Source organism: Harpia harpyja, chromosome Z, assembly GCF_026419915.1.
Source record: "Harpia harpyja isolate bHarHar1 chromosome Z, bHarHar1 primary haplotype, whole genome shotgun sequence".
NCBI classification, from domain to species: domain Eukaryota; kingdom Metazoa; phylum Chordata; class Aves; order Accipitriformes; family Accipitridae; genus Harpia; species Harpia harpyja.
Genome location: NC_068969.1, coordinates 66,352,048 through 66,496,226, shown reverse-complemented (window position 1 = coordinate 66,496,226; position 144,179 = coordinate 66,352,048). Strand labels below are relative to the sequence as shown.

The 144,179-nt window shown below is 40.1% G+C and overlaps 1 protein-coding gene and 2 long non-coding RNA genes across 7 annotated transcripts; 1 reads left to right on the top strand and 2 right to left on the bottom strand.

Moving 5' to 3' along the window:
- Positions 1–43,247: 43,247 nt before the first annotated feature.
- Positions 43,248–136,388, bottom strand: CDC42SE2 (CDC42 small effector 2). Of its 5 annotated transcripts, XM_052775642.1 has the most exons (8): positions 136,231–136,388; positions 135,283–135,340; positions 119,269–119,341; positions 98,482–98,566; positions 82,159–82,476; positions 50,683–50,784; positions 46,073–46,190; positions 43,248–45,631 (listed from the first exon to the last, which is right to left on the bottom strand). In XM_052775642.1, exons 5-7 carry the CDS (start codon positions 82,210–82,212, stop codon positions 46,092–46,094), a joined length of 255 nt encoding a protein of 84 aa, XP_052631602.1. In that variant the 5' UTR covers positions 82,213–82,476; positions 98,482–98,566; positions 119,269–119,341; positions 135,283–135,340; positions 136,231–136,388; the 3' UTR covers positions 43,248–45,631; positions 46,073–46,091. The 5 variants fall into 5 exon arrangements, with proteins under 5 accessions (XP_052631602.1, XP_052631600.1, XP_052631601.1 ...); XM_052775640.1 differs by lacking the exon at positions 98,482–98,566; XM_052775641.1 differs by lacking the exons at positions 98,482–98,566; positions 119,269–119,341.
- LOC128136326 (uncharacterized) lies at positions 62,398–72,643 on the bottom strand. Its single transcript, XR_008233331.1, has 2 exons — positions 66,077–72,643; positions 62,398–65,506 (listed from the first exon to the last, which is right to left on the bottom strand). It is a non-coding gene; the product is annotated as an uncharacterized LOC128136326 (long non-coding RNA).
- A 2,155-nt stretch (positions 136,389–138,543) lies between the features above and the next one.
- LOC128137814 (uncharacterized) lies at positions 138,544–141,762 on the top strand. Its single transcript, XR_008233857.1, has 3 exons — positions 138,544–139,100; positions 140,316–141,455; positions 141,582–141,762. It is a non-coding gene; the product is annotated as an uncharacterized LOC128137814 (long non-coding RNA).
- The last annotated feature ends 2,417 nt before the right edge of the window (positions 141,763–144,179 follow it).

Sequence of the window (144,179 nt, the reverse complement as noted above, 5' to 3'; positions counted from 1 at the left end):
CAGGTATTCTTACTGTTAAAATGCCAAACTGCAAAGATACACTGGTAATGCAATATATTAATGAATAGTCTATTGGAATATGTTAACTAGGGAAAATGTGTTGGAGATGTTCAAATTTAATCAGAATAGATAAACTTTAGATGATATGATTTATACAGATTCTTTAGGTTGGTTGAACGTTGTAATCTGTGTTTATTTCTTAAATCAGGAAGGACTCGAGTAGAAACTTAAGTAAGGATCCTAACCTTTTTTGCTGGCCCTCAACTGAAGGCTTTCAGTCCTCAAGCATAGTGAATATTGGTATGCATATTGATATCGTGTGATACTTTGTTGCAGTACTGATGACTTTTTTTTTTAATCTTATGTTGATGTTAGATAGAAGGTCTGTCGTGTATGTGGTACTGCTTTAAATTGCTGTGCAGCAGTTAATGCATTAGCCTGGAACTCAGGAGGCTGAGGTTTGATTATCAGCACAGCTGTGTACTTGTAAGTGTCTCAATCTCATTTCCCTCTCAGAGAAGTGCAGATAATTTTACTTCTCTGGTGAGATACATCATATGACTTTGAGGAACTCACGTGCTAAAGAAGCAGGAAAGATACTTAACATCAACTACACGATTTAAATATCTGCACAGAAGAGCTAGCAGAGGAAAGTTCATTATTCTCTCTTTACCTCATAGATGTTTAAGTACATTGAAATAAGGCTCCTATATTAAGTGTGAGAATAAAAATCCCCACAGATGATAAATTTTCTGCAAACTTCCTTAGTATTCATAGCATACAAAAAGAAAATTGTAGTTTTGTTTATCTGACATACCAACATATTTTTACAGTATTTTTCAAAGATTAACAGCAGGCTTTCTACACAATATTTCTAAAATATTTCCATCCCAGGACAATTTCAAGTAAACTTAAATAAGTAGTCTTATCTGCCATTACCAGCAGTCATATTCCTAGCACACTTTCATTCACTTCACCATTTACTTGTTTATGTGAGCTTAAAATGATATATGTTCTTTGCTGAAAATAGAATCTAGGCTGTTGTTTTGTTCCGTACCTTGGACTTAAACAATTGCATAGTATCAAAGTTATTTGGTACTTTGTGTAGAGCTAATGAACTTCTCAGATGTCATGGTCTTTTTCCTTTGAAGCTAATGGAAGAGTTATTTTTAAACCAGCAAGATATTTAAAAACTGTGAACTTCCTTTCAAACAATTCCAGTTTAATTTGTCCATATAACCTCTCTGTTCTTTTTATCACTTGTTAAACACACATGATTTACAGTATTTACTGTTGTGTAATGGTGCTTTTGAAGAAATGCATTAGATTTTAGAAGAGTAGTAAAAGTTATTGCATGAAATAAAAAGCCTTCTGCCTACTGGGGTTCACTCATAACTTTAGAACTTGAAAGATTTTTTTTTCTTCTTCTTCTTCTTCTAGACACCTCTCTTACTTCCACATGTTGCAGGGACAATTCTGCTTTGTCTTGCCTAGGTCACTTGTTCCAGAAGAGACTTTGGAGGAAGGGCAAGTCCCTACACAGATAGTTCCAGAAAAGTCACTATAAACTTGTGCTTAGGCCTGTAAATAAAGGTTAAAAAAAAAAAGGCCCTTATGGGTGTTAAAGTCCTTTACTAATGAAATGGCTTACACTTACGCAGTGTTAATGATTCATGATCACAATTCATTTACACAAACCTGGGAAAAAGGAGAGAAATCCTCATTCTCTTAGCATTGAGTTCACTTGAACCAGAGATCTTAAAAGTTTCAGTTTTTTGGAGAATCCCTGGCTATATGCTTTAGCCCCTTATTGCATTTAAAATAAGACTTAAACATAATTAGCACTAAAATCCAGAGCCACCTCCATCTGAATGCTGTGTAAGTAAAAAGGTGACCTTACTTGGATGCTTTCACAACTAAGCACTTTAAAACTAGAACATGCATTCAAGAAATGCACCAGTCCCAATGGCTTAGGTGGGGTGTTGAAGTGAACTGGGAAGCCTGGCGTGGTATACTTGCTCCGAGATTATTTAATGTGTAGCATTGGGTGTTTATAGCAAACTGCAGGGTCAGCCCAGCTGAAAGCAGAGGTGGCTTCTACCTTGGTGATAGTGAGGTCCACCCTCCCCAGAACTTTATAACCGTCAAAAAAAAAAAAAAATCTACCTAGTCTTATTTTCCTCCTGTGCTAAGCACAGACAGCAAATGCATGAAGCCCAGCACAGCAACATACCCTGAAGTATACACCAAACCAGCATGTACACTATAGTCATCAGTGGGGAAGAGGATTCTGCCAACTCAAAAGCAGTGAAGCTGCTATAGGTTGCTGGTGCTGCTTGCCTGTAATAGAATGGGGTGTTGCTGAAAGCTGTCATCAAGAAGTAAGAGATTCAGGACCAGATCCACCTCTGTAGTTGCTGGAAGATCAAAATAACCAGGACTAGCTGAACGCAGAGCTTTCTTCTTCCACTTTGTCTGGTGCTGCCACTAATCAAGGGGAAAAATTGTTTTATTGCCAAAAGAAAGCACAAGAAGGATCATGAGTGTTGTCTAATACTGGCTGTGAGAAGCCCTGGATTATGGTTCCTGTTTCCAGGTTCTGGGTTTGGTTTGTTGGTTTTTTTCTTTTGTTTTTAGAAATGTCTGGTCCAGAGTCAGGTTTTACTGTTGAATTGGGCTATGAAGAACAGAATGACCTTGAAGACATTCTAGAGCCTTGATGTATCAGAGAAACTAACTAGAGTTTTGGTTGTCATCCTTCTTTTTAGTAGCTTGTCAGCTATTACAGAAAAAAACAATAGGATCAACCTTGCATCCTCTAGCCTATTCCTTTGAGAAACTATCAAAAATATGGATTTACTGCATTGTTAACCTGGAGGACCTCCTCCTTTCTTGGGTGCCAAATGTGTTTTGTTTGGCAGCCTTCCATCCTGTGCTGGTTTTGAAAGGATAGTTGGCTGAAATTGAATCTTGTCTTGCAGCAGCATTTAATTAGCCTTTTTCCCTCTGAGATTAAGATTAAAAACTGCTGGTAAGTCTGTTATCTATCTCAGTTTTACACAAACAATTATTACATGGAGCTGACAAAATACTCCATCAGAATATTGTGAATTTTGGTAGAAATCTGTGAGAAACTCATCATTCCTAGTAAGTCTGCAGGGACAGTAACTAGCGAAACAACCAACCATCTCACTCTTGAACATCTTGTGTTCAGCTTGTACTGATGAGTCAAGCTCTTTTCCTACACAGAACGAAGTCCAGATTATTAGCTAAACCGCACATGTCCTTTCCCACCACGCAATGCATAGTATTGTAAATACTGTTTAACACAGTCCACAGCCTAAAATACTGCAAAGAACAAGGCTGTCTATCCCTTATTTATCCTAGCCAAACCACATGAAATGCTGGGTTAAATGCTATATCGAGTTATTCCCAAATTGTGTCACTATTATGTTATAGCTCTGTCTCAGCAAAGATGACTCAGCATTTTTACTGGTGAAATAATTCCCTAAATTGTAACTTAGCTATAGAAAGTGACATAGATTGCCGAGAAATTATAGGGAGGCAGGAGGAAAGAGGAGTGATGCAACTACTCATCTTCCCCAGGTTTCTCCCTGTTTTTTTGTTTCTTTAGTTTTGCTAGTCTCCCAAGATGTTTCTGTTAAACAGAACACCAGGTATTTTAGTTGCCAGTGTGCAAACCTGACTCTGGTGACTTCAGGCTTCATCTTCTCAAAAACTCTGAGGCCAACAGGCAGCTGCTGATCTTGGTCACAAGTCTGCGAATGCAGAAGTTTTCTGTCAGCCACAATGGAGCCATTCCAGACAAACCTTGTTTTAATAGACAGGAATCTGGCCACTTACATTTCTTTTTACTGTAGTATTTGTGGGAAGTGGAAACAGTGAGAGAATTCTTGTTGAGCAGAATAGTTCCCTTAGTCACCTGGTACAAATACATGAAGGAGGTAAGTAGCAGGACACATTTTATTGCCTCAGTAACAGCACCTCAGTGGTGCTGACTGATGCAGGAGGACAGAATGCATCACAGAATTTATTAATGACTTTCTTCTAAAAACAGGTTTTACTTAAGGACTTCATTGGGTCAGATGAAAATGCTGGTCCTTAAATTTATGTATTCCTTCCTTTCCCTGTGAAAAAAATCTCAACACACACATGTTCACATAGACTTTCTAGGCATTTGGCTGTCTCAAGAAGTTGTAGCAATGTTAACAATAAGATTGTGCGTCTTCTTTTTAAGAAATAGTGTCTTAAACAATCTAGTAAATTCAATGCAGAACCTAATGCATGGAAGTTTTATGGCTTGTGTTCTTGCAGGCTGTCAGATTACATATCTACAAAGGTCTTTTCTGAGTCTGAATCAGTCATCACTACAAAGTTGGCTAATTCTCTCTTTAAGGGCAATGGAGAGCTTCTCACTAAATGTACTGATCTGGCAGCATGTTAGTTGCATAATTTATGCAGGCAATGGTTTAAAAGTGCTTCTCCTCCAGGTCCATTGACTTAACTTGCATAGAACTGGAGCTATTGCTAGAATATGGTATAAGAAACTGCAGGTCCTCAACTTCAGTGCTTAGTTTTTATGTACATTCTGTGCATGCATTAAGTTTATATGTAGGGTCACAGTATAATTTTTCATGCAAATGACAAATACGGTGTTTTCAATGTGACTCCAGTACTGTAGTACAAACTGTACAATTATACATGTGTTTTGTAAAACAAAACAAAACAAGAAAAAACAAAAAAATACCACAAAACAAAACAGCCAAAACCCATATAATTACTTTGCAATACTACAAAGCAATTAAAAGCCTCTGCCGGAAGTTGAAGGACATTATCCTATCCCTTCTTCCATCCCTGTGTTATTTACTTGGTAGGTTTTGGTGATTTTTTTCCTCACCCCTCTGTTATACATGGAATTGTTGTATTTATAATGGATTTTGATCTTTCAGATTGGTTTGCTCCTTTTAAAAATCTTAATATTCATAGGATTTTAAGGATTTAATGTTTTCATTGTCACTTTTTCAACTTTTACTAAGAAATAGCACTTGAAGCAACATTCTATTTTCACAGTGCTCTTCTTTGATTTCTTTTGTCTAATTTTCACATAATAATATAGAAAGCCTAGCTGACAGTTATCTGACAGCTGCAAATTTTAAACTAAAATCTGTAGAACTTTGATTCAAAACTATTTCTAGTTTATAAAAACCATGTGTGTCCTTTGGCTCCCCAAAATCCTAGATGCTAAACTCTTTCCGCTGGTGAACTTTGCAGAAGATGTAGTCCGATTATGTAACAGGCTTTTGTTTCCCTCTTTAATAATATGCTAAGAAACAGCTTAAGAAAACAATTTCTCTGTTGATGTCTCATATTCAGTCTTTAACACCAACAAAGAAAGTGTGTGTTGTGTTCCTCTACTCCCCTGTATTTATAGTTCTTGACATTTTTAAGTGTACATTTCAGGACAGAACTATAATATGCAGGAAATAATGCATAAACATTGTAGAATGTCAAGTCTTTGAACGTATCTCTGTAATATGGTGTGAAAGTGCTCCAGCCTTTTTGCAAGATTCATATGGGATATTTTTTCCTCTATGTTAATAGTTTGAATAGTGAAAGGGGAGAGTCTGTCTTCCAAACGTATTTTAAGGTGGTTTTTTTCCCTTCAGTAAAATCGTTAATAAGCTATTTACTTTCAATAGAACGTAATATTTTCATAATGGGTCACTACTTTCACAGTAGAGTAGTATCAATTCGGGTTGTCCTACCTGAAATTTTGAAATTATTATTTCAGAAACTAGTTACATTTCCTGAAAATCATCTCAAGTAATCTCTAAAATCAGGAGTTAATTTAAATAATCTTAGCCAACAGGCTACATGGTTTCCCAATGCCCTTCATTAGTCTTCTCAGGATGACTCTACAAAAGATGTGACTAGAGTTACCCTGCAGTTTGTCTTATGCAAAACTTTTAATTACTGAGGAGCTTTGCATGTGCTAGAACTATGAGAATGAATTAATATATAATATAATATAATCTTTGTTATATAGCTATGCTAATTAAGAGAGCTGTTTAAAGGAATTTTAGCACTTATTTTTACTGTCATACAAAACTATGTGCAGTCTTAAAAGTTGCAGTCTTGAACCTGACCAGAAGTAAACTTTTCTTGACGTACAGTTTACTGCTCCTGACTTGGAATCACACATCATGCCTTCTTACTGTTTCTAGAAAGAGATTTTTTTATCAAGTTAATAATTAATTAATAATAAATAAATAAATAAATAAACCTAATAATTAATTCTAAGGTGAGAAGAGAAAAAATGAAAACCGCCAAAACTAGTGTCCCAGAAGTTCCTAGTACAGGCAGAGATTATAAAGCTAAGATCTTACAGCAGCTTGTGGTAACTGTTCAGCTATTTAGATGCTTATCTAAACTCCATTCTACTAGACTTGCTCATCTCCAACAGATATTAGATACCATCTCTGCGATGCATCTCTTAGAAGTTCAGATTGGACATGAGGAAAAGGTTCTTCGCTGAGAGGGTGGTCGGTCACTGGAACAGGCTCCCCAGGGAAGTGGTCACGGCACCAAGCCTGACAGAGTTCAAGGAGCATCTAGATGATGCTCTTAGTCATATGGTTTTGTTTTATGTAGTCCTGTGAGGAGCAGGGAGTTGGACTCTCACTGGTCCCTTCCAACTTGAGGTAGTCTATGGTTCTATGATTCTATAAGTAACGTTGGTCCAAGGTAAAGATGCTGTGTTTATCAAGTAACTTGAATAAAAAATAGCCTTTAACCTACTTGTAAACTATGAGATCTTTTTGATGGGATATGAACTCACTGTTCAGCTATGAATTTTTTTTTTTCTGCAATTTAGGGCAGCAAAATACTTAACTGCACACCTAATTCTAAGCATAAATCCATTTCTGCATCTCTCAATACCTTGCAAAATCAATGCCCGGTGAAATGAATCTTATGCTACTTTATAACATAAAATCTGTCAATCTCCCAATAAATAGTTGCTTCTGACCTGATCCTGTCTAGAGGTAAGCTTTATAGGGCAAAGCAAAATGCTTCCTTCAAGTGACTACTGCTAGCTGAGGGGAAAACATACAACCTCTTAAGTAGTATATTAATTTTTTGCATATTAAGTATTTTTCCTTAATTATGTAAATTGCAGTTGACAGTGGTCAAATTTAAAATGTTTTATAAAGGCTGATTGCTGTTTTTTACTTAAAATTACAAGGATTACCAGAGAGACTTTTAAAAGCAAACATTGCAAAAAATCCTTGAATTAGAGAAGCCTTCCAACTTCTGTGATTACTAATCTTTGCTATGATTATGTACTTAGCTTTCTACCAAAAGAAAACACAACTCTTTTAAACAATAATTGGTTAAGGGAATACTTTGTATGCTCAGTGTTCTGTAGTGACAGAAACTAGCTTGGATATACATCTCCCGTTACTTTAGAGAAATTGAGAGTTTATTTTGCTTTGTATATGTGCCAGTGAGATGGAATTTTTACCGCAGTTTCATCATTAATTATTTAAGGTGTGTACACCCAAATGTGGTTACCTATTTTTCAAGAGCTACTACTGAGATGCTCTGCTTTCTATTGGTGTTAACTCCCAGGTGTCCTGAAGGGTAGGAGTGACTCTTAACCCCCACAGGATCAGAATGGTTTTGTCTTGAAGCTGCATTTTACACTAAATTTGCTGTACTTGGAGCATTGAGGCAATCCTGATCACCATACTATTCCCCTCAAAGGGCACTATGCCACATGAGCTTTGGAGTCCTGCAACTTTTCACCCTCAGCACTTAAGTCTTCACTATTTTGCAGCAGGTTTAAGTGGATTGATTTTACTTAGACTTACTTAGTTTCTTTTTACCTCACTTTACTTTTTCTACAAATGTCTCTTGGCCTCCCCAGGATAAATCAGGGCAATTGCTACAGTCTTCTATAGCTCTATAACACAGAACATGGAGAAAAAGGGCAATTTTAATTGCTGTTTTCATATCCTGCTTCCTTATTCATAGCACACAGTGTTTCTCCCCACAAGCGTTATAGTCCAGGAACAGGTGTCCGTTAAAATCTGCAAATGTTCTTTCTCAATGAAAACTAAGGGAGCAGCACCTGTTGAAGTACAATCATGCATTCCTTACCTTCAGGTACTTCTTAATACAATTATATATTTTTATGCAGTCCTTCACCTTTTCTTTATGTGACAGTAAGCCTCTGTGAAATGGTATTGCCCAGTTTGGAAACCACTTTAATAATTTGGATTCAAAAGGTAGACGGTTCCTTTAGCAGTTTCACGCTGAGCTTAGCAGAGGAGAAAGCTTAAGGAATAGAAAAGGGAAAGAGTAAATAGGAAGCTCTTGAACTAAAACCACTTTAAAGTTACTAAATAGTGAAACTACTAGGTAAGAAATGGCTCTTTCCTGAATCCATTTGTGGCAAGAGAATCCCTCGCTGGAACGCAGATCTCCTCTGCCTGTGCCCCATGCTGTTCTCATTGCTGCTCAGAAAACAGCTTTGGTGCTTTTAAGAAGTATCAGCCTAAAAGCCTCAAAGAGTGTCTGTGCAGCACTACTGATTTTCTACATGTTGCTGCATGTAATGGGGAGTACCAACCTTATGCTGAACCTGATGCATGGCCTACAGGCAGGAAAATCATGTATTTCAGATGCACACACACAAAAAAACCACAAAACCCAAACCCCAGTCCCCTCAATTCTCTCTCAAGAAACTCAGTTTCCATCAAATACCAGGCAATCCTGATGTGTTAGCATCTGTGTTTACACACCGTTCTGTGTGTAAAACACTTTTACTGGCAAGTATGATCTGGTGATTTACACTGATGTATCTAACTTTTTAATAAATATAATAAAGTTCCTATCTGATGCCAGTGAATTGGACTGCCATCTATTTTTCAGATAATGAATCAGAAAAAGAAAATACTAAAACATAATGCTGAATTTTTATAGTCCTGGCCAAGTGTTCTTATTTTAGATGTAGTTCTCAGGATCACAGAGGGTGGTGTTCTACTACAGGAGAAAATTAGTTAGCATTGTATGGGAAAAAAAATCTCTTTGAGCCTTCCTCAGTCTGATCAGGAGGAAGAAGATTCTTTACAAGGAGTGATTTGTTACTACAAACTCTCATAAGCAATAGTTCAGAAATTAGGCAGTCTCACATGAATGATGAAACAGTAGAGGTGGTTGCTTTGTATGTACATTTTGAAAGGGGGAAAAATAGATTTTCCCTTAACAAAAAACTGTGCACCTTGTGCCTATATTGACATTTAAGCAAAATGGGTGGGAATCAGACCAGGATTTTGTTTCTCACACTGTATATGACAAAAATGTAGGACATTTCCATTCTTGGCAAAGTACATCCACTTAGTGGGATGGAGCACAGAGCTTCGGATTCCCCTTGAATGAGCTTAGGCCTTACAACCAGAAATTAATTGCCTACTGCTGGACTATGGATTTCTTTCAATAAACACTTCAACACAGTTTGAAAGAAATGCTGTTGAACTATAATAAGCCTTTGTCTGCAGAGATTGAGGGTTTGGGAAACAGGGAATATATTTTTCAGAGTGTCTGAGCATGGAATTGTGAATCAGGAAAGAAATCCCCAGCTGTCAAAAGACTGGGCTCTTGAGTCTGATATATGAATAGTCTGTTCAAGTGGCTGATGTAACAGACAAATTGGTAGAAATCGGACAAAGCAAGTGGCCTGTGAACTGTCTGTCTCAAAAGATGTAATAAAGAAAAGGGGAGAAACACTGGAAAAGAGATGCAAAAGAGAAGACTCACTCATAGTATCCTGCCTGGAGTGGTGTGAAGAATACTACTGACTCGAAAATATTCCTGAAAAATTTGGTTTAAATTTGAGACCGCTTGCTAGGAAAGACCATACCACCCAAGAAAATAGACTTCCAGCGTATACAAATAAATTTTCTTATGGTTCATCCACTCCTATTTAAGTGAAGCATATGTTAATTTAACTCAAGCAAATGTACACATCCTCAATTAGTCTGCTCAAACATCAGCTGCAGCTATAGCATGGCTAAACCTCTTAGTCAAGTATCTTTGACATCTCTCCTCTGTTCTAGAGTAGGGTGTTAGTCCAACTTGTGAATTGGTAAGGGTACTGATGACTGAATAGAATTTAATTTTAAAATAGGTGTTGGATATTTTTGAACACCAAAAAACATTGCAAAATATCTGAACAGTGCTGGAGTTGCATTCCTAACCCAAAGGGACCCAAAGTTACCTTCTTTGTAAGTGCTTCTGAAACACAAAGGGCTGATGAATTTAACTATTTCTGGGGGTTGAGGGGAAGGTAAAGGAGGAGAAAAAACACGTAGCTTTCAGTTTCCTCGTAAGGAAAAATCTCAGATGTGCTTTCCTTGTCTTGTTGATTTGGTCTCGAGACCAATATATCTCTGCTTACTTTGGCTCTGCATTGTGTTACACAGTAAGCTATGGACTGTGCTAAATGAATTCTATCATAAAGGAAAGTAAACACTTGTCATTAAAAAAGCAGGTTTTTAACATACGCTTGCCTTTTCAGAAGATTCTCAAGTCTTAAATTGCAGTTATTTAGAAATATGTTATCGTCTGACATGACTGGAAATAAGTTGGAAAGCCAATTCTAGAGCTAGGTTTTGTCTCAGTCATTAGCTAAGCAATAAAAAAGCCAAGTGTACTACATGGTAGTTATTTCAAGAAATTAATTTCTGGAACAAGAAGCGTAAGACTAATAACTTGAACCACCTGAGAAGTGTAAGAAGCTGTGAGAGATTAGCTGCCTGGAGTGTTTTGTGGCTCCTTTTGGACAAATAAGCTTTTACTAGAAAGTTAACTGCTACTCTTACTGACTGCAATACATGTGTATTTTACTTGGACCTTGCTCTGCATTACCGATACTTGTCTTTGAAGCCCAGAAGGCAGGAGAAGGGTTAGTTAAGCTGTTTCTGCTCCTTTTCCTCATACAGAAGTTATTGATCCAAGTCTCTATTTTTTTCGTGTGTGAGACATATGGATAAATTTGTTTTCAAGTCTTTCCACTCCTAAATGGTCATACCAGCTTTCTTTTCCCAGGTGCATCTTACCCTGTAGTAACATGCAGCATCCTCAGTTTTCCAGTTGTTGACTGTTCTTTTTGTATTTGCTCATCCGCAATGAGTTTTACCGCCAATTACTATTATCTGTTGCTGCCTGAATTCATGCTGTGTGGTATGCTGTTTCTATGCCTTTGTTACTTCCTAATGGAAGTGCTGTAAAAGTCACCAGCAGTTGGACTGAAGCAGTAACAATAGACTGCCAGGATGTAAACTGGCAGGTGACTGTACATATGGAAAGCAACTCCAGAATAAGTAATGGGCATAAAGTTCCTATTTGAAGGCGTTTGTTTGTTTGCAATTTTTTTTCTTAACTTCTATCACGAATAGTTAATGTTGGAGCAAATACATTTGTTTTATCAAGATCATTCACTGTTTATGGTTACATTGTCTCCAGTCTGTTGGCTTTCAACAGAGCCTTGTCTTTTCTGTCTAATATCCAGCAACAGAGGTCCTGAATGAGGCAGAATGTGAGTACAAACAGCACAATGAGGCCGTGATGTTTCTTAAAGATTTGACTAAGCCATTATGGCACCTAAAGAGCCATAGTTGTCTCTTTGGTTCAGATAAGTCACCTAGCCAGACATCCCATGAGAGAGTTAACTTCTTTCCCGGTAGGTTGCCTGTGTTAAACTTTGCATATGGATAGGAGTTGACAGGATAGTCAATTGACTACATCACTTGCACAGCCATTTCTATTTATATCCAGATTTCTGAAACCATTTAACAACTACATATCAAATGCACTTGAATTTAAATTTTTCATGTTTAGGAATATGCATGTGCATAAACATAACTTATGTTGTTCATTGCCTTTAGAAAAAGTGGCAGTTGTCAGCCAAATGGAAAAAGTCAACTAGTCAAACTTTTAGAGGTAGCTCTATTATACTAAAATGCCAGCCTATAACTAACTTTAAAAAAAAATTTTTTCTATATAGGAGGTACTTTTTCCAGCCACATGGTTTGTGTTAGGTTAGGGAGTTCACCCTGGCTGCCAAGTTTAATAACAGTCAGTGTAATATTTTTTTAACCAATGGAGTTGAAAACCCCATAATGTCAGTTGGAAACCCTTCTTGGAAAAAAGCCTTACTTGCCATGGTGTTTAGATAAGCATGAGAGAGCTGAAAAGCAGCAGTATCCATGAATTTATATCTTAGTTGTAAAGTGGTTTGGTTTTTTTTTTCAAATTACTGCTGGAAACACCTAAACTTTAAAAGCTTCAGCTGGCTCAGATTTTGAGCCTCAGCCAATTGTACTTTTTAAGTCTTGGTTTATTACTAGTGAACTTTCATTGCAGCTGGTAGTTGGCTGTTTACCAGTGGGCTCAGTAATGAAGTTGTCTTGCATTTCCCCACAGAGCTCAGACTTCTTTTCTCAGCTGAGTCTTTTTTAAGCTCTGCATGGGGAAACTCCATCAGTCTCTCATTGATAATGTCCAGCCTTTGAATTTTTCAACACAAATCTGTAGTAGTTTCAATATAGCTTACTTTCTAAAGAAAAAAAGTAGAAAGAAACTTCTTTACATTACTTAATAGAACTTTTTAAATTCAAAGGTTATTTTAACACTGAAACGCACCTCTTTCTAGCATCCTGTTCAATTCATTCTGCTTGAGAAATTCAACATTTACACAGAAAAACATTCTTTTCTAGATTATTTTTGTTAAGTAAACTACCATTATTAGAATATTAGTAATGCATTTAGCTCCATCATAATTTGGAAAATATGAGAAAATTAGTACAAATCTGCCTTGAATTCCACCCCCACTCCCCATTTTGTGGTATCTTGTAATTTCAAAAAAAAGTCTCAATTTTAGTGCTCAATTACTGGCCTTATGCCTGCTCGTTCTTACAAATTGAAGACTTGAGCATCTATACTTAACTGTATTTTAGAAACCAAAGAACTGGCACAGTTTTGGTAGCTTGGTTTGGTTAGAAAGCTAGAGTGCAGCCAGTTTAAAATTAATCTGATTTTTCATCCTTAGATGAGGCTAAACATTTCTCCAAATGGAAAGCAAAGCTTCTTTTCCACTGTCTGAGGAGAGAATAGAGTGGGACTACTGCTTGTCTTACAAATTTTAAAAATCTAGCTTTAGAAGGTCTAAACCCACACCATGTAGTGTTACTCTAAATCAAGAGATCTGCCCAAAACAGTAAAATGGGATTGTTACTAAGTGTCATTCTAAACTGGGATTCTAATACATAAATCCTAGTCTATAACATTCCTTCATTTATAATGTCTCCAGCTTTGCCTTTTCTATATTGGTTTCATTAAAAGTACTTTGAAATAGTTTCGGAAGGATAAATACTACACAGAAAACAACTTTAAAAAAAATAATATCAAAAAGTATAGAATGACATTAGTTTGCCAGATTGCTTGGTTTGGTATTTTTTTCAGAAACTTGTATATTTCCAATTGTACATACAACTTATTGATTTATATGCTGCTTTCATTATTGTTTATTACTACTACTGCTGCTACTGCTACTGCTACTGCTACTGCTACTACTGGATTAAATCTAAAAAAATATGTATAACATTTGGGGGAGACAAAAGTCTAAGTTGTAGCTACCCTCATGGAGATAAGCTTGACCTGAGATATTTTTGTTTGGAGGAAACTACTCTTTTTCTGTATGTCTGAAAAGATTTGGTATGTTAGTTCAAGCCCATGTATTTTTAGGAATGGAAACAATGTTTTAAGTAAGTGCACTAAAATGTGTCCTTCTTTCTGAATAATTTATAAGAGTAACTAAAGAAAATCCAAGCCATTTATCTTCCCACCTAGTTGTACCTGAAGAGAATTCTGAGTGTGATCTTGTCTTGGAAGTGTATCTGGAGGAGGCCCGAGAGGAAAAGGAAGGGTACTGCGGGCTGTCTGTAGATATCGATAGTGAGACGTGTCCCGGTAGCTTTGCCCTTAAATGCAAACACAATGCTGGAATCCTTGTGGAAGCAAAACCAGAGGAGTAATCACTGTAACCCTTTTCTTACACTCCTGCCAGCTCTGTACCATTCAATTCAGTATTTCTTGTGCCAGCCAGAACTCCTCTTCCTCTCTGCTCCCCCCCCCCCCCGCCCCCCATGGGCTTTACAGCATGCCCAGGATGCTTTGGACTCAAATTGCTTTGTCGGGGGCTGTGCCTGCCTAAGTAAAAAAAAAAGGGAGGCAGGGGGAGGAATGCCCTTCAGATATTCACTTTTTGTTACCAGCTGAGGTATGGCTTGACCTTAGCTCAGCTGCGTAGCAGCATAGTAAGGAGAGGTGGTCTGTAAGGAAGGATGATGCCTTACTGTTTATACTTTATTTTAATGACAGGTAAGGGTTTGTGAATTTTTTGAGGATATAGATTCTGGAGCTTTGTGGAGCAAAATTCTAGCTCCCTATGAAAGAGATGCTTGGTAGGCAGTATTACTTTGGGGATGGTAGGCATTGTTACTTTAGGGCTAAGTGCCACATATTGCTTAATAGTTGTGGAACTGTATTACAGTTCATCTAATGTGGCTGTAGACTTGCTGAGGAAAGAAAGGCAGGTAGTGTCTATCTGTTTCTTCCATGACAGTGGGTACTCTCTACATCCCTATAAATGGTTTATTTGAATGTCATAGGTGCAACATTGTTCACTGCTCTTCAGTTAACTAGTAAGTCATGTTGTTTCTCATCCCTGGATGGATAAAACCCTTACGGCAAGACCATTTAATAGCATGAAATTGATATTATACAATTATATTATATGAAATTTTTTCCCAAATATTGTGCTCTAAACTTGATGATTTGTAGCTTCAGCATCACCCAGCAATGCAGAAAAAGTGAATGTGGCTGAGCCAAAACTTAATTAAGCATCTCAGATATGCTCAGGTTTATTCTGCTTTATAGATCCTCATGTAGAAAGAATGATTTTCTCCTTTCCAAACGGCAGAGTGCTTTCTAGAACATGAGGCAACAATAAAACAATGTCTTATTCAGTAGCTTTAAATAGGAGTCCAAATGGGACCTGGTTTTCTGATGTGTATGAGAGCAGACACTGGGATGCCAGCACAAACCACACTCTTATAGATTGCCACACTTCACCCTAACTGGTAATGGTGTACCACAGCATTCCTGGGCCGGAAGCAGGTCTGTGGATTACAGTCTGCTAGTGGAAACTTTCTGGGACCTAATTGTTCTATATCAAACATCTTAAAAATGACAGAATGTAGAATTTCAGGGTATATACAGGGCAGAAAAAAATCTATCTGAAGTTTTATGCATGGTGTCAATTAAAAGCTTAATTAAATGCTAATGTTAGTTTATGTTAGTAAATGTTAATGTTAGTTAAATGCTGCTACAGAAAATCCAACCAAAGACATGTGAATGTTCTTCAGCCTTTAATTGTAGAATGAGAACAAATAATCTCTGAGTACATGACATAGGATTTGGTGATGCATTCAATTCTCTGCTTTCCTTAGTCAGTTCCTTTAATGGTAAGATTACCACGCTAGCTCCTTCCACGCTGCTATTGTGCATACTGTGATTTTTGACAATGGACTGTAAAATCCACCTGAGAGCGCCATACAAGTAAATATATCTGTAAATATTTAGCAATAATATTTCAATTTAAAGAGCAGCCCTAGATAGGATGACCAGGTTATACCCAGAGCAAACTACATACCGCCAATTCAGAGGATTTCGTGGGTGTGTCTGGCTCCTTTATCAGAAACTGTTATGAACTGAGCTTAGGTGGGTAGGTGTTGATGTTGGGTATCGCCCTGTAGCCAATGTGAATTGAATAGGTTGAGCAAACTCAGTTCACCTGAACAAGATGTCTGAGCTGTAAAATGCACAATCAGGTGGCTTTACATCCCAAATGATCTGAGCAGAATGATGAAAGATTGAACAAGCCATGAAAGTTAATGTAACCTCAACACTAGGAATAAATTTGCTTTTGACCAGCTCTGGTGGGTCGACCTTGGCTGGCCACCAGGTGCCCACCAAGCTGCTCTATTACTCCCCCTCCTTGGCAGGGCAGGGAGGCGGGAGAAAATGAGATGAAAAAACCTTGTGGGTCAAGATAAAGGCAGTTTAATAAAGGAAAAGCAAAGGCTGCATGTGGAAGCAAAGGAAAACAAAGTATTTATTCTCTACTTCCCGTCAGCAGGTGAAGTAGGGCCTCAGAATGCATAGTGGTTGCTCCAGAAGACAAATGCCTTAATAACAAATGCCCCTCCACTGCCTTTCTCTTAGCTTTTATTGCTAAGCAGACATCATATGGTGTGGAATATCCCTTTGGTCACTTTGCATCAGCTGTCCTGGTTATGTCCCCTCCCAAGCTCTTGCGCACCCTCAGCCTACTGGCCTTTGGAGGCCAGGTTGCAGGGGTGGGGGCTTGGAGGACAGCCCTGATGCTATACCAGCACTGTAGCCAAAACACTGGTGTGTTATCAACACCTTTGTAGCTACAAATACAAAGCACAGCACTATCAGGGCTGCTATGGGGAAAGTTAACTGCATCCCCACCAGCTGTGCATGACACAGTAGTAAGTCAGTGGTGAGAGTTTTGTTTGAACTAGTTTTGTTTTAGTTTTCACCCTCCTAGTTTTGTGAAGATGAATTCTCCTGGGCAGTTGAGACAAATTAGATTCCTAGACAATCAAAAAATTAATCTAAGCATATAAAATTCATACACCTTTAAAGGAGGGTTAGGGAGGTGGTATGGGAGGTAATGGAATGTATTACCTCAAAATAATGTTTTCTGTGTGCATTACTTGGAGTAGTATAGTTCTGCAACAGGCTGTAGTATAGGGAAGAATGAGTAGATCCATATCCTGGAGTCAAACGTACCACGCTGTAACTGAGTGACCCCTGTTACTTGTCTGAGAATAACTGCAAGAGCATACGAAAATTATAGTGGTAAGTAACTAAAGAAATGTTATGTAATGTGATGATATCTGAACCAAATTGGTATATAGTTGTACAAATATAATACTGTCCATATGCACGAATACTGAAATAATCTCCAAGCAGTGCAAAAGCAGTCTGCATTCAACTGAGCAGGACCACAGTGTGCACTGGGATCTAGAGCTGTAGAGGAACCTTCCAGCTCGTGAGAGTGTAGGGTCAAGCCAAAAATGCTGACCTCTGGAATAAAAGTAATGGCAGTGATCTGCATGCTTTTCTAGAGAAAATGCAAGAGTAGGGCAAAAAAAGAGTATCATCTGAAGGAGACTGCAAAGTAGGGGGAAGCAAAATACTATCTAACATGAAAAACATATGTAGACCACCTAATTTAATATTTAATATAGCAGCTTCCCATCTTGTGTCCAGAGCATAGCTAGTTTGGTCTCTCATGGAGGCACAAAGAGTTTTTACAGTTTTTCTCACTGGGAGCTGTCGAACTGGCCTTAATAAACTCTGTTAGCTACTCCTTCCCCCACATATCCTCTAACATAGAATCATAGAATCATAGAATCATTTCGGTTGGAAAAGACCTTCAAGATCATCAAGTCCAACCATTAACCATGCCCCCTAAACCATGCCCTGGAGTACCCTGTCCACTCGCTTTTTGAATACCTCCAGGGATGGTGACTCAACCACTTCCCTGGGCAGCCCATTCCAATGTTTGACAACCCTCTCAGTAAAAAAATTTTTCCTAATATCTAACCTAAATCTCCCTTGCCTCAGCTTGAGGCCATTTCCTCTTGTCCTATCTCCAGCCACCTGACAGAAGAGACCAACACCCACCTCACTACAACCCCCTTTCAGGTAGTTGTAGAGAGCGACAAGGTCTCCCCTCAGCCTCCTCTTTTCTAGACTGAACAACCCCAGATCCCTCAGCCGCTCCTCATAAGACTTGTGCTCAAGGCCCCTCACCAACTTGGTTGCCTTTCTCTGGACACGCTCAAGCAGCTCAATGTCTTTCCTGTAGTGAGGGGCCCAAAACTGAACACAGTACTCGAGGTGCGGCCTCACCAGTGCCGAGTACAGGGGAACAACCACCTCACTGTTCCTGCTGGCCACACTGTTCCTGATACAGGCTAGGATGCGATTGGCCTTCTTGGCCACCTGGGCACACTGCTGGCTCATATTCAGCCGTCTGTCAACCAGCATGCCCAGGTCTTTCTCTACCGGGCAGCGTTCCAGCCACTCTTCCCCAAGCCTGTAGCACTGCATGGGGTTGCCGTGACCGAAGTGCAGGACCTGGCACTTGGCTGTGTTAAACTTCATACAATTGGCCTCAGCCCATTGATCCAGCCTGTCTAGATCTCTTTGTAGATCCTCCCTACCCTTAAGCAGATCGACCCTGCCTCCCAACTTGGTGTCGTCTGCAAACTTGCTGAGGGTGCACTCAATCCCCTCATCCAAATCATCAATAAAGATATTAAACAGAACAGGGCCCAACACCGAGCCCTGGGGAACACCACTCGTGACCCGCCGCCAACTGGATTTCACCCCATTCACCACGACCCTCTGGGCTCGGCCATCCAGCCAGTTTTTCACCCAGTGAATAGTGCACTTATCCAGGCCACAAGACGCCAGCTTCTCCAGGAGTATGCCATGAGAGACAGTGTCAAAGGCCTTGCTGAAGTCTAGGAAAATAACATCGACAGCCTTTCCCTCATCCACTAGGCGGGTCACCTGGTCATAGAAGGAGATCAGGTTGGTCAAGCAGGACCTGCCTTTTGTAAACCCATGCTGACTGGGCCTGATCCCCCTCTTATCCTGGAGCTGCCGTGTGAGTGCTCTCAAGACAAACCGTTCCATAATCTTTCCCGGTACCGAGGTCAGGCTGACAGGCCTGTAGTTCCCCGGATCCTCCCTCCGACCCTTCTTATAAATGGGAGTCACACTGGCAAGCCTCCAGTCCTCTGGGACCTCCCCTGTTGACCAGGAATGCTGATAGATGATAGAGAGTGGCTTGGCAAGGACCTCTGCCAGTTCCCTCAGTACTCTTGGATGGATCCCATCAGGTCCCATAGATTTGTGAGTGTCCAGATGGCGTAGCAGGTCCCTAACTAATTCATCCTGGATTAAGGGGGGTATGTTATGCTCTTCATCCTTACCTTCCAGCTCATGAGGTGGAGTACCCTGAGGATGATTGGACTCACTATTAAAGACTGAGGCAAAGAAGGCATTAAGTACCTCGGCCTTTTCCTCATCACTGGTTGCTACGTTCCCTTCTGTATCCATTAAAGGATAGATATTCTCCTTGGGATTCTTTTTACTGTTAACATATTTGTAAAAATATTTTTTGTTGTCCCTTACGATAGTGGCCAGATTTAGTTCTAGCTGAGCTTTCGCCTTTCTAATTTTCTCTCTGTATGATCTAACAAGATCCCTGTACTCCTCCCAAGTTGCCCGCCCTTTCCTCCAGAGATTATAAACTCTCCTTTTTTTCTTAAGTCCTAGCAAAAGCTCCCCATTCAGCCAGGCCGGTCGTTTTCCTCGGCGGTTTGACTTGCGGCACATGTGACCCTCTACAATCATGTTGAGCCTAGAAAGTTTGGAAAACTCACTGGGCTGAATTCACTAACAACTACCCTGTTCTCCAAAAGAGCAAGTAAATGAATATCGCAAGGATGAACACTATGCTTTTTTACCCTGCTCTCTTTAGCTCTAGTGAGCAGAACAGGACCTAGCCTGTTAATTTTTTTTTTCAGATCAGTCCGTCTTTTGATGTGTAACATTACCTTCTTGTACCAGTAGTGAATTGCTTTTACAGGAGTGAAAACCACATCTGCTGATGCAAGTTCTGCTGGCATGAACGTGAATGAATAAGGGGCCTTCAGAACAAGCGCTTACCAATGGGAGATCAGGAAACAGGGAAGACTGGATGCTATAGTCATGACAGCAAGGGTTTGATGTTGTGCTGGGCAGCAGCTAATGCTACACCTGTATGAAAACATAAAGCTAAAATTCCCAAAGAGACAGCAGACTTGAGATTTATCTCTCGGCACCTCCTCTGCTATGTCTGCTCTCAAGCCCTAAACAGCCAGGTACACCCTGGAAGACTAAAGGGACTGACGCCATCTAAGCTGTTATTAGAGACAAGACTGTAATAACCGATCAGTCTCATTATTTGCAGTTCTCTGCACATGCATAAGGAATGTTGTACTGTCTTCCTACATTTATAAACTTAAAAACGGTGTTCCTTACAAAACTATCACAAACAAGTTGCAGTGGTTTATTTCTGGTGAGCAATGTTGCCATTATCCCAGCAGAGGGAAATCTGGAGACATTGTCAAAGCAGATTTAGTTTTACAGCCGTAAAACCAGCTTGTTGTCATAAATATACTGGAATTAGTTAGTGAAGGCCTTTCTTTTTAATTATATGACTGCAGACAATGATTAACTGATATTATTGCTTAGTATGCATTAGGACATGTTTCTTTTTAAGCTGTGCTCCCAAGAATAAGATCTGGGGCATTAAATACATTGGTGGTGTCTCTTGTTTTTCTCTAAAAATTAAGTTAGTTTTTTAAAGTTATTTAAACTTTGAACTTCTGGATAGAAGCAAGATACATTATTTGGGACTTTTTTCTTCTTCTTTAGGTATTTTATGTGTGCCAAAAGTAGTTAACAGATCTTCACATAAAACCAAAGAAGGTATGCTTTAATATATTAAAAGCATCAGGCTTTACTGAAACGGACACATGCTACTTAATTAAACTCTTCTGGTGCTTAACAGAAAGTTTTGTCCTTTACAGTAACAAGTGGAACAGTGCCAGGAAAATGACGATAGCGTAGACATAGCTATACTGACAAAACTATACATGGTAATGGTAATGTAAAAGCTTTTTTTTTTTCATTGCTCATCTCCTGCAGAAACAAGAGAGACCAGTGTAATGGTATCTCCATAAGGGGATTCTGCTGACCTACCTATATTGGCCAGTGACAGGAACTTCAAATGCCTGAGCAATGTATAAGTGACAGAAGTCTGTAATGTAAAACTAATCATGTGGAAACCAGAGATTCCTGATTAGTCATGAGATTGAGGAAGAATAATTAGGTTAGTAGTAGTAGTAGTAGTAGTAGTAGTAGTAGTAGTAGTATAGGAACTGGAACAGAAATCACCACTACTGAGTGGCTTAAGATTAATTTGGTCTTACGTTCTAAAGGGATGAAAAAGTCTGGTAAAAGCTACCCAGTACCAAGCCAGAATTGTTCTAAAGTGATAGGAAGTAAAACATTTGCAGAAGCAACCAACCACAGACTCCTACCCAATTTACTGAGCAAGTCTCCTTGGCTTTCTGCACAAGCCTTTGCCACAGAATTGCACTCCAGAATTTGAAATTTCATTTTAATACTGCTACTTCTGAAGAGGAAAAATAAATATGTGAGAAATTGAACCAGATGCATGCTGCTACTTAAAGCCCAAGAGCGCTGACTCACCATAACAAGGAACTTAAGCTCCAGTGGTTGATTTCTCTTCCTCCTTCCAGCCTTCGCCAGAGGCTATTGTCCCCAGCACTGCAGAAGCAGCCAACAAGAACATGTATCTGCTCTTTATACTCTTCAGTTCATAATATAAGCTAAAAAGTCATCAGCAATTTATACATGTTAGGCTGGAAGCAATGGTAGGACTGTAAAGAATGTGCCATCCTTGCTATAGAAGCTGTGGGTCCTTGGATATCTGACCCCAGAGCAAAGCTGCTGCTTTTTATTTGCTTATTTAATAGTTATTTTTAACCTTAGTCTGTTCCTTGGTTTGGTTAACTTGTGGCTTAGGAAGCAGTCTCACAAACTTCACAGCCACCAAAACTGGGGGAGAACATGGCAGGGGGAAGAGGCCAGAGGACAGGGAGGTAGGAACTGTTTGCATCGGTTTTGCCAGGAAATGTCTGTATTGCCATAGCCAGCAGCAGGGCAGGGTACAGTGTTGATTGTGGGGGACAAGAGCTGCTTCTGTGACTGCAGATGAGCCTACTGCAAGTATAGTTAAATGATGTCTGTCTAGTCAGTGTGTGAATTCCATCATTTGCCTCAAGGCTGAACTAACTCAGCAATCCATAGCAATTTGTGTCTCTAGTCAGCTGTTCTGCAGAATACCCTGTTAATCTTCCTAGCCCCATTCACAAGTGCCTTCTTAGGAGTTAAACAGCTTCCATTTATATTGAACTCAGAAGCCGGGTAGTTTTGAGCATCATCTTTAGTATTTCTATGTTAAAGTCCCCATCATCAGTACATAAATCTGCACTGAGCTAAAATATAAATGCAAAAAGACCACTGAAACAAATTGCATCATTGTATGATTCATTTTAAAAAATAAGCAATTCCATTTTTAAAAGTGTCTGAATTTCTGTTCTGTAATGCTGGGGTGACTTTTAATCTTCTTAAGCAATTTGACTTTACTCCTGAGACCTTGTGCCCTAGTTAATACAGCAAAACTTTGTTACGGAGTCCTCTGCTAACCCAGATTCCTGTAAAGGGTGTATGTGGGAAGTTTGCCTGTCATGTAAATGCTGAGGTGCTCTTACACAGAGATGCCCTTTTCTTGGAGCCTGTTATCTGGCCTCCATAGCACTGCATACTACATTGTGCTTATATATAATCGAGGATAAGCACAAACAACTCCTGGCTTTGTATATATGTCAGGTAGATGTATTGCCCTTTTTAATTGCTGCTCCACATTGTATAGGTGATGAAGATGCCAAGTTCTATGCAACTACTCATGAGAAATCTCCTGTTTCTGCATCACCTGGGAAGATCTAACTATTAAATTATCCAAAAATGGGCTACAGGTGAGTTAGGGGACAAGGAGCATTTTACACCTGCCGAGAAGACCATTGCCAGTCTAAGTCAGTATAGTGTCAATTCCTTTTGTTGGTGTCTGAATCTTTTGGGTAGAATAGTGCTTACTTCACATTTGTTGGCAGGAAACATAAATTAAAAAAAAGCTATCTTGCTGTGTGGCAGTACCACAAAAATTATCCAGAATGTGCACTTTAAGATACAGAAGCTAGATAACAAGCATTCCTAACTGACAGTGCTGCCCAGAGCTTTTATTTATCTGTACAAGGAATGAGTGTAGTGTTAGCACCAAGACTTATATGTGGTTCCACAGGATAACTCTTTGCTGTCCTGGACAAAGCCTTTATCTGATCAGCAGTTCAATCCTATCTGCAAGTGCTAGGTCAGCAGATTAATTGGAAATTTGTGACTGGTTTGATGATCCAGGAAAACCAGTGTGATGTCTCACAGGTTTGTAAGACCGAAGTATGTTGAGTTCAGTAAGTCAAAGGGCTCAGAGAAGCGCCTCCAAATTTTTTCGATTCCTGTGTCAGCAGAGCGCTGTTACTATTTAGTGTTTTGAGATTTACTGCCAGCAGGAAACTTTTAAAGCAAAGGCCCCTGGAGTTTGTGACTGTATAATTCTAAACAGCATAACAATACTTTTTGTAGCTTTTATCACTCTCTGCCTGGAGCCAGCAAACTGCAGTTCTGGGAGGTTTGCTTCCTCCGAATGATTTAGGACAGGGCTTTTGAGTTACAGAGATGCTCAGAAGACATGAAGAGAGTGATCTATATCAAGAGAGAACCAAAAGGAAAGAGGTTTGCTTGGGCAGACATCTCATTCTGTTGCTTTCCTCCTGCTACTGCTACTGTTACCCCATGCAAACCAACAGGTTCCTTCTGCGCAGTGATTTGCTGTTCCTGTAGCTGTCGCAGCATGTAATTCATTGTTTCTGGAACATCTTCTCCAGCTGTTCCTTGGCAAGAACGTTCCTCTGGCGCTGCTGGTGGTTCAGTCTGTAGTGGAATGATTGAAAAGTGTATGCTCTTGGAAAGGCGTATGTAATGATGGTCCAGGCAGTCCCTCAGTGGTAGCTTTAGGCAGAAAAAGGACAGTGTGTGACTAATACCAAGTCCACATTTTGTGCTCTTGCTATACCACAGAACAAAGTAATGCTTCCAAATTTTTGTCTCTCTTCTATTAAAGAAAAATACTTTAATTGCTTTTACAGCTTCTGGGTTGTTCTTTTTCAAAACTTTAAAATATACTTTAAGCGTTTTTCTTTAAATTTATCTTCCTCATTCTGTATGGGTTATTAACTTTGTCTTTAACACCATGAGGCAGATACCATAAATTGTTTGGGGACAAAACACATTCATGCTGAGATGAACAGTTCTCTTCCTTGCTACCAAGCTTCCTGCCTCATGCTAGGCCAAATTGTTTAATCAAGAAGTGCAAAGAAGGAAAAAACTCCTGTGGTGCATGCAAAGACAAACTGATGCTTTAAGTCAGATGCTTTTTAAATCTACATTTACACTTGCTTTAAAGCCTTACCCAATTTTCTGTCTGTAGCACTTCTGTGTTTCAGAGCAGTAACCACATGGGAAAATGTTTCTGGTGCATGTTCCATGCTATGACATACCTTATTTTTCAATAACTGAACATGGAAGATGTAATTCTTGCTACCTGCTGAGGTTGCTCTGTAGTTTTCAGCTGTTTTGGAGTAAACCTGTTTCCCATCCCCTCCTTAATGTTCCATTAAATCATCAGTTTCTGCTAATTCTTAGATGTTGTGTCATATTTGGTTAGCAAAAGGGGAAACAGATATAAGTTGAATGAGATTTTCTCTGATAAGCTCTGTGTACATCAAAAAAAAAGGATCTGCTGCCTTCACTGTCAGAAACCCCTGTTCAGCGCTACTCAAAAAATTTACTGTCAGAAATCATCTCTCAGTTCTTGGAAGACAGTATATACTGGGTGACAAGAGTAAATTGCTGTTGGGGCAAAACATATTTAATATCCCTATTTTTAACTTTCATGCTGAAAATAAATGCTCGATTTTTAACAGTGCTGCTGGGAATTCAAAAGACATTTTCTGGGGAAAACTTCACTGTTCCTTCACCTGTTGTGCATGACTTTTTAACCCAGAATGTTGATGTCTTCGTCCATCAAGATAAATAACTCCATTGGAGTTCTCTGCTTGGGTTCTCTGACCCATATCCTTTTTATTATCCTGTTGCCACATAGGAACCAGACATCCAGACAGCTGATTCCTCAGGAATTCTGTCTTCACCAAATGTCACAGAGTTGGTTTTTTGCCAATAACACAGCAAATCTAGTAACTTAATGTATCTTAAGACTTACAGCAGCTTTCCTGATGTTGGTAAAATACAGATTTTTCAATAGTTTCTGAATTATAGCTAATAAAATTAGAAAAAGAGGGGGTTTTTTTAAGCTATTTTTTTCTCTTTAATCTTAGAGATTTGAAAAAAACTGGCATATGGAATATGCAACACTTTGTGACTGACCTAATACAATGTTTTGAAATAAACTGTGATGGCCCTCATGACCTCTTCTCCACTGCTAGTTGCTAAAAATTTCCCTGACAAATTTGATATGTGTACGTTTCTGCGTGCATTTGTGTATGGTCAGGCATATATCTGAATGTATGGAGAAGCTTGTATTTCAGCAACCTACTCCATGTACTTTCATCAAGCATTTTTTACATGCATGGAAACTATCTCTTTGCATACATGGGAGTAATTAAATCTGTTGTTTGCAGTAGCATTGTTTTGCTGACTGAGAGGTTCAGCATTAGACAGGCTTGCTCCAGCCAGTGACAAACTTGCCAGTCAACAGGATAGCTGACTTGAGGTGCGAAATAAATGAAACCTGTATTAAATGAATGTTTTTCTGCCTTTCTGTACAAATTCTCCATTATTTGAGTAAAATCTACGTATGACTGTTTGCTGAGCCTTTCTTCAGCCATAAGACGACTCATGAAATGCCACGGTTGCCCTCGTCTAGTCTTCTTATAGCAGAAACTCCTTACTGGTACCATTTCTGCATGGATGGCCCTGTCTGAGCTAGGCAAAAATCACTTCTTCTTTTAGCAAAGGGGTGTTGGAAGGACAGAATTGCTTTTGGTGCCTCTGACCAAGAGGAAGGTGATGCACTGGAACTCTTAATGTAGTAAGGGGACAGGGAAAAGGAATATAAAGTAGATTTGGTTTGTTTGCTATGAAGATAACCTAACACCATTGTGTAGCAATGTAAGGAAAGAAAACATAAGGAAATTCTGTGTGGAACGAATGCACAAAGCATCTTTTGTACTCCAAGTCTACCAGATAGGAGCAGATGATACACTTCTGAAGAAGGAATGCTATTTCAATATGAGAAAGCACTTTGGAATGGAGATTCTCTCATCTAATTCCTACTGTTTTAGTAGCTTTCTTCTAAGAAATATTTTTTCATTGGAAAAGTTCCCCAAGAGGTATTTCTAGGAGGAATGACAGAGAAACCATTGTGGTTTTCCTTTAAACTAGCTTTTTAATTACATCAGATGCCATCTACAATATACTAAGTCCTCTGGCTTGTATTTATTTCATTACTGTGAGTTGGTTTATAGAAAAAAAAGAACTAGATTAATGCCAGTTTAAAGCTTGGACTAGCACACCTCTCACCTAGAGAAAAAACTACGGTGATGTATAGCTTACTTACCCAGCAGTTCTTGTTCAGTGTGGGTGTCAGTTATATTCTGTGACAGAATAGAAAGGGAGGGTAAAGCCTGTAAATGTGATATGTTTTAAGGAGTGATGAAAGGAAATTACAAACTATTTCTGGAGAAGTACTTCTCAGTTTGGCCTGTTGCCTCCTTCACAGGAGATTCTGCCACAACCTGAAGGCACTCAAGTTTTGATGGGGAAAAAAAAGGAGGGGTGTGTGTGTATTTTTGGTCTGACATCTGAAGGTAGTATTTTATCTGTTGCTTTGTTGGTTCAGGTTTCCCTGGAGAGCTTACAGTGACTACTCTGACTATGCAGAGCCTATTGACTGGATGGGGTCCTCAGTCTCAGCTGCAGCCTCTAAGCATAATTGTAATACAAAAAATAGTCCAGGGTGCCACATGAATGAATTTGTAGATCTCCTAAAGCCCTTGTTCTCCCTTGTTCTAGTTTCAGCTGGGATAGAGTTAACTGTCTTCCTAGTAGCTGGTACAGTGCTATGTTTTGAGTTTAGTATGTGAAGAATGTTGATAACACTGATGTTTTCAGTTGTTGCTAAGTAGTGTTTAGACTAATGTCAAGGATTTTTCAGCTTCTCATGCCCAGCCAGTGAGAAAGCTGGAGGGGCACAAGAAGCTGGCACAGGACACAGCCAGGGCAGCTGACCCAAACTGGCCAACAGGGTATTCCATACCATGTGACGTCACATCTAGTATAGGAACTGAGGGGAGTGGGGGCAGGGGATCACCGTTTGGGGACTAACTGGGTGGTGATTGGCGGGTGGTGAGCAATTGCACTGCAGATCATTTGTACATTCCAATCCTTTTATTATTGCTGTTGTCATGTTATTAGTGTTATCATTATCATTATTAGTTTCTTCTTTCTGTTCTATTAAACCGTTCTTATCTCAGCCTACGGGTTTTGCTTCTTTTTCCCGATTTTTCTCCCCCATCCCACTGGGGGGGGGGGGGGGGGGGGGGAGTGAGCGGCTGCGTGGTGCTTAGTTGCTGGCTGGGGTTAAACCATGACATCCCTTGAGAGTAATTTTAAACTATATTAATTATTTAACAAGCATGACATTGCAGATGTAGTCTGAAGATTGCTGGTAATACATTTCTCTGTCCCATGCATCACCTGTCCTTGAGGGAATGCATGCACTTTGCAAGCTTGTAAGTCAGGATTGTAGCCTACTCTTCTGGCAGTGTTTGAAAATTCAGTTGGCTTGAGCAGTTAAAGAAGATTTATACGTGAGCAGAGACTTCAGAAGTGTATCTACCTGATTCTTAGCTTGCGACACTAAGCTCTTGTGTTTTGGGTTTGCTTTTAAATGGAAAGGAAGAGTGGAAAAACACAGAAAAGGTTAGAATGACCTGACCTGTCTTGGAGTTGTGCTCAGCTGGCCAGATACAACCTCTGTTCCTCTCAGTCTTTGCCCTTCTCTTCTTCCTCCACAGTCACCAAAACTGTCAACAAGAAAGAGCCTCCAAGTTTCACTTCAAAATAACTGTCCCTTCTCAATCTGCTCTCGTTTTAGAGCCAACATTATAGTGTTCATGCTTGCGTGTGAGAGTGATTTTCTTAATTCAGCAAGACTGATGATAAGCTTTATAGATATTTGTTAGCACAGGTATTGAAAGTGTAAGTAAAAAAGAAAAACAAACAAGGAAAGGAAAACCAAACCAAAACTACACTTCTCTCATTCTCATGAGGCATGTATTTTTCTGACCCTCTGGCTCCTCTTTTGACACTATTAAACACTTTCTGTCAGCACATTCTTGCCACTCTGTCCAAAAACATCACAAAAGGTGTGCAGCACTTTCAGAAGCATCTGTAATTAGGATCCACCAGTATATGGTAGCACTGGCAGCTAACCACTTCAGAGTGTATGCGGATCACACGCATCTGTTTATTTCTTACTGCACTTACAGCTGTGAGTCATGGAAAAGAAATGAATGGGTTCTCCAGCACATTGTCCAAAACTGCAGCAACTGTAATTGTTTGTAATTGTAGTAATTGGTAATAACTGTTTGCTTGCATGTGCATATTGTATACAGGCAGATTCATTTTAGTCTGATATAGTGGGTGACTATCTCATGAAAGACAGAAAGCCCAAATGGAGGAATACCAAATACAGGCATGTGGTAACTGAAGTGTCTCATCAGCTCCTGGCCAATGAGTATACTTTTCCAATGAATATACTTTTCACCAGACTGCTTAATCCTGACTCATATTGGCAAAACTATTTGTATATGAACAGTTCATCCATAGCTGAACTACAGAAAAGGAATTTGAGAATCCTGACTATCTCTGATGGCAAGAGGAACAAAGAAATGTTAGAATATTGCCCTTAGTTATTACCTTTTGCCTGAGCCCACATGTACATGTTTGTATTGTGAACATTGGAAGTTTTTAGTGTTAGTAGCTGCAGGCTGCATTCAGTCCCTATTTTCTCTTAGCTGTCATCAGGCTCCACACAACCCTCAACCTCACAGCTGAGTTCACAGCTGTCCTGTGAGCTGGCTGCATTATGCCTCATTTATTTGTTCTTATGAGATATTGCTGCTAGAGTGCTCTTTCCTCATCCCTAGTAAAATGCTTACCTAAAGAATCAAAACCACAAAAGAAAATAAAGGAAAAGAATTGACTGTATACTTATCAGTTTGTTTTGCAACAGGAACATTCCCATCACCACTGCCTGCAGAAGAGGTCTGCAGTGTTTGAGGAAAACAGTGTATTCTGCACAAATGCTTGAAGTTCAAGTGCAAAAGTAGTATCTACAATGCTGTTGTCTTGTCAGTCTCTGTGTTCTGTCATGGACTTCAGAGCTCTTAACACTAAAACTTCATCTTCCTCACATCTGTCCTCAAGTGTCTAACCACTTCTCAAGCACTGAAGAAAAATTTGTAGAGTTTGTATGGATGATCAAGGCACCCATAAATTTCCACCCCTGATATGCACCACTTCCTAAGACTCCCAGCCTGAAGAAGCTCCCCTACAGCAGATGGGACCCAAGAGAAGCTTACCCAAATGAGGTAATGAGCTATGGAAATAACTGATCATCAGAGGTCAGAACATATTTCATCAGAGATCAAAGTGTACTAGTAGCTAAAATATTTCTCTTCCATGCCTCTGCAGAGCAGCTTTTGCCAAGTACTTCATTGCTATCATGAAAAATGTGCATTATACGAACAAGAGTCATGGGACATCTCTTCTAGAGAATCTAATTATCGAACCCTAGAGGATATAGTTGCTGGTAGCTATGGTGTGAATCTGTATATATAGGAGTAATCACACTTATGGGACAGATTACCAGTAATTGTAGTTCCAGATGTGTTGTCCATATGCTCATTCATTATTCCCCCCCGCCCCCTTTTTTTTTGGCTGTGTCGAAGGTTGAGAAAATAGAGTATGTGCTTTGCACTACCCTTTTGTGGTCATCCATAGAGGAACAGGAAAGAGGGACACACACCACAGGGTGCTGCAACAACACAAGGCTAAAATAGCGCCAAAGAGAGTGAAAGGAAAATCATCATGAGCAGCACATGAAGAAAAAAAAAGTAAGGGGACTACCAGAACAGGAAAGCAAGGCATAAAAAGGGTAAGGCAGCAGCAGTAACAGCCTAGCCAGAGCTTTGGCCATGGGGTTGGACATGCAGGGCAGCAGCCTCACACAGGGACTTGAAGGGGAAGGAGGGGGGACTGGGAGAGAGACTCCTTCTCATGCCACTGACCCAAGCTCAGAGCTGCCATTCAGACTTCAGCAGAGCTTTAAAAATGCTCCTGTTCTGATACCTTCATTCAGTCACGTTTTGTGCAATGCAGCTTGAGAGGAAGATTGGACTGGTTTTACCGATATAGGAGGAGTGTGGGAGCCAGTAGCATATTGAGGGACAAACCAACTGCTGCACAGATACCTTGAAGTTTGCCTTGCTACAGACTGGCAGAAGAAAACAAGTTTTATAGGTAGATTAAATGCATGTGTGACATTTTTCATGCCCTATTTCTGCTGTGTACATTGCTCTGCTTCTTATTTTACAGTGTGCTATCTTTATTTTCTCTTTACTGCAGGGAGCAGAGGCCTCATCTGTGTGATAAATGTGCCTGGCACCTTCTGGTGGTCTAAGGTGTGCAGATACGTGTTTAACACGGGGGTGGAAAATCGGGTTACGCATAGATTGATGGAGAAATTGCACCCAGCAGTGGCACTGCCACCATTTTCAGAGTGCAGGAAATGGCGAAGGCAACAGCGTTGCACCAAGCACAGGGCAGCTATTCCCTTTGTAACTGACCAGAGTATCCTAAATGTAAATGACTTCATCAAGAATTGCAACAGTGTTTGCCCTGTAAATTGAGCAGGAAGCTTTCACATCTGCTCTCAAAATAATTGATGTGTCCACAGAGCTGGTTTCTCATCCTAGGTGACAAATTGAAGAAGCATGCCCGTGAGCTTTGCTGTTGTACAAAGTGTACATTGCCAGGGCTGTGGGGTGGGGAAGTTTCTTTTCCTAGTGTTGGTAGGGAACTATTACATGTGGTGCTAGAAACCAGCTTGTCCTTGTGGAGGAGCACTGCAAGGCAAAGCAAGTGCAGGGGCCCAGAATGGGAGAGGTTTGTTCGCTCTGCCGTCTCCAAGTGCAGAGGGACTGGAATGGCAGCGCTGGAGCAGTGTGAGGCCTTGGGGCTATTGTTGATGTGATATTCTTCTCACGGTGCCCACTCCTCAAGCTTTGGGCTGCTCATGCTGTTCTGGTACTGTCCCCCCTACACTGCTATATCAGCTTTTGGGACAAGAAAGTTGGAGAATGCTGTGAGAACAAAGCACTGCAGGAAGACCTGAGCTAAGTTTGGAAGCTAGTCATGCTGACTACTTAATAACATCTCCTGTAATCTCTCTTACAAGCAGCTTAGAGCCAACACACATTTTGGCAACCAATACCAGGCTGCAGCATGACCTGAGAACCAGGCGTGCTTATGCATGTACTGTTTTGTCCTGTGTACGCTCTTCTTCAATAGCATATTTGAAACTCAGTACATTTCTTGTCTAGTTCAAAAGTGCCTTTTCTTTCACCTGGCCAGAATAAAGGTGGTTGCATACAACAGCTCTTTGAATTTATTTATAGGGAAGTAACAGAGATGGAAGGTATCCAAAACCAACAATGGTTTTCAACAGTGCTTGCCAGGTCAGCTGCTTGCTGGGTCTAAGAGGTGGCAAGAGAAGGAGATCCAGAGTTTAGCCAGACTTGTTGATGAAAGAGGATAGATAGCATCATGGTGTGAGTTATGCATTTTCTTCTCCCTCCCCCATATCTTTGTGCTAACTAGTGCTTACTGCTGAGGGCCAAACGCAGCAGAAAACATGTAGCTCTTTTCTTGGTTATGTATTTGTTATAACTTGTTACTGTCTTGCTCTGGGGGAGGCACGGTCTCTAGTTACTTCTTTGGTTTGGTCTTCAGAGATCTGGGACAGTCTTAAGGGACATGCAGAAGAGCTTTTGTGTTTCTGAGGTGGTAATTAACTTAGGACAGTAAAATGCTGCTTCTCAGTGTGTCTGTTAGGAAATGGGTAGGCCATGGGCTCTGTCTGGAGCTGGTGCTAAAATGCCCAGGAGCAAGGCTCACAGCTAGAAATGAGGAGACACGGTGCAAACAGGAGGTGGGGTTGCCAGCAGAAAACCATGGGGACCCCCAGCTTCAGCTGAAGCAAAAGAGTACAGCAGACAGTAATGTGGCACTGTGTCAAACAGCAACTCTGTTTTAACCTACAGAGGAGACGTTGTTTTCTGCTGCCTTTTTTGCCTCTCCTGTGAGCTGAGGGCTCCAAGAGCATCATCACAGAGCTAGTCATAGCGGGTTGCTAAAATCTGCTGCTGGAAGGCACAACCCAGAGGAAGAAGGGCTCACAGTGCAGTCGGGAGCACAGGGGGAGTCCCGGGTTCACTCAGCTCAGCCAAACCAACTGTTTTAAGTTGATCTGTAGCAGAGAGAAGTTTAACAAGTGTTTGGGATCTAGTGGATAAGCAATGTTACGCTGGGTTTTTTCTTCACATACATCATTTTCAGGACTTTAGACCTTTTAAAGACTGACAGCCAAATGTTCAGTGAGAAATGGGGTTGCCTCAAGTTTGACATATGAGATAACCCTCACTGAAGCTGCAGAGTGTTCTGCAATGGCCAGAAAGCAAAGTCAAGAGGGGAAAAAAGCAGAGTTCTATTATTTTTGTCTAGATTCACATGTTTCTAGTTTTCTCGTACTTGGAACAAGAAACCTATGCACTGTGTCAGTGTGCTTCTCACTAGTTTGTGTCACCTTCACCCAGAGACACATGTAGAGGACCAAGAGCAGCAGCAGAGACTTATATGGCGACTCACACCACCACTCACAGTATGCCGGGAGAACTCCAAACCCTTGTATACTGCTTTGCTAGGTGAAGTCACCACTATACTGCCAGAGGGGGGTCATCTGTTGGTAGCAGACATCTTACAGCACCTGTTCTGTGCAGTGTCTTGAAGAAAATAAGGCTTAGCACTCCCCAGTCCACCCTGTGTGAAAGAGGATATATCTGCCCACTGCATTTTTCAAAAAAGCTCTCAGGCATAAGGGAGAGATTAATACCAGGGCTGTATTGGGTTTACGTGGAAAGGTTTTGATAGTGGGGGACTGCAGGGGTGGCTTCTGTGAGAAGGTGCCAGAAGCTGCTCCCATGTCAGACAGAGCCAGCTCCAGCTGGCTCTGAGACAGACCCGCCGCTGGCCAAAGCTGAGCCCATCAGCAACAGTGGTGGCACCTCTGCGATAACACATTTAAGAAAGGTGCAACAGCAGCTGGGAAAGAGGAGTGAGAGTATGTGAAACAACCCTGCAGACACCAAGGTCAGTGAAGAAGGAGGGAGACGAGGTGCTCCAGGCATCAGAGCAGAGATTCCCCTGCAGCCCATGGGGAAGACCATGGTAAGGCAGGCTGTCCCCGTGCAGCCCATGGAGGTCCATGGTGGAGCAGATATCCATCTGCAACCTGTGGAGGACCCCATGCCAGAGCAGGTGGATGTGCCCTGAAGGAGGCTGTGGCCCCATGGACAGCCCATGCTGGAGCAGGTCTCCTGGCAGGACTTGTGACCCCATGGGGGACCCACACCGGAGCAGTCTTTTCCTGAAGGACTGCACCATGTGGAAAGGACCCACACTGGAGCATGTCATGGAGGACTGCAGCCTGTGGGAGGGACCCATGTTGAAGAATTTCATGGAGGGCTTTCTCCTATGGGTGGGACCCCATGCTGGAGCAGGGGAAGAGAGCGAGGAGGAAGGAGCAGCAGAGACAACGTGTGATGAACTGACTGCAATCCCCATTCCCTATCCCCCTGTGCCACTTGGGCAGAGGAGATGATAGAGAAATTGGGAGTGAAGCTGAACCTGGGAAGAAGGGAGGGGTGGCAGGGAAGGTGTTTTTACATTTGTTCTTATTTCTCATTATCCTACTCTGTTTAATTTCTGCAAGTCAAGTCTGTTTTGCCCATGACTAATTGCTGAGTGACTTCCCTGTCCTTATTTCAACCTATGAACTTTTCATAGTATTTTCTCCCTCTGTCTTGTTGGAAGTGATAAGGCAGCTTGGCGGGCACCTGGCACCAAGCCAAGGTTAACCCACCATAACTGGCAAACTGACACAAGGGTTAAGTGCAGTGGGAATGGAGCAGGACTAGAAAGCTGGTTTTCAGCATAATGCATCCTTAGACTACATGGCAAGATGAGAGGCAAGTTGATCAGGAAATCTGAGTTGCACAAAGGCTCCTGCAATGGACTAAATCTCAGTTCATTAGCAGGCATTGCTGTGTCATTCAACTTAGTCACTTCTGCACCAAAACCCAGTCCTTTGCCCCTTCTGAAGGAGGCTGCTGCAGAGTTCAAAGCCAGTTATCAGTTTTCCAGGATCTACAACAAGCTCACATCACTTAGCCTACCACCTGCCTTGAGTCCTGGTGCTGACAGTCATCTGCCAGCTGAGGCTTTGCACACTGCCATGTTTTTATCAGCCCAGAAGGACTAGGTGTCTGCCCTTAAAGTGTTCCTTCTTTCAGGAACCAGCTGTGGGCCCACTCCAAAGACTTTACCCATTTTCCTCTATCTAGGCAGGTTTACCTGACCAAAGCAAGCTAGTGGAGCCTGGAAGTGCAGAAGCTGCTGAATTTTCCCTTTCTCACTCCCAAGAACTGCTGCCAAAGCCTGCTTGTATTTGTGGGCTTTTATACTGAGCCCTGTGCTCAGCCTTGGAGCAGCTGGGCAGCCATACTGTGGGTCTGGCTCTTAAGAGAACCACTGATGCTGCAGCACACACCTTTTTATGCACTTTCACCTCCAGGCAGGCTGGGATTTTTCTGATGCTTCCCATAACCCATGAATGCAAACAACAAACCCACTTGCTGATTAAATGAACCACAAACAAGCAAAATCAATATTCACTTTGCATTTAATCACAGGAGCAAAACGGCAAGACCTGAAGCATTTAGCTCTAATGAGGACATGGTGCTATGTTCACAATAGCATTCCTCCATTAATCACCCTGTCTGTAAGGAAAATAGATGGTATGGTTTTGACACCTCTGTTCTCACAGTTAAGGCCTCGAGATGGTATTACATCACCGTGACAATGTTGTGTCATTGGGGCTGACTAAGGGGTTGTAAACAACGTGTCTGACGATCACATGCAGGCACACTCACAGATGAAGAGATATTTGTTGAAACCATGCAAGGTTGTACAGTCAGAGAACTCTGCCTCTTGCAAAGAGCTGGTATACCAGATCAGTGTGTGTGAGCAAAATGCCAGATGAGCCGTCTTGTGGACAGAGCACCCAGTTACCACAGGCATGACTGCAACAGCTCCCCTTCTGCTCTCCTCCCCACTTTCCTTGGAGGTGTTTCTTATAGTGACCAGAGGAAAAAGAATTATCCCGTCTATCTGTGCAAGTTCCTTAGTCTTTCCTTTTGTAGTTTGGTGTTTCTGCCATCATGCCAAGATGTTGGTAACAGGACTGTCTCTCTGCAGCAGCTTGGCAGAGGACAGATCTTGTTCCTATGTCCCATCAAATGAACACTTGTGATAGAAGTGACTAAAAGCTGTATCTGAAGCTGTACTAGAAGTGAAAGGTTTTCTCTCTGTTCACCCAGGTGACCCTAAGTGCTCTTACTGACATAAATTAGCAAAGTAAAACTAAGTTGCAGTGACCTCTGATAGGACAAGTTGTCCTATCCTGGCTTAGTTTCTACAGTCCTTGTTCAAATAAGTGATTTCATTAGAACAAATGAGGCTTTTTCGCAAGAGTGCTTTGACCCTTTTTACTTTTCTCAGAAGATCTGTTTTTTCTTACTTTGTGGTAATTGCTTGAAGCAATAGGGAACTCTCTTGTTACTCAGCTGTTTCTGAAGCAGTCTTATCTTTCTGGGTACAGAACACAGGCTAGGGACAGGGCAATTAGTTTATGAAAAAAGTTATTAATTGATTTATATAATTGTTAATAAAAAATAAATTAGTTTTTCTTTTTCAAAGTGTCTACTATACTCTGTGTGCTTGTGCACCTCACTAAAAAGCTCTGAAGTGACCTTTCAATAATTATTACTGACTGAAGTGAGGATGAGGCCTGGGGTGCAAGTTATTTGATGCAATGTTACAAAAGAAACGTGGCACTGCTGTTATCCTTTATAGGATTTCAGCTCCCGACCAAATATCAAAACACTGCTAATGCCACTTCAGGAGCATTCTAGGAGATGTTTTGGGGCAATTTTCCTATATTTGTTATTTCAAGCCTCGCTTAAATTCGTTAGCTCCTACTGCATATTCCTGATAATCTATGTAAATGAGGTTATAATGCCATTTGTAGTGGGAGGATTAAGACTGACCTCAGGTAGGAAACAAGCAACATCAGTAGCACACAAAGTCTCAAGAAATAGTTCTCAGAAGCCCAACACCTTAAGTAGTACACGGTGAAGGAATAAAAATGCAGATGATGTGGTGTACTAGAAGTTTGGGCAAAAGGTTGTGTGGAGGAAAAAGCAAGGCAATGAAATCCTGAACCATGCAAATGTATTCTTAGTTTTGAAAAAAACCTTTAAACTCTTTGCAGTCCTCTGATTCTGGATCCTCTTGGCCTGATTAAAAAAGCCCATTCTCATTCACAGGTTCATTTATGCTCAGAGGACTGGAGTGTAAGGTTCTCAATTGGGAAATAGTCCAGTGTGATGTCAAACTGGCTTTACCTTGGGACAATGAGCTATCTAAAGCAATTGCCCATCCAGGGAGGTGAGTGCCCACTTTCCAATTATCCAAATATTTATTGCAACTTTTTAAACATCTTGTAATATGAACATCAAGATCACTAATATTGGGGGAGTGGGTGGGCAGTTTATGGGCCCTTTGGCATGGTTTGTTGGACAAGACTGTGGAAACTTCTTACTTATAGAGAAGCTTAAATTTAGAAGGCATGTCAGTCTCATGGAGGATTTTTCTTCATGGGTGTGGATAGCCTTCCCACTGAGGAAAGCTATCCAAATGAGCAGCTGCACGTATTTGATCACAGTTTTCCAAGCAGTGACAGCACTGATTATTGTATTGATAATAACCAGCTCCGGTCACCCTGCCATTAGCTGACTGGGTTGGTTGGCATAACCCTGCTAAATGGGGGCAGGGAGGAGGAGGGCTTGACTTTTCTTTGTGCAGAGTTAGCTACATGCCCTCACTTAGAAAATATGAATTGAGAAGGGTTTTTTCAACTCCATACAGCACTATGTGAATTTGCACTTAGGAAGGTAGCAGTGCTGCCCAGGAATGTGGTGCAAATGACTCGTTTAGTTTCGGGTGAGGCCGGGGCTGTCTCAGCTGCCCCTGGAGCGGGGCACCTGCTGCAGTTGCATGTGTTTGAGTGAGTCTCGCTGTGGCAGACCCTGCTGGCCCGCACAGAGGCTGAGCTGGGGGCACTGTGCTTGCAGCAGGCTTTACCTGCCGGTGCCTGCAACACCTGCAAGCACTGACAAAAATAGTTGCAAGTCCCCTTGCACCAAATGGCTTTGGCACTTTCGGACAAAATGTCTGTCCTATCAGTGCTGCGCGGGCCTCCACATTGCTGCCAGATGGGTGGCTGAAGTGCTGCTGTGCGGGATGCAGGTGGATGTCTCGCACAGCGGCTGAGAAGTGCCTCGTGCCCCAGAAACTGAGAGGTACTCAGAGAAGAAATCATTATGTCTCATTATAGCGTGTACGTTGCGGACAGTATGGGCCACTGCATCTGTGGAGGTCAGAACAGTTAAATTTTGCTCTGGGTTTGGTATACAAGTGTGTTTTTTAAGAGGCTGAAAATCCTATTTTAGATTGTTTTACTAAGCAGTCATCTTGATGTAACTTTGCAGTTCTAGGATTTACAAAGCTGTTGCATTAGCCACAGTGTTTCCTTCTGCCATATATTGCCAGTTCTCTGGTTATGATTCAGAGAACTGGTGAGGAAGCTCTTAACCAGAGTATGGCATGGTAATTTAATTCCCATCCAAGGACTGGGCTCGGTGCATTTTGGCAGTCTCTGAGGAAAAAAGCATCTGTGCAATTGCAGATGGATGTAAACAGATAGAAGTAGGTGGTTCTAGTCAGTAAAAAGAAATATTGGGACTTGGACCTGTAGCAACAATATAATCCTGATGTTGTCCAGCTCCAGCAAATGGGTTTGGAAACAGGCTTCTGAATGTTTTTTTAAGAGATGTGGGGCTGCATAGGCATCCATTGTACCATCATATGTATGTTCACATTAAGAAAAATAGTCTTCATTTAATACAGACTGAAAATAAAAAGAGTCTCATTTACCAGCTCTGTTCACCATGCAACCCTGTTCCCCTGGGCTGCTCCTACCCCGCCTGTTATGACGGGTCTTGCTTATGCCAGCTGGAAGCCAAATGTTGTCTGCAACTTACAGAAAGAGTAATTGGCTTTGAACCTACTACCTAAAACAGTGAAAAATGAACAAGCCTTGCTGCACTGGGCTCTGGTTTTGTGGCTGTCGCCCATAGCTTTTTCTTGAAAAGAGCACCATGGGGAATTGGCCTGGGTGCAGTGCTTGGACACCTATCAAAGTTTACCCTCCTCCCCCACTCCTTTCTTTTCACTCACCCACTGCTAATATCTGCCCACCCCACAGTCCTCCACCCTTCCAAACCCAGAGTGTTGCTTGCTGAAATGTGATTGTTGATTCCGTGTTACTACCTTCTGAAATGTTTTTCTCCTTTATGCACATGAATTGAAATACTGCACAATGCCCTCATATCCATGCATTATCTCTGCTGCTTAATGCATACACCGTACACGAGATGATTGTTACTGCTCCAATAGGTGAAACTGTGTCAAGTGGAAAGAGCTGCGGAGTGCCAAAATGTACATTAGCATTAACCACCTGGAAAGTGTACTCTTCTCCAAGGATTATGATTCTTTGCATGTTTTATTGCTACTGTAAAGATTTTATTGCTGCTTTCCTAAGGAAAACTGTTTCAGAATAGCTGTTTCGCTGGTGTTGCCACATTTCATGAAATTTGAGGACTTCAAAATCAGTTCCAAGTAATACTCATCTTCCTCCTAGAGGTGATGTTGTAAGAACTGGCCTTGCATAACGGCCTGACTCACACATTTGGTGGGGGATCATGGTGAGTGACAGCAGGTGGAAAAGATAAACTCCAGCTCCTGTGTGGAGCACGAGGGCTCCTCACACCATTGCTGTATCAACAGCAGTCATTCATCTGAGCTTCCCACCAGGAATGCACAAATGCAAAATACATTTATGTCGCCTGGCAGATTATTTCAACTAAATTATAACCTACAAAGGCTGATGTAATGGTCAGAGATAAAAAAAAACAAACCAAAAATCCCAAAACAAAAGCCAACAGCCCCTTTGTGGCACTGAAGGCATAACATGGGCAAAACAAAGCACATTCCTGGGAAACAACTGCCCATGACTCTGACATGCAGAGCACTGGTAGACTAGCACTCCCTGAATGCTGACATCAATATATGAAGCTTTCTTCCTGCTTAGCATTTTGAGGAAAAATTACATGTATCAATAGTGGGTAGCTCACTCTTTCATGCTGAAACCTCCTACCCTCAAAGTCACTGTTGAACTGATAAAGCTTATCATGACCCTTGCATATATGAACACCTTTTTGAACTGTTGGAAAATCAGAGTAAGCTAATTTCAGTGTTATCTACCAGATCTCCAGCCCTTCTCTGTGTGTGTGATTGCATATTAGGAGAGTCTTCTACTACAAGCCAAGTCCAAAAGTGAAGCATCCACTTCACTTGAAAGAACTGATAAACCAAACATAACACTCTACTTTTATTTTCTGGTAATAGGCTCTGTTACTATCTTGTGTCTAAAAACAGATCATAAAATTTTTGGAGAAAAATTATCTATCTGGCTGTAGACAATCCCGGGCACCAAAAGCTCCCACATATGCTTAAATAGCTATGTTATAACAAATGAATATGCCTTTTGCATGACAGCTCAGTCATTCATGAATGTAGTTATACCATTCTGCATCATATTTAAGTAAGCAAGCTTGGTATTCAGCACATTATTGCCAACTCCACCAGCACTCTGTGTTTTCGGGGCTTAATAGGAAACCTGCTTGAATTCTGAACTCATCATTTCTATTACCTTGTGTGAAGGCAGAAAGTCACGTCTTGTGCAGGGGTGATAGATGGAGTTAGCACTGATGGCAGAAATGAATCATATTGCCTGATGTTAGCTGACTCTTGGTGATGATGTAGTTGACCATTTGGTAATGTGTTCAACATGCTCTGTGCCCCCAAACCAAATAGAATAACCTGGGCAAAGCTGGTGAGCCCAATACATGGAAATAGATCTCCCAAAAAGCAGAAGTAGTTTTGCAGTGGACAGATTCACAGCGCCAGCTGCGGCTAAGCTTTGTCACTAGGCTGAACGTTCTGGGTTTTTTGTTGGTTTTCAGGGTTTTTTTGTTTGTTTGTTGTTTTTTGGGTTTGGTTTTTTGTTTTTAATTCAGAAAGCTTGATGCTTTTCCACAGCCAGGTTCAGCTATCAATGTTCCTCACCACAGATTATTTCTGATCCCATGCCACTCATTCCTATGCTTACTCTGGATAAGCACTAAAAAACTGATCCAGGTTAAAACTAACCTATTTGGCCAAAACCCCAACTTTTGCTATAGGTCAGTACCCAATACAGTGAGCTGAGCAGCCAAATCAGTGTCAGTGCTAGCAGGGACTGTGAGAGTAAGTAGACAGGACCAGTCTCAATCAGTTTTACTAGTATGCCTTTGAAGTACTTCTACTAATCATTGGCAGAGCCAGCACATGATTTTCAATAAGCTTTAATGTCACAGTCACTGTATATGGATCTACAGTCAGGACTACATCATTATTATTCAGGATGTGAAATACAATTAAGTATTTGTCAATTTATTTATTGAGTAGTGCACATTTTAAAATAATTTATAGCTGATTTAATAATGTTAAGTGATGAGGTGCACATGTATGAGCACTCTGCTTCATGCCATGAATACAGTGACAGTAAATGGGTTTTCTTCTTCTGAAATACTGAAGAGCACATGCAATTCTTCTCCATTACATAAATTTTTAAAATATGCTCACCAAAATACTGTTTTAATATTGGCCAATATTGCATAAGGTAGGACATCTATCAAGAGTGAGAAGGATGTTTTACTGTGTTTTGTCTGGTCATGTTTTGTTGATTTTCAAGGAATCTAGCCAGAGCTATATATTCACAGTGACGATTCAAGAAAAATGGCTTGCACTTAGAGAGCATTATTTGTTCAAGTTCACAATAACTTCCAGTTATGCTGGCCTATTGCATCTATGCACAGAGATTGCTCCTAATCACCTAACAGCAAACATTGAAAGAACCATCTAAAATTTACCTATTGCTACTTTGATATTTTTGCCAGCAGGAAAAGGTTAAATTTTCATTATGTCTCATTCTGGGGAATCTTGCTCACTGCTTGGCAATTCCCTCACTTAGTACCTCTTAGCTTCCCAGCGGCACATGTTGCACGTGCCATCAGTTTCAGGCAGGTGAACTTCTTCAGAAATAAGGTAGTGCTGTGCTGACTATCATTTTTACATCTTACCCATAGTAGAATAGTTGTACAGGGAAGTAGCAGCCTGTGGCTGCAACCAGCATGTTTTTATAGACTTAATACAAAAGAAGCCTCTGACTCTCATCCCAAATACTGAGCCTATAACATCTTTTACTCTGGAAGTGTTTGTGTCCTGATGTAACAGTTTGTGCTCATGGAACTCCATTATACCACTGTATCTGCAATTTAGTACAGATTTCATCATTCTATCATGTTAACAACTGGTTTTAGGGAGTAAGAAAATGTTAAAGAGTAAATAGTGCATAATACAATAATAATATGCATAATTGTGCATAGTCTTCTTTGATTAGCTGTGATCATAGAAAAAGGGATATGGAATAAGAAGTGGGAATTTTACTGTTGAAATTCAAATAAATGCAATATTCCCAAACTGCAAAATCCAGGGTCACAATCAGTGTGAAATCTTCACCAAAAGCTTGTGATCTGTGGGAATGTGTACTACCTAGGCCTGTTTCATTGAACTGTTTTCACAAATATAAAAAGCTAATAAACTTTCTTTGGTAAATGCTATACTGCTTCCTACTAGTTTCAGAAGGGGACATAGTACTTTTTTTTTTAAGGCATATAAAGAGAGAAAGTACAGTCAATTAATGAAATCTTTTGAGTGACATGCATAGAGACCTTCATAGAAGATAGGGATCGTGAAATACAATAAAGTGCTGAAGATCTATAGAATCCTTACTAAGCTCAGAAATCACTTTCCATTCTCTAGGAAGGGGCCCTAATCACATGCATACACACAGAATAGGAATAGCTTTAAAACTTAGACTTTGAAAATCAATATTGTATTTAATGGACTCTTCCCCCCACTCAAAAAAAAGAAAAAAGCACAAGGAATACTGAAGTCAGAATATCTGTGTCATGAAACATGTATTGTACTACGTAAGAATGTGTAATTATATAGACAGGGCAAGATTTCCTAACAACTTAATCTTCTGGACCTGAGAGGTGGGGGTTTTTTGGTATATCAAATCACAGCAGAGTACAGTGCTACTTGGGACCAAGACTATGTTCAGTGACTTGGTTGCTAATGCAGCACCTTCTCACTTAAAAATTAAAAAAGGCACAAAAGGAATGAATTGACTCATACAACTGCTTTGGGCAGCTAAGCAGACTAAAGATTAAGTGTAAACAGGCTGGCTCCTTCTTTAAGAGGTCACAATTCTTTATTTTTATAGATGGTTATATTAAAACATCTGGACTTCAAGACACACCTTTGTAGACAATATGAAGCTCCTATAACTTCAACAATTAAAGAAAAGAACCCTCTAGTTGATTAGTAACTCATGGCTTTATCTTGATCTTTCTTTCCCTTTAGAACTATGTCTTCTCCTCAACTGGCAATTTCAAGAGCTTGCCATGAGCTAAAGAATTCATTATCAGTCTTCAAAACAATTTACCATGAAGTTTAAATTAGTAAATTAGTGCTTAAGGAATTAACTTTGCGAATGTCAAATATAAAAATGGAGCCAAATACAGAGCAGACAATATTGCGCCTTGCAGGTATATTTAATGCAGTTGTGCATATTAGGATGATTAGTTGTACAATTAAGTCTTCTACTGATCACCACAGTAATCTGCATCGCAATCAAGAAAGTTACACACATACCAGTTGCAGTCAAAAGGAAACAAATCCTGTATATAAAGGTTTCCAATGTATTTTTTAAGGAACCTTCCCTTGAAGATCCTTGCAGAAGCCCGTGGTATACATGCTAAATCAATGCAACAAAACTTCCAATAAAATTCTGGTTTAATCCACTTGGCAACAAAAGGGTCAAGTGGCATGAAAAAAGCTCAAGTCTGCAAATTAGTTATTGACACTAATAGGTTACTCTTCAGAGAATTTTCACCACAAATTTGTCTGTAGACTGCAAGTGTTTTTCTAATGCAAACGTCACTTATGAAAAAGAAAAAGGGTAGGCCACCAACTGAAAGAAAACATTTATTGAATCAAAGTCAATACTTTCCTTTTAATATCTACAAGCCAACACTGAACTGACTTTATTCAAGAATGAACACAATGTACAAAAAAAGTATGTCTGTTATAAAAATACGTCAATTTTTTTTTTCCTGGCTATTGAGCTGAAAACATTTTGACAAGTGCAAGATAGTGGCTTAAATTTGTTTACCAAACCTATTACCAATGACAAAGTTCAAATAATTTTGTAATCATAGTATATTTAAGACTCATTGATAAAGTGGCATTAGAATTGTTGACACCTAAAAAAAAAAACCACTGCACTGCCATGTGTTTATGCACCCAGACAACTGAACATCTTGATCTTCTGTCGTCACCAATCAGTACCTTTATCAGTGAAGACTATCCAACCTAATTCGAACTATTCAACCAGATAATTGACACCTACCACTGGAATACAATTTACGGAAGGCAAACTACCTCGATGGCCCTGTATTTTGTGTGTTGTTTGCGAACTGAGAGAGAAGAGTAGGTAGGTTCATACATGATTAAATCAACCTGACAGCTACTGCAATGTGAAATCAGGGAAAGGATGGAAAAAGAATAAAGAATCATTTATGGCAGCAATCTATATTTATGAACATATGTGTGTTTACGTATAAAAATGGATCTGACTAGGCTCAGTTATGCCTTGTTTGCTTGGATTGTTTTTTTTCCCACATAAAAATTTAACTCAACCAGGACTAAAATCATTGACTTCTCTCAAACCACCACTAAAGAGGAAAAAAAAGGACCATTTACAGAGATAATCTGAAAACAGTGCAATATTAAAATACAATTTCACAATGTGTGAAAGAAACATGCTTTGGAACCTGAGCAAAAGGCATTTTACTGACTTAGTAAAAAGTCACCCTGTGTGTTGTTTTCATTGGCATCTGTTCTGCCAGATTAGTATGTTGCTTGTAGCAACTTCCATGGCCCCTAAATATTTAGTACACAGAAACTGCCAACTACTTAGAGAGGTCTACTAAACTTTTCAGCTAATATTGCAGGCAGTCTGACAAGCTGCTACTGGAAATGACCATACAGCCTAAAATTAAGAAACATTGTAGAAAGAAAAAGAAGCAGCCAAACATGATGCTTTTCTTCTTTAAATAGATTAAAGCGCTTCCACAACACTTAGATACGGTACTACACTGGTTTACAGTCTCAAGGTCAGCTCTTTCAAAATAAATATACTGAACATTTACAACAAATGCCTCATGAATGCAAGCTCTCTCTTTATTATCTCAAGACCAGTTGGCTAAAAACTAAAATAAAGACATAACTCTGAAGCAGCTAAGTTACAAGTCCTTTTTCAGAAACAGGCATGACTTGGTGCCACAGCAAAATTTTTCACCAGTCTGCAATAAGCAATTTTTTTTTTTACTCCTAGCACCAAGCGGGCCACCATACGAAGCAACCTCACAATGCATGCAGTCATCTACTCTGCTGATTTTGTATGAAATAATCATCTGTGCTTGCAGGTCCCAGACCTTTCAAAAATGGGTATGAACAATAGATGATTGATGACATTAATGGAAACTTATTTCTAAATTACTTGAGTGGAGAAAAGATTTAAAGACTAAAAAGCAACAGAATGTTGCACATTAGTATTTCTGAAGGATGAGGGAAGCTAAGGTTGGTGCTTTGATTTACCTTCAAACAAACAAAAAGCTAAAAACAACCCTAAACAGCTCTATGTCTGTGATACTGGTAGAGGCCAATGTGTGCGTGCCACTGAAAGGCACAGTTGGACCAATCTGATAAATGGCATCATCAGAGCAGAACAGCAATGTTTCACTGGAGCAATCACAAAGGGTGAACAATGAGCCATCACTTCTCTTGTCATGAGCACAGAAAGCAGTCACCAAGGCAAAAGAGGGGACACAGGAAAGAAGATACAGGAACTCACATAAACCTGGAAGACAGAAAACACATTAAACTGAGTTATAAACATTCTGAGTAACCATTTTCTTACTGTAACATTGCTATTAATTGATTTAACACCATACATATTATCCTTAAATGGATGGAACTGTTGCAAAAATCGTACCCTAATCATACCACAAAATTCTTCCGAAATTTGTTATACAACTAACTTCACTTGCAAAGATTTGCCTACAATATCATCTTAGGTATAAAACAGGCTTATGAACAGACTGATGCAGTCAGGAGAATCTCTTGTTCATTGTGTAAAAAAATTAACATGCTTACATTGTACTGAATTTTTTACTCAGAAGTGCATTTTAAAATTGGGCATCGTAAAAACACAGCTATTTATAGGGAGCTAATTATGAAGCAGTATGATTGTTCTTCCTACGACTCTAAAGGTGCCTAAAAAGCAGAGTGCAACACTTACTGGAAAGGTTTCCCCAAGGTTATCCTGCTTTTGTATCTACAAGCTGCATCTGAACATTTGCAGACATGCCACCTCCATAGCCTCCCTTAGACTGCATTTGGTTCTGAATTGAGCTGACCTGGAGACAGAAGGGAAAGGGCAGCAGAGAAAAAAAGAAAGGCAGTTAGTGAGCTATGGCATCTTCTTGCTTCCAAATTTTATTTCTTGTTTAGGTTTGGTTTTCAAGTGCTACTTTACCATTAAAGCTACATTACTTTTGCATGAGGACATGTGCAGCGTAGGCTTCCTGGAATTTTCACTTCTTCAGGCAGCTCAGCAGGAGAGGTGGAAGAACTGAAGCTGAGGCAGAAGTTTTTCCTCTCTCCCAAAGAAAACTGATTTAGGCTTTCACTGACCCACTTGATTACTCAAAAAAAATTAATCAAATCTCTTACTGGTATCCAACTCCACTCCATCTGACAAGCTATAATTTATTATATGGAAAATGTTCTTTTCCAAGTATGATAAACCACAGAAGTTGATGCCATTACAGTAAAAATATAATAGACAACTTACAAAATATCTGGATAGTATCTGCACTGTGTGGCTAACTTCAGATAATGAAAAAAGGACTTTCTAAACCAAAAAGGAGCTTTTCGTTTGTGGAAGGTTTTTTATTTATCTATTTACGTAACAGCATACACTGCTTTCCTTAATTGCTACTAGTCCTTTAAATGGCAGGGCATTTACTGTTTAAATCATACTCAATCTATCAACTTCCCTGAAAATAGCTTATTTGAAGATATCTTTAGCCTGATGCAAATAAATACATAAAGACCCACCCCCCCCCACACACAGACATGCACATCCCTCTATGGCTTTCATTGCCTTTATCAACAAAAAGAAAGGGAAACCATAGTACTTTTTTGCTTGTGTAGCATGAGTCAAAATAATCATCTCCAAGTGCCTGCAGGAAGCCAACTCCAACCTTAAAGGTTTGGCCTTTTTCTCTCTGCACCCCAGAGCGTACATAACAAGTACACAACGAGCACAAAATAACATATTCCTTCAAGGCTACAGCTTCTGAGATTGAACTTGCAGAAAGCCTATGCCTGCAGGGCACCACTTGCAATTATTACATGTATGTTCCTTCATAGAGACCTCAAAGCATCATTAGAAAGCTGTATTAAAACAGCACTGGAGAAATACTTCCAAGTAGCATGCATGACTTTTTCCCTGTCTACAAAGACAAAACAAGTATATTCTTTTCCACAGCAAAGCAAAACACACGCACACACACAAAATGAATCAGCACAACTCTTTCTTACATACTGTTTCTCAAACCAATGTCAAAAAAGGAGCCTGTTTTGGGATCTTCGTCTTCAACAGTATGGCATATTGCAGTGCTGTGCAAAAGATCTGATTTTTACGTATTCAAGCAGTGCAATGTAAAACCATTTTCTACCTTGGTGCATTGCTCAAATAAGTGATACAGCTGCAGAAAAGCAGTTATATTCACATTTTTCTTCAGGGGAAAGTGTTCAGAGCCAATACTCTAGTGGGTCTGACATCAGAGACTACAAACTCGGTAAGAAAGTGTGGAGAAGTGCAAACCACATTCATGGGATGATGTGTAAGAACTTTCACATTTCACCAAGCTGCTTGTCATCTTCATCAAGCATCTTCTGTTGCTCATTGGAACAAAAGGAGTTTGAATTTAATCTTTTTTTTCCACAGAAAATTAATTAATATACATGTAAATGTATTCACAAGAATGACTTGAGGATGGCATTAATTTAATCTGAATGAACCCTGCCTCTAGTGAAAAAGAGCTAGAAAACCATCTCCAGGCCATATCACCTTCCAGCCTGACAACTTGCTTATATGATTTTAAAATTTTGGAGAATAGCAAATCAACACAAATTGCAAGGCTAAAGTGTAAATTTTTATGATTACTTTTTCTAAAGGTTAGAATAATTTCTTTGGTACTTCAGTCACACGTATAGACGTTTGTGTTAGTGGGTAAGGAAGTATATCAGTCTAAAATGCAGAGGCTGTTACACCTAAAGCAAATAGAATGCAGCAAATTAACTTGACTACATTAACAGTTCAGTGGCTATTTTGTATATGAAAACTTATATAGGAGACATACAATGTTAAAAACACTAAGAAAAAAGCAGGTCTAACTATTGTAGGCTTATAAGTTGGTATTCTTTCTGAAGCATCCTCCTTTTGAGGCAGTCTGAGCTACAAGAACAAGCACCATGAAATGCAATTATTTTTTCTTTCTCAAATATGCTATTGCCTTCCTTTGATGATATATAACAGCAAGGTTCTTCCCTCTTATGTGTAATTTAGGTAGGATAAGGATTTAAAGATTTTGGAAGGGGAAGAGGTTTGCACCAATTAAAGATCACGCAATCTGTTGTGCTGCTTATCTATCTCATTAATTTACTTCTTTCCTTTTCTTTCACTCCCTTTTAGAATTAGGAAATAGCACAGATGGTCCTCGACAAAGAAAACAAGGGAAAACTAAGAAAAGGATGGAATACATGAAATCAAAGACTATACTGAGGAATATGAAGCAGAAGAAGAAAGTGAGAGATTTCACCATGGAATATGAAGGTAAAATAAGAAAGTGATGGGAATGAGAAAGAAACAGTGCACAGGGGACTCCTACCGTTTAAGCGTACCTTTGACAAAGGAGCAAGGTGCCCTACAGAGAAGGCAAAAAAAAAAGCAAAATATTTCAGTAGTCAGAAAACTACTGTACTCAGAATCATAAGGACATGTAATAAAGAACGATGCTGATGAAAAAAGGCACAGAGCAGATAGTGGGTGAAGAACCAAATTTATATGGGAAAAGCTAATGAAATTGCAGAAGGACCTCCTAAGGTATTCAGACGAGACAAGGCACAAGGAGGTTCATGAAGGAGTATAATGTCCATACTTTAAAAGAAATTAATCAGCAGAAAAACATGTGGAGGTTAACACCATAATCTTGGAATTTACACTGCTAAGAATGGACAACGAGACTGGATGCAATATTAGCACAGTAAGTTACCACAGAAGAGGCAGGAAAATAAGCAGTGTGAAAAAGCAGAGATTTGTGCTTCTGAAGAGAGAGAGGGACAAAAAGGATTATTTTTTGCATACAGATCGTTTCTATCTGGGATCAGAAAAATCACTCTGGCCACTGATGCAGCACATTATCCAAATGAAAAAAGTGAGGGAAAGAGATAGCCAGTTACAAGCATTCAAAATTAAAAAGTCTATGTAGAGAGACAATAATGATTGCCTACTGTCTGGAGGTGAATTGGATATTATGCAAGGCAAAGGTGAGGGCAAGCAGGGGGAAAGTCTGAGGTGAAAGAGCAAAGCTTCAACCAGTCACCACAAACCTCACACGAGGCAGCTCAGCTGTGAGAAAGAGGAAGGTTCTCACAAGAGGGACAACAAACATTTAAAAACCAAAAAGCCATGCTTTAAAAAGAAAGAAAACTGCTCAATTTATTACCACTTTATTATTTCATTTTATAAAGGCTTTAAATATTAATGTAATACACTGCATTAAGTAAGTAATTAGCTTTAACTGAATTTTATCAAGTTGAAGCTGTGTTTGTCCATTTAACTTGCTTACAGATGTTTTAGTACAAATCAATTCCAATCCATTATGTTGTTTCTGGGAAAATGTAGTATACTGTTTGTCACATTGGATTTTCTAGCTTTGCCCTTCCCCAATACACACGGAGTTACAAAAGTTTTCGTCTGATCTCAATAAGCTGTAAACTAGTTGAAACTACAGATAACCTCACTTGCCTACATTAAAACCATCTCTTTCCTTTACAGCTCTGCTCTCTATTCAGATACCTCTGACAGAACTCTTTCTTCTCCTTTGTCAAGATGTATTTTTCACCACCACCTACATACAATCCTTTGCTAGATTGCATATTACTAACCTTAAAAACAGATTGACATTTCACATAAATACAAAGCTGTGCAAAAGAAATAATAAGCTGATTTTCAGTATCCATCTTAGCCTCTGTTTTTCACTTTCAGAGAGATAAAAATCTTTATTGCTCCTATCACCTACAGGAAGCTATGAAACCTTGTGACATTGTTACTTGCTCTGGAAATAATTCACAGTGCAAATAGGGCTGCAGAGTATAGAAAAACATCAACAAGGACAGCAAAAATACTTGTGTGCACTATAAACCAAGGTAAGTTAGAGTTTTACATGAACTATATTTAAACTTGCTTAAAGCATTTAAGGTAAGAAATCTAGTCAATTATTGACACTTTTTAAAGCTTTCTCTAAAATACTCTAGTAATATACCTCTATTTTAGTTCATACATGACAACAGAATGATTTTTTAAAAAGTATTCTAGACATAGCCTGTACAATGTATACAGCATCTACTATGAATTGTCAATAAATACATGAATTTTAAAAATGGTATTCCATAACCTTGAATGCAAGTGTTTAGGACTTGGAATTAAGACGCTAGCAGGTTGTTCTTCAGTTTTATAGAGATTCTTTCTTATAGTTGAAAGCCTCATTGCTTCAGCCACCATATACATATACAGTGTTCCTGTATTCTAAGATGAAATATTCATCTGCTTATGCTTACCGAATTCATTCCACTGAATAGGTCTCCTGATCCTACATGAGCTGTGTGAACAAAGTTTGTTGGCTCCCCAATCATGCTTCGGTCAATTCGCCGTCGTCTTTTCTGAAAGGAAGGTAAAGAAACCATCTAACTGAGAGTCATTCAAAAGGCAAAAACAATGTGTGTCATAAATGTCAAAGTTAACTGTCCATAGAGTATTTCATACACTGTAAGATATTTTCATAGAGTCAAAAAGCAGAGTCCAAATTCCCAGGTTAACCAAGACATTGGTAATACTGTCATTTGTTTTTACTTGGAGGATCTATAGCAGATCATTACACCACCACTGATACCCCTCCTAGCATTTACGCCAACAAAACTCTTGTAAATAACCTTACTATGTTCCACGGTTTATTTAGCAATACTTGGAACGTTTCATACAGTAACTTCTGCCTATATTTATATTTAAATCATGATATGGCAGATCAAATTTTAGATTTAGTCACTCAAACCAAGAATTAATGATCAAAGATCATTAGTATAGTCTATGAAACCACTAACTTACAGGATTTCTGATTTGCATGCTGTGGGAACTTATGTCACTATTTGCAATATACTTCATGGTGATGTTCAGAACAATGCCTTGAGTTTGATCAGGGTTAGTCGCAGACATATCTTTACCAAACCCTGTACACTCAGATAACTTCCAGTCTGCGTGTTTGTAGCAAGGCAGGGTGCCAGATTAGGGACTCTGTTCCTGTGCCATGAGACAGAAGACAAGTATTGCTTAACCTCTGCCTCCCCTTTCTCAGAGTCACAGCTTCATATTTTATTAATGTAATAACACACAAATGAAAAATTGGAGGCAGTAAGGACTTCATCTAATTAAAGCTGCTTTGGTTGCCTGCCTCCAGCTAAGCATTGCATCTAAAGGAATAAAACAAGAAAATCCTATCCTCATTTCTTAGGCCAGAGCCAGGGAGCTTACACAGAGCAAATCATGCAGTGTGCAGTCACCATATGCCAGTATCCTGTATTTGAAAAAACCCAATAGCCATGAAGCACGGTATGAATATCTCAATTTAAGGTGTGTCATACAAAATACAGTGTAATAGCTAAAAAACTACTTGAGCTCAGTTAAAAGCTTCCCATCATCTTAAAGTCCACTCAGTCTCATTTTTAAAGGGATCTCCATTTCTAATCTGGAATGAGATCATAAGACCACCCAGACTCAAGACACGAATGTACATGCCTCACAAGTGGGCTAGCTGCTATTGAAACGCAGCTACAGATTAAATCTTTATGAATCAGAACCCACAACTATGAGAATATATTGTGGGGTTTGGCCAGGAAGTGCAAAACACTTTTAATCCTTTCATGTACCTTTTCCCTATTACTAAACTCAGATTTCAGTAGGTTTCAGTACCTTACTGCATCATATTAATAGCTGGGGTAAGGAGAAACACATAAAACACTCCCATAGAAAGAGGAAAACAAAATGACCCAATCTATGCCAAAACTATTAGTGAATTCTCGACTCCCAACAAATTTGACAAGATCAACGAAATAAAATAATCATAGCTATAAAAACATCTTCATGTTGTTTGAGGGCTTTCACAGAGAAAACGTTTATGGAAATTAACCGAGATATCTCAATTACAGGAAACAGGAAATTAGTAGAGTTCACAGGACCATAAATAGCCACAACAGAATCTATTACCACGTCCCACCAATGCATTAATATTTCAATCTGGAAGTCAAGCTCACTTATATATACAGAAAATGATTTCTTAAGTTATGTATGCTATCAGCTAGTAAAGCATACGTGACTGACTTCGGGGGAGAGACCCCACACCAGGTTTATGCTTCCAGTGGATGAGAACTACTCATCTGACATGTTCAGGCTGAGGAGCATCTCCACCCGGTATAATGATTATTTTAAATGCATGTTGCTGTATTTACATAATATAGTATTGTAATATGCTGTGACTGACACAGAAAGAAGCTCTAGAGAACTGTATGAAACACACCACTCCAATTAAAATACTTAAAATTGTTTCAGTTCTACAGTCGTTGCCTCTCTCCCCCTTTTAAAAAATAACAGCCAGAATCAGAGTAATTTATGTGTCTAAACAATACATCCATGATTTCTTAGCTTTAGTAGAGTTTTGAAATGCAGGGTTTTGATGCAGAGAAAATTTAGACAATCTCAAAGCTTTCAGAATTTTTTGTTTCTTTGTTCTGCAAATAACCAAACTCTTTCTTTGGGCAATTTGGGCAACTCAACTTATTCTCCTCCTTTTCTTGTTGCTAAGATCACTGGCATGCCAGTAACAGAATTGAGTGCTCGATCTTGTGAATGACTGTGGGTAATTCTCTGCTAATCATCAGCTAGTCAACCAGTAACCACTAGTTGAAGTGAATTGCCATCAAATCCTGTTTATCTTAAGGGAGTTTCTTATCAGAGGTCATCAGCCAGTTACACCCTGGCATGTGCCCACTGACGTGATCTCCTTGAAGCAGTGGAAGAGTATTTAAATGCTCTGCTATATTAAGACCACAAAGTAGTTCACTCTGAAAGCAAATAAAACATTTTTTTTTTTGCTGCAGGAGAACTCAGTTTGCATTTATATTGGTGTTTTAGCATAGATCATGAGCATGCTTTTGAAGCAACTTTGCCAATCACCATTTACCATGCTTCAGTTTTAATTTCAGAGTAATCTTGGAGTGTACAAATTAGACTTCTTTTGCATGAAGCTGAACTGGAAGACTAGCTGATACACTCCCATTGCTAATGAACATTTGAGGCCAATGGACCAGGTGAGCCAGTCTGAAGCAGACCACAAAAGAGACATCTAATGCACATCATGGTTCCCCAACACCAACTGTTCTGCTGTACTGCATAGCTGCTCTTACTAGGATGTGCCATTTCCACAGACACAGCCTCAGCCAGAACCAAAATGACCAATTAGTGAGACTGGGAACCAAAGGAACCTTAGTAGATATATTAGATATATGAATGTAGATAGGAATTGTTTAATAATTATCTAGCTTATAATGAAATTAAAGAAGTTTCAATAGAGGTAGACATGGCCCAAGGGGATGAGAAGTGATGTTTAACGTTTCCATTGTTGAGGCTGACTGGGACAGGAGACAGTCCCTGATAAGAATCAGCAGTCACTCCAAGAACCAGCCAGGACCGACCTTGTGATTTGGACAAATGCCAAGGGACAACTGAGTCTGCGCAGGGACAGAAGGTTAAGAGTTCACTGTGAAGAAGACATACAGCCTTCATCTTCACGACCACCAGACGACCACCATAAGGAGGCACTGCGCAAGCGCAGTTGAGAGGAGACTATGGAAATGACTTCCTAGAGCTAATTATAATATGAAGCGGGGATAGGTAATGCCTATGTATAGGCGTATTGCGACACTCCATGTATATGTAACACTTGACTGGATAAATTTGAAGTGAACTGCTGAGTCAGGCGCGCATGACTTTGGTGGGACTAGCCCCCGTGCTGCCCAGCGCTGAATGAACATACCTACTTTACAATCTCACCGATTGTGGAGTCTGTTTTCCGCACGTCAGTTTGGCGAGCCAGGCAGGAGACTCTCTGCTCGGCTGCGGGACCGACTGCGGAGCGGACGCCCCCAGGCGCGCCCCGAGCACTTTCCTCGGAGGAGCCTCCGCTGCCAGCCGCTCACCGCGGGAGCAGACAACAACCTCCTGAAGCCGCGGACCAAACGGTATGTGTCACAGAGGGAGCCTGTAAATCGTACGGGCCGGGGCAGCTGGTAAATCGCGCAGAGACGTCTGGCGTGCAGCGTAGTCCCCGTATGGGAGGAGGGTACCCTGTATGGTAACAAGGGGGGATTTGCTGACCGATAGAGCGGCCGCTAGCGATCTTGAGGGTAGATCGAGGAAATCCGGGGTGACCGCTGCATCCCAGTATCGGGAGCCAGGACGGACCTGTCTATGACTGGTATATAAGAGGCAGGAGAAGGGTAAGCGCACCTCCTCGCAATTGTGCTTGGTTTATGGGGTAAGTGGACCCCCTCGCAATTGCGCTTGATACATTTTTGCAGCTGCTGAAAAGTTATCACCTGGAGCGATGATTGTATGGTATGAATGTTTGGAAATTTAATGTTAAAGATTTTGTGTGAGAATGTGAAAATGTTATGTTGAGATTTATATGTGTATATATGTTTGTTAAGGTGTAAATATCTAAAACTGTGGATTGAATGTTTGAGTAAAAGAGACAGCTCAGCTGCAGAGCGTGTGTGGAGTTCTGCTCCACAGTTTTGTAACTTCACAAGGGGTACGGCCGGAGACAAACGAAGTGTGACTCACTGATGATTTGAAACTTGAATTTATATGTTAAAGTTGTAATTTTAAGTTTGAGTTTGATTATCTTAATCATTTTGTGGTGTCGGTATAAGAAAGTCCCTGTATGGTGCATCGCATAAACGTGGGTATTAGAATGGTGTCTTTTACATCCAGGAAATGAGTGTATGCCCTCATATGTCCTGGAATGTGTGTGGTGTAAACAGAGGTTGCAAATAGATTGTGGCGGGGATATTGAATGCCCTGAGTGTGGGGTTTGGACTCCTTGGGATAAGAGGGAACGAGCTACGTACACAGTTGGGATTGTTTGTGGTTGGAAAGATAGCCAAAATAGTGAAATTGGTGTGTGAAAAGGAAAATTTAATCCCGGAATTCAGGACATGTGAGAGAAAAACCAGGAGAATTCTATAAAGAGGTGTAAGAAACAATTTGCATGGAATCATATTAAGAGGAGAAGTAATAAAATGGGAAACAATCAAGGGGGAATATTGAGGAAGAGTCCTCTGGGTTGTGTTATTACCCACTGGAAAGATATTGTTGGGGCCGGAGGTATGGAAAATAAAAAGAACCTTATTAAGTATTGCAATCAATGGTGGCCGTTATATAAGTTAGAAGGTGATGCTAAGTGGCCACTTAATGGGTCAACAGATTATAATACTCTATTACAACTAATGCTGTTTTTAAGGAGAGAAGGAAAATGGGATGAAGTTTCGTATGCAGACATGTTTTTCACCATCCGAAACCACCCAGAGTGGCAAAGGGACTGTGGAATAGTACCCCCACAGGACCCCATGGTGCTCGCAGTTGAGCGAGAAAACAAGGAGCTTAGAGGTAAACTGAGACGGTGTTGTTCGGCATGTAGTATTGGACAAAGATGTACAAAGACAAATAAAATTCATCAGGTACCAGAACAAGATCTAACTGATCTGTTTAAGCCTCCCCCTCGACCACAGGAACAGGATGCAGCCTCTGACAGAACTCCAACCCCCCCGAGCAGCCCTGCATCTTCCCGTACTAGGAAGAAAACTACCTCAACAGCTTTACAAGCACCTCTCCGAGAGGCGGTGAGGCCGGATGGTGGGACGATGTTAATCAAAGTACCCTTTTCTACTGCTGACCTAGGGGAATGGAAAAAGGTTGCAAAAGATTATAGGAGTGATCCGGTAAGTGTAACTAAACATTTCCAATTTATTGTAAAACAGCATAACCCTGATTGGAAGGGTATACAGCTATTATTGGAATATATGACCGAAACAGAGAAACAGCCGATTTTAAAAACAGCAGGGAACCTAGCTGAAGATCATTATAAGATCACAGGAGGGGACATTAAGGAATATTTCCCTCTCCAAGACCCAAAGTGGGATGTTAATAGATCTGCACATATGGAAAGATTGCAGGGGTATCAGGATTGGATTACAAAAGGAATGGAGAGGGCAATCCCCAAAATTATAAATTTGGTCAGCTTTATATGCAGTCAAACAGAGTCCTTCTGAGTCTCCATCTGAATTGCTGGATCGATTGAGGGATGCAATGCGCTGCAACACACCGCTGGATCCTGGGTCAGAGGTAGGAATACAACAATTGGTCTCCCTGGTTTTGGGTCAATCTACAGGGGATATAAGGCACAAACTTCAAAAATTACGCCCTACAGAGGGTAGGAATTTAGAAATATTATTGGATGAGGCATGGAGAGTATTTAGTAACAGAGAAGAAGGATATAGGCAGGGGCAAAGAAAATTAATGGCTGTTATCCAGGAAGAAAGAGGAAGAGGGCCTAGGCGAGGCTTGCCCCGACTGGGCAAGGATCAATGTGCTTTGTGTAAGAAATTTGGTCATTGGAAAAAGGAATGCCCAAAGAACAAGAAGGAGGATCAGGGGGCTCAAACAGGAAGAACAGTAGCCCATGTGAAGGGAAATTGACGGGAACCTGGGGAATCTACCCTAGCGGATCCACTGGTTATAATTAAGCTAGGGAAAACACAACAAGAAATAGAATTCTTGGTAGATACGGGGGCAACATACTCGGTTCTGAACCAAGCTTTGATGCCCCTGGGAAATATTATGTCATGGTGAAAGGAGCGACTGGCCAAAGTGAAAAGGCATATTTTTGTAAACCTTTAGAATATAAATTAGGAAAACAGTGGGGCATTCATAAATTTTTATATATGCCCAACTCCCCAAAGGCACTTTTGGGAAGGGACTTGTTGGAACAATTGGAAGCAAAAATTGTATTCAAAAAAGGGGAAATTACTCTGGAGGTAAAAGATCAAGAATATATTCAAATACTGAGCCTAACCTTAACCAGTCTCCCCCTAGAAGGAAACATTAACGAGGACATCTTAAACCAAGTGTACCTGGGGGTATGGGCTACCGATGCACCTGGAAGAGCGAAAAGTGCCCCCCCTGTTGAAGTTAGGATCAAGGAAGGCCGAAAGCCAGTAAGGATTAAACAATATCCCCTAAAGAAGGAAGACAGAGAAGGAATCCAGCTGGTGATAGAAAAATTTTTGCAGTTGGGATTACTAAAAGAGTGTGAGTCTGAATTCAATACCCCTATACTACTGGTTCAGAAGCCCGATGGGTCATATCGGGTGGTCCAAGACTTACGGGCAGTGAATAAGATAACTGAAGATCTTTACCCGGTAGTGGCGAACCCATATACCCTGTTAACTGTATTAACACCTGAATTAACTTGGTTTACTGTTTTAGATTTAAAGGATGCTTTCTTTTGCCTCCCTCTCCATGAAGCCAGCCAAAAATTATTTGCATTTGAATGGGAAAACCCCAAGACTGGTCGAAAGACCCAGCTCACTTGGACGGTGTTGCCACAAGGATTTAAGAATAGTCCCACCATTTTTGGCAATCAGCTTGCAAAAGACTTAGAATCCTGGGAAACCCCGTCTGAGGAGGGAAAGCTGTTACTGTATGGGGATGATATCCTGATCGCCACCAAGACAGAGAGAGATTGTATGACGTGGACAGTGAGTCTGTTGAATTTCCTGGGACTTCAAGGGTACTGGGTATCCAAGAAGAAGGCACAGGTAATACAACGCAAAGTGAATTATTTGGGCTATGAAATTAGTGCAGGACAAAGGACTTTGGGACAAGCCCGTAAAGAGGCAATATGCCAAACTCAGAGACCTCAGACAGTGAAAGAGTTACGAACTTTTCTGGGAATGACAGGGTGGTGCCGATTGTGGATCTATAATTATGGATTGCTTGTTAAACCACTGTATGCGCTAACAACCACTGAGCAGAAACACCTTGAGTGGAACAAGGAGACCAAACGAGCCTTTGAGCTACTGAAAAAGGCTTTAATGTCAGCCCCGGCCTTGGGACTCCCAGATGTAAGTAAGCCGTTTCTTTACTCACACGAGAAGCAGGGCATTGCCCTGGGAATATTAGCACAAAACCTGGGTCCATATCAACGGGCTGTTGCCTACCTCTCTAAGCAGTTAGACACGACTGCAAAAGGTTGGCCTGGATGCCTGCGGGCAGTTGCGGCTGTGATACTAAACATACAGGAAGCCCGAAAGTTTACTCTAGGCCAGAAAATGACTGTTTTAGTGTCTCATACAGTATCAACAGTACTGGAAACAAAGGGTGGACACTGGCTCTCTCCACAAAGATTCCTGAGATATCAAGCTATATTGGTAGAGCAGGATGACGTGGAGATTGTAGTCACTAACATTGTCAACCCAGCTTCTTTTCTCAGCGGGAACACAGGAGAACCAGTACATCATGACTGTTTGGAAACCATCAAAGCAACATATGCAAGTCGCCCAGACCTGAAAGACAGCCCCATGGAAAACGGAGAAACCTGGTTCACAGACGGAAGCAGTTACGTCCTAAATGGTAATCGACATGCGGGATATGCCATCACCACCAGTCAAGAGGTAACAGAATCAGGGGCTTTGCCCAGCGCTGAATGAACATACCTACTTTACAATCTCACCGATTGTGGAGTCTGTTTTCCGCACGTCATTAGCATGGATGAAGGGACATGGGGAGCACTGTAAAAAGTCACCTCTTTTTGAGAAATGTAACACAGGATACAGGAGTAGGGGAGTATGCCTGGAAAGGTTATAATAAAGCTTTTACAGGGGACACCATAAACAGTAGCTTGGCCAGGACTTTATTGTGAAGTGGTATTTTCTGAGGCCCTGTGCCTGTAAGAATACATGCAATACCATTGTTCTATAAACAATAAGAATTAACACACAGATTGATTCTTCAGTAAATTTAGTATATTTAATCTGAAAGAAGCTGAGAAGCAGCACATTCATCTCTTACTTAAGGAGAAATGAATTGTATAGTTATGCTCATTTCCCTCTGTGTATCACTTGTGCCCTTCCGTACTTGTTCCTAGTGCAAGTCATATGCCTGAGCTGACAGAGCCCAGAGAAAATTAATTCCCGCTAGCCTTTACCCATGCCCCAAACTCCACTTGATAACATACCATAAATAATTAGCCTTAGAATACATATACACCACTAACTATTGTAGTAATGAGATCTGACTACAGAGATGATCTATAATACAACTGCATGTTCATGATGCTAGTGCAAAGGACTGCAACATACATGCACCTGAATATTTGTTATCTTCTAAAGGTTTGTTTGTTTCTGACAGAACACATATATGTCCCAACACCGGCAGCCTAACTCAATGAGACCCTATGTCCTGTATCTGTGTTTCTTGTGGATGTTTTCTTAGCAGGTGGGAAGTAGAAGAAAGCTCACATGATTAGCTAACTTGTCTGTTATCTTTCTTGTTAGTTTGGGTCAAGTTCCTGAAACATTTGGTATCAATGGGCAAAAAAAGGTCTCAAATCTGAATTGTAGTATTTTACTCCCCCCCCCCCCTTGCCTTGTCCCAAGGCACTTCCCCCTTTACTAAGGGGGGAAGGGGTGGCAAGGAGCACAATGGAAGTGAGATGAGAGGAGAAGACCTGTAAAGGGATCCTGGAAGTGGAATATGAAATGTCATCATTTAATGACTTTACTTAGTTTGTTCCCTTGACAAAAGTCTGTAGAATTTGGATTGCAAAGTACGTACCAGGTAATCTTTACGCCACAAAAAGAATAAATAGTCTTTAAGCAGAAGAGATGCGGCTTTGTGTGTTAAATGTTTGAGAGGAATGGAAGCAGTCTGAGGACCCATCTCAGAAGCTTTGCTTTGAACATATACTAGATGCAATGAAACTGGATCACATTTCAGTTACCATAGTAATGAAGTAAGGAATTGATGTCTCTTCTATTCTTAATCTGCGAGTGATGCTTTGCACCCACACAGGGTGCATCGCTTTCGAAGTACAAGATTAGAATTCAGAAAGCCACCAACAGTTGCATCACACAAGTTATTTCAACCCTGCAAGTTTCTTGAAACTTTTGATAAATAGTTTTAAACTTCTGTTTAAAAAAAATTAAACTAATTATACCATGTATTCAACCTGCCCTTCAGCAAAGCCACAAGCATTTTACTGAAACACCATTTTCATAGTTCAATAAACTACTTATTGCAAGAAATTCAGAACTGTAATTTGTTTCTTTAAACAAATAATTGCCACAGATGGCTCCAGAGACATGTAAAATTTCTTTTATATTCCCCTCTATTTTTGGCTTGCAGGGAAGAAGTGATCACCTTTGACTATGTCCAAAATTTGTCCAGAGGCTGTGCTGTGCTTCTCTAGTTCAAGCTACTAGTTCATAGTGCTTCATAGCTACTTCATGGCAACAGTTCTAAATTAGACAAGTTCTCTGCCTGTATATATACATATAAAAAAGAAAAGTTTTGGAAATTTTTCTCCTTTGCATCCCTCTCTGCCCTTCATGAGAGGACCTCTCAAAAAAAAAAAAAAAGAAAAACATGCAGAGTAACATCAAGGTCTCAGATCAGAAAATATTTGTCATGTCACTTAGATCCTAGCAGACTGATAATTATTTTTCCGGAAGCTGCTAAAAGTTGCAAGTGAAGTCAAACAGAATATCATATAAAGGTACCCCAAAGTCAAGTACCAACCTACATATGCTGGCAATCAAAAGCAAAGCAATCTCTTCTGTTTAGCTGGCAGAAAAGCATGCTCTGCTAAATCTACACCAGATTTTTTGAGATAGCTGCTAGATACATATCCCAAATCCAAGTCTGAGTGAAATGTTGGTGACACACAGCACTTCAGAGGACCCTGCGACACAAAAGCCTGTGTGGATTTGACCTGCAGAAGGCTCCATCTCAGCCCCGATCAGCCCTCAAATGGAAGTGGTATTACAGGTACAGATGAGGAACGTGCTCCCTAAGCATAAAGTGATACACGGTGGAAACTGAAGAAATTCAGAGGGGGAGGTAAGTTATTGCCACATTGTGACCACGTAGTTTCTAAAAACAATGCTTCTTTATTAAAATTCCTGTACATGGCACTTCCCTCCTACCACCTACCATTTATCTCCACTTTACACATAAGAAAAACTGCCAACCCTTTTTCCCACACAGCAATTCTCTTTACCCAGCTGTATGTTGTCCTGGCTTTCTAGATTTTAGCATCTCCGTCAAGTAAACTGTAAGAAACCAGGCAACAAAATACCTGCTGCCCTCAGTGCAAGCCTACTATAGGGAACAAACAGAGCACATCTACACTAGCAACAAATTAGTGGCAGGGGCAGACTGGAACTTTGCACCTCACATTAAGAATAACAAATGTTGGTATTTAAATCACAAGTAGTAAATCTTCATTTTGATCATTCTTCTCTAAAACTAACACAGACACAGTTGCTTTTCTATTGAGGAGTACATTTTATTATTATTTATTAATATCATCAAGCTACCACAAGGCAAGGATAACACTTTCCTACTGCTAACTTTGTAACATTTACCAAAACATGACAAGTGTCATTTTTCATGACTGTGCTTCCATACATATACACAGTTTTGTCTTCTTTTATATGCAGTAAAAATAAATTGTACATAACACATTTATGTATTACATAACAATATATAAATATATCATATATTGCATTTCAGGGCATTTTTCTGTCACTTCATGTTTAACTGTGTTCCAAAAGATGTAGGGCACAGTAAATTAAATTAGAAAGGAAATAGCATGCTGATCTATCTAGCCTAATCTTGTGCAACATGTTTCCAAGCAGATCCAAATCAACATGAAGTGATCCATATATAAAATGGCAAGTGATGCACCTTCCTTTTTTGACACAGTTCTTTTTGTCTTTCATTCTAACTATCTGTAGAAGAGGAACTTTGGTTCAAATTTGTCATCATCTCTCCTTATTCCACAAGACATCCTGAGAAAAATAGAGATCATGTTATTTTGGCTTCTCTGTTATTTCATTACAAAATTTGTAAGCTTGCCACAAAGACTCACAAGCAGAAAAATCTAAGAAATTACATTTATTGAGGCATAATTCTTGTGCTTTATAGTCTCCCTTTCTGAATAAAATGATGAGAAACATCTTTTGTATTTTAACTGCTAAACAGCCTTGATGCCTAATCAGAGAAAAACAAAACAAAACACCATGCTTTGGCACCTCATTTGATGCAGAGTAAAAGCATCAATTTCCTGAGATTAATTTTCCAGTCTTGTATCAGACTCTTCTCTAATTTCAGACTATTAAAAAAAAAATTCTTTAACAGGAGTGCAGATTGTGTAAATCAAGGTATTCATAATATTCCACATTACAGCAGGCTATCACAGCAGCACTTGAGACTTCATTGGGCCCCATTCACCTGCCAGGATTACCTTCAATGAGTCAGCAATGCTTACTGCTGGCTTGCAGGCTCAGTAACGTAGCTAAGATAAAAAATAATTTTTCCCTTTTCTTAAATGATTACTGTCATAAAAAAGGTTTATCTCTCTTGGCAAGAAGATAACTAAAGAACACTTAGTTCGTTGCTGAAGCCTGGTTCAAGACTTAATAAATTTACTTGCGAACTCCCTGTTGAGAAACTCTCCTTGGTGAATAGAGAAGTGAACGATCCACCTGGACACTATAAAGATCTGCTTTGCAGAATGAGTTTTCTGTGGTCAGAGAATGACTACTGACATTTATTACCTCCAAAAACTTTGCTCTTTTCAAAGTAGAAAGATGACCGTGAATTCATAAACACTAGAAAGTTACACAGCTTTTAAACTTGTCTCCACAACATGAGGGTCAGTTTTTCAGACTGTTTGGTCAGTACTATCTCAGTCATTAAAATGGCAACAAATACAGTAAGAAGCAATTCACTCTCTACAATAGCTCTTTGCAAGCTTGACTTTTAAATAACAGCAGGGTAATTTGAACATAATGAAGTATAATAACTTTTGACCACATCAACTAATTCTTTGCCACACTAAGAGATCTAGAATTAAAACATCTTTCCTTACTAAAACAATCCAAATCCCAAACTCTCCTAAAATAAAATAAATCCCAGTAGAGCCACCACAGCTGCTGTTCCTGTGGTCGATGGGACAAATGCAAACAAGGAATACACTCCTGGTTCTCCTCTGCACCTGCCTAGTGCATTTGTTTTCATTATTAGGAGCTAGTCTGCTCATACATCCAACATTGTATGGGTGCACTATCAAGACAGTGCTAGGTAAGTATGTGATTTGCTAATTATTTTTTTTCCTTTTAAATAGGAACTATCAGATTTACATGGAGGCTTACAGCTATTGTGTTTGACCTTCTTTCACAAATAACCCTCAAACAGCAACCCTTTTTTGGAGAACTTCTGTTACCGTTCATCTAGTGTTAATTTCAGGCTAACCCAATGCAAAAAGCAAGCTCTTTTAACCTGCTAATTTACTCTCTGGGATCCTCGCCACCAATCAAGATAGGTGTTTCATAACTTTTCCCTTAGGACAAAGTGATCTATTAAACTTTTCAACGATATAACTCCCTGTTGAAATAGAGCTGTTTGCTAGCTTTGTATTCAAGAAGTCAGCTGAAACTTCAAAAGCAAGTGCAGGCCAAAGATAAAACTAGGATAGAAATCTAAGGAAAGGATTTAATCAAAGACAAGATAGTCAACCATTTCAAAATGGGGAATTTGGATGGTTACAGGAGAAACTGAAAGAGAGAAAACACCCTTCATTTTATTTGCCGCCTTTGATCCTCCTACTTTTTTTATCTGCTCTGAAAAGAGAGCCAACAGCAAGGGAGTCCCTATGCTGTGCCACCCAGCTGATCCTCCACATGCTAACACACGGGAAGAGCTGGGTATTTGCTCAGAATAGGAACTATCAGATCACCCTGTAGAGGTGGCTTTCTGTCCTCCCACATACATGCTGTTCTGCTCCCTAAATATTCTGATGTGCACAGGATGGCTGTCTGTCTCTCAAGACAAGCTGTGGTCTGAGTGACATGTCTGGGTTCCCAGTATTGACCTATCAAAATTACCTAAAAAGGTCTTAAAGAGTGCCTTTCATCAAACCCTACATAAAGGGGCTGCAGGGGCAAGGTTGTCCCTTGTATTTGTTTTTGTGCATTGTGTGTTTAAGATGCGTTTCTCCACACTTTCCTCCCTAATTAGGAACCTAGAGATTCTTGTTAAAAACAACAAAAAGAATGTACATGTATAAAGCTGGAATGCTAATACACTCCCCTCTCTAGCAACTGGATCATTATGTAGCAAACTAGTACTGTGAAAACAATGGCTGGATGTATAGTATGATCATATAGCCAGTATGATATTTTTGAAGAAGAAAAAGCTGCAGGAGAGAAAAATGCTTTTGCTTTTAGCAAATTCGGCACCTTCTTGAATCTTTTGAAGTGTACGCTTTTTGATCTGTTTACACAATATTCCATTATATTATGATGGCGTTAGTCATCACATGACAAAACTGGCAATTGTAGCCTATGTTTTCTAAATAAACAGGAAAATTTGCCAGATGAGGTCAAATGACTGAAAGACAATAGGTCTTTTAAGAAATGTGTTTAGCTCACACATTAAAGGGAAGTTGTTCCATTCCAGACGCTTAAACCAACTTTAAGTCACATAGTAAACCAGAATCCATTCCTTGGTATAGCTATTAAGTACTGTCCTTTTCAAAATACACATTAGCACAATTTTAAGATGACACAACTTGTGACTTGGCTGTCACATTATACCACAAACTAACTTCTCTTTCCAATAAGTTTATTCTCATTATTTTTAGTGATTAATGCCTCTTTAACATAACTTAAAAACCAAAACAGTCATCTCGGATAACAATACTGGTTTTCTACTATAGCAACCATACTTATTTAATGTCTTTAGACAGACTATGCTGTCTGATTGTAGAGTAACAGGTAATTCATCAGTGATAAGGACAGCAGGGCATGCTGAAAGGAACAAGTCTGTGATAGTGGCTTGCGGTATCTCAGCAAAAATCAGAACTTAGCATTTAACATATACTCTTTTCTTACAGTTGCCAAGCTGCTTAACTTCCAACACGTTAGTTGTTGATTGGATCAAGTACTTATTACCAGCCCACGCAGCTGGAAACAAAGTTTATCACTGCACCTTCTGGAGCGAATCTAAAGCTGTGACACAGGTAAGGGTCAAAACCTCTGCTGCACATGGTATAGAAGGAGAGACTGAAAGAGTGGGCTTGTTCACCCTTAAGAAGAGACATTTGCTTGTGGTCTTAATGGTCTTCCACTGCCTAACAGGAGGGTACAGAAGACAGACAGACTTGGAGGTGCACAGTGATAGTATGAGAAGCCACAACCTGAAGTTGCAACATAGAAAATACTGATTAAAAAAAAAAAAAAAAAAAAAATTGTTACGTACGTAGTCAAACACTGGACGAAGAACCCAATGAATCTGAATGTCCATCCTTGGAGATCCCCAGAACACAACTGGACATAGACTTGTGAAAGCCAGTCTAGTTGGTTCTGCTTTGAGTAGATGCATTGCACTAGATAGCATCCAGAAGTCTCTCGTCACCTAGATTACTTTCCAAGTCTCTAACTTCAGCTGGTGATGAAGAGCAAGAATGTAGAGCAGCCTGGAATTGACTTTGCTGTAACACAGATGCAGTATATTCTCCCCAGTGATCAGAATCATAATGTTAAAAGATACAGGTTAAACAAATTATGTAAAGATACACCACAGTACAAACTTTCTGGAAATTTCTAATAGCTTCTTAAGAAAAGCAAATCCCAAAGTTCTGATATCAACACACTGCAAACTGCATCGTGTTGAGCTCTCTTTCCTTTCACTCGCTGACCTTTTCCAACAAGAACACAGGAAATACTTGAAAGGTCATCTGGCATGGTGAGCGCTGTAGTTCTCTAGAGGACTTGTGTCAGGATTACAACGTGTAGCCCCTCCTGCTCAGCCAAATGAATGTCACCACCACCACCCCCCAGCTACAACACAAACAAAAGCTTCAGGTGTCCTTAAGTACACTGCATATTGACATTCTTTTGTTAAGAAATTGTATTTCGTCTCGCAAATCTTGTAGTAAGACTTCCTAGAGCTAGCTGGCTAATACAAACAGGTTATGTCCTGCATAAGCAGGTGTCTGCACACATTTGCATCTTTATGGAAGCATAAACGTTGCATAAGATACATTACACAGAAGCCTTCTGTACTCCTATGTACACTCTGTATAATCTTCTAAATGAGAATGATATGCACATACCAAACTCCATTACAGAAAAGTACAAGAACAAAATATAAACTGAAATATTACCTCCAAACAGGTAATAGCCACTGCCAGATACAGGATCCTCAGTCACACTCACCATACAAAACCAATCACTTAGTAAGTCTAATACTGTCTCTGGACCACCTAGTTAAAACATGTACTGCTCCGAAGACAATAGCTCTAAACACATTGTCATATGTGCTCACAAGCAGAAGTTTGGTACTGCACATTGTGATTCACCTTCAACTCTGACAACAAATCAGGGCACACATAGTATTTTCAGAAAACCTCCACATGCAACTCTCAGTAATTCCCTTACTGGGAGAAGATGGATCTACAGGAGTTAGGGCACTGATATTTTTTAGCAGTAGGATTCATAGCAGTAGAGGTGAAAGCTCTAGTACTTGTGCCACAAGCAAAACCAAAGCCACAATATTTAATAATAATATCACGAAGAGTCAACAAACACAGACACAGTGAATTAATCAGCTTTTAAATACCTCTGTCAATGTCATCTTAGAAGCTTGACATTAGCTTGCCCAATAGCAGCAGCTTCTTGTTTCTTTATATACATACGCAATGAAATACTTAAGTACTATTCACCTGGTTTTCTAGTGGTGTACTGTACTACTTCTTGGTGAAGTCTTATTAAAATGAACTTGCTCTGAATGAAGATACTTCCTTTTTTTTTTTTGTACAAATCCTTTTTTAAGGGAAGTAATCCCACTACAGTTTTGTGTGTGTCAGGTCGACGAGACACACTCCTGACTGCTGACCTTTCTGGCAGTCTTCCCACTGGCATTTCCTTGCTAAGTTACTTGTCACCTGTGTGAACTCATCATTACCTCTGGGTACTCCTTGCTGCTCCAAAGGCATCCTGACCAGTTACCTCATCAGCACATGAGCACTGTCACACAGCCTCAGGTAGCCCATTTTGCAGTGGGGAGAAGCATTCATAAACATGGAATCATGTTTGCTTCAGTGGCCATCCCACTTCTTGCTCCTGTGAGAAATCCTGCAAAGCTCCCAAATTTGACTGTCAGCGTTGGAAATCTGTTCATCCAGTCCATTTTAGCTAAGTCACTGGAACTAGTGCATCCCAAAATATGTCATGATGTAGTCTGTCTTTGCTAACTCTTGAAACATCAAAGCAAAAAGGTGTTACAACTTACACAAGCGAAGCAGGAACAGCCTCCCATATTCTTCCCATACTATGAAAAATAGTCATGCATTTGAAAGGTGATCCCACTAGCAGATGTGGAAATGATGGCATTACACACAAAATAAAAAAAAAGACAACACAACAAGCTTCCAAGACAATTTAGCAACGGATGGCCCAGTAGATATTTTGGGGATCCTTAGATGCCAAGCCCACATGTAGCATGGCTTGAAGCATCTCTGGAAGAGTAGTCTAACAGCAACTCTTAAATTCTCAAATCAACAGCTGCACTCAGACTTAAAATAGCTTTCTGCTCAGCTTTTGACATATTCAGAATAGTATCTGACACAGAGCAGCAACACAAAAGCCTGTGCCCAAAGTGTGACAAATACCCCCAAAAGATGAAAGGGAAGTTGTTCAGGAGCTAATTAACAAGTCCCAACAGAAGCACGGGGGCAAAGGAAGATCAATATGGTGTGCCATTGCAAATCTGTAGGCTCGAGAAAGACAGACAATGAAGAAAAAAGGCCATTGTGAGCTTCCTAGTCAAGCACTGTATTCCCACCTAATTCAGTTCAACAAGGAACATAAAAAGGAAGTCCTTTCAAGGAGTGTTGTGCTTTCCCTGGCAAAACAAAGGAATCTTTGCTGCCTTGTCCAACCTCCTATCAAAAGGAAAACACCAGTTCCAAGCATGTACAGGCACTTTTGCCTAGTCCAGCTGAGGCATGCCACCATTCCACAGGTCTTGAGTGTAAACAATCATGAATTATTTAAATTTCATCAAGTCAGAAATTGTCCCATATTCCTAATTTATTTGTCAAATTCTGCTGTTCTAAATACCACCTCGTTGAAAAGCAGTATTCAGGAGCAGTAGCAATAGCTCCTTACCCTTCCATTAGCTGCACAAAGAAGACATATAAATTTTGTTGAGGACAAAGTCTCAGGTACATGCATTATTCAGAATTTACTGCCAGACTCATGAGTAGGATCAACAACACATCACACCATTTTTAGAGGCAGTGTGGGCTGCTCATAATATTCAGAAAAATCTTTCTTCTTACTAATCCATTTCTATGGCAAGCCTATCCCTCCTTGTCTTGCAGGTCTTCTGCACTAAGTTATCTATGATAAATTTATTACTGTGAGAACGGAATTTTTATTACTGTATTATTGTGGCTCCTGCTTGCATACTTTTTTACACCATTTCTTCAGTCTAGTACTGGCAATTCTGAAGCTGGATCCACTGTAGAAATCCAGGAAATATAGTGGCTTGCTTAGTGTGTCACATCTACTGGTCTTGCCAGAATAAGCCTATAATTAGGAGCTTCTTAAGATAGGAAGAATAGGAAAGCATGGTTCTTTAACAGTCAGCAAAACAGGGGAAGCTTTGGCATTGCAACACCGAGCACCATGGAGATCTCTCAGACTCCTCTAGGTTCTTGCATTATTGGCAACTTCAGGGCAACTGCTTCCCAGTTCCACAAGTCTAGTCAGCTTCTATCAAAAACAAGATACAGCCAACATCAGCTGTTGGCTACAGATTTACAGGCACTGGCAGTTAAAAAAAAGACAAAGTCAGAATGAAGAGGAGAAAAAGCAATAAACATACTGAATGCAACCAGCTTTTCTAAGGAGCTGCAGGCTGGGAATTTCTAAACTGGGTGCATAAGTGTAGATTATTTATAGTAAATATTTTTCCTTTCGCTCTTCAGCAAATAGAACCATATGATAGCTAAAAAGACAGGTACACAACTCGCATCTTCCCAACAACTAGAGCTATGAACACAGAATTGAATAGTTATTGTTGGTAGGAAGATATCTATTGTTCCTAAATTAAACAAAAAACCCATCAACTAAGCTACAACACTAACACCACCACCACTACTCTGTTTCATAGCCTGAGTGTCAGGTACCCTTTACCAATACACAGGTCGCCAGTGGACACTGGCAGCTACACCAATAAAACAAGTTATTTTTGAACAGCTGGCTTATCAGCATGACAACTACCAAATTTTGATCATTCCAGACTATTTTAGAGTTTCCTATGCCATGGTGTCATCAGGCTACACCACCCAGAAACATGCTTCCATGATCAAGGCACGGAATTTGCAAGAAGTTAATTTTCTTGCCAGAATTCCTGCACCGTTTCTATGCCTCAACCTCGCTTTGCCATTTCACTGAGTTTCCCTGAAGTGCTGTGAAGATCCATGGACACAGGCATTAGAGTAGCCGCCTACAACTGCTGTCCTGAACAGACATTGCCACTTAGGTGCTTCTAAATAGCTTCAAAGTTTTACACTACGGAGAGCTGCATACTACATCAAAATAATTTAGGACAAGAAGAGATGCATCAACATGAAATGTCTCACTTTTAATAGGCAAAATCTGAGTTGTTTACTGTGGAATTTGTAAAACACCAGTTGTCACTTTATAGCTACTCTACAGAGAGCTTCTCAGAGCCTCTTTAACCTTTCACTTCAGATGTCTAGAAATAGCGCATTAGAAATATTTTTGAAAATCAGAAGGCTGTGGTGGTCCTGCTGTCCCTCTGGTGTTTGCTCCACATCTCTTTCTTCACTGCCTGCTGGAACAAACACATGCACAGGCACGGACAGCCAGACAAATTTCATCCTCTCAGCTTACTGGCATTTACAGCCCACTGCATACTACTCACTTTTCAGGAGCCCTCCCTGCCTCTGCTCCTTGCTCTTCTCTATACAGTAACTTCAACCTCTGTCCTGGTCCCCTAAAGGTATCAGTCAGCTTTGTCATTTGACAGCCATCCAGGCAGGAATTCTACCCAAACACTGTGGGTTCTTACTGGAAAGAAAAACTGATTTACAAGTTACCTTGATAAAGGAACCCAAAGGTTGCATAGCTAGAAGACAATAGAGTAGTATTACGAAATCCTGCCACTTTAAGCTTCTGGCTATTCCCTCACCTTTCTTTGTCCTAAATCATCTGCAGCAGTTATGTTAATAAGTCCCTCCTTAAAAAAAGGAATTGCTATAGCTCTTCAGAAGCTTAAAAAGCTTGTGTTCATAAAAACCATGTCTACTTCATTTATGCTCCAGCTGCTTCTATGCAGAGCCAAACATTACAGCTTCAGAAGTGACCCTAGTTCTCTCTGTAACATCATTCTAGACAATTTTAAACATAATCTCTTAAGCTTTAAAGTGTTAATTTTAACATACTATACTGAAAATTCAAATATATTTTAAGTACACTTTATGAATCTAATATTCTTTAAAACTCAAGGGCAAACATAAATTTCTCCATTAATAACAGCACAAAGGGGTTTTGTGTTCCAGCTGCAAAGCTAAAAAAAAGCCAGAAAGCGGACAGATGCATGCATTATCAAGACACCCAACATTCCCTCTTTGGGATCACTAAGGAAAAAATTGAGAACCCCAAACCTTTCTGCCCTTCCCAGTTGTTTCCCTGCAGGCTTCATTTTCAGATTTCTCTTCTGTGTTCTGAGATTGTATAGTTACAGTGCATTTTTGTTTAAGAAACTAAAACATGTAAACTTGGATAAAACACAGTCTAAAACTTAGGTGTGGCTGTTTATCTGGGGAACAGTAACAGCATGAACCATACCACAGTTAGTGCATCCTGTAGCTTTTCTTGTCTTATGCATTGCAAACATAAGTGTCTGCTATGTTTGGTCATAAAAAATAAATCATCAGTGATACCCCTGCAATGCCTGCAGAGCCAACATTGCTAAGAGCCTAAGCTGAATTTTATTCCTTCTTGGGCACGACCAAATTATTTACTAAATTCCAGTGAGCTGAAGCAAAGGAATTACTTGCAGAAAATTTAGTGTACCAGTGTGGGAAAAAGATTCAGCCTGACTCTCTGAACCCACAGTGCGTTTGCAGACCTGGTAACTGGAAGTTTTACTTATTTTCAAAAGTGGTTCCTTGTAAGAGTTGATCACTTAATCTATGTTTTATTGACCAACAAACAACTATATGGTAAAATAAGTTTTCAAGTTGTATTTTAGAGCATGCTTCAAAGGGAAAGTTTTGTCTGCCTTTTTAGATACAAAATACAAGGACATCAAAACCAAATAAAATCCTCTCATTCCCTTCATCATTTTTCTTTCCTTTTCACTGGGTAATAATGTGAGCTGACTAATTCTGGAACACTAAATTACACAAGTGATTATGTAATGTAAGGTACCGTACAGTACCTGATCACTTTTCCTGTTATATAAAGTAGATATAGATCACACTGATGTAAGCTCTTCTGTTTACTCTGACTAAACAGAAATTAGTATTTACACTGGTATCAAGTTCAGACACAGTGAGCAAGAGACAAAGATATTGCAGGATGTCATTTTGGTGACATGAAGCATGCTACCAGCAGCATACAAGGAGACTAATTTTACAGTCTTCAAAGGATGATCAAGATGCCCTCACATTTGTAAAATATTGTGGCAGATGTTACAGAGTAGTTATTTCACAGGAGTCTTCCGCACTTCAGAAACTTCTCTTGTATTATAATCTCCTTAGATATAGAAAAGCTGTTTACAATGAACACCAAGTAAGTAGTTAAGTCTGAAAAAATAATACATATGTAATCTATAATTAACCTCGTTTGTTTTAAAATCTAGCTAGAATAAATTTTTGCCTTAACGTTTAAGCTGTGATGCCTTCAAAAAAATCATGATGGTCATACACATGCCCCATAAAAACATACTACTAAACATCCAAGAGTTTTGTATTTTTTTATTATTTGGTAGTGCCTTTTCTCAGAGGATCTCAGCACAGTTAGCAGGATCCCAGGCAAGCACTCAGAAAAATGCTCTGGCAGTTGGTTTTTGCTGTAATTCAGCAGATTATTCCCTATACACACAAAAAAACCCCCACCCCACCTCCCCCACCCCCCAAACACCAAAATCCAAACCACCATCCAAAACATACTTCACAAATCAGAGAAACCAGGAACTACAGTTTGTATGCCTTTGCTATGTAGGAAAACACAAAGTGTTGCAGCCTGCAGAAAACCCCATAACCTTCAGTTCTTTAACCACTAAATCAGCTAACACACATCGATCTTCACACACATCTATCAGTTTCTTGCCAGATTTTAATCTAGGTGTGTATGTATTAAAATGTGTAAGTTTCCTCTTGATTATCTTCTCTGTGTAGAAACATTACTCTCCTTTTATAACAGAAATGTTGGCATTTTATTCCTGAATTAAAACGAGCAGCTAAATCTCAGTGACCTGAGACATGTGCATGTATTTTATTTCTTTAGGGGTAGGGCCATACAATCCTTGATTACATCCTTTCTAGTCTTCCAGCACTCAGATAGTCTATACTGCTTTCACCATGACCACTTTAATCACCTTTTCTCCCTCATACTACTGGTAGCAGCCTAGCATTGGTTGCACAGTGTTTTACAGATTTGCACTGTCTTCATGGTTAGCTTACAGAAAAGGTAATATCCACATAGCATATTGGGCTTAGAAATCTTTGACAGGTCTTAAAATAGTTTTTAATGATTGCTTTTAAGTAGCCCCAGTTCTTCTCTCTCACATACCAGTCCTGTTTCTTTTTTCTCTGAACTACACACATTGCAGTTATTTTCCTTCCTCCCCCAAATCTTCCTTTCTTTGCATTACAATTTGAAGAGACATTTCATTTTCAATGCTTAATTCTGATGTTAATACAAGAAAATACGCATTTGATATTTTTCCATGGAGAATAAAAGGCCCTGTAGGCTCTTTTGCCTGCTATTCTGTAGATCAGCACACCTCTTCTTGCATTGGCGTTTCTTTTTTCTCTTTACAAGTTCAGCAACGCCAAGCCACTACCAGAAACACAAGCAATCCAGTATGTTACGTACATGCACGCACTTGTGTATGTGTGTGCATTCGCATATCCTAGCAGATTTGTTTGGAATATGTGCCTAGCAGGATTTACTGACCCCGTTTTAACAGTAACCTACTATTTAACCGTCATCCTAGAGCGTAGGAACTAAATGTTTTTTAAGTAACTTGAGTATGGCAAGCTGTATTTGAAGTAACATTTGTTCCAAACAGAGTTAAGTAACATGTTGTCCTATATTAATTTTACTCAAGCGTTTCAAGAAAACTACCTGAAGTGGACTTGGCTTGGAAGCCCCCTAGGTTTAAAGGAACTTGATGAGTCATAAGACTCATATTTCATAAATAATACACTCCCTTGACAAACAACTTTAGTTCCCAGTTGAACATAGCCAAGTGTGCTTTCTTTAGATAATTTAACTCCTGATAGCATCAGCTTTTCAGTTCACAAAACTGATAAAGCACTCCAAAAGGCAAATTTTATGCAAATATACATAATAAGCTAAGGATTAATAACTACAGTTTATGCAACTGTCTTTTTGAAAACACTGATGTGACATCACCTCTAAGATTCTATCATTCTGGCGTAATCCCCAATAACATCTATTCATCAATCCTGTTCAAGTGTCTTCCTCCATTTTATTTGAATCCTATTCATTTTTCTCTACTCACCACATCATCCTATATGCCCCAAACAATTTTTCTGTTCTTTCCTCATTTAAGGTCAGAGGCTCTGAAGCCACCAATGGACTACCATACAGCTCCCCAAGTTACCTGCCTGGCATCTTCCAGCTATAAAACAAGGAGAACAATGCTGACCTCTCAAATGAATCAGGCCTGAGCTGCAAGAAAACTGAACTCAAAGTCAGTGGCATAACTTGGGGATTTCAGTGGAGGCAAGACTTTAACCTGTGCTTAAAGCAGTCTGATGCCAGAATAAGAGACTGCCACAAATTTCCATAGCGTTCACCTGAGCTCAGCTGTCATCACAGTCCCTGCCCATCAGAAGTGGTTTTGGTTTTTAAATAAGTAGAAGAATTTAAAAGGTCACAACTTCTTTTAACAAAGTGAGACTACAAAGCTCTGTGCTGTCCCCCAGAGAGATGGACATAAACCAGAGGGAAGGCAGCCTGCAATAAGCAAGAGTATTTCCCACTGTGCGTGGTGATGTGAGGAGCTCTGCACCTCTGCTCCAGATCTGGAGAGCTCCAGCTGGCTAACACTACCATGCTAGAGCAGTAGAGCATGAAGTGCCATGCTATGCCAGCAAATAAGTGCTGGTCTGGGCAAACTTAGAAGAAAAATCACAACTTGGTCCCAGTTTATTTCTCAATCTCTGGAGATAAGGCAGCCACATACCAACTTGAAACCATCTTGTGCAGGTTAGAAACACCTAAACCATAATGCAGGCCTACCAAAGATAAGGCAAAATTAAAATACTCTGGTTTGAGAGCATGCCAGTACCAAAACATACAAACTATGAGCTAGGTAGTCCTTTAAGATAAACCATCAAGCAGAACACAAAAGGTAGTTACATTCACACTGAAAAATGTCATACCACAAGCAAGAGAAACAAAAAATTATGAAAGACCTTATGCCTGCTGAAGACAGCATTATAAACTCACACTATTTTCTGGCACTGAATGAGCTGAATTTACAATTGCAAGAAGAGAGATAGTGTAGGTTAAAACTAATAAAAAAAATTCCATGTGAGCCTCTCCCTTTGGATGTCAGGTCACTCCCTGAGCATGACATGTCAGCAGATCCCTCAGTGTCACACATTTATTTGAGGGAGAAAACACAAAGAGAGATGATGTCTTTTCTCAGCTACAGCCTTCCTGAGGGTTCACCCAAGTAACTAAAAAACCCTCTAAAATGATTTGAAAAACAAAAATAAAACCAATAGGTTCAGAAAGGCATTACTTCCCTGAATATGCATCAGAGTGCGGTTCACAGCTTCAGTTTTTGTGCCCAACCACAACTACTCTATTCTCCTCACTCCGTGGCAGGATATTAACCCAGAGTTATAGAAGTCAGCATTTTAGAGTGATAAGCTAAGCCACTCTGAAGATGAAAGTGAGAAAATCATTGCAAGTGATAACTTATTAAAGTCTATGGCTTAATGGGTACCTTATAACTTCAGGATCTCTGAGAATACATGAAGAATAGCTATAATTCAACAGGAACTTTGATATCACGCATGTTTCATGCATAAGTAAGAGTCATAACAGGAACTACAGAAGCAAAAGTTTGAGGAACAGTCTGATAAAAGAAAACTTCCACCATTGTGAAAAGTTATTGTTGGGAAGTAGAAACGTAAGTGCAGGCAGAGATCATTAAAATAGCCATTTAAAAATGGGTATTTTGTGAGTTGCATATTGGTCTTCAGAATTATTTCCAACAGAGTATCTCAGATCAATTACAGAAAAGTTACAATAAAAATACAGCAAGATAGCAGCAGAGGAAGCTTCTACTCTCAATACTCCCTTTCATATCAAAACCAGTTAAAGGTAAAAGGCTGAACACTTAGCTTCAGGGCAACTGAATTCTCTATTCACTAACACAAAGCATACTTCCATACAGAGTCAGCGAAAGTGCACATCTCTCATACTATGTCCAAGTTACCTCTGCCTCTAGCTGTTGGCACGTAGAAATGCCCCTAAACCTACATGGTTGCCCATCTCCCCTGCTCTGACATGAAAAGCAGAACAGAGGAAAAAATAGCTGAACTGCCAAGCATTAAAATTAAGGCACACCAAAAATATCAGGGCTTTGCAGCTTCAACTTCCATTAAAAAAACATGACAAAAATTACATTGGATTTGTTAATTTCAGAAATGCTTCAGCACAGTCTCCATGGGTGGCTGCAAAACTATCAACTTTTGCTAGGCAGTATCAACCATTTCTTGTGGTAGCTCCTTTTGTCAGTGACTCATACTGGGTTTTGCTCTTGAAGATGTCTTCTCACTGTAAAATTTGGAGATTTAAAAGAAACAAGCAATTCAAGGGCTTTAACACTGGTTTCCAGATCAACAAAGAGTACAGTCTACTTCCTCCTCATGTTTAAGTAGAAAGCCTGACCTCTGTAGAGCCTGTAGATGTTAAAAGCATACGACGTCCTTCTTCAAATATGTTGATAACGGCAAGACACATTCTCATCAACAGAAAGATGGCATAATTCTTGTTTCCACCTCCCCAAAGAGCCATTTTCCATCCCATCAACTAGTGTTACATTAAATACATAGCACCAATAGAGCTAACTAAGAGCTCCTAAAAATTTCACAGCCATAATAAAGGATCACAAAATACTCAGTTAATTTTCATTCAGGTATTTATACATAAACACAAAATACTTCCTTTTTTGTTTTCTTTGTAAATGCCTCAATACTTGAACATCAGAACAGATATTTTAAGATGTGTGGAGGCTAATTTAAAGACAAAAGAAAAATCTAAAGCAGCTTTATTAGGCTGAAAGCAGCACAAACAGATCAGGTTTGAGAAATAAAAGCCAAGCATTTTGCTGCTTGTTTAACTCTGCCGCCTTTGATAAGGTGTTCCCTCAGGCTACTTCTACAACAGCACTGAATAGGAAAAAGAAGGAATTTGAAACATCTGAACAGGCAGCTCAATATGTAACTCAGTATGACACCTCTGAAATCTGAGGGCTCTCTAGAGTTGTCACCTTTTACACTTGAGTCTTTCATAGCCTTACTGAATGTGGTAGGCTGATCAAATTTAATGAATAAGAGAGCCTGAGTTTTAGTCATTTCGAGCCAGAACCTGCACTTGCACAGCACTGCTGTACTGAACGGGGAGCCTGCCCAGTACTTTTTCAGTAGCAAACACCTGATTTACTGTGCATGCCTACCGAGGGTGATTTATTCTGCATTTGTTATGCATACTGAATGCTTCATTATCATTACTGTGTTCCAGTTTTTAAGAGCTGCAGTGGTAGATGTACCCTTGCCAGAAAAAAAGCTAGAGCTGACAATATCCACCAGTGGTTAATTTCCTTAAGTAACCAGAGTCAAGATCATTTATGCCTTCTGTAGCACTCAGCATTCAGTTCAGTTGATAAATACAGCAATATGTGCAGGGTTTTTTCTGCCTGTATTTTAAGATGGGGGTCCCCACTATAAATACAGATCCATCAGTCCTCTTTCATACAAGAAAAAAGACACAAAGGAAACTTCACTTTCTAAACCACTTCAAACATTTATGGCATAGCATGCAGCAAAACTGTAATAGCCCTTTGACAAAATACAAAATGGAAATAATCTAAACAAGAGACAAGCAACAAAACAGAAACTAATTAACTAGAGAAGGAAGCTTGGTGCAAGAAGGAGAAGAGCACTTTTATTCTTTTATAGCAGAGCAGTAATTTTACTGCAAGGTCAAGGGAAACTGAAGGGCTCAGCTGTACTGGGCAGTGGCCAAAACCAGGTGGGAGTGCACCAGATCACAACCAAAGGCTTCTCAGACCAAAAATTAACTTTGCAAGTTAAAAATGGACAGAACATGAAAAAAAAAAGTGGAGGAAAAGAACAGATTCCTGGTGTAGGCGGAGAGCTCAGCCTAAGAAAGAAACCACAGACGTGTTCTCTGAAAACCTGCAAGATAAAAGGCTCTCTAAACTTCTGTTACCAAGCAATGCATCTGGTAGTGGGAATTTGGCAGAGTTTACTGAAACATAGCAGTGGATGGGATGATAGCACACAGGAAGCATGGGACGAAAGACTCCTCTTTTCACTGGGAAGTGCAAGATCAGCTTAAAGAACCTATAAAGGCTATCAGTGGGAGGTGTAAGAAACCTGGTGCAGTCACAGAAAGTGCTACTCTTGTCAAAACAAAAAAAGGTTTGGGTCAGATCATAAGAGATTGAATTCAGGCTATTTAAACAACCAAGAAAACCTGAACATAGTTATTAAGAGATTAATATCACCACCTTGGTATCATGAAAACAGATATGAAAGCAACTAGTTGTCTGAAGACTTCACTGTGGTAAAATATACTATCAATCCAAATCTGACAAGAGAAAACTAGAAGCTGATATGAGAACACCTTCCCTTGGCTTTTGTTTGCATTCTACTGTGGTAAAGACCCCAGGCTATTAAGAAGTAAGACCTAAGCCACCATCAGAAACATGCTTCCTTCAACTGTATCACTATTTAGTTTTGTTTCTTTGCATACTCAATTTCTTCATTTATCATCTTATTTCAGAAAAGCATAGAGACCCAAGTTCAAACATGCCCCTTCCATGATCTTATTGTGAGTACTGCAGTCTTGGGAACACCAAGTGAAATATTTAGCAACCAAAGTAGCATTAGGAGAGAGAGTAGAACACTGCTTTCCAAGAAGCCTATGTTTTATTTTGCAGCAACACAGTGCATCCATTTAGCACTGACAAAAGATAAAAAGCTGTGCCGTGATACATTTCAATAAAAGATGATGGTAAAACTTGAATATTGTCTTTTAATTAAGGAACCTTTTAAAGTCTACTAATATATAACGGCAACATTGTTACTGTTCTGCTCTGGGGTATGCTATCAGCGAAGCAATGGCAGTGAAATTAGCTAAGTAATGTGTTCTTATTGCCATAAGGTTTGCAAATCTTATCTAAAAAGACACGGTTCAAAACCATGAAAATACACTGGAAAGCATCAGTATGCAAGTCTGGAAGGCATACAGAGTATTGGCAATAACCTAGAAAATGCCTTTGTGTACAGTCTGAATAATAGTCTTCTATAAAATTGACTGAAAGGACTCAGTCAGTGCATTTCTCATTTTAAATGCACTATAGCTGTAAAGAATAGAGATGCCATACTGAAGATTCCTATTACAATATGCTAGAATTTTGCCTGAAGAAAGCTACAGAGACAGTTCCTGCATCCTGGATTTCAAGAGAGGAGGAAAACTCCTTAGCTCAAAGGAAGCTATAAATATCACAGAAACATGCAATTACTAAAAGTTCCAGGATTTTCTTCACTAGTGAAGAGGCTTAAAATTTATGTCACTACCCATGACATTAAAGGTGTCCCAGATATCAGCACCTGACAAAGATAATGAGGAAAAAAATCATGTTTCAGAGAATGTAAGTTTAAAAAGAAAAGGAACATTTTAAGCATTGATCAGAACAAGTAGCAAATTAAGTAACTTCCTGCTTTCAAGGTCTTTATTCCAAGAGGCTGGTGGTTGTTATTGTTGCTACAAGACCACATTAGTCCTTCCACAGAAGGAGCACACTGCATATGTAATGGCTGAACATGATAGTCATGGCTGGGACACTGTTAGTCAGGCCATGAAGAAGTTGAGATGCAGGAGGTAATATGAAAGAAGGCACATGAAAGAGATGAAACTCGGCAGATGAGGCATTTCTCCTGAGAAAGTGGACTAAAGTGACAGACTGAATGCACGGTAGGGGACAGCCAAGTAGCTTTTACGCAAGTTTGCATGTTTCACCTATTTTTTGATACAACAGGGCAATAAGTACCAGTATTTGGGGGCTAAAAACTAGCATGTTTTTCAGCATGTAAGTCTCCCAAACATGCAATCACACAACACCTGCAGAGACAGGGCAAAACTGCTTCCTTACCACTTGTCTGGTTTATCAGTTTGCTGACACCGACAGTACATGCTTTGCTACCTGTCAGAGGAAAAACATTCTTGTACTTACTCAGATGTACATTTATCTGATTAAATACTCCACTTACTGCAACAGTGCATGGCAGAACAACAGCTGTACAACACAACACAGCAAAATGAGCAGAGTAACTGCAGGGGAAGAGCAACTAAGCACCTATTGTCAAACATGCCAAGGAAGGCCCACAACTCTTTTTTCTGAGATGCATGCTGAAGAATTTTGGCACTTCGTAATAAGCAAGGCTCCTACAATATTTGAAAGGCAGATTTCAGGAATTAGGTCAATGCTTAGCAACATGCTACTTGTATCTTAAACGAAAGGATGGTTTTAATTTTCTAAGCAAATGCACACCACCAGATCGGCAGAAACACAAAAATGGGTTGTTTCCCTTATCTCCACTTTTGAAGTACATTTTCTACCCTTTCCATGAGTTATGACCCACAGATCACTACATGCTGTATTAACATACCATGTATTTCTTGGCAATAACTTAACTGTATCATAAAGCTTGAGTCAAGATTTTATAAGGACTGAGCCTCAGGATTCTTGTAAACAAACAGAATATGCCATTTTCTGTCTCTAAGATTTTTAACAGTCATATCTTATTTTTAATTGAAATACATGTTCTAGAAACTAGGCACATAACTTTGGCTATATATGGACACAGCTAGCATTTTAAAGGACTGCATGGTATTCAAGCAACAGGAGAGGATTGCAGCTTCTCATGATGGTATCTCAGAGTTCATCTCCCACAAATCTACTTAACTAAGAGTGAGATAAAAGTTGCATTCATTTGTTAGCAATATTAATGGTCACACTTCTAATATTTGCGTTGTTACCCAAGAATCAGTCTGGCATTCAGACTTTGTGCAATGGCAATGCCTAACATTAGATTTATTGTTTTTTTAATCCTTTGGCTTCCTTAAAGCCAAATATTATCAAGTGAGCATACTAATGTGAGTTTGCTCTATTCACTCTGGGATTCTCTCAGTCACTGTAATTCCAGCATATGCTTTAGTAGTAACTGGGCTTTTTTCCACGTATTTGCAAGATGACCATTCTTTCTATACATTCATTTAGCTTGATCTGGATGCCATACCACACAATGATTTTTCTCACAGTGCTAACCATGTTCCTGGTTAAGTCCACCTTCATGCAGGCAGACTTTCTCTCAACAGCACTGGACGCCGGAACACACTCTAAAGGTACTTAGAGTATATGAAACCCAAGAATATTTCTGTACTTTCTGTCTTCCTTACGTATGCTTTGAAATGTTCTTTTATCCAGCTGTTTGCTATGTACTTTTTCACACAATAGCCATTCCAAATGCTATTTAAAAAAAAAGTATTTATGGTATGAGTGCATCCCTTCACTCTCCTAAGGTTTCATCTAAAATTTAACAAAACAATTAAGGCTGAAATCCTTAATTACATTAAGGTGGAGGAGGACTGGATTTCACTCTGGACTTTTTAACAGAATAATTTCCTTCCTTCATCATTGTCCAGCCATATCTGAAGGCAGGCCTTACACCATACAGAAGTCAGGACATTTAAAGTTCTCTACTCAAAAATGACTTATTTTAGAATGATAGTTTAGGTCCTCCTCACCCTTCCCTTCCTTTCACCTCTTCTGCAATTAAAACAAATAAAGGCTCTTTCCAAAGACTTTGGATAGATTTGATCTTAAGGACAGGAAAATATCTGTGTGACAACAGTCTAGAACAGACATTTTTTTGTCCCCACTAAGGCAGGATGTTAATTAATTCCTTAGTTCTCACTGAGCTTGGCCAAACAGCGCTAGTTTAAAAAGCCTAAGAAAACCTGAGAATGTGAATGATGTAATTAATTATACAAAAACAAAGCAGTGCCAATATTCATACTTACAGGCTGAGGCTGTTCTGCAATACAGCAGTTGAAACACAACCAAAACTCACTCATTGTTTACAGTCTGAAGTGGGAACACAGACGAAAAGCAGGCCTCAACCTCTGTAAATGTGTCTCCAGGTAGCCAGTTCTTTAAATAGGTTTATAATGGTTCCAAGTTAAAATCTTTTCTCTGTTGAGCTCTTCTCCAAAGACAAGTCAGTCCCAGGACAAACAACTTGAAGGCAAAAAGTTATTTTAGAGTCTTCTTTCAGAAGGTTGGTCCCAGCACCACAGAAATGTTATGTATGCTTCTTTGGTCCCTAGTGCTGCGTGAACCTGAAAACAAAAGTACATTACATCAAAAAGAAAGAATATACAGAATCTCATGCTCCCAGACAACCACCCACACCAGTGATTTCTTGGTAATATCCTGAACCACAGACTGAAGAGACACTAGGAAACAAGTCATGCTTATTTCTAAAGTGACTACCAAAAATGGCATATACCAAAGATCCATGAGGCTTACATTCCAGCTTTGGTTAGATAAAGTGATATCAAGAACTGGTGTCCAATCTTTTAGCAGCCATCTCCGTTTGATCTGTTTCGAACTTTCAAATGTCATTTTAGAAAGTGAAAATTGCACACACACCCCTTTAAACTTCCTAGGAAATTGTGCCTATTGACACTTCATATTTCTCAATGGAAAATTTACACAGTCCATTCACAGCACGAGGTTTAAACAGCATTTAACCCCAACTCTGTTTCATAGCTGTCAAGCAAAGGCATGCTTTTGAGGAAACAAATAGGTAAATTTCTGTATATGGAAAATTTGCAAAATGGCTGGACTTCGTCAGCTCAAGGTATTTTTCTCCCACTCTCTCTACCCTCCTGCTTCATGTACAGTTGGCTTCAAAATAGGAGATTATTTGTAGAGTTTGAAACTGTTTCCTTAAACCTCTAGAATTCCTCATGTGGAACAACTGAGGCTCCAGATTCCAACCATTCCTTTGCTAAAATAACGTTTATTGGTTAATCTCCAACCCGGTTTCTTTCAATAAGAGTGCAATAAAAATTCCTGTGAGATTTCACTCTGGCCATTTATCTTGCTATCTATCACATACTCTGCTTGCAGAGAAAGCAAGATAATGAGTATTCAGAAATTGTTACATGCATACTCCTTAATAATTCTATACACGACTGCATCTTCATTCATAGAAATGTGTGCATAACTATTCATCATCATGTTATGCAATTCCTCACAGTATGAAGTGGTTTGGAGACTCCGTGGGATACATAAACTATGTATATATATGTCCATACACACACATTCTGTGGCAGAGCAGTCCCACTTTGTTGCTGCCTTTATCAGTTCTCTACATGCTAAGCACATTAACAGTGAGGTCCCTCATTTACTCCACACATGCCAAGTTACTGTACTGTGCAGCCACTACTAGCCAGGTACTTTCCAGCACTGTTGGCTACAACACACAACATAAAGAAATACAGTAGCACCTTTCTCGTACTAAGTCCAAACCCTCTGGGAAGCTGTCCCACTTACCTTTTAAGGGACTAACAGAGGCTCTTCAAGAAATAAATGCATGCTGCAGTAACACCATCTAAACAGCAAAACCCCAGTAAAAGTACTTGTCTCTCCCAGCTTTGAAAAAGCTATTAGTAGTGTTTAAATCAAGTTTATATGCCTGTTTGTGGCATTTCTTGCCTAAAGATCAGAGTAGGAAGGGGGGGAAAAATGCTTTGCTATCTTTTCCTATCACTAACACCATATAGAGCAAAGCAATTTCATTAAACAAACACCTTCAGGGTTAAGAAAAAAACGAAACAAAACTCAAAAAATTCTTCTACACAAGCTTTCTTTTGTCAGACGCTTCAGAATAAGGGTCTTAGTACAGTGCTAATATGACATATTTTAACTACTTAAAAGAAGATTTTTTTTCTACCTCAAAGATGATCATCCAAATCCCATGTATGTGTCAATAAGCTGCAATAAAACATGGGTATTATCAACAAACAGTGTGAAATTCAAGAATGAAAATAACTTTAAAAGTCTCTAAGGAAGTTCTCACTTCATAATTGGGTAGCTTCACATCATTTTCTTAATTCTTCTGGCTACCAAAAGTTTGATGAACTTTAGATCACAAGAGCTGGACTAACGTAGAAAAGCTTGGTAAGAAAATACTATTCTCTACAGTCTCAGAATTTGCACGCTACACAATTCTTTCCTAAGTCTGATTCAATATGTAACAAAATTAGAAATAAAACATGGTTAACTCCTGTTAAGCCTGTAACAATTGACAATTTTAGTCCAGTAACTGCACAGCTTATCTCTCTGTAAAACTTGGTGGTTTTACTTCTGAGAAGATAGGCTCCAAGTTGTTCTGAAACGCAGCAATAGTCCCCCGACGCTAGCTGCTCAGATTATGAGAAATTGAAAAAGCAAGTAGTCAAAGTTAGAGCATTTTGAAGTCTAATATATTGTCACCTGCCAGAGCTATAAATGGATACATTGCAGTGGGCTTCTCTTGCTGCGCAAGTATCCCAATATTCTGATTTGCAGCTCCTGAAATTCTGACACTCGTATTATTGCTCCCTCACAATCTCTGTTTGATAAAGGCCAGATATAACTTATTAAATTCTTGTTCTCACAGAGGGTTAACTTCCATCCTGCTGTTACACCCGTGTACAGAAGACAGACGCACATGGAAAGGGCAGGGAAATTCCTCTGTCGATCCGTCTCCTCGTTTGCTGATAGCTGGCACACTCCTCCAGCTCACTGCAGCGTTAAGTGCCGTGTTGAGCCGAAGCCCTGGGAACAAACCCGAAGGGCTTGTGCATACTCCTGTGAGCCTAGAAGGCTCTTCCTGGTTACAAAATACTCAAGGATGTAGAAGATTTTCTCCACCCAGCCTCTCAACACGCAGGACTCGTGCCCTCCAGGACAGAGTTCTCTTTGACACTGACTTCCCCCCCTTAAATCAAAAGCTGCTGAACAACAAAGCCAAGCTAGAGATCGTGAATAATAGCCTCTGATGACATGTTCATTCTTAAAAATTTATTTTATCTTCTATAGCCTTGCCACATTTGCCTTTCATTTCATGGTTCTGCAAGCAGTATCAAGCAGGTTTTCAATCTGTTGTCTTTTAATTAAAAAAAAAGGTGGTGGGAGGACATAATTGTAAGTCTGGAGAGAACTGACAGTAACTGCACCTCTTAAAAGGCAAACAAAAGCTCAGCAGTATTTGTTAGAGCACTGGAATTTTACACCCCCACTCTGCTAAACAAGTGGTTTTTACAGTGGCCAAGTTAACATAAAAGATCAGGTATAAATCTGCCGCACCAAAACGGAAAGAAAAAAAGCAATTAAACCAAAGGCAAAAAGGCATATCCGGCACTGTGATGTCAACAGCAACACACTAGGACTTCTCTTACACTACTAGTTGCTTGTTTAAAGAACCAGTTGAAACAAGAAAATTCTGCTGTTCTTTTCCAGATTATCGGCTATAAAGAAAGAAAGAAAAAAGCACCACACTGACCTACAGCTACCAGTCAGGTAATTATGTAGTACCAGCCCACTAGCAATCTGGTGAGAAAGCATTCCTGCAAAGCCTGGACTGCACCCCAAACCTAGCTGCAATTAATGAGGTCCCAAAACATGTGCAATACTTCAGAGCTAGTTGTCTGCTTTGTCGTTGGTTCAAGCCTTTAATATGGCACTGTTCGCAAGTGTTGCTGCATTTGCCAGATGAAGAGGACAGAGGCTGAAGAACATAGTTCAAGGCAACAGCTCTGTCACTCCTTGTTTTCACTCTTTACACAGTTTATGGTGCTCAGAGTGGCAGAACACCATATAGCTCATGCCAAAAAGGCGCTTATTCTGCCTGAACCAGAAAGTTAATCAGAGTGATGAATGGTGAAACACCTATTTGTTTTTTCCCATTTAAACCTTCTGAATGCAACTTATTTTAGAGTGTGTGATTCACGTTGCAAGAACACACCAGACTATCATGCTGAACAACTTTGTTACATTTTAAGGATTTTATACCTTATGTATGACTTCAATTTCATCCCATTTATAGAAAATTTAAGTAGCATGAAGAAATGAAGGTATTAAAAAGGACACATTGTTTAAAATTTAAAGTGAAAACCAGTAAGGTAATTTTCATTACTCTGAAGTTTATTCCACAGTATCTGATCTAATGCAAAAACCAAAACTGCTACTTACCATTAAGTACCAGTCATAAAGGCAGTAACTGCAAACACTGCATTAATGGATAGTGGGGGTGGGCCACATTCTCTTACACTATCAGCAATTTTTCTTATTAAAGCAGTATTAGCTTTTCTGTAGGAAATAAACAGAGCAGGAAAGGAGGAAGGGTAAAAAAAGAAACCAATCTCCCCTCAAAGCTCTTCACATTTACTGGCAAAAAGCAGGTTAGAGAGCATTTACCTTAGCTGATCCAAACAGGAATATGCTGCATGCTGTGGAGGGTCAATTACAATAAAGCTACTTATTAATTATACAGCTTAAGAACAGCCTGGTGTTCTTAAAAAACATCTATAAAAAGTTCCTTTTAAGGGTGAACCCTTTATATCCTTTGACTGCATACTGTTCACTATGGCTTCAAAGAGGAAGTGTGGTAACAACACTCTTTGACAATTACTTGAAGCAAATAAAACCACAGGAAGAGAAAGAAAATGACTGCAGGTGTTAACATCTGAATTTAACTAGATTTGCTCTAAAGCTCAGACTACTGTTTAAGGAGAAAGGGGGGGGCGGGGAAGGGAAAAAAAAATTGAAGCACGCACAAAGTCATGACTAAGTGTGCCATGTCGTGACATGATGTACTATGACATGCACATGTATGCAGTCACGACCAGGACTACTATTAGTTTTTTAGTCTCAAGAATTTTACAATCATTCTTGATATAGAAGTATCATTCCATAAAAGACACTTCTCTTGGTTTTTTGCCTTAAAGGCTCTGAACAGCTATCATGTGTTTCAATCCTGCAAGCTCTAAGTAGAAAATAATCATTTCAGGGTGTACTTTTAAGACTTCTTTCATATTTTTCACTTTAAATCTCTATTGTAGCTCTACTATTTCCTCTTGCTGCTTCACAGATACAGTCAAGTGGCAGCAAGAAATGAGGCGGGGAGGGGATTAAGGTGTGACCAAACCAGCAGAGAGGTTGCACTGGTGCGCGCTTCCATACACTTACAGCTGTAGCAACTGGAAGATGCTCTCCAGCTCTTAAAGGAAGCCAGAAGTGTTTACTCACTTGCCAGCCTCATTTTTTGAAATAAAACAATCTGTACAAGAAGCAATAGAGGTTCTAAACAAACCTGATCTATAGGGAAAGTTGCCTTCATGCATGAATTTTGTATCACAACCTTTATCTCACCAGGGCAGTGCACTTCAGAAACACTTCCTCCCTTCGCCCCTCCAGAGCAGAGACTTCTGGGGACTTTGGCACTGCTTTTAATGCACCAATTAGCTTTTGCACTTTCAGATCCTGAGAAACCTGAGCTGCAAGTAACTCTTGCCAGACAAAGGACAACATTCACCATCAACACAAGCTGAGTAAGGCTGAAATCCCTTTTTCACTTCCTCATAACTTTCCCATATCTATTCACCCCCCCCCCGCCCCGCAACTGCTTTCAGGTTTAGTTTCAAGACATTTAAAAAGCTTCTTCAAAGTTCAAGTTAGACTTTCTTGTGCACTTTCAAACCCTGAATGCATAGGTCCTGACTCTGTAAAAAGGTATTTTATTTATGCCTTTATGATACAGTTTTGAACATTATTACTAAAGCTTTTTATAAGATTTTATTATAGGGTTTTATTTTGGGATTATTGGTCATTTGGGAGTCAGGGGTTTTTTTGCCCCTATTTATACTGAAGGGGTTTTCATTAGTGTATTTACTTAAGCAACTTAGGAATAGGTTGTACTTCAAATCAAGCTCAACACAAATTAATAGCCATGAACTACTACGTATTATGCGAGTACTTCTGAATTAAAAGTTTCAAAGAATAGTGAAAATGGTGGAATAGGATGAAGGTAGTCTTATGGCTTACTTAAAGGAGGAAGATGGATTGGTTTTAATTCTTGTTGTTGTTAATAGAATGGAGTCTGGCTTTAGCAACAATCTAATCTTTCACTGGAACCAAAACACCTCCAGTTTTTATGTTTTCAGTTTGTAGGAAGCCACCACAAGTTTCCCCACAACAGATGTACCCATCTGAGATAATACATGGGAAGGCAGCAAAAGATACAGGAAAGGAACCACAGCAAGTCTGTAAGGAGAAATACTAGGCTTTTCATATTATGTCACTGACAGCGTAAGAGGGAGCTGTAAAGCAGGTGAAGGCAGGAAAGCAGGCCATTTACTCAAGGAAAGAACAGCTCACAAGTGTGACAGTAATCACGTTGTTTGCGAGTGCCAACTAGGTACTTAAAGCAGAGCGCCTTTAAACATCTTTAAAACATCGTGATAGTGTGAAGCTCAAACATTTATCATTGACAAGTGTCCCGCCCTTTTTTTTTTTACCCCCCACCTGCAATTGCCTGAGTTTTACCCTCTAGTCATTCTCTTAAATTTAATTATTTCAGCTAAGTGGCCTAGCCCTTGAAAGGTCCTTATTACTTTGTGCACAAACCCAACAAATTAAAGAGACAGTATTACACTGGTCCCATTAAAATTCCCCGTGTCCAGTTTGGAACACAAAAGCATAGTTTTTCAGGACCAAACCAAGTTTAACAGGCAATACTGTGTCAGTGACTGAGCAGTGCAGGTAAACTTTTCTCCAGCACTGACATTTCAAAGCTTCCTATGTCTTCAACAAATAATTGCTTTCAACATACATGGGTTCAACGCAGCTTTCTGAAACAGCTCATACATAGCTCATCGTACTTCCCACACATATGCAGACAGGAACCTACTTCTCTGAAAACCACAGCATAGAATATCCAATAGTTCTGCACCATGAAAATATAGACAGACTAACAGAAAACTAATGGTCCAAATTTATTTACTAAATAACAGGAAGACAAACCAAAGACAAAATAAGTATGTTTTGTCCTACTGAAGACATAGTCTAGGCATAATACAGTTTGCCCTACCTACAAAAATAGTCAGTTAAGAACAAGCGAGAAGCCTTTGAGATGCCACTCCTAGGTTTAGGAAATCTGATTTCATATTGCCTGCCCATTCACATTAAAAAAAAAAAAATCCTGTTAGTCAAATTTCTAATTGGGCAATAACATTACCTTCTTAACTGTCAAGCCCTATTAAAGGTAACACAAAAGAACACTTTTCTCAGCTGACCTCCTTGTTAATTCTAATAGGTAATACCAGTCAGAGAAAAAAAATAAACAAGGCAAACTATTGGTCTAAGGCAGGCTCTGAACAGGGTACCATTTCCATAAGGAATGGAAGGAAAAAAAAAAAACCCAAAACAAAAAAACAAAACCTCCCTGAAGAGCCCCCTCTTATGATGTCTAATGACAGGAAATGCTCCACATTGGCATCCAGAGTCCATCATTTTAACAAGTGTAGCATTAAAAGGAATGGAATAGTCTATGGGGAAAAAAATACCCATGACAAACTATGTGACAGACCATTCAAGATATTCAAGGGACCGCTACCTGTTTTTTAGTATGACAATAGGTAAAAAGCATTGTTCACAGTATTTATAATATTCCTTTTTCCACAGAAAGCTAATACACCAAAGCAATTTCCAAGGAAGGTTTCAGACAGAGGAAAGGAATAAGTGGGAACAAGGGGAGAAAAGACCATTAACACTGTCAGGAGTTTGCAGAGGCAAACTCTCACCATTCCAGTAATGTTTCATGTCAAAAAAAATCAACACGGCACACCGCTATTGCAGATTTTAACTTACTATTGTAAGATAGACAGCCTTGCAACAGAAGTCTGCCATTGTATCTAAAGACATTTTAATGTACTTCAATAGATCACTGCTATCACTTCCTCACCTCCCACTCAAGTACGAAACAATTATGAAACCAATTACAGTAAGCAAAGCAGCATCACATTTTGTGGGACTGGATAAGTTTAATCAGTCACCCAGTAACACTAGCTAGGGTGCACATTTGCCTGTTTGAAAAGCCAGATGAATCACTTCTGTTCAAGCCTTCCTTGGCACACAGCGATGAGATGTTTCAAACAGGAAGAGTGCAGCTTGAGCTGATGCTTCTGCTTTGGCTTTCAGTTCCGTAGCTTGCAAGCAACAAAACAGCAATAGTTTTCTATTCAAAGAGCGACAGAACAGCATATTTTTCATCTGCTAGCATTTAAGGCCCTACCATTTCTTTATATTTATTCTCTAGCCCTTTTATAATTTCTCTAATATTAGCTGCTTTACATAACTGGAACTCTGTGTGTGTACCTGCATGTATGCACATGGGAGATAGAAAAGTTTCTAAGTTTCTTTAAGCAAAGACAAATCACATTTTCAAAGATATGTGGATCACTCTAGAACAGAGATAGAATTTAGGACGTTTGGAGTATGTACTTACAGAAGTTATAGGCAGAGACTTACTAGTTCATGCAGTCCATCTTCTCAGGTGCACCAGTTCCCAGGTAGCAGTACCGTCTACTGTACTGTGCAGTCTATTGTACTTCCAGTGCTCCCATTAATTCTCCTGAATGACCAGTATGCAGCTTAATACAGATCACATCTGCTGGCTTCAACTTCTACCACATTTAGTGGTTGCTCAGTTAAACAACACTCACACAACAACCACACATAATGCAAGTCTAAATTAGGCTACAACTAGTCTGGAGTGGTGTCAGTTTTTCCTGACGAGCCACTTCAAAGCAAGATATTAAAATATTTGGTTTATTTTATGGGAAGTCCATCTTCACACACAAAATGGTGCAGAAACACAAGCAATACCACCCAAGTTAGGCCGGAAAAGCAGGATTTTTCTGGCGCATATGACAGAGTCAGAAGCACAGAAGTTTTAGAACCAGTGAGAGGTGGCAAGTGCTAACTGGGCCTGTTGAGATTTCACTCTAAAGGTAAGCTTGGGGAGCTGCACCAGTATGCTGACAAAGCAAGTCTCAAAAACAATCCTCTGGTCAGAAATATGCATACATGTAAAAATGCTTACCATAGCTGCATGTGTTTCCAGACCGGAGCACAAGGAGGGGGATGGATCTGATAAATTGCCTGGCATTTTCCTCTTCTCCCATCAAAAGCCAGAGATCTGCTAGCACAGTACTGTGTAAGATGCAGCACGAAGTGACACCCAGACAGGAGAGTCAGGTTTCCTCTTTATCTAGCAGCATACAGCAAGAGACAGTTCCCTTCCTCTGCCTCCAGACATTTCTTAAGTCACTTAAAGGAAAGGAAAATCTGAACATAACCGTAGCAACAAAGAAGTTGGGTTCATGTATCATAATTTAAATATGCCATAATGCAGAAGAGTGTCCTAATTCTATAATCCTTAAACAATTGCAAAGAAAGCAATGAACTGAAATACAACTACTAAGAAAGAAGTATGCACAGAGATTCTAGACTTCCACAGCACAGATAACCCCTCCTATCCACTTCCACACACAAGAAGCCTACCAAATACCATGACTGCATGTGCACGCACATGTCCGTATGAAGACACACACACAACCTATAATTCAGTAACTGCAGCAATCACAAAGTATTTCATTCCTATGGCGAAGGTTACCATGCTATATACAGAAAGTATGAAAATAACTAGAAGCTAACAAGCTTTTACCTCTATGAACCTCAGACAGCTAGTCTGTATTAAGGAGAAAAACTATGAACTGAAAAAAGTTTCTAGGGTCAGCTGGTAAAGAAAAATTTCATGTATTAGCATTGCAGTCAGTATGAAATGACATTTTTCAGGTCAACAGCACTTTTTTTTCTTCCTGAAAGGAACACTCTTTTTTCAAAACAGAATGAGATTCAGGGAGGGGAGAAAAATGGAGAAAAACTCTTCAGGAGATTTTTTTCTCTTTACAATTGTTCACACTAAGCCATTGCACGTGTACATATAGACACAGTTCATTAACAGCCATAACATCAGTACCTATACAGGGTTGTTTCATACAGGAAATCCTATAATTCAGTATCCTATTTTGGGACCACCTTCAGACTGCAGCTTGATTCACATACTGCACATTAATTAAGAGGAATTATTGCTGTTTCCTTCACCCTCCCCCAAGATGAGAATCACTGCAAATGATCCTTAATATTCTGTAGAATTTGAGTATTTACTCTTTGGAAGAAATACTTGACCACAGAGAGCTCTTGTATGTCTTTCGCAAAACAATGATAAAATGTTTATCTCCACAAAGGCAAGAGTATGAAAAAAAATCTAACTGCAAACAAAATCTTGAAAATCCTCACTGATTTTCATTTCGTGATAGATATTTGCTTATTAATTTTTTGGTTGGAAGTACAGATCAAGTTTGTTGTTAGGCAAGTCTGTGATGGATGCACCCGCTTGTTGTTCTGGCATCACTGACAAGGAGGTCTGACTGAAGTCAGCCCCGCTGTGCAAACTGTGAGAACTGTGCTAGGCCGTATCTTCACAGGGACTAAGGAATCTAGGCGATGTCTTATCAGGAGCTAACAGTACCAGTCTGAGCTGGGACTAGACAAACCTAAAACTGCTACAGCTGCACACCTACACATACACCAAAGCAGGGTTTGACTACAAGTCAATCAGTTTCCACTATAAATATCTGTAGCCCACTCCCAAGCCCATTGAACTCTCCTGTACAGCAGCAGGCTGCACAGCAGTCATCTCCCCCTTGAGCAGGGACACCTCTCAAGGTTACTTCTCAAGGTTGAGAGACCCCTTACCCAGCATCTGATACCTGTAACGAGGTAAACAACGTTTTACATTAGGTGTAAAAGTATCATAGAATCATACAGTATCTTGAGTTGGAAGAGACCCATAAGGATCATTGAGTCCAACTCCCTGCTCTTCACAGGACTACCTAAAACTAAACCATATGACTAAAAGCACCGTCCAGATGGTCCTTGAACTCTGACAGGCTTGGTGCCGTGACCACTTCCCTGGGGAGCCTGTTCCAGTGACCAACCACCCTCTCAGTGCAGAACCTTTTCCTCATGTCCAGTCTAACTTCCCCTGACACAGCTTCATTCCAACTCCTTGTGTCCTATTGCTGGTCACCAGAGAGAGGACATCAGCGCCTCCTCCTCCATTGCTCCCCTTGAGGAAGTTGCAGACTGCCATGAGGTCACCCCTCAGCCTTCTCTTCTCCAAGCTGAACAAACCCAGTGACCTCAGCTGCTCCTTGTAAGTCTTGCCCTCGAGACCTTTCACCATCTCGGTCACCATCCTCTGGTCACACTCTAATAGTTTGATGTCCTTCTTGTATTGAGGTGCCCACAACTGCACACAGGACTCGAGGTGGGACCGCAGCAGCGCAGTGTGGAGTGGGGCAACCTCCTCCCTCGACTGCCTAGCTGTGCTGTGCTTGATGCACCCCAGGACACGGCTGGCCCTTTTGGCTGCCAGGACACACTGTTGACTCATATTCAACTTGCCAACCCCCCAGATCTCTTTCTGCAGGGCTGCTCTCAAGCCTCTTGCCCCCCAGTTTGTATGTATAGGCAGGATTACCTCGTCCCAGGTGCAGAATCGAGCAGTTGCTCTTGTTAAATTTCATACAGTTGGTGATTGCCCAGTTCTCTAGTCTATCCAGGTCTCTCTGCAAGGCCTCTCTACTCTCGAGGGAGTCCACAGCTCCTCCTCATTTAGTATCATTGGCAACCTTACTTAATGTACCTTCGACTCCTGCGTCCAGATCATTTATAAAAACATTAAAGAGCACCGGCCTTAAAATTGAGCCCTGCGGAATCCCACTAGTGACTGACTGCCAGCCTGATGTAACCCCATTTACTACAACCCTTTGAGCCCGACCCGTCAGCCAGTTGCTCACCCAATGTATTATGGACTTGTCTCGCTGTATGCTGGACATTTTGTCCAGAAGGATACTGTGGGAGACCATATCAAAAGCTTTGATAAAATCCAAAAACCCATGTGCTGGCTTCCCTTGGTCAACTAGATGGGTGACCTTGTCATAAAAGGAAATTAAGTTCGTTAAGCAGGACTTTCCCCTCGTTAACCCATGCTGACTATGACCAATGACTGCAACATCTCTGAAGTGTTTTTCAATAACTCCCAGAATAACCTCCATAATTTTACCAGGCACTGAAGTGAGACTGACAGGCCTCTAATTACCATGGTCTTCCTTCTTACCCTTCTTGAAAATTGGGTTAAATCACTGCTTAATTACCATTCAACTATTGCTTAATTGATTAACATTTAATTTTCATTCAATCATTTATTATCATTTGATCATTATTTAATCATTAATAAACCCTTTTAGTTAACCCCATAACGATGTCTCTTAATTCACCTGCAACACGTCTTTTTATACACTAGACAACATGAACAACTGTACCAAATAAAGTTTAATTATAAGTTAATAAAGCTTAAGAAATCAGGTAAAGACATGTGCAATTTTAAAACCAAAAGACACTATGCTGTAACAGATGTAGAAAAATAGCCAAGCATACATATAGTCAGCCTAACAGAAAAATACATGGTGCACAAATCTCCAACACTGAAATGCAATTTCAATGGAGATACCAGAATTATTGACCTAGTTAAGAAACAAAGTGCTGTACAAAAAAGGGAGTTTAAAAATGTTCCAGAAACATTTTAACAAAGTACATATTCTCAGCAGAACAGTTACTGCTGTTCTGAAATCTGAACACACAGGAAGCTAAATTGCCTCCTCAGAAATGACCTGCCTACCTTGCCAAGAAACACTGAATTGTGTTCCCTGTGTACCCACAAAAAGTTCAAGTACATTATTGCTAAAAATGCCCATTTGGAAAATACCCTGCGGGTCATATCTCAGTGGTGGTTAAGTCACCTGGAGTTTTATTGCCAATGTAAAACCACTGTAAATCTCAAATGGTTTGGCTTTCCTATGGAACACCCATGTACACAGGAGCATTTGGCTTACCTACATTGATAGGTATCCAGTGAACAGAAAAACCTAGAATAAAGGTGTGTCAAGGCTAAGAGTTATTTTTCCAATGAGTTTTAAAATAAGTTGTTCATACCTGTAAATGCTAAGCCAGTTCATTTCAGCTCCCCAAACTGAAAGCTGATGACAAAACTATAAACAACTAGCAATGCTTGTCTACTAAATATGAAAGAAACTTTATGTATGTTGATTCTTAGTCAGTGGCTCGCTATCAGGAAGTAAATAGGCAATGTGAGAAGTATACTCTGACACCAAATAACCACAGGATGACACTATTTGAACTCCATAATGAACTTCTGGTTATATTAACTACAGCTATTCAACACTGTATTCTCATACAATAGACAGAAAATACCCGTATAGCATGTAGTTTAAAATTTTACTTCCTCTTAAAAACCAGACATATCACAGATAGGATATGATTTTCTGGATGCAAATTCAGTCTGCCAACAATTTAAAGAACTTTCATTGATAAATTGCAGAGATTATCCTATGTCATAAACTATCCAATGTTATCCAACAGCCTGCTAACAGAATGTGTTTAAAAAAAGCTTCACAACATAAACAACTGCTCCTGCAAATTCTGAGTTTGGGTTTTTTTTTTAAGAAAAAAACCCCCTCAATTTCTAAAAACAATAAAAAATACCACTTCTTTTGAAATGAATTGCAATAAAACCAAACATTTCTCAAACTAAAGACCTTTCTGTTCTTTGTGATGCAAAGGAAGTATTTTCTATGTGTTACACTAATACACAAGAGATGACTGAGACAGTATACCTGGCCAGACACTTCTCATTTGTTCCTTAAGGACACCACCAGACAAACTTGTCAGGATACATCTGGATTCAGAGGGTGGTCTCTTGTCCACCCTCAAGATATCCACCTTGTCAGTTGTGTTTATTTCACCATTAGTTTTAAAGTTTTCTGTGAAATAGAAGTGTTTGGTTTGTTTAAGACTTAGGGCTATGTGACAGCAGGGGATGACAGACAGATGAGCAGGTAAGTTGGCAAGATAAGGAGCAGCTTCTTGGCCGAGGGTGCACGACAGCAGGTGGGAGCAGCCACCAGGCATCCAGCTTGCTGCAGGCAGACCAGCCTTCCCCAGGGGGCAAGGTCAGGGACCCTCACTCAGCTTCCCAGCCCCCAGGTACGGCCTCACTAATGTTACACACATCTGCAAGTACCCACCAGTGCAGATAGCTGAGAGCTTTTTAAAAAGCTGAAGGAGGTAACAGATGGATACTTAGATTACTAAGGGTTTCTTTTCCTCCCTAGTAAAAAAAACCTGATTCACCTGCAACACATTTACTCATTTATTCTGACTGCAAAAGTCCTTCAGCCACTGGCTTTGACAAACTCATGCATCTGATGTTGATTGTCTTCCTTAAAAATGCTGCTTTTTATTTATTTGCTCTTAAGCATGTTTTGCACTACAAACACCGTTCCTATTCTTTCCCCAATACATTCTAGACTAAGTTCATGTCACACAATAAAAATTACATTCGCTAGAGGCAGAACTACTACATGACATTTGCAAAGCAGAGTCATGCCAGCTATTCAATGTGAATGACTTAATTGAAAATTAATCAGAACAGTATTTTTTCCTCCTAGAAGCACAAGCTTAGGGGAAAAAAAAAAAAAAAGTACACCAAAAGACATTAAGAATCATATGAAAGGAGGCTAGCTTTCAGGCTCCAATCTCTATCTAACCAGTGGATAGGAAAGAGAAGGTACACGCTGCCACTGACATTTCCTCCCAGAAATCTCAGCGCTGCAGCTTTCAATGCTACCTCTGCTACACTGCAAATGGTTTTGCTTTACACGTGAGAACACCGCAGCATGAAAAATAAGCCATTCTAAAGCAAAGAGCACACACAGTTGTAAATCTGCTCTGTGTTTGTATCCACGGCAATAAAGAAGATTTAAATAGCGTGACATTTTTTGCTCAATTTACCTTCACAGTCACTGGTTTAATTGTTAACCTTCTTGTGGGCAGAAAATGTTTTTTGTACGCTAAAACTCAACTCATGGCAAAGCTATCTGCTTCTCAATTTAATGCAATTTTTGAAAAACGGTACTTTCTATCACACTACCCGGTGTTCAGAAACAGATGTGAATGCACAGCCAACCGCAGTGCTTATGTTATCTGGAGTCTTCACTAGGCTCTGATTTCATCAAACAAAAATTACCAAGCTGTCCAGCTCTGCTTACCAGGCTTGGTTCCCATGACTGACTGGAGAGCCCTCTACTCTGGGTTAGCAAGTAGCTACCACAACAGCACAAGACCTTCCCCAAAAATCCTAACCCCTCAAAAAAAATCCCCCAAACAACCACACCACAATGCTCCCCACCCTCAAATGAAGGTATTTCATTCTTTAGCTCAAAGCCAGACAGCATTTGCTGCTTACTTCCTATTAGCTTTCAGTTATAGTTATGTTCCTACACTATGAATTCTGCCCTTGAAAGTCTCTTATCTGTGGATTATATTAAAAACAAACTACCTTATTAACAAAGAAATCAGAAAACCTGTCTGGAAAGAAAAAAAAACCAACCAAGAACATGCTGGATATGAAACTAGATTTGCCATTTGTCACATACACTATATCTACAGAAGGAAGAGGTTGGTGCTCAGTTGTCAAAGATGTGATTTCATGCATAATCATTGTGCTGCACTTAATCCACTTCCCGTGTGGGCACCTTAGGAGGTGCCGAGCACGGCTGTAGGTGAGGGAGCTGACTTTCACAAGCAGAGTAGTGGTAGCCACACCAGACAGGATTCTTGAGCAGGCAACGGAAAGCAAGTCTGGACTAGCTACTGCAACTTCCACATATAGACATGACCCAGACTCACTTAACCTCAGACCATGGCCCCTTGCCAAATGTCTCCCCCCCACCCCTCACATGGTCTGTACCTCACGCCCTTCATGGGCATCTCTGTGGAAAAGGGGATTGATCTGTGCACAGTTGATAGTTGGGCATCAAGAGCTAGCTCTAGCTTTGTTTTTAAGATACAGACTACAATGCAGTGTATTGCTATCTTGCATGAAGGAATTGAAGGTGCATCATGTTGAAAGTAAAATAATTATTTCCAGCTTATTGTAACAACAACAACAACAACAACAAATATCTGGACTTAAAGGATCTGTTTTTTCACCTTCTTATTCTAGGAACTTCATGCATAAAATGCATTTATGGGTACAGTGCTATTATAAAACATTTACTTATTTGTCAATAACTAGTACATATTACCTCAAGAGGAGCTCAGAGCACACAGCCAACTCAGACACTTTTGTATGACACTTTCCTTTCACTTTCACAGAAGGATTCTGTTGCCCTGAGGGAAGAAGAGGTGCCTATGCTGAACATAGACATGAATTTCTTGTTTAGTTGATGCCAGCTAGAAAGCCCCCTACCATTTAAGTCAGTATTTTTAATCACCGAAAGCCTTTAAGACACCAGTGCAGTGGTTTCACCAATGAATGAAAAAATCAAAGTTACAAAGAATAAACATGAGATCAACTAATCTATCTTATTTATCAAACATGGCAGTTTTTTATTTGCATGGTCACACTTTCAGATGATAGATGGAAGCATAAAACACAACTTTAATTAGAAAAAATGTTATTATGCCCAAAAGCACAAATGACATTGTTGATATAACTGGGTAATTATACTCTTGAAGATAGGTTTTCAAATCCGCACTTCTGTACTCTGACACGCAGCCTCCAGGAGCCCTTCCTACTCTAACACAGATTTAATCAATTTAACCCAAGTTAAATGAGTATATAGCTTAACGGTAAAAGCTATAGCAGAAAAAAAGGAAGGCAATTATCAGAAAAACACTTCCTGGTTTTTTTTCCTAAATTGTAGAACACTCTCAGTAGGCAAGTGGTGGAAGTTCAAGCACATGACTCATGTAGTACTAAACTGTACAGACCATCAGTTAAGAAACCAGAAGAAAACTCCACACATGAACAGCCACATCTTGGCAAAGAAATTAACAGATGAATGAGCAGATCTTTTCCATTCCATTTTTCTAAAATGTTCTGTGGGGAAGAAATCAAAAGGTCTTTAACATATGTAAAAAAATTGCCTTGCCAAAAAAATAAAATTGATTCAGTAACCATTTAAAGACTTGGCAAAAACTTTGAGAACTGCTATCAAGCAGATAAAAGAACAACTTTTTTTCCTGAACTTAATATACTCCCAGCATTCCAACACAGGCATAACTCTTCATCTTGTGCCATGGTGACTTCATTGAAATTACTGTAAAAAGATATCATGCATACATATAAATATCTTTGAGTATAACCCATTATCATGAATCATATTGCTAACTATTTAACAGGAATTAGTTTAATTGTTACAAAAAAAAAAAAAGATTACACAATTAGGAGGCTCGTAGCAGCACAGGCTTTGCCCTGAGCAGTCTGACTTTCAGGAAGTCTTCTGACCTCTTCCACTTTACATGTGTGGGAAACTGAGTGATAATGATAGTATTATTTTATAACTCAAGAAGGCCAAGGATATTCTTACTCATCTTAGTTCTAAGCACATGCATTTCCACCATTTATGGATTTCAATGTATATTTTCTTGCAGAGCTAGGACATTGAAACTGCTTCGTGATGCCAAAGACAGAGGGCAACCCTTTGCCCTGCAAAACTGGCCAATAAATGTTTATTAGTTTTTAGAATTCTGTATGTTAATCTTTTACATTTTTATGAGCAGGCATTGCAAAGAACAAGAAATACATAAAAATATGGTATCTTTTAATATAAAGCAACAAGTAAGTTTCTCAGCAGAACTTCTTCTGAACTCTGGTCACAGAACTCTGAAGTTGACATGAATGGTCTGCCTTAAAAAAAAAAATCACTGAATATACATTGCTGATAACTTTTAATCTGTGATGAATTTTAAAAAACCCTTTGCACATCTGTCTTGATATCTGCTTTCATTGCATTCTAGCAATGTAACTATAAAGTCATGTATTCAGACCGTATCATGATGAAATCACAACATTCTTTTTAAAGGGAATCTTTTCAGTTATTCAATTTTGCTGCTCAGAATAAATATAACAAGTGGTTTTTTGCAGGTCTGGCAGTAATATAACATGTTGGTTCTCACCTAACATTATCACTTTAAGGAAAGAATAGTTTTAATCCTTCTTTAGGTGGGAAAGACTGACTGCCGTAAGCTACATTATGAATATATTGCAGTGGCTGCAGTATCCACAGATACTACTTCTCTACTAGACATGTGAAATTATAGTATCCACAAGAGGAGTTAGGAGTATGATACTCTCGTGGTTTAACCCCAGCCAGCAACAAAGCACCATGCAGCCGCTCACTCACTTCTCCGGGAGAGAATTGGTAACAAAAGTAAAACTCATGGGTTGAGATAAGAACAGTTTAAGAGGACAAAAAAGGAAGAAAATAATAATGATAATAATGATAATAATAATAATAACAATAACAATAAAACAATACTAATAAAAGAATTAGAATATACAAACAAGGGATGCACAATGCAATTGCTCACCACCCGCTGACCGATGCCCAGTTAGTTCCGAAGCAGCAATCCACACCCCCCCCAGGCCAACTCCCCCCAGTTTATATACTAGGCATGATGACACATGGTATGGAACATCCCTTCAGCCAGTTTGGGTCAGCTGTCCTGGCTGCGTCCCCTCCCAACCCCTTGTGCCCCTCCAGCCTTCTTTCTGGATGGGTATGAGAAGCTGAAAAATCCTTGACTTAGTATAAACATTACTTAGCAACAACTGACAACATCAGTGTGTTATCAACATTATTCTCATACTGAATCCAAGACATAACACTATACCAGCTACTAGAAAGAAAATTAACTCTATCCCAGCCGAAACCCAGACAGATACCTACCAAGTATGTACTTTTAGTAGTTTCTTTTCTCCTATGTCAACCTCATCTTCTGTATTTATAAAAGCTCTGCAATATACTCAGCAGTTCTTTGATGAAACATTATTATACAACACTCTTAAAAATCCTTAATGGGTACAGCAAGTCTTTTCTTTAGGTAACATTAATATATCTCATATGCAGTTGTTATACTTATCAATGTTTACTTGCCAGACACATGCCAAGCAAAGATAATCCAAAAAATATGAGAGAGAAGATTTGCCTTCTTTGCTATAATTAGGCAACACAGGACTATAGCTGTGCCAGATCACACTGTACTTCTTAATGTTTATTAATACACAGGTCTGCATAAATCACTAGAATTTTATATTTTATTTTGAATGGATTTTTGTATGACATAACAGGATTTAAAATACCTTCTCTTTTTCTCAAGGTACAGACTTTATACTTAAGGCTTGAGACTACAAGTAAGGGGCAAAAGCCTTGCAGATGAGAAAAGTTATACAAGAAAAATAAGCTAAAGAAACAAAATATAGCTTGGAAAGAAAGGTGACTTACTAATGCTGACCTACAGAAGTTACCTGGAGAAACAACATCCCGTTTACTGATGCATGTGTTTTCTCGTACATCACCATGTCAAAAAACTGCATTTCTCTGCATAATTGTTCTCTGCGCGGTTGTTCTTTGCCAAGCACTATTAAGCTGAAAGTAGATTCTTATTTTTAACCAGTCAAAACAAGAAGTAAATATATAGTTAAGTCATTAGTCGATTTGTGGCCACTAATAAGCTTCTACTGCTTTGTATTTAGCCAAATTTTCAGTCGTCTTTTGGGTTTTTTTGTAAACCAAGGGTGGAAAAAAACCCCTGAAGTTTGAAAGTTTGTTGTATAAACAAATGCCAACTAAACCAAAGATGGCCTGCTTTAGAATTTTTAGATACAAACAGAAGTGGTGATAAATGGACTGATGGTTATTCCAGTCTGAAGAGGCCTCTACAATGTCATTATCCAATATTCTACACAGAGACATTAATGTCATAATTGAAAGAAAACCAAGATCTTCAACCTTTCGTCTGTTGTGTGATCTTTTCTTAAAATAGGCACCAAAATGTCACTTGAAGAAAACAAATCATGGGGAATCCATTAGTACCCTTCGAAAGTTATTCTGATGATTAAGCAAGCTACGTCTTAAATGTATGCCCCTTTGTTTCCGTATGATTCAGAGTTATACAAACACTTTACCGTCCCTCTCCCTCCCCTTAATTTCCTTCTCCCTTTGTCAAACAACATTTTCTCAACCTCCTCACTTTGCAAAAGGCAAGACACAGGAAGCAGTAAAAGTAAGCATCTGGAAGGTGTGCGTGTCTGGGGAGATTACACATCACTTGCGTTTTAGTATTATTTTCATTATGTATGACATTCCGAGTAAAGACATACAATATATTGGTTTCTTTTTAAATAAATTCATCAAGGCTTTGTAGAAGTTTTTCCTACTTCACAATCTACCTTGACATTTTTGCTATGCATGTATTTTATTTGTTTTTTAAAAAAATAAAAAAACCTATTCTGTCCATCTTGTCTATGTATCTAGCTTCTGTAGGATGATCTACCTGGTACAGCTCAAATCTTAAAGGAATAAAGATACCGGAGTGATGGAGGAATCAGGAATTTAGGAAAAGTGAACCCCAAACTAGTAAACATCTTCCTCCTTAACCCTTCCCTCAAGATACTTGCACTATGATGCTGCTGTTAGGGCTGAAACCAGTGTTAGCTACAGTTTTGTGCACCTTTCATCTTTCTGCCAGCGTTTCAAACAAAGAAAGCAAATCACCCTCAAGGTGCATCAAGCTGCCAGATACTCAGCCTCTAGTGTTTTTCCACTTTGTCCTGCTTCTGTTCTCCGTGCAGTACTGCACTGCGAAGCAAGCCTGTCGAATCCTGGGGCAGTGGGGATAAGAGCCAAAAGTTAGAAAACAAAATAGAAAGAACAAGTCAAGTGACCTTTTTGTGGTGAGTCTACCTCCTCCGTATAGTGAAGGTGAAGAGCAGCCCTTCAAAGTGATTTGATCTAGATGCTTCTTGCTACCGAGTTCTTTTACACTTAGATTCCACGAAGTTTTGTTGAAAGAGGAGGACGTGCTTCCTGCTCCTGCCCTGTGTTCTCCAGGTCTCCACACTAGCCTGGCATGGCCTTCAGACATTGCCCCCACCTACTTCTTGCTTTCTCATCCCTTCCTCAAGTATATCTATACTTCTCTCATCCATGCACACATATGGTTAGGAAAAAAGATTCACTAAATGTTGCATTTTGTAACAGCCAACATAGTATCTACTTACAGCAGATGTTAGCAGTGTGAAATAAAACCTTATCGCTGTTAGACAGCACAGCAATGAAGTTACATTCTTTTTCCCATTGGGGGCACTTCAATTCCGCTGTCACATTACATGACAGTATTTTCTTGTCCACACTGGATGAACACTTTCAGTACAAAGTTATAGCTCTGGAGAACTTACTTGAGAGGCAGGAAAGGGAAAGGGAAGAAATGAGATTATTTACAAGAAAACACATTTGAAAACAGTATCAGCAATTGTGGTATGGATCAGAGGCATACTGTCTCCAAGCAATCTCTCTTGCATTATTTTAGTTAGTTATCTGCTTGCAAACAGGTAAGGAAGGGAAACAAAAACACACACACATGCCCTCTTCTTTCCAACCTTCTGACATAAACAAAAACCCTAATGGAAGCCTGAAAAATAAAGAGTGTTTTGACCATGGTATTTCTCATGCCAAAACAATCACTAGACATACAATACTTCTGCTGATAAACTTGAAAGGTCCTGAATAACAAATATGAAGTACCGAACTTGTGCTTCCTCGCTATGAAGAGAATGTTGCTGCCACAGAGGAAGAACCTCTATAAGCATGAAGACCCAGCGGTTTCTCACATCAATCAAAACCATTTGCCCACTTGAAACAGGGAAATACAAATTCCTTTACTCAAGATCAACTACAGAAGTCTTCCAGACAGCCAACGCAACAGGCAATCTTTTTGTAACACATACGACAAAGCTGTAAGGAAAATGGCAGCAGCAACCATTGCAGCTCTTCATATCAGGAAGGGACTGTCAGGCTTCTCCAAGACCTCTTTTCTAAACTATGCTGATGAAGCCTGCAGAACAAGCCACAGACAGTGAAGTGAATTACAAGGCTTAGCTCATGATAGATTTAACATCACATGCTTCCAAGTTTAAGCTTGAAAAAAAATGCTTTGCCAACACCACCTACTCTGTTCTCCACCGTCTGTTGTCTTATTCTACTCTTGACAGGTAAACTGAGTTAATCAATCATAGTTATTCCTCTTGGCGAATACTTAGTTCCCTAGACCACAAAGTAAATATATATTAGCTATTCAGAAGGATCATCCTGGCTCCAAGTGTTTTTATGGAGAAACATGACAGACCATTAAAATTTCCTAACATACAAATCCACTACCTTTTCTGGTACTGCCAGGGTCAGGAAAGCCTATGGACACTGGTACATGCTTCCCTTTAAATGAGACTATGCTAAAATAACCCAAACTAGCACACTGCCTTTTACAAAAGAGGTAAAATGGCAGATTTTTTTATTTTGAGAGAAGATGCACTATTTTCTTTAGTCCTATGGAGACTTCTGCCCCTTTCCCCAGTTACCTTGAACTCCTAAGAAGTTTTGCAGCCACTTTTGAAGAAAAGACCATAATAGCTTTGAAGTATATACAATTGGTAAATATCTTCATAATGACCTTTACAAACTTTGTGGTGAGCATTCTTTCTGAACAGTACAGAACTGCTGGCAAACTCCATTATCACTGAAAATTTAAGCAGTAAAATTCAGTGGAATCCTCTCTGTTCAAGGGAAAAAAGAGAAAGGTCTCTTCTGCCTTCACATTTCTCTTAGTTCTGTTTGGTTTTGTTTGTTTGGTAGGTTTTTTGGTTTGGTTTTGGGGGTTTTTTTTTGTTTTTTAAATTATTTAATAACATCATAGTATTTCATTTGTGTAATCCTTTCCAGTGAAAGGTCTGGAGATGAGTCACTAGGGTTTTGCTGGAGGGTACAATCAAGTGCATGTGTAGAACTGACTTAAGTAAATCAACTCAAATGAAAAGCAAGCAGCAACTACTTTGCCCAAACTGTCAAACAGTTGTAAGGTGACAATTGAGTTTACCGTACAAAGTTGCCTTATTTTGAATGAGATCATATCTCCTCCAATGCCACACAACTGTTCATTTTTTCTTTTCTGTGTGTAGGTGCAGTGAGGGACATTTTCCTTGAATCTGCTGACAAAGAAATCATGTGTATATTTGGAAACAAAAATAACCAAAACCACACACCAATTCGTTTGCCTGGAACAACAATTTTTATCTGAAAATTAAGATTAAGATGTAAGAAGTATGCATTCAGATAAAAGTTACAGTTGCTCTTTAACATATTTTTCCATTATGGTTGCTCTCTCTCAAATAAAGGAAAGGGTTGTTAAAGGGGGTGTCAAAGCTCTTTAAATTTGTAACTTTGCTTTCACTACCAACTTCTGCAAAGAACCCAAGATACAGTTGTTAAATCTAGCATTTAATTACAGCCTCAAATCCTATCCCAGCCCAAAACATTTCCTTCATTCTTCCTACCCCTCACAAAAATACAGAGAATTCTATAATTTGAGGCTCAAGGTGTCTCCAAATATTTTATAGGTGCCAGACCTTTCCCTTTGCACTTTACAGCAAGTCAACAAATACACCTAGCAAGGGAACATGGTCTTGCTAGCTTTCACCTTCAGTCCTCTTTCATTGTTCAGGCTGAATACAGAACAAGTGAGAGAAGAGGCAAAAGAAAAAAAGGAAAGCCAAGAAATTAGTAACTCATCCCATCTACTATCACGCTCCAGTATATCTTGCTTGAACAGTTTAAGATCACGTTGTTCTAGCTTTCCACCCTGCTCCTCTGCAGGACATCATTGCCTCTGTAGCAGAGTCAGTGGAAGGGAACACGCGCCCGACTTGCAGTTGCCCCAGGTCAGTACATTGGCCTGATCAGAGAACATCCAGGAATCCTCACATCTGCTGCTCCATTTGCTCTGGGGTCTGACTTACTATCAGCTTGTAGCACAGATGTTAGAGACTGTGTATAGGAGATAAGAAAGTGGAAGAGAAAACAAACAAACAAAGATCTCTACCTATCTTGCCAAAAAATGGCTGCTGCATTTGTCAAAATACTGGAAAACAGAACTAAAATAACCAAACTTTCCACATCACCATTCTTCGTTAGAGTAACTAAATGAGCATGATGCAGGAACAGGTCCTGCACTGGCAAGGTGCACTTGCTTCCTAAGTGGATTTGACTTCCCCCTTTTCTCCCCAAATGAAGGGCAATGGCTCACATGCAAGGTTCAGCATGAAGGCCAGCCAACACGGCTGCAATCCTTTCACACAGGATAACCAGTCACTTCTCCAAAGCCCTCTTTGTCTGCCACTCAGCCACAGATCATTTGGTTTAAGGTATTCATTATTCAGTCTCTCCCTCAAACAAACGCCTCTCTCCCAGACGTGCAGCCAGAACTGTGGCTGGTGAATCACTATCCATAGCTGGGTAATTAATGAAGCCGATTGTATTCACATCAGTAGTGTTACCCCAATTCATTCACAGGACTTCCCATGCAAATAGATCGGATTGTCGCATCTTACAAATGAAATATTTAACATTAATTTCTCTTGAAAACATCTGTCACAAACATAGCCACTTAAGAAGCACCAATGCAAATCTTGCAAATAGTCCTGCGAATATATATATACACACATATATACATTTTTTACAATAAATTAGTTTCTCAAACCACTGCTTCTTTAAGTATTTTGTGCATCTATACTACAAAAATCAGCTCGAACCAAATTCCTTCATGCTCTTTAACTAGTGACAAAGAATTGTGTGCTGTATCAAACAGCACTGTGAATTCTCCAGGAAATACCCTATCAAGACTCTAAAAATCACCAAAAAAACCCCAAACAACCAAAACCAAAAACCCCACGAATTTTTACTACTTGTTATGAGAACAAACTTATAGTGTTATGTTCAATACAAGAAATTCCTAAAGCCCAAACCAAGGTAGAGTTAAAAGTAACAAACAACAACACTGGCAAGTCTTAAGTCATTCAGTTATCTACGTATTAAAAAACCACATAGATAGATTCCAGTCTAAGGATTAAAATCAAAACCAGAAAAAAAAAACCCTACGAAGAATAACAGGCACACAGGTTCTTCTAAATACTATGCTACCAGTATAATTTGCTCATCTCCAAATGTGGCCGTCCTCCCTTGGGAAGCTGCCCTCATTCTTTTCTCCAGGCCCTTGTTGCTAGGGTTGCAGCTGCAGGGCCCGATCCTGTTGAAGTGCAAGTCTTTGGAGGGGGGCACAAAGGGTTTCATTATCTGCTCCTGCGAGCGGGCACAGCACCACCAGAACAGAGCATTCCCCTTTCTCCCCCCACCAGAAAGCAGGCAGGCAACCTGCCCCCCCCCCCGTGACCATTTACATATGAAAAGCTGCGGAAGGCACGGGTGCCCTGGCTAAGCTGCCTGCCGCCCCCCCAGGTGCTCCCCTCCAGGGAAGGGTCTATCAGAAGCTGCTCATTTATGATCCAGTCATCTTTACTCACGACTTGATGGACATTCACGCTGCAGTTCGACTTAAGAACTAGTGAGATGGGGTTTGGTTTGGGGGTTTTGTTGTTTTGGTTTTTTTTTTAAAAAAAACAAAACAGTAAGAACAGTCTCCTAATATTTCTAATCTTCCAGAAGGAGTTGTGTTTAAAAGTCCTGGCCTCTTCTGGGACATACAGATTGAAGGCACAAACCAGAAAAGGACACAACGACCAATCGGCACAGTGTGCTGTGGTCTGAAGCGCTGTTCATTCACACTGAACTACCTTCCCAGGGCTTAATTTAAGTCTTCATTGGCATTAACAGCTGGATTCATTCTATGAACACGTTTACACAGTTGTGTCACTTGTGAAGGGGAGAGGGATATGGGCAGTGGTTCCACTCAGAAAATTTAGCTAAATAAATAAATAAAAAAATTCAAAATAATTAAAAACTAATTGTTTCTTGGACTAGTTTTGGTACCATCTCACTTGTAAATGCCAGTATATTGTCAACAGTTTCCTATAAAGAAGTTGTTTAGCATTTCTAGTGTCAGAGGCAAGAAAACAGGCAAAAATAATTGGTTTTCACTTTGGACTCCTCTTCCTCAGGGCAAAAAATTCATTGCTGAACAGCAGAAAATGAATAGAGAAGAGAAAGAAAGTAACTCGCCGTGAGAACCCTGAGTATCAATACGTAACAACTCATAAAACATGTTTTTTGAGGCTATGGGCAAATAAATAGTTTACAACAGAAACCGAGAAGGTTTCACAGAAAGCAACCTGAAGTGATCATTAGTTTTACATTAATAAGCATATGCATAGTGTACATAGGGTACAAAAGCATTCTCACATAGGGTGTCAGACTATTACACAGCAAGAAGTAGAAGGGAAATCACGGTTTTTCTAGGCCTTAACTAAAGTTCTGGCTAGTTTTTTCACTTAACATTACCAGGTCAGCAGTCCTGTACCTGAAGGTCTATCTCTTTAGCAACAGTGGAGGAAACATCTGGGATTTGTGCTAGCTCTGAGGAGCCCGAGTCTCCACAGAAGGCAACAGAGAATTGCAGCATTTGCTGCCCATAAGACTACCAGAGTGTCCTGGCAAGGTTATGCACTTACTGCACTCCTGGAGTCAGCAGATGATGACTTCCAGATACAGTCTGAAACTAAAAGGCTGCTACCTGCCCCATGAGCTGATACCTGTGATCTAACACTGGAAGGACCATAGACAGAAGTATGATATTTCAGCGCTGTGTTGACACAGGACATATGCAGACAGTCTAGTCTATTTTGTGGTAAGCTTTTGAGAAACAGGTTTGACCTACCCTGACATGTTTCCTCTTGGTACTTCTGCTGAGGTCTTTGAGCCCCACGTGATTATTTCTGAATGGGCACAAAGGAAGGCAAAGATGAACAAGCCTAATTTCTGCAAGGGAATTTCTTTAAAAGTCCACATTTTGAAAAAAACAGCACACTTGCAGTTAACTGTCTCGGTTCTGTGTAAAGTATTTAATAACCTGGGGGAGGGCGTGGAGGGGGAACAGATGGTCAGGAGTTTAAATAAAGAGATACTGAAGAATACAATTGGTATTATTCGAGGACCAAGATTCAAATACTTTCAGTGTAACAGAAAGTTAGTTGTAGTTCTAATCCAGAATTTGTGATGCCTTAACCTACAATTGTGGGCTTTCTTACTTGTGAATATCCCATAAATATTTAAAGTAGGAATACAATAAGATTAAAAATAGGTACATGTACCATGCTTACTTGTAATACTATGTATTTTAATACTTGATTCCACCTGCTCTTTTACCTAGCCTGATCTCATACCTCTTTCTCCGTCTCCTGTTGTATAGCTCTGTAATTGGGATGGTAGAACAATTGGTAGGAAGAACTTCAATTTTGTGTTAAAGATATACATTTGCTAGAGCTCAAGAAAAAAATAAAATAAAACAACACATGTATTTCACATTAAGCAGCTCACAAGCCAGAAGTAACTCGAAGAATAACGAGGGGTAAGAGTCAGAGAAGTGGTAGAGAAACACACAGTGGTGCTGAAATAACTGCAGTTCTTGAACATGCAATGTAGTGAATAATGCTGATATTTGTCAAAAGACAGTGAATCTGCTTTTTATGTCACTAGTACATCCATTTTTTAACATTTGAAATTAACTAGTATGTGTGTATATTATATTTTTATATAGATATCTCAAGCATTCCAATTGCTTCAATGAGATGTGCACAAAGCTATCACCCTCAACTTGAGACTAACACTTCAAAACAAATGCTGATTTCACTTGCTTTATAATATACTGGTATCAGAGACAGTTGCAAATTTAGACAGCACTGGTAACATCAGTAATAATAGTCTGTGCATACTGGCCATCAGCTTTCATTCATTAATTCTGTACTGGTACTTTGATGGGGAAATAGACAAAGTGTTTGGGATTTTTGCAGAAGTTCTGAAAAAAATAGTCTAAAACACTGTCTTCCACTTCTTGATGAATATCCTATTTTACTGTAATACTGAAACCACAATATCTCAAAAATTAACTTTCTAAAATGTACAAATAGTAATAGCAGGACAATGAAATAGTGAAAAGCCTTCCAGAAGATTTTCTGAGAAGTTACTGCTCTTAATTTGTGAAGTGATGGATGTTTCTTCTTTTCATAAGTGCTTGTTATTAATAACTGTGTTACTGAACATGTCCTCAGAACATAATCTGTTTCTGCAAAACAAGCTATTATTTCTGGATATATGTGAATGTATCTTCCTTCTAGAGGATTCTCACCTATCTGCAAAAAAGCAGTTAAACAAACAAAAAACCACTTCCACACTTGAGCTCAGCTTGAAATACCAAATTAGTAATAGCTGCAGTGCTTCTCTACTGTAGAGGCTTCCGGTAAGTAAATGCTACGTGACTTTGTTAAACATACATGGAAATGAAAGTATATCAGTCTCTAGAGACTGGAACAAGCAAGGACTTTTTTTACAGTTTGTTTTGGGACATATAACAAAGTCAGACTTTTCTGCAACAAAGCTTTACATTTGGGAATTTGATGCCTATTACTATTTGATGCTGTTACTAGCCACAGCAATGCAATATGGTAAGTTAACAAAGACCATCCAAGAGCCTCCACTACTACCTTAGAAACACATACCAAACCGCTTGTCCTTAAATAGCACTACAGTCAGTTCTTGCAGAGCTAGCAACTTTTTCCAAGGCTTTTAAAACAGAAGTAGTTACAGTTTTCTCCCATGCCACCCCACAAAGGACTACATAATGTAACATTATCCAGCAGCCTTCAAATTCTGGGTCAATCTAACAGCATCACCACGATGGTAATGACCACTACAGCTATTTTGAGATACAAGCAGCTGAAAGGAACAGGAAGAGACAGAAAGGTAACAGGAAAGGTTATAGTGTTACATTGCGGGAAGGAGAGAGGGAGAGGAGAAGCAAGGCAGAGCAGAGCAGAAGCACCTACACTCATGAAACAGTCCTGAAGCTCACATACAATATAAAAGAATGGGGTAGGAGATTTGTTTTTAAACAAATAAAAAAATTGAAAAAAGGGGAAGCAAAAGCACTTGTAATGATACCACAACAGATAACCCACTACATTAAGAAGCTTTGCGGAAATATACCTAAATATCCAGAGGCAAAGATAGTGCAGGAGATATTGAAGAGGTAGATGGAGAGCAGAAGAAAGAGGGTACAGAAACAAAGGAACCAGTGTATTTATGGGAGAGCACTTGTTGACAAAATAATTTTCTAGAGTGGCTTATCTGAAGGTAAATAATGAAATTTTGACAGTAAATCATATTTTTCTTCTGTGGCAACTCTGTTAACAATGAGTAATGTCAGCGATCTTCCATAAGTTTGTTTTCCCTACAACAGATAAGTCAAGTGATAACATCTGCGTACAAACTAGTCTGGGGGTCTGCACTTTAAAATCAGCTGGGACTACAAGGATTGATGTCACAGTGTGGCTTCACATGTACTTGTTAAGTCACAGTCCATTAAAAGGCAGAAAATATTCAATACAGCAGCACCCCAGTCTCTTGTGGCATCTCAAGTTAGGAGCCTTATGTTAGAAGCATCTCAAAACATACATGGAAAGTTAGGTAGCTAGATTTTCTGAAGTGCCAAGTACTCAGCAGTTTCCACTCAAAGCCTGCTTGATTTTTGAGAAGCAGGTTCTACTCAACTAGATTTGGCTTGCTGTTTTACAAATCAAACAATTCCTCTGGCACCCCTGTCCCCCAGTAATTAATTACAATGCTTCTCCATGCCTCCACTCCCTCTTCTGCATAAGGAAATTAACATCTTTTCATATACATGTATAGCAAGTAACTATCACCCCTGCATTCCTCTTTAAGAGAGGGTATTTCACATTTCCACATCACCACAGTAAAAGCATCTTCCCCAACAATACTGGCACTAACTTGAAAAGACTGCTTTTAAAAAGGGGGCTAGGCTGTCGTTACCATCCTCATTTTTTAGTTCACTCACATTAATTAAAAAACTGTCCTGGTTTCAGCTGGGATAGAGTTAACTGTCTTCCTAGTAGCTGGTACAGTGCTATGTTTTGAGTTCAGTATGCAAAGAATGTTGATAACGCTGATGTCTTCAGTTGTTGCTCAGTAGTGTTTAGACTAAAGTCAAGGATTTTTCAGCTTCTCATGCCCAGCCAGCAAGAAAGCTGGAGGGGCACAAGAAGTTGGCACAGGACACAGCCAGGGCACCTGACCGAAACTGGCCAACGGTGTATTCCATACCATGGGACGTCCCATCTAGTATAGGAACGGGGAAGTGGGGGCAGGGGAATCGCCACTCGGGGACTAGCTGGGTGTCGGTCGGCAGGTGATGAGCAATTGTACTGCGCATCATTTGTACATTCCAATCCTTTCATTATTACTGTTGTCATTTTATTAGTGTTATCGTTATCATTATTAGCTTCTTCTTTTCTGTTCTATTAAACCATTCTTATCTCAACCCACGGGTTTTGCTTCTTTTTCCCGATTTTCTCCCCCATCCCACTGGGTGGGGGGGAGTGAGTGAGCGGCTGCGTGGTGTTCAGTTGCTGGCTGGGGTTAAACCACGACAGCAAACAAAACCCCCAATGAAGCCAATGCAACTCCCCCACCACTATTTTTGAGTCAATTCAAAAGCAGCTCTCCTCTTTTGCCGGTCAATGGGATTTAAGGAAGTTACCGCTTGAGGCCAGTCTTCCAGTTCTTCAAACTCCTGCACTAGCGAGTCAACGTGCTCAGGATGTGCAAATGCAGTTCAGCCTCTGAACTTGATTCATACTTCAGGCTGGTTGACCCAACATGACTGACAGAATAACTGTTGACAAATACTTGGAATGAAGTCTAACAAACCAGCCTCAAAAGAATGGTCGGTCATGCATAATCCAGCCAGAGAGAGGCATGGATCTATCATGCAACAGGAATAATGGAAATATTGGCCTGCTTACTCTTCCTCCCCAATTTACTCAGTAACAGATAACATTCCTGGCAGGATTAATAATTGGGAGTGAAGAAAGATTAGAAGGATTGAAGACTGATATACATTTCAATACAGAGAAAGACAGCAATACAAGATGTGCTGCTTCTGAATTGCCTCAGTCAAAAGAAGAAATCAGATTCTTGAAAAACGCTGCAGCTATTAGCTCATGCTTAAGGAGGCAGGAACAGCAAGAAATTACTTTGCTCATTATATTTGAAAAAGAAAATGACATCACAGAATGGTGTCTTGTGAGAAGTCCAATATGATTTGAATGAAGCATATTCCAAGAAACTACATCAGTCTTTCCTGGACACAGGGTAGCATCCAAATGGCTCAATGGAACTGCAACAATTCTGGACATGAGTAAACATGCAGAGTAGGCGTCTGTGAAACTACAGAAAGGAAGCAAGATGTCTGTGAAATCTGCGTTTCCAAAGCTGAATGTTAGTAAGATTTAAGACAGTATTTTGAATCTATGTGCCAAAGTCCTGAATAAGCGCTTACTGGAACACATCCCTCCTTCAAGGGACATAGCTTAAAGTGCTTCTCCTATTAGGACAGTACCCAGTAAGCTGTAAATAAAGTTAAAAAACAAAGCTAGAAAATAATCCATCCTATGGCCTTCAGTGTGCTGTAGCAACTATTGGTCCAAAAGAAGACATCAGAGTGGAAGAGTATTTTCTGTGGCAAAGATTAACCTGAAAGCTAAATTGGGCCATTAGCAAAAGTCTGTTCATTACTACTTCTTTCCTTCTTGATACTAGATCATTAATATAGGAAAGAATATTATCCTTTTCCTTCTTTTGAAGAAAATGGACAGTTGCTATGGTTAGAAGTTCTACCTGGAATGCAAGAACAAGATTTAGATATAGTAAAGGAAACAGATCTCCTCCACTTGTGTTCACTTTTGGATCCAGCCTGCTGTAAACATCAGATTCTTAGACTTCATATGAGCTCTTCTCTGCCTCTGAGCTACCTAACTTACTAGATTTTAAGTATCTCAAGTAATTTCATGCTGTAGAATAGGGTTCCTTAATTGTTTGATACCTATAGCAATCTAATTTGACTATGTTACACATGCACATTGTCTGGTAGCTTTTCTGAATGAATAGGCATTGCACATAGGAGGGTAACTACGGATCTAATGCACAGAAGACAGACAGTAAGCACTAAACAATTTGTGACAAGGACTCTTAACACTCAGCCTGGGCTATCGCAGGAAGTAGGATGTCAGCATTCAAGTTGTTCCAGGACATTTGTCCTTGGCATTCTCACTGCAGATAGCACTCTGTCCTGAGCGTTACGTACCATGCGGGCTTAGCGCATTTTCTGTGGAGACGTGATTATTCACGGTGGTAAAAGCCAGAATTACACTCTTAGGCTTTGTGCCTTAATTACAAAATGGCAGATTCTTTTCCTGCATAAAATTACAAATAAAAACAAAAATATGATTGCAAAGTACAGAGTGTGTTTAAGAGGGCAGGAAGCATGTACAGGTTTTTCAGGATGCCATATTTCACACTGTACATAAGCTTAGCCAATTTGAGGAAAAGATGACAGCATATGACTCTACTTCCAGAAAGAAAAAGCCCCCAAACTTAAAGAACAGAACCTCCAAATCTGTTAGAGATACTTTAAATATCATTATAAAGTACATTCTATAGCTAGTTAGAAGTCTAAATATAAAACCTCAAAAATGAAAGATCTCTCAGGGTATATATTCAATATTTCAAACTACAGTAACTAAACATCACGTAGGTGTAATTCCTAGCATTTCTTTGCAGGCCTCATGCTTTACTTCCCCATTATGCTGCAGGATGGCTTATCCACAAAGGAGGGCAAACAAGTTTAAGTGTCCAATTTAGACACCAACCAATATTCCTGGCACACTTTCCTATCCTATGTTTTGCTTACTATTCTCTTCATACAGACAGGTGTAACGAAAGTTGGCTTCCATGACAGCAATATTCTTATTGACGGACTTTGATTCCTAGCTTTCCTCTGGTTTATGGTTTCCATTGGCACAAAGCCTCAGCAACTTTGTTCCTCATGTTCCACTTTACTGTGAAAAGTGACAGCTAAAGTTATGCTGTGGACTTCTGCATTGATATTGTTCAATTGGATCAGCTGTGTTCTACTTCAAAATGCAAACAAAATGTTTCAGGAAAAACACAAAACTGTTTTCGAAGACCTATGTAAGAAGCTGAATCAGTCACACAATCCTGCTGCACCCCAGTGATTTGACCCAAGTTTAACGATGAAGGAAGTGGAGGACAATCAGATACAAACACAGAGGGTGCAAGAGACAGCAGTAATGAAATATAAGTATTTGTATAAATGGGCATCTCAAATGGAGTAACTGAGGAGCACAGTTTTGCACCTGTATTACTTCAGAGTTATTCTACAGGACTAATGCAATGATCAGAACTCGGGAGTTGCAGGTAGAAGTTAAGCTAAACTGAAAAACAAAAGTCCTTCACTAAACAAAATGTTAAAATCTGACATCTTATGTGAATTTTTTTCCTTTGCCCTAAAGTGAACCGGGCATTTAAATTTCAATTAAATAAGTGAACTAAAACTTCTCTTTTTGCTATTGCTCCAACTTCATGAATCAATTATTAAATTGAAAATTAGAGTCATACAGAATTGATCAAAGTGTGGTGGATGAAGTCTAAACACTTCCTCACACAGGAAACTAAAATCCATTAAAATCTTACTCAGAAAAGACAGCCCATGAACCAAATTTTAAAACCATATACTACAAAAGCAAGGTAACAAAAAAGACATATTTCAGATTTTGAAGCTATGCAGGCTTTTCTGAGTAGTCTGCTAATATTTTAGGCTAAGACTTCTGGCTGCAAGAGTGTACTGCAGAAGTGTTGCAGAAGCTTTTAGTGCTAGATGTGAATGGATGAAGCGTTTCCTTGACAAACTCAAGTCGTTTACTGGTGTAAAAGCATTTATCTAAAATTCCCTACCATTTTGACACTACCTCCAGAAAGAAGATTTTTTTTTTTCCCCCTTCTCCCCCACCCCAGTATTCTAAACCTTTAGTGAATTAAGTGATAAGTAGCAATACTAGAATAGAAAAGTTAAGGAAACCACATTTTTGTCTTTTTTTCAGATTGTTCTGGGTTTGCTCTAAGCAGTTGGAAAAGTGTATGTTTCAGAGTATCATGAGACCAGATGAGGAATATACTAACTATGATGAAGAGCCACAAGCCTTAATGCCTTCTCCTTCACATGACTGGAAGTACATCCACCCACCATGTGGTCAAAGTCATGTGACAAGAAACACTGGCTATGTGAATGAAGATGCAGGTTCAGCCACACAATTGTATGGGGACAGGGGAGGGAAAAGTTGCAGGGTTCTAGGTAAAGAGGTGGCAGGGAATGGCCCTGGTGCACTGTCCTGCATCACTGTCTTATAAACTGCCAGTTTGAACCTCAAAACACTGAAGATAAATGAAGAAAGATACTAAGACTTAAAGCATGGGTTTTTTTCAGGCTGGAATAGGACATACTGTAAGATGTTTATGGAGATTTTACACTCACCAATTTCATAGCTGCCAGCGAGGCAAGTCAGGAAGGCTGCACTTCCTGACCTGTGATTGAAGCTTCCTGCAGACACTCCTGGAGCATGTACAGAAAGGGCAGCCAACAGGTTGGGAACACCCATTGCACTTCAATTGTTTCTGGCACATGAATGAAATGCACATATTTCTGCACTGTGGAGTTCTCTTTGCTCCCTGTGTCCCCCTGCTCCAGGGGGCATCACCACTGACAGACACCAGTGCTCCAGGAGAAGTCCTGTCTCCTCCCCACTTGGTCTGCCTGCATCAGCTCTCATCCATGCCCATGCCCTCCTCCTGCTGCTTGCAGTACAGCCCTTATTCTCCTCCAGTTGCAAATATTCCTCCTGTTTTCCTCTAAGTTGTCTCCTTCAGACAGGCATCACCATCTTTTACCTGCCCTTATCAACCCTACATCTGCTACCCAACTGCCTGTCTTCTTTTCCCTCTCTTCCATCCACCTCCACAGCATTGGTTTTTTGGTTGTAGGGTTTTACTGAGTTGGTAGGTTTTTTATTTATTTTAAAATTACCTGATTGGATTACCATTTCCTTCTTCTCTCCCCGCTCCTGACAGCCTCAAGGACAGAGATTCCCCATGCCCAGACCCCATTCTCATTCTGCAATGAAATATTTTTTTCACAGTGTGGATATATAAATATCTGGAGATACTCCTGAGGCATAGCAGCAAGAAGCAGGCCAGAGGAGGAACTACAGGGCCAGCAGAGGAGGCTGCAGCTCCTCATCCCACTTTGGGATGCCACTTACACTTCCAGTTTCACATACTACTAATAAAACTACCTCCTTGTCACATACTTCTCCAGGGTAAATTCATGTGCAGACTCTTCCTTCCCCAGGCTCTCTGGCAGAAAGGTTTTACAAGTAATAGTGAAATCAGAGCTGAAAAAACCAGGTGTGTTCATAGAAAGTAAGTGCACAGCATGAAGGATAAGCCCAAACACGTCCAGTATCGTCAGTCGTACTGACAACACTTCAGAGCTGTCAAAAGAACATGGGGGAACGGAGAGAGAAAGAAGGAAACAGAAAACGTAATGTTAGCCATTTACCAGTATTTAAATGAAATGCAGCATACTTGGAGTATTTTTAGGGTAAAGCATCAACTCTGCTACTTGAATTACGTACTTCATGAATGGTGCTCAGAAGCACAAAGAATAAGGTTAAATAGAAATATCTTTATTACGTAGTACCTGAGAAATGAAATAGTGTTTTGCAGGCTTTGCTCTCAAAGTGGAGAATCATGCAATGTGTTCCACAAGTTACACCTCTTTCTGAGGAAGCAGCATGTGTAAGAGATTTTTATGCACATTTCCTAAAGTACTGTACCTAACGGAATCCTTCTCCACAGTTCATTTGGATTTTCAGACAGTAAAATATGGAACAGTAAAGGAGAATATTAAAGTAGAATTTACAAGCTTCTAAAATTAAAGTTGCTGTACAGAACTGAGCTCATAAGAAACGAGCAGCAGTTTCAGGGTTTAACTGTTCAGTCAGTACTCCATGTAACTCACAGATCTTAACCCTACATAAATGAGCTGCGATCATATTACTTACTAAAGTCAAATAGGAATAGATCTATCCAAGAATTTTGCTGGAGGCAAATTCAGCTGATTAAAAACACTGGCCGTTCATCTACATTATTTAACACCACACCAAAGCAGGTGTACTTGATGGGATTAGAAAGTAGTAAAGTCAAGCTGGATGGGTCCTTCAAAGCTGAGCAAATGAGGATAAGCAGTAGCATTTGATACTAAATTGCAGGTAAAATTATTAAACCCATGAAAGAACACCAAGGGAGTTTTGTCATCTTACTGAAAAATTAGGTATTGGAGATCTATTTAGAAGCCTTACTTTGAACAAAGGAATAGGAATGTGAAATTGACAGTAATTAGCAATTCCATCAAGAATATACTTTGGTAAGAAAATTAGGGAAGAAAATAATTAGGGAAGAAAAAAGTATGCGGTAGCACATACCATGAATACCAGAGTCTGTTGGGGCAACAAGACAACTTAATGCTGTCAAAAATAATTTGTTAAATTAATTGAGGGTCACAAAGTACCTGGACCTCCTGTCAAAGTTAGTCTGAACTAGATATGAATATTAATCAATCTGTTTTCATTATGAGCTCAAAGGACATTTGCATCTCATAATTCTGCTGGACTTCTTATCAGGGGCTCATCGCCAGGGAGGCACTTGAAATGCTGCTTAGAATTCATGAGAAGAGCCATGAACCCAGATCCAATCTCCTTAAGGTTAAAATCCCTATCATGCTTTGATGGTTTTGGTGCCACAATGAATATTCATAGATTTGTCATCTATGTTTAGCTCAACATTTAAAGTGAAAAGTAAACAGACAGTATTGCCTACCTGAATTTCACACCTTCAGTTACTCTAGTCCTTTCTTTAAGCAGCAAGTTATTCACTGAAGAGATCCCCAATTCTAGAGAGCAAGGAACGAGGGAAAAATGGTGTTAAGTAACCATCTATTACAGCTCCTAATGCAAATTATTTATAACGAAGAGCAATGTAACTTAATGTTAGCAGGAAGAAAAGAAAACGGCTACCAAGAGGGAGAGTCTGGCGTTTCTCCAACTCTTCTTTGCACAGATGTCAGAACGACTGAGCTACTGCAGTTTGTGAATGAATTCAAGGATTAGAGGCTGCCTTGTTCACTGCAGTGTTGGAAGAAACCTTCACTGACTTGTGCACTCCCAGGTGCTCTTTATTCTTATCCTAATATGTCTACACACACTGTTTAAAATATATATGTATATATACACATAAATTTTATATATGTATGACATAGTTAGAGGAAGTAGATAAGAAGCATGGGTTCAAAAGCAGTAACTACTTAGTTTGGGCTGCTCCCTTTGCTAGGGTCAAACCTTAATATTCACAGGGTCTGGTGGAAAGGCGCTGAACCAGATGTATATTCCAACACTTCTGTGTGCAATCTGTGAGGTTTAGCAAACAAGTTTGTTATTGAATTATTGTCCATGACATTTGCTAACAAGTTCAGCAGTTCTCAGTAAAAGGAAGGATGAATTACAAGTACTGCAGGCAATAACAGAAAGGAAACACATTCATAAGAGCTGGCTCCGAGCGACAAGAAGAATCACTGTTCTAGAATCTGCTGTTGAAGTAGCAGCGGATTATTTACCGGTATTAAACATGTACTCAAAAAAAAAAAACCCAAACCCAACAAACCAGAACACCCCTCTATTCAGAGAGCATCCACCTGTAATGGCAAACTGTCAAGACAGCATTCATATTATCAGAAACGGGCTTCAAACCAGACAGAAGTTGTAAGGAAAGCTGATAACTTCAAACAATCCAGTTCACTCTTCAAATGTTCATGTAAAATAAGGTAAAAGGAGTACTAAATTAAATTTTATGCATCTCTTATGTAAGGTAGGGCAATGTTTTGTAGATTTTATTTTAAAAAAACAAAAAACTCTCTTTACCCTTGAGCTCCCTGGTGTTTTATCTTTCACACTACATGGCAAGACACTTGCCAACTTTCTGTGGGGGCTTGTTTGTCATTTCAGCCCTTCCTTGCTCACATACTACGGAACCGAGTCTTCTGTTTTTTTTCTCAGACTGACATAAGCCAGATTTTAAAAGTAAAATTAAGGGCTTTTTTATCTTTACCCCTGTAGTTTGCAGAAAAGACTGTCAGAAAATTTATGGACTAGAAACAAAGAGCTGAGGCAGATAATAACAGGTAAAAGAGACTATAAATGAAGAAAAATGGTAAATCAAGATAAGAATGCTGGGGAGGAAAAGAGAGAAGGAGGAAACTTGTCTGGACAGCATCACATGTCAAGAGACAGAAAGCTTTGATCACCTCTTTTGTTAGGATAGAAATCTGGGTGGTCAAAACCGAAAAAATTCACAACAGTGGATTACTAAGAGGAACAGTATTAGTAATTGGCTATAACTGCCTTTCTGAAAATAACATTTGATGATTACACAGCCTTGACAGTGACACAAGGAGAGTCTGTGGGAAGAATGAGATTTGAGTCTCCTTCCTTTGGCTAAGGAGTAAGACAACAGCTTTTTAGTCTGTTTATCTTTAGTTACCTCAGAATAATGAAGAGGACATAAAAGTAAACTTTAATTGATGGAACAATAAGCTTGACAGACTATATAAGAGATGTACAGTTACTGGGTGAAGGGCTAGAGAACTACAGGTCCCAAAGATGGGAGGGACATATAGCTGGAGCAAAGCAGGAGACTATCAACACAGCAGCAGAGGTACAGAGGGAAAACACTTCAATATCATAATGCTTGAGCTCCACATAAACTATACTCAGAATACCTGTAAGCAGAGTTCTGATGATTTTTCTTTCCCCTGGTAAAATAATCATATCACAGTAAGCTGTTCCTCAGACAAAACAGCTGAACAACCAGCTTATAACACATGACACTGCACTGGTTGCCTAACAAGTTCAGTAACAAAGCAAATAAAATCCTTAAAGCCAGCAAGGAAAACATGCATTTTTAGAGTAGGTGTCAATTTTGTAACTGAATTGTCACCGAAAGTTGGCTACCTTCTAGTTAAAGTCTCTGTGGACAACATCTGTTATATAGACAGGAGAAGCAACTAATTTAACTGCAGTTAAACATGGACCTCCTCACTCAAATGCAATGCAACTGAAATCAAAGTGGAGAAAGATTTGTATTAGTAAATTTCACTGAGAGGAAACTGAGATAATTGTGCATGATGAGATGTTAGCACAGAGTACACATTAATAGCACACATAACATCCAAAAACCATGTAGAGACTGCAATACTGCATAAGCCATTTCAATATGTAACTATTTATAAAAATGAGGTAACAGTAGATATAACAATATGTATATTTACAACTTCTAAGACAAATGTCTTCCTCTACCCCTCTCCTTAAAGGAAAACAGACTAAGTAGAAAATAAATGAATTGCACTTTCCTAAACTGTAGCATTAGAAATCTAGGGCCATGCTGTTAAGAGCATCAGGACAGAACAATGAAAGCCATCCTTGTACAATAACGTTTTAAGAAGTCAGTCACAAATGAGATCTGGTGAGTAGTTGTAAGTCATCGTGTCTCAGCTATTTAGAGTCCCAGATGAATGAAGCCTGTAGACTAAACCCACACACTAATGGACAATTTAATTCACAAAACCAATTCTATAAATGGTAGACTTCTAGCTTGAAAGGCTATTAAATGAACTGGCATAGAGTACCAGCCAGCAGAGTGGAAAGAACAGTTGTTTGCAGGTACTGCCAAGGCATACTGCTAATCAAGCTGTAACCCCTTTCTATGAAGTTTGGACAGCTTATTGCACACTTGCCCACATCACTCATTGTCGTGGCTTAACCCCAGCCAGCAACTAAACACCACGCAGCCGCTCACTCACTCCCCCCCACCCAGTGGGATGGGGGAGAAAATCGGGAAAAGAAGCAAAACCCGTGGGTTGAGATAAGAACGGTTTAATAGAACAGAAAAGAAGAAGCTAATAATGATAACGATAACACTAATAAAATGACAACAGTAATAATGAAAGGATTGGAATGTACAAATGATGCGCAGTACAATTGCTCATCACCTGCCGACCGACACCCAGCTAGTCCCCCGAGCGGCGATTCCCCACCTCCACTTCCCCGTTCCTATACTGGATGGGACGTCCCATGGTATGGAATACACCGTTGGCCAGTTTCGGTCAGGTGCCCTGGCTGTGTCCTGTGCCAACTTCTTGCGCCCCTCCAGCTTTCTCGCTGGCTGGGCATGAGAAGCTGAAAAATCCTTGACTTTAGTCTAAACACTACTGAGCAACAACTGAAGACATCAGTGTTATCAACATTCTTTGCATACTGAACTCAAAACATAGCACTGTACCAGCTACTAGGAAGACAGTTAACTCTATCCCAGCTGAAACCAGGACACTCACTCATTAAGAATGCCAGTTATAAATAGCAATTGTCTAAGTGTTAGCATTTGCATGAGAATTTGAAGCTTTACACTTGTCTGAAGCCTTGTTTTCAGAGCTAACAATTCAGTATACTTTCTGTATTTCTAAATAATAATTTACTGATTTAACCAGTTAGAAGAAATTGCTAATGTTGCAACATTAGCAGGCAATTTCATCATTATCCTGACATCATCTGCTTAGATGATTTCTTATTTTACTTAGTCCATCACAGCTTCAAAAGTCATATTAGCGTTTGAGAAGTTCGGTATAAAACTTATGTATGAAAACAAAGATAAAGTACAAATCAATATGATAAATGACATACAGATTACCTTAGAAAGGTGAAACGTATCTATTAGTACAGTGCTTCTACTGAAGAGATACACATTCTTTTAGAGAACCTAAATGCCAATGAAGTCTATTTTGATGGGGCAGCTACAAAAGTGTCATAAGCATTAACAGACTTGAGAAAATTAATGCTATTATTACTAAGTGTGTGAAATTCAGAGACAAAATCATTAGTGCAGCCCCATAACATTTTCTAAGATGTTTTCTAATTACACAGAACAGGTTGAAGTTTGATAAAGAAACTGAAGATGCTATACATGTAAAGTGTAAGCTTTAAAAATGCATTTGTGTCTTAGGGAAAAGTTTTTTCTAAGCTAAAGAGGCCATGAGTTGACAACAGATGAAGAGTTAAATAGTCTGCAAACAGTCAGTCCTTTTCATTACAAAAAAAAATTCAGACATTGAACTTCAGCAGTTTCATCAGTTTATCCATAAGAAAATGATAATCTAAACTTTATATTGGGTTTCATTATCTTCATTAGAACATGACTTACCCTTTTGCAAGCCATTAAAAAAAGAAATGGAAAAAATACCAAGGATTAGTTTTGCACCTACTAAGTAATTTTCATCTCTCTATAGACATATACAGTGTATACACCCAGATTTATAATCATCCCTCCATTCCAGTCGATAGCAAAGTCATATACGTAGTGAAAATTACAGATAGCCAGTAGAGCATATTTTAGCATTTCATTTAGTAGAACCATAATTAATGTGAATGGAGTTAATAAATGTCAATGAGTTCAGAGCTGTGCATATTTGGAAGCAAAAGAGCCATAAGGTATGTAACATTAAATGTAAGTTGAGGCACAAAGAATCATGAAAGCTCATTTTAGTTTCTCCCATTCCTACCAGAGGGATGTAACTCTCAAAATCAGAGTCCTTTAGAGGACAACGTAGAGATGGAGTTTACGCTTAGATACATCTGAAGGAGGAAGGTATCTCCATTCACCAACTTAGCCTAGAAAAGGACTAGTGACCGTAGCCTACTTGAACTTCTCTCTGAATACCTTCTCCCCACGTCTAACATTGTTTTTGAGAGATCCTTAGAAGACAGCAAGATTAAGACATTTCAATTTTATAATGTTAACATTTACCTCCGCTGGCCTCCAGAAATCTCACCAAGAAAAAAAGCAAATAAACCTCTTGAAACTACTCGGAGTCAGGCACATAGAAGGCTGACCTCCAGGTCACGTATATCTGTGCTGGCATCAAGCTTTCCTATTTCTTCTCTGTTCTAATGAAATTCTTTGGCTCATCAGTGACACAGGTGTGTCTAACTGGATGATGAATGGACAACACTGTATGAACACACTAAGGAGAAGACTGAAAGATACCTGGGTCAGAGGCTGGGAGTGCAGAAATTCAGCTATGTAAGGTGTGAAATCTTATATTTCATTCCAATTAGACACCCTGGATTTTTTGTGTGGAGAAACTCTGTATGTATTACAATGTTTGAGAGGCTAGGCCTTTCATAAAGAGAAGGAAGAATTATCTGTGTGCTAATACTTCTTTCTCAGATTATTTTACTGCCATACAACCTAAATCTAACTGTGATCTCTTTCGCTGTATATAAAGGCTTTCCTTATTCATAAGGAAACAGCTGAAAGAGGCTAATACCATCAGGGGTTTTGGTGGAAGGAAGGTGCATTTAATAGTATGCTTTTCAGAAGCAGGTACTGTGTTTTCATACGTGCTAACATAGACTTGAGAACCTGACATGAATAACTTAACTGATTTATCAGATAAAGGATGTCATTTACTTAAATTTTTGCTTCAAAGTCTAGTATGAATGATCCCTTAGCTGTCTGCTTTAAATCACACAGGTGACAATCAACCTGTGTGCTACTACAAATCCTGTAGGATTAGACAGGTTAGACTTCTACTCCTGTAGGAGTAGACAGGTTGAGGTAATCAACAGAACAAAAAAAACCCACCCAAACTACAATAGATCATTGCCTGAAGTCCTATCGACCCCGAAGTTTTGTCTTTTAAAGAGCTAGAAAGAGAGGTATCCTGTTGGTGGACATTAAATATCTCCTTCAACAAGCCAAGTAAGGACCTAGCAAGTCACTAGCTATACAAACAGCTCCACTGCCTACATAGTGGAGTTCAGCCTTCGCAAAAACAGCCTTGAAAAACTGTAACTTGTTTTCCTAAGGCAAAGACTTTCAAAGTCATCACTTCCCACACTTAGCCTCTCAAAAGGAGGCCTGGGATTTTGAAGAAAAAATACCATAGTAATAAGCATTATTACTATGACAGACTGCATATAACAAGTGAATAGCGTTGTAAAAACAAAATACACCAAGTGATGTGAATGCACACACGGGTGTCTCAGACCTACAGCTGACTGTGTAAGTTCTGGACAGCCTGACTGAGTGTTCGTGTTCACGTCAAGCTGATTACTCCGCTCTGCCAGTGGCACAGGCAGCTCTCATGAGCCTGCCCTGACACATCTGAACTCTGATGCAGCGAGAACATTTCAACTCCACATCCCTCTTCGTGGTTTTGCTATACCGTTTATCTATGCGATGAGAGAGTGAAGAAGCCCATTCTCTCAGGCCGTCTAACACAAAAGTCATTATAACTTGGTCTGCATTCTGAACCAGTATCAACGCCTCTGTAATTCTCAATAGCAGTGGGCCAGTATTTTTAAACTAATAAGTTACTGCAGTTCATTAAAATTTAAGACTATCAATATAGTAATGGGGAAAATAAATCATCCTTCATCCAAGTCTCCCATTTTTTTCAGTTTATTTAGACTACAGCAGTAAAGAGCCAAGAAACATCAGGTTTAACTTCTCCTGTCCCCCACACAAAGCAATAGCCAGTCTCCCTATAAAATCATAGGAATTGATAAGTTTATCCGTCTTCAGCACTGACTAAATAAGGGTAATTATTAGGAATCAGTTTTAGCACTCCAGAACAGAACACAGTTCCTTTTAAAAATCTTTTTTTTTTAATTATTGTTTTTATTTGAACTAGCATTGACTACACTTCAGAACTAATTCTGTGCCTAAGGCAACAACTGCATGTACCAAAGCATCCAGACAGGCTTATCGAAAACCAAGAACCTTAAACATTCACAATGACTTGGCAGAAATCACCAGGACATCAGCTATCAGTAGTAACTGTCCTTGGTACGTAGCTCTAGTTGTAAAACACTGACTTTTAAGCCTACCCGTAAATTCTCAGAGAGGCAACAAAGAAGTTTTGAAGTTTCTTTGCTGGATTACAAGATTCTTATATGCCATTTTCTAAACAGAAAGAAGACTCAATGATTACCCATATATCTGATTATTTTAGTGAATTAGTTTCAGAATCACAAAAAAAATCTGATTAAAAATCAGACTGTAAGAAGTATTAGCTGCATCATATTACTTTGGTTTTAATTAAGCAAAGAACATATCTACATCAAAGAACAAGCAATGCTAGTGGCACTGAGCATACGCTGTATTAACAGATTCTGTTAATGCAGATTCCAACTTTAGCCTTCCTCCCACACACACACATTACCATAGTGATTTGCAAAATTGGCTGCCTGAGATTTTGGAACAGTACAGCATTTGAAATGCCCTCAGCATCTTTGAATAGATGCAAACACAAATTAAGTTACATTTAAAGCAACAAGAAGCCACAAATAGTTTCATAAAGCTGTCTTTACAAAAGAACACTGACAAAATTATCTTAATATGACCTCAACCAGTAGAAACAAAGCAACAAAGCTTTTACATTAATGCTTTCTGTCCCTGAAAGAAAGGGAACCAAGTCTAAGGATTCTAGAAAAGAAATCACATACATTCAGTATAAAAAGCATAATCTAGAATCGCCTGTTATCTCTGTCAACATTTGAGTAGCTATCTCTGGAAGCGGCACTTTCAGAACAACATATTTTCTTTAAAGGAATTCTTAATTTATATACTATTTCACTAAAATGCACATTTGTTTGGATATAACAGGTCCATGCTTGTTGCGAGTTTCCCACAAGTAGGATCACTCTTGATGCAGTTTCCTTTTATTAATTATAATTTTCAACAGAAATTTGAAAAAAAAAAATCATCTTAAGAAATGAGGATCATCTTACTGTGAACATATAGATATCCTGACAACATAGAGGGCACAGGACTGGGAGCCACCATGACAATTCATGGTTCTTTGTGCTCCAACCAAACAATAGGTTAAACAAACAAATCCACCACAAACTCTGGTATCTGTATTGTCCTGTATTTAGTGATAATGTCCATACTTTAATTTGTAAGCACCTTGGGATACAACTAAACACAATTATGATTCTAATGAAGAAATACAAGGGGCAAGACTTCACCATAAATGCTGCCTGCAGGTAATGACCAATATTACCCTTGCAAATGCATTCTTGCAGAGATGCAGTTGACTTTCTTCACAGACACAACTGTAATAAATTTAGGATCTCAATGAAAGGTTCACCACTAACTTCATCGTAGCCAGGGTTTGACTTGACACACTTAAAACTGAAAGGCATCCCTTACCACTCCTACTGACTTCCCAGGAAAGGCCTGTGGTAAGCAGAAGCACCACTTAACAATCACGCGTGGGTGAAGAAGAGGCACCAGCGCAGGGATTTACAGACTCTTCTTTAGAGCCCTCACAGGAAGCTTGGCAATGGTGGGCCCTGGAAGGTGGTGCACGTGGAAAAACTGGATTAGAGTCAATCACATGTTTCACAACAGAGTGGCTGCACTGACATACTGCCCCTTAGAATCCAACTCAGTACAGTCTTAAATCCAACTAACATTTTTCAAGAGCATCACAAGGCTTTACCCATTACCAGACAGCTTATCAGAAAACAAGTTACAATTGTGTCAAGTAACAGAGCTGGACACACCTACATTTATCTTTCACTGTTAAGTAAGTCACTATTTCAACAATGAAATATAAAGACTTGATTACACAGCAAACCCTGGCTGTACCAGGGACATGCTCCCACTGTGAGCAGATCACCTACGTAAGATGAATTTTTTTGATAGGACAAAAAAAAAAAAAAAAAAAAAGAAAACAAAGTAATGCACCATAGCTACTGACTTAAGTCTTCCATTAGCTCCACAAATTATTCTCCCCTTGGGAATTCTCCTGCTTGGGAACAATAAAAAAAATTAAACATCTGATGAGCACGGAGTGCATGAAATACCGAAACTAAAACAACTATTTGAAGAGCACTCCCTGCTCCCTCCTCCCTCCCCTTAAAAATTAGAGGTTACTTAAAACAGGTATTTCTAAACCTTTCTTTCAGTCCACCATAGATTGACTTCTTGGGTATGTCACCACAAATAAACAGGTGAACTCCTGCTTCTGCAATACTTACACATACTTTTGGCCAGAAAAAAAGTTTCTATTGTATCTCAAAATCTGTTTATACAGTTCAGGTGAACAGAACTACTCTTAACTTCAAACTACTTTCTTACATCAACTTTAATTTATTTTTATTATCTCAAGGCAGAACAAGCCTTATAAAACTCAGCTTATTAGAAAAGGATTTCAGTACAGAAAATCAGGGTAAGATACCATTCACTTGAAGTGTTAAGAGGGGAAATAGGTAGTTGACCTCAAATGAAAAATTGTTCACAGGAAGCTTTAAAGGAGTAGGTGGAATTCCTTTAGTAAATAGTGTTTGATGAGAATAGCTGCATCACATTGGGCCAATTGAAAGAGATGTTATCAGTCAGCACAAGAGTTATTGAACATAAGCCATAAGATAAAAGCAACCAATAAATGTAAGAAAGAACTTTCTGCATGTAAAATTTCAATAGTTACTAGTATGACTGTTTTGACAAGGAAGCCAACTGCAATTTACAAAAGTCCTATTTTTGCACAAGATTTAAACAGTCTCCAAATTCAGTGGGTCAGTGCAAGAAAGATGACAGAAGATCCCCTTCCAAAAAGAAAGTGAGGGAAAAGTATACCAAGCCCCCACAAAGATAAGCCTGTACTTTATGACAGAAAAGGCACCAACTTTAAAACAGAAATCACCAACTTCATTCAAAAGACAGACACACTGTGGTGGGTTGACCCTGGCTGGACACCAGGTGCCCACCAAAGCCGTTCTATGACTCCCCCCTCCTCAGCTGGACAGGGGAGAGAAAATGTAACGAAGGGCTCATGGGTTGAAATAAGGACAGAAGAGATCACTCACCAATTACTGTCATAGGCAAAACAGACTCAACTTGGGGAAAATTAACTCAATTTATTAACAATCAACCAGAGTAGGGTAATGAGAAATAAAACCAAATCTCAAAACACCCCTCCCTTCTTCACCGGGTACAACATCACTCCCAGATTCTCTACCTATCCCACCAGCAGTGCAGGGGGACGGGGAATGGGGGTTACAGTCAGTTCATCACACGTTGTCTTTGCTGCTCCTTCCTCCTCAGGGGCAGGACTCCTCACGTTCCTCCCCTGCTCCAGCGTGGGGTCCCTCACACGGGAGACAGTTCTGCACGAACTTCTCCAATGTGGGTCCTTCCCACGGGCTGCAGTTCTTCACAAACTGCTCCAGCATGGGTCCCTCCCACAGGCTGCAGTCCTTCAGGCACAGACTGCTCCAGCGTGGGTCCCCCGTGGGGTCACAAATCCTGCCAGAAAACCTGCTCCAGCGTGGGTTCCTCTCTCTCCATGGGTCCTGCCAGGAGCCTGCTCCAGCACGGGCTTCCCACAGGGTCACAGCCTCCTTCAGGCATCCCCCTGCTCCGGCATGGGGTCCTCCCCAGGCTGCACGTGGATATCTGCTCCACTGTGGACCTCCATGGGCTGCAGGGGGACAGCCTGCCTCACCATGGTCTTCCCCACGGGCTGCAGGGGAATCTCTGCTCTGGCGCCTGGAGCACCTCCTCCCCCTCCTTCTTCACTGACCTTGGTGTCTGCAGGGTTGTTTGTCTTACATGTTCTCATTCCTCTCTCTGGCTGCCATTGTGCCCCCTGCAACTTTTTTTTCCTTCTTAAATCTGTTATCCCAGAGGCGCTACCACTATCGCTGATGGGCTCGGCCTTGGCCAGCGGTGGGTCCGTCTTAGAGCTGGCTGGTATTGGCTCTGTTGGACATAGGGGAAGCTTCTAGCAGCTTCTCACAGAAGCCACCCCTGTAACCATCCCCCTACCCCACTACCAAAACCTTGCCACACAAACCCAATACACACACTTATTTTTTCTGCGTGGACAACTGGAATTTTGACTGGGAAGGCTTTGGTGACAACACACTTTCTACTCTGTGGAAAGAAAGTTTTCCTAAGAAAACATTTCTGAACTCTGTGCAGTAACTGATAAAGCTCAAGACATGTACAGTCAGAAAAAAACATGTTGAGTTGTACGGTAATTTGTAAAAAAAGCACAAGAGCCCAAAATACCCAGCAAACAATAACACAGTCCATAATCCGTTATTTGGTTCATGCATTATTTTGCCCTTGCACTGTGATTTATATACTGATAAAACAAATAGCTCTCTGTTTTAGCCTAAATGGTTAGAGATACTTACAATATTTTATCCTTGCTTGCCTGAAGTACAACTGTAAGTACTGTAACAGTTTTGCTGTGAAAAATTATTGGAGTGGTCATCACTGTGTGTAATCTTCTCCCAGTGTTAGGAGCCCCTTATTGTTTAGATGAAAGTTCCTCCTTTACTATGCTAAAGATGAATTGCAATTTCTCCTCCAGCACCTCTCCCCCAATGTAGAGGCAATGGTTTATACAGTGCAAACAAACCTCATCATGACACCTGTGCTACAATTTATGGTGCGGAGAGGATTTAAACTCTGTCCAGTGAAGGACTGAGCTGACAGTTTTCTAATAACCACAGTATCAGACCAAGTGCTCAGGTAACTGCAATCCGATAGACCTTTGACATACTAGATGTTGGCCTACACCGTGATCCATACTTTCAACATCAGGCAAATAAGCAAGCATTCCATTGAACACAATGCACAGAGATCCATTTCAGTTGTTTGTTGAATATGCCTCAACCATAGCTTTGAAGCAAGCTGAACAGTTCCTAGCTCTTCAGGCAATGCAACTGTCAGCAGCTTGCTTTCTCCTGTGTACCACTCCGACGCACTACTGCACATGCAGAGAGAAGGTATCAGTTCTCCCTCTGACATCTCATGACAAACGTTACCAATCTGATTGGACAGAAAGCTAACTAAATCAGAGGAGGAAGTTAATATAGTATAGTCATGTTTCCAGGAAGAAGCCTGCAAAACCTGCTGATGATCGCATTGACACCTTATGTCTTCCTCTTTACACCTCCCTCCTAAACCCTTCTGTTAATGTGACGCTGACAAAGAAGATGGAACAGTGCTCTGAATTAGGTCTGCGCTAATTAACTGTGCCTTCATTACAGGCAAGAGAGCTCCTCTTCCTCTTGGAGTTGAGGAGAAGCAATCAAGAGAAATCTTCTGTTCTTCTTGGGACAGTAATTACCCTTGGACTAGTAGTTTCATCTCATACATCCACTTATAACCACACACAAAAAACTGAACTAGAAAGAGACCAAAGGGGTCCTCAGACAGAGCTACCCAGCTATGTAACAGGCACTGAGAACAGACCTTCTCAACAGGACACACACCAGCCTAACTTTCCTACAGTCTCTTTGCTAGTAACAGCCAGCTTTCCCACTGCTAAACCTCCTCTTCAATCTGCTCTTTACGTGAAGCCCCCGCTTCAATGTGTTCCATGCAGCTGTTTGATTGCTCTCTTACCCACCTTCATTTGTTTCAGGTTGCTTGTTCCTTGAATTTGTCATTATTTCTTGACATCACCACTGATCATGCAATAAAACAAGAGACACTAATCATGCAAGACAGACTTGCTTCATCAAAATATCCTGAAACTTTTAAGTGACTGTGAATACTCAAAAGCCTTCAGATTTACTGACATTTTTTAAACAAAAAGGAATCCAACCCACCCATCTCAGTATTCGCATCCTTCAGGGAAGCATTCCTCCTCCCCCTCACCCCTTTATTTTCCTCCCAGGCTTGGCTACAGGAGGGAACACCATGTCACTGCTTTTCTAATACATCTCCATTTAGTCTATTAAAAAATTTGTTCTGGAAAAAAAAAATAATCATTTAGTTGTGCAATCATCATCATGTACGCTTAGCTTCAGTACTTTTAATGCAACAGTATTACAGCAAGACAGCTATGATATTAAAAAAACTCCCTCATGTTAACCCTGCCTAAGTATACTGTAAGAACTGATAAAATTGCATTAGAAAACAGGCATATATGTACCAGCTACATTTGTGGAGTAAACAGGAGCCAATTCCCTACAATCATTCAGCATATATAAGAAAGCATTTCTCTGATTTTTAAGGTATCAAAACAGTGACTAACACTTTCACAACATCGCCAGTTCTTTTAAAACTCAGTCACTTGCTTTACAGGCCAATATTAAGATTAGGATGCACAAGAAGACTAATATTAAACAGATATGGTAGTTACTAGCAAACACATTTTAATGAGTACAACACAGTAAGGTACAACAAGGCTCTATGAAGGGCCACACAAGTCTTCACCCTTTTTCTCTATCTGAGTGCACAGAGGTATACAGCGAGAAACAGATACCCAGAGGTAAGGTGGCGACCAAAGATAACTGTGTCATTCAGATGCATGTTTATGTAAGGCGACAATCTTTGATATTAGCTAGAACCATATCTAGTAAAAACATGTGTTGCAGTAATGAATTTGATGATAAATTGCTGTTCCGTTCCTGGACTCAGGTTATCACATGTAATCAATAGCTGCAACTAAGTTGTTGAAAGCTAGTTGAATAGTCAATGTATTACTTCAAAGTAAGTGAAAGTTAGTCATATTTTAATTCTATACAAGTACTTAGTGACACTGACCAGAACCCAGTGGGTTTCTGCACATAGAGCTAACACAAATCATGACAGAGTTTGCAAAACAGACTGGCAAGAGACCTTCTTTAGCACTATGGTATGCTAAGCTTACATATAATTTGTCACTCCACAACAAGCTAAGTTCACCAAAAATGAGACAAACAAAAAAAAAACACCTGCAAGAGAGGTACGTCCAGGAAGTACTGTAACTTTTTTTTTTTTTTGTTACAGTATTGAGTAATTTAATTCCACGTTATGCTTCATGCCTGAAGGCTGGTCTATAAATCACATTAAGCAAAGCAAATGTCTCAACACTATTCTTAATAGCTAGAAAAAACTTCTTGAACTCCAAGTAACTGCCACCTCAGTCATATACCACAGAATGAAATATGTTTTCCTTGTAATTCATATGTCAATAGCGTAAAGAAAAAGTGTTTTTCTTATAGTGTATTTTAATCCTAGCAAGAAATCCTAACTGAAGAGAAACCCCTTCACACCCCACCTTTGAGGGTCAAAAGGTCTGGCACAAATATCTAAAGGGTTTGTGCAAGTTTGCTCCAAAAGGCTGGCTCAAGCTACCAGGTGTTACACAGACTCCTCCCCAGTGGACGATGAATTATAGCAGCAACTGCTGATTAACATCATTTCACCGCCACAAACCATTACTCCTTCCAGAAACGTAAGAGAGTGTCAATTGCACTTCTTGTTAGGGAAAAATATGAAATGAGATGTTTAACACTTCTTGATTTCTGTAATGCCTCCATGGGACATGACCTGATTTCTCGACACTGCTTTAGGGTTAATGTTTTATCACTGCAATGAAAGCTGTGATATCTAGGTTAAAAAAAGTCACAATAAAATATTTAGAAAGCCATTTGGAATGCACGCTCAACTTCTCTTCTCCCCTTCCTGTTTCTAAATGAACTCAACTTATTTTTTGGACAGCAGAAACTATGATGGGATGATCAAAACATTTCTAAGTGTCTTTTCCCTATCATGACAAGCCACCATGTCCACAAGGCTTCCCACAGACCACCACACTGCAAGTCACCACAGAACTTCTGACACCCTCGTAAGGTCAGAACCACTAGCAAGCTTCAAAACAATTTGTCTGGTTATATGACAGTGTAAGTAAATTGTCAATTACTTTTCAGCAAAACAGCCCTTAAATTGAAGATAACATATGACACAGCTGTAACACTTCTGGACAACAGTTTCAGAGTTCTTCATTCCTCTGGTGTACAAATGCATTATAATGTTTTATAGACTGTACACTGTAATTTCCTATCTATACAACTTTGGTCTAGATATACAGAAAATTCACTAGGAAGCTTCATGAACATAGAATAACTGATTCTCTGCTATGGAAAGGATACCAGCCTTTACTCAGAGCAGAAAGCATGTAGAAAGTATTACCCCTCAGCAAAATCATTTTAGATATCTGGACAGCTATATCCAGATTCTAGTTCCTCACTCAAGCTAATGGAGGAAATTAAATTTAAGAGAGCAGATGCAACTACTGACACACAATTAAATTTATGTACATACTAAAATTTATACAGTGAATTATCTCATTGCTTACTTGAGCTGCTACTTAGTTCATTAGTGGTTGCAATAATTTGCCTGATCACTCTCTACAATTACATCTACAATAGTCCCTTTCACCCTTCAAAAAAATAATTACTATACAAATTTAGTATTTTATTACATCTTTCAAAATTGCATCTATATTTCAACAACATAAAAAACAACTTTGAGAAACATATCTGTATCTTCACTGAGCTATTATTAATCAGATTACCTACGGAAATTGACTAAACAATCCTTACGAGCGAGAAAAAAGCACCACCGAACCTCAGTTACTTCAGTTAAATATAAGGAAACATACTAGTATTACACTTACAGGTGTTCCCTATACATTGATTTAAGCTTAAAAGGTGACTGTCAGCCCTTGAGAATTAAGTAAGAACCACCACCAAAAAAAACCCTAAAAAAAGAGCTTGAGGCAACCCCTCCCCCCAGGCTTTACGGATTTTCTTTACTTTTCTATTTTTTAACCAATTATCGCAGTCCAGGAGGCATATACGTGCAATGGGCGTGGGAAAAGTCTGCTCAGGATTTCATTTAAACTACTTTTGAAGTTTTTGGGACACAAACGTGAAATAAGTACTCCATTCATCCATCCAACTTCAAAAACAAAATCAGAAGACTTACAGTTTAATGCATATCCAACATCAGAGTTACAAGTCGCAGGACCTTATGCTCCCCTGCCCTATGAAAGTAAGATTTATAGTTTTGGTAAGAGCACAAGGTTACATACATTGAATAACCGCCTGAAAACCAAACGCTCAACCCAGAAGACAAGCGCCACATTTCAAACCACCGTGTTACGTACGACTCTCCCTCTCTGGATGCACAACAAAGTCATAGCTGTTGTATCCCAGCGCCCACAACCACCCCCCGCCCCGGTCGGCCTTCCGCCCCTCACGCCGCTGCCCGGGGCTCCCCACGGCGGTCAGGGACACGGGTGGCGGCGGCCCGGGGGGGGGAGGGCGGCTCCGCGGCATCCCCGGCACGCCACCACGCCCTGTGCCCGGCACAGGCCGAGCCCAGGCCCCGTTGCCCGGCCGCTCCCGCCGCTCACCCACCTGCTCATGGCAGCACCTGCTCTCCGCTTGGCCAAGGAGGGGGGGGGGGAGACCAAAACAAAAAAAAAAGACCCAAACCCTGTTCACCTTTTCTTATCGCCCACCAGAAAAAAAAAAAAAAAAAAAAATCTGTTGCTTGCTCCTTTCTGTCCGAGTGTCAGGCGGGATTACCGCTGAGCATCACTGCCGCGCCCGCGGCACTGGCCAGCCCCGCTGCCCGCTCCCTGCTGCCCGCTCCCGCGGCGGCGGGGCCGGAGGCTCCCCCCCACAACGCCCCGCCCGGCCCAGCCCCGGCCCCCGGGCTCCTCGCTCGCCACTGCCCGGCCGCGGCGTCGGCGGTGCGGGAAACACCGGCGGTCTCAGGCGGCGGCGGCGGCAGATGGGCAGCCCCCACCCCGCCGGCAGCGGCAGCAGCCCGAGCCCCGGCGCACCCGCCCCCGCCCCGGGAAAGAGAGCGGCCGCGGCGCAGCCCGGCCCGCCGGTAGGTACCTGCCCCCTCACCCCCGCCACTCACCGCTGCCCACGGCGGCGCCCGCTCCTTTGTCTGCCCGCCGCGCCCCGGCACCTCCGTCCCCCGCTGCCGGGCGCCCCGCGCCCCCTCCCCGCCGCGCTGGGGGCGGAGGAGGACGCAGACGAGATCCGCGGAGGAGGCCGCTACCGCCCGGCGGTCACATGCAGCGGGCGGGCGCGGCGCGGCGCAACCCCCCCCCCCCCGCCCCGTCCCGCGCTCCCGGGAGCCCGGCCGGCAGGGTCCGAGGCGAGGTAGGGGGTGAAGATGGCGACCTCGGCGGCGCGGGGAGGGAATCCCCAGGCCGGCCCGCTCCGCGTTGCCGGCTGGGCTGGGCGCGCCGGGAGGGGAGGGACAAAGGAGGCCGGGCGGCGGCGAGGACGGCTGCCGCTGCTCGTCAGCCCTATCGATGTACCGCCTGCGCCGCCGCCGCCGCGCTTTCAAACCGCCGTCAGGGGCCGGCGCCGCAGCGCCCCCTGCCCGCCCCGCTCCGACCGCCCGGGCCGGGGAGCGGGGCGACCGTGGAGCCACAGCGGGCCTTATTGCGCAACCCCAGTGGGACATGGGGGCCGGGCTGGCGCCGGTGTGGTCCCCGGGATGGGCTCTCCCTGTCCGGAGGGGGGCGAAGCCAGCGCCTCCAGAGTCCTCCGAAGCCGGCGGGGTCATCTCACCCCTCCTCAGGTGCATTTTCTGCCTTCCCTCCGTGAGGAGATGGCACGCCCCGGGGCAGGTAACGCAAATGGCTGACCGTTCGGTAGCCGGCTGCCCAAAATTCGGTGCTGTCATTGCAGAGGCCTTGAAGAGGTGTGGGAAGCGGGTCACGAAAGCTGGTGCGGTTGGGGTCGGACCTCCAGGAAAAGAGACGGGGCTCTGGCTTCAGATCCCTGGCTGTCAACGGCAGCAAGCCCCTCTGCGCGTTGGTAAACTTCCCCATCCTAGGTCCCCCTCCCGGCAGTCACTTCAGTCCGTGACAGCAACCTGAACCTGACCTTGCAGAGAGGTGGTGGCTCGTCACTCCCATAAGTGATTTACTGATTCAAAATAGCTGTGGCACCACTGCTGCTCTTGAAGGGAGCTCTTTCCATTCCACTGGGCGTATATTGTCTTTTAAAAAGAAAAAAGGGGGGGGGGGGAACTAAAGGTGGCAAGCACGACTCAAATATGAAACATGGCGAACGTGCAAGTTCAGGCATTCCTGGCTGGGTGGCAAAGTACGGCCGGCAGCTCTACCCAGTGACACCTTGGTGCTGTCGAGCTGCAGTTCTCCACGTAGGGAGAGGCTGCCATCCTCAGCCATCTCACCTGTGCGCTGCTTGTCCTGGTTTCGCACATCACCTGTGGTTCAGCAGAGTGGGTTAAAATGGAAAATGCGGCAGTGCTAACGAGTTGCCAGTAAGCTGAATTTGGACGGTATCACAGGGAAGGAGACTGGAGGGACCAATTGTAGAGTGGAAAATTTCCTGGTCTATCCCTAAATCCGCAAACTGTTATAAAACAGTCTGAAAAGGGTATCAAGCATGTAAAAAAAAAAATTTCAAACCCTTTTGATCTCTTAGTCTGTATGACTCCCTGACATGTACACTTATTAACAATATAGATTTCTTGTCTTTAGTAAGACAACGTGGTTGATTTTTGTTATTTTTCCAGACTCTTGTTTTTACGATTTTGGACATTTTTCTAGGAGGTCTTTATTTGTGCCCACTGAGGTACCAGATGTGGTTATGTCTAATTTGCCTTCAGAAGGACACCGTGTGAGGCATGCCCAGCCACTGGTCTCCCCTTGCACGGACAGGGGCACTGGAAACCAGTCCCAGCCCAGCGCCCTGCCCGTGGTGTTTCAGCTGCATGTGTTTAGATGATGAACACCCTTATCTGATGCCTGCAAAGAACAACTGCGATGGTTGCTTCCATTCTGCATAAGCTTCTCACTACTGTTAAGGGACTTTACTTCACCAGAACCCTGTGATGTAGAGAAAGTATTATTCTCCCCACTTTCCAGATGAGAAATTGCAGCTTAAAGAGGCAGTATTGCTTGCCTCAGGTCATACATATAGTGTGTGGTAAAACCGGAAATTTAATCCAAAGTTTGGGTAGAGATCTAACCACAAGTTCCTTTTCTTTCTCAAGCTCTGTTTCTCAGGACTCCGCTCCTGAAAAATTCTTGGGCGAAGGAGCAAAGCAATATTGAAGAAGTCACGCTAACAGAAATTCTGTTGAGCTTGTGCAAAAAAAAAGTGTTGTTAAATGCAAATGTTGCAAGTAGGCATATTTAGACAGAGAACTTCTGCAGAAACATTATCCTGGTTTGGTAAGTGTACAAACCAAGAAGGGGAACACCATGCAACATGTCGCGTCAGTGTTGTGCATTTAAGACATGTGATGTAAGTAAGAACTTCCAGCTTTTATTGGACAAATTTCATGCAGGAGCAGGTGAATCACAGGAGCGTCACAGGAATCTTAGGCCAAAGCTGCTAACACATTAACAATTCCCATGAAGGACTGTCCACATTAGGAGTACCACTGTATTCTAAAGCGTTGTGGCATTTTCATCAGACCCTGTGCTAACACACGGTTTGAACTGTTCCACACAGAAATTCATCTCAAGGAACAACGATGTGTCAAGTGCATGCATCCACAATCATCTGTGTTAGATGGTTCCGGTACATCTTCAGAGTTTCGGGCATCTCCCCTGCCACATGTCTCAATGGACACTAGACTGCCCAAAGGCACGTTGCGTAGCCCAGTAGCATGAACCTGTAAGAAGCCAGCCCCTTCAGGTCCAGCAGCAGAGTCAGGAGATTCATCTGCATTATGAAAGCGCATGCCAAATACATGTCAGAAGACAGTCATGTGGCAGGCTGCTTGTGGCAGCAATGGTATGTATTCAGCTGCCATAGTTACTAACAAAGTACTAATTGTGTTGTGTGTGAGAACAAACTGTGTACAGAGCCAGCCATGCTTGCAAATAAACTTCAACTAAGCCTTCAATAGTTTGAACTGAGTTGGACAAATGTGCTCTGACCAACAGATTGTACTCTGCTTTATTATGGTTAGTTCCTCAAAAGCACAGTCGAGCTGTCTTTACCTCTTTCCAAGTATCTCTCTTGTGTCCTTCTGACTAAATACTGACCATTCTCCTGATTTGTTTCCCCAGTGACAGCCTTGCCCATATTACTGACTACTTTTACTAATTACTTCTTCCATATCCAAAGTTAGGCAAGAACGTTACCTTTCAAAAACTTTTTCCTCTCCCGCTGTCCTCAGGGCTTCATGCCAAAGCATGAAAAAATGGTCAGGCAGAAATAACTCAATATTTATATGAACCTTTGGTGATAAATTGTATTCTTCCCACCCTGTGGGCCAGGGTGCTTGCTAGTTGGCATATCAAACACAACAAATAGAAATCCATCATTGCTGCCTTTGATGGTGTCTGTGAAAAAAAGAGATTGCTTTTTAAAAGGGAAAAATTACTTTATAATTCTAAATATAACAATGTGTTGTTCTCCTTTTTTAAATGAACAATAAAATGAACATGTTAGCTGTGATTAAATAGCAGTGTGTGGGTATAACACTCATAAACACCATGGAATTCCTCTATTTCTAGTGTAGCCATATGCAGGTCAGTGAAGGTGTGGACCGGCAATTACAAGCGGTTAAGGTAGCTATTCACTGAGCTGCGTTAGCTGACCATAACTGTATTCCTTACCTGTGTCAACTGTGTGCCTTCATCCCGGCAGCCTAGACAAATGTGGTTTGTTTTGCAGTTGCCACAGGCAAGGAACCAGGAGTATGGTCCGTTAATGTGGCTCAGCTAACAGGAGGCAACGTCTTACGCTTTGCTCAGTCGTTTGCAAGGAAGGAAGGGTCTGTTCGTGGCCAAGGCTGAAGGTGAGTCCAGTCATAACCACCAGCTTTAAAAGGAGGTCAGCCCAGTGAGTGGGGGTGATGGAGGTGGAGAAGAAAGGCTAGCTTCTTACTTGTATTCTCTGCTAAAAGAGGAAGCCACTGGGGATATTCACTTTCCAGTGTTTCCTCTAAATGGTTCTTCTCTGTGAATGAGTCTGGGTAAGGGAGAAACTTGCTTTTTCCAGAACAGGCAGAAGTTTCACCTGGAAGTCCCAGCAAACTCTCTGAATCTGCATGTGTTTTGGATACAAGCCCCTCTACATGGCCTGGTAACTGCCCATGTGGAAGCTGATGCACCATACCCGCTCCCTTATGGCTTTATAGGTAGCATATGTCTTTTTCTGAATTAGATCCAGAGACCTGAAACACAAGCTGAGGGGCTCTTTCACCAAGTAGCATGAGGCAGATTTACTACTCACCAAGAAAGGGTGGGGAGAATGGAAAAGAATGTGTGTCCTCTTGACTCAGTCACTTCTCACTCAACATGTAAAGACCTGAACTTGGCAAAGTAGCTCAGAGTTTTTCTGCATAATAAAAAGAAGATCCTTGAATAAAAGAAGCTCACCAAAAGAAAATCCAGAGGGATTTTCTCAGATAATAGTACTAATAATAGTCAGAAATAATAATTTTCTGACAGAAGTGCAACCCCACAAACAATGGCGGTTTTTTACACTTGCAGGAACCAGGGCTGGTAGTTAGGTTTCTAATATATTTTCTGTCACTTCCCTTAATTTTGATTCTGTGCATGTACATGGCTTTGGAAAGTCGTAATTATTTAACATGCATCTCTGTTTCCTCTCTCACCCTCTGTCTGTCTGGTCTGTTTAGGTTGCATATTTCTGTTATGTTTGTGCTCTGTTTGCACATTGCCCGGTATTAAGAAACTCCCTATTTGTTTGGCTTCTCTACTTGCTATTGTGATACAAATAATAAATAATTCTACACTTCTAAACTTCATTATTATTTCAGAAACTCTAGGGATTAACTTCATTTTCCTGTTTATGAAAATATAGTTGTATTGGTTTTGTCAGAGATCAGGGGCATTTCATTAGGAACTGTAAAAAGCAGGCTTTGTGTTTTACAGGCTTTGCAACATGCTACTATGAAACTGGGTAGAATGGTCTGGGATGGGAGGAAACTCCCTGGAATCCTCTGTGACATCTGATGTTTCTCATCATTGCTGTTAATAGTCCTAGGTGCCTTGCTAATGGCACGGAGAGTTTTACAGATTTATCTCATTTGTACTGCTGGCTAGGTTTAAGCATTTTCCTAGGAAGCTTTTATTCATCTGGGGAAAAGTCCTCTGAAGTCAACAGGAGCTGTGTGTAAGTGACTTATTAGGTCTCTGAACCATTTACGATCATCCTTCCTAGCATCCAGCCAGCATTTTGAAGGCTGACATTGCTCCCTTGTTTTTGTTCTGTAAGTTAATTATCTTCTTTTTCTTTCAGATTTTTTAATTGCCACTTCCATTAAAGATGTATACTCGCTGTTTTTTGAATGCAACCATATCAGCCCTGTTCTGAACTGCAAACTAGGTGGACTCACAGTCTCACTCCTATAAACCTGCCTGTCCCTGCAGCAGAACCATGTCAATTTAACCAAGGAACAGTGACAAGATGGCAACTCTTCATCTGGTAACAATATAAATCCCCATTGCTTTTTCCTACTTTAAGCTGTTCAAACCCATTTGCCTCGTGCCCCGCCCCCCGCCCCCAAAAAAGGACCATAAACAGGAAACCACCTTTCCTAATACTTTAAGAATAATTCTATTTCTGACTTTAAAAAAATACAACAGGGTGCTGTATCCAGTATCAGGGTATTTTATGCTTCTAAGGTGAATTCTGTCCTCTTCATGAAACATTTTCTTGATTCCTAAACACAGGGAAGTACCCCAACCTGATGCTGACCTTAGAACTTGAATGACTTAGTGGAAGATGCTCCACTGTCTTCAGTGAGACCAGTTTTTTACCTTGTGTGCTCAGCTTCCTAACACAGTGCTTTGTGTGCCTGGGTCTTTTTTCTTTATACCAGGAGCTTTCATATTCAGTTCCACCTTATAAATTTCAGTGTATCTTTTCCACTGTTTTGGTTTTGGGTTTTTTTTTTCCCTACTCTGTACAGTGTTTATTGTAGCTAGTTTAATTTCATTATTTACTTTTAAGCAGTGAACAGAATCTTACTCAGCTGATGGATAGGTAGTACTAAAAGCCTGCTTGCAGCAGTATTTGGCTGTGCCATCAGCCACTCCATTAAGATGCCTTCCTTGTTTATGTAACTGGCAGTAAATTGCATCAACTCATATATTGTTGGTATTTTTGATCTCTTGCCAACCTGCTAGATTAATTTCGAATTGCTTTTAGTCCTAGGCCACCAAAGATTGATGACATGTTTTGAACAGGACATTCGTATTCATGAGAAAAAAACAACCACCCTCAGCATCTGAACAGTGACTGTATGCCCTAAAGCACATGCTTTTTGAACTTGCAACTGGGATTTCAGACAGTATTATCATTAAGTACTGGTATTTATTTTGTGTCCATAGTACTGGTCAAAAGAGGTGGGGCTCACAACAGAACTAGATGATGTGCTGAGGAAAACGTGCTGAGATGTTTCCTAGAGCAGGAATCCCACTAACTCCTAGCAGAGTTGGGAGAATTTCAGAAAACCCTCAGGTCAAGCCAAAGGCAGGATATATGTAAGTTGCCTTAAAAATTAAACTCAGATGCTATCCTTGCCACAGAAAATGTGTGTGTGAGGGTACACAGGGTTTTTTTATCACTATGCCATCAGCCTCACTGATTCATTCTTGGGGAAGGTGCAGTTTTGCACGTCCAGCTGTACTGCCAGACAGAGTTTGCCACAACAGGGCACAGGTGTCTGCACATGGCTGGGCCCAAGCACCTGCCTTTTTATTCCTGAATTGAACAAGCCCATTGATGTAGCAAATAACATTGATAATGGGGTACGAGTCACATGAATGTTGCCCATAGTATTAGGTAGGAGAATGTTTTCCTGAAGTGTGAACGGATGATAACATCCATTCTGAATGCTAGTCTCAGATTTGCAAAGGGAGGTAAAATCTCGATCTGTGCCAAAACTGCAAAAGAAGAGGACAAAAGTATGCATCTAGTTTGGAATATGGCTAAGATGCACCAATAGTAAGAGAATAGTATGAAGTTCCATGAATGCTGGAACCCATAAATTCTAGTTTCTTAGGGTTTCTATCCTGTGATTGATTGCCTGGTGTCTCATAAAAAGTCAAATGACTGAAGTTTTTCTTGCAGTGGAGACATTCACAAAGTCTCTACTGTGTGATTTCTTCACAGTCTAATGAAGGAAAATAACATTCTGTAGTTTCTCCTAGGCAGGGTTTCTCTTCTCTCTTGGACTACCTCTTTTAATGAAACTTGTAGGGACTTACAAAGCTGGGACTTTACCTTTTATGACAAACACACAGACACACACAGCACGCACAACTTAACTAAGGTAAAAACCCCCTTTACTTATGCAGACAAAAGAAGAGAAACTCAAGCACAAAACTGAAAAAATCAGCAAATAGAATAGCAGGAAAATAGCTTTAGAGAAATCTCAGATTTTCACATTTATGTGTTTGGGAGAATTGGCCTTGAAAATGGGACTATCCAATTACCCAATTGACATGATGAAAATCATAGCTGCCATAGGCAGCCAGAATACATTTTTTCCAGCTTTATGCCTTTAGCAATATATGGTGGCAGTAAGTTCTGCCAGCTAATCACACTGTAAATCCAAATATTCTCTGAAACTCTATTTCCTCTCTATCTTGAGTGACTGCCTTTTCTCCCCTGTGGCACAAAATTGAGAAAGCAGCATTTAATCAACCATTTTCTTTCCCTTTACTAGTCCTTATTTAATCTTAATTCACTTCCTTTCCTCACGAAACTATGCGAAATGTGGGAAGCTTTCCTCAGAGGTGACTGTTGAGCTCTCTGTAGCAGCATTGCTATAAAACATATCAGAGCATTGGGATATCTAACCTGAACTAACTACAATCCTGCTGTATCCAA

Excerpts from the sequence above, each read along its gene's own strand:
- CDC42SE2 (XM_052775642.1), bottom strand. The coding sequence starts at position 82,212 with ATGAGTGAGTTTTGGTTGTGTTTCAACTGCTGTATTGCAGAACAGCCT. Across the intron at positions 50,785-82,158 it reads TTGCAGAACAGCCTCAGCCT|AAAAGACGACGGCGAATTGA; the intron begins GTAAGTATGAAT and ends CCTTCCTTTCAG. Across the intron at positions 46,191-50,682 it reads TATTCAGTGGAATGAATTCG|GTCAGCTCAATTCAGAACCA; the intron begins GTAAGCATAAGC and ends TTCTGTCTCCAG.